Source organism: Fistularia commersonii, chromosome 18 (assembly GCF_037954325.1).
Source record: "Fistularia commersonii isolate RoL2024-O1a breed Wild chromosome 18, RoL_Fcom_v1.0, whole genome shotgun sequence".
NCBI lineage: Eukaryota > Metazoa > Chordata > Actinopteri > Syngnathiformes > Fistulariidae > Fistularia > Fistularia commersonii.
In genome coordinates, this window is record NC_141301.1 from 14,729,723 (window position 1) to 14,867,896 (window position 138,174).

Sequence of the window (138,174 nt, forward strand, 5' to 3'; positions counted from 1 at the left end):
GATTCAGAAACTCCACGCACGTCCTTAGAGCTTAAGAACCCTCTGGGATGAGGGTTGAAACGTCGTCAAGTGTAGAAATTCAAGTCCGGTTGCCACATAAGGAAGGATTTTCATCCTGGGATCAATACTAAGATGGATTCGAACACACGGACCAGGACCTTCTGCACCCTCCAGAGATCCACCACCACTAGCAGCCCCTCGGTAACGTCCTCAGGTCATGTGATCCAACAGGTTTCACTCCTTTGTTTATCTTCACCTTTTCACATTCCAATCCAGCGAATCCCTCTAAGTTGCCTGTTTGTTCCAACGAACAACACCCCCGTTAGCAAAGCAACCCCCCCCCCCCACACACACACACACACACACTAAGGCTCTGCAGATCAATACTTCCATTTACACAACAAGCCACCATAACCTCGACCCGCCCAAAACCCTGGCAGTTTTATCGGGAAACTCCCCACAGGTCAACAGAACTGAAGAAGCCTCTGGGATGAGGGGAGAAATTCAAGTCCAGTTGCCAAGACAAGAAGATTTCCACAAGAATCCACCAGGACCTGGATGACCGGGAACCTCCGCAGACGCAAAAATACTTCATCCATTCATTCATTCAACTACAACTATCCATCTTTTCATCCTCACGTTCATCATTCACACACCTCACACACCCCGAGCCTTTTCGTTTACATGCCAATGAACCTCCTGTGTGTTTTTGGACGTTGGGTGGGAGGAAGCCGGAGAAACTCGCACAGAAACGAGGAGAACATCCAAACTCCACGCCGGAGAGGCCCCCCCCTGTCGAGAACGGACCGGGAACCTTCAGCGCTCCGTATGGACGAGGTCCGGCGGTATCTCTGAAGCTCTGAAGTCGACGGGTGTGAAGGAAGCCGGTTATTTTGCTGCTTCGCCGCCTCACTCCCGTGTAACGACGACAGAGCACATAAACTTGCCAAACGAATGGCTTTTAGGACCAAAACAAGGCCGCAGGAGGAAACATCATGGACCATAAGGGGGATGCAAACATCTCAGGGAAGATTTTCAGCCGGGAAAATGAAGCGTTGCTTCGAAGAGTCAGAAGATTCGCCACTCCGGCATCTCCTGGATCAAATGAGTTTTGTGCGGCGGTTTTCCCCGAGCGGACGCTCCGGTGGCTGCGCAGGTGGTCGGGACGGCCTTCGCCTCGGACCGACCCCCTGAAAACGTTTTCAAGGTGAAGAAAAAACCAGACTCAGCTTTTATTATGAATAACCGACAACTTGTTTTTTTTTGTTTTTGTTTTTTTTTAGTTTCCATGGCGCTGAACAATCATTTCTTCTGGAGGAGAAAAACGATAAATATAACGCTGAAGCAATACGGGATGATAGATGAGATTCAGACCGGGGGCAGTCGCATTTCAAGTGTTTTTTTTTTTTTTTTCCCCCCTCTCCCCCTAATATAAGCGAATAATCTAACATTCTTTCAGCCACCGCTTGCGAAACAGGCGGTCTGTCAGGTCATTCACGTACCGAGACAAATTGTGCCGTAGCGAGACCCGAGCGATTGCTTTATCGGACTTTGAGAATAACATACCGAAAGTTGATAGGGCGCACTTGGAAACGGCGCAATCCGCCCTGGGTGGACTCCTCTGTCGTTTTTAAGAGATGGCAAATCACCGCCCGGACCGTTTTCGCTCACGTAGCCGAGGCTGACGTAGCTTCATAGCTGCGCGGCCTTGTGCCTGGTACAGGAGGGGGTTCTGTGCAAAAGTACAGAACGCAAACTTCGCCGTGCCGGACGAGGTCAACGCGATCAAGGACAAACAATCTCTCCAAGTCCGGGATCAAAGAAGCTGCAGCGGTAATCATCTTAACCCGTCAGCGTAAGAGCGTGTGGAAGGAACCGTGTGTGTGTGTGTGTGTGTGTGTGTGTGTGATGTCGAGCACCTGCCATTTTCAGAGCGCAGCACTTCATCGACCCGCTCCAACGCCGCACCACCTACCGGCGAGGAAAGAAAGGGATGCATCAGAACCGTACGTCTGCGAGCTTCTCCCCGGAGGGAACAAAAGAAGGACAAAAACGCAATCTGACGCATGTGAATGAGTTTTCCACGACGCGTTTGTTTTCGCAAAAGGTGGCAATTACGATGAGAAACGGGTTCAGAGGTTCGCGTCGCTCTCAGCGCGGACTTCCGATCACCTCCAATTAGATCGGACGCGACGCGGCAGGCGGGGAATGAGGTTAAAATGCAACGTGGAATTATTATCAAACATATTTTGGGTTTCGCATCCGATGGCAAACGCTCTCTTATTCACAGCTGCAGGATGTGACTCATCACAAGGCGCCGAGAGAGAGATGTTTATGATCGGGTGACAAATGACGGACTGACTTCGACAGCGAGGAAAACATCCATCTTGTTAGCTTCTGAAAGGTTTCATCGGCTCAAGAGGGCCGGTAGAAGACGGCTGGGTAGATGTAGTGTTGGTGTTCATCCTGCCAGGCAGTCCTCCTTAAACGCCACGGAAAGGTCCGGCATGTTTCATTTTTATGAGTTTTCCCGAGTAATAAAACTGGCTATTGCACGTCTTTCCTCTCCCACTTACGTGAATCCATTAGCGCCGATAGCAGTGCGGCGCGCAGGACAAGATTCATCGAGACTTTCACTCATGACGGCGATTAATTCAAGTTTAGTCAGATTTTATTTATGTCGCGCCGAATCACAGACCCGGATGTCTGACAACCAGACCGCTCTTTAAAATCCCCCCCCGGAAGCAACCTCTTGGCGAAGAAACGCCGCTTTTTGCAGGTGCGGAAACCTCAAGACAGACCCCGACTCACTTGAGCGGTCTTCGGGCTAGCCTAGCGCTAACGGTAGAATCGATGCAGGGGCTTTACCTCGCGCGTGCAGTAGAATCCAATCCAGGGCCGCAGCTCTCTCTTCGAGATGCGACCGTTCCGAACGTCGTAACGTTAGTTTTCGTCTGTTTTGGATCCAGAAGCTGAATTTTCTCTGCAGCGAGACGGAAAAAACACAACAGTCGTGGAACAGACTCAGACTCCTGTGCACCTGCCGGGGTAAACAGTCATCACAACAGCATTTTGCCGCGCAACAATGGAGACAACGGGGGGCTGATTTTCCTGCAGAACACAAACACCGTTACTTTCATGTGTACAATTACCGTACTTCCCAGACTATTGAGCGCACCTGAATATAAGCAGCACCGGCTGAAAAAAAGCTAATAAATATATGTGTCCCACATAAGGTGTCCACGTTGTAACATGATATACTTACACAGAAACATTTTTTAATTAAATACATACCGGTAACATCCACAAATAAGTACTGGAAATGCTTTTTTTCCAAACAGTGGCCGATGAAAGAATAATAAATAACGCCCACCCATTTATTTTCTATTCCCGCTTTGTCCCGCTGATCGCTATCTTGGTCGTCCTGAAACTGAAACTGAAACTGTTCAAGAATTTCACGGTAATTTTATTGGTCCGATGTGACGAGGCTTAGATTCGGCAACATTAGCCCCCCCCCCCGCCAAAATATATACATAAATGAATAAATTAGCCTTACGCGTGTGAAAAAAGTAGCGGCTAATAGTCCGGAAATTACGGTTACCGTTTGTTCAAGCGTGGGGAATCATGCCGGAGATCCATGGGAGCTCGGCAGCATCTCATATCTGTAGCTTGCAACGTGATGACCAGAAGGAGCTGACAGGAGAGCTCATCAATGTGCTTGTTCAACTTTATGTGTGTGTGTGTGTGTGTGTGTTGCAGTCGTACCTGTTGACCACCCCTGTGGTGATAAAAGGCCTTTAACTCCTCTGCTAGTTTCCCCGGAGGGAAGGTGCCGATAGAACAAACCATCTGAGGAAAAAACCGTCGAACCTTCATATCTTGACTTTTCCGAGGATATGAAAGTATTAAACGCCGAGTGCGAGGGAGAAAACACCCAGGCTTTGGATAAGCAAAGCTAAAACCTTGTTCAGAGGGAATTAAGTTCCACCGTAAAGTTAAAGGCCGCTTTATTCACGATGTATTTATGACCCCAGAGGACGGGGAGGTCACGTTTAGCAGGGAACACAGAGCCGTTTCATGAGGTTAAAACAACAGGAGGTTTACAGAAACCGGGATTCTCCGGACGGGAGGACGCCGCCGTTTATTCTGATATGAAATGCAATATGGACCTATTTACCGGTAAAAGCGGCGCTCGGGAAAAAAGGGTGAGAAATTACCGCGACACCGATTTGCAGGCGTTTGACACGAAACCGCGCTATCATTTCATTTCCATTACCAAAGCGCGCTTCATGTCAGTTTCATTTTCGGACACGCCGTGTTGCGCCCAACGAGGGACCGCCGAAAATGCGACGTGAATGTGAGAAAACGGCGCAAATCGGGTTTGTGCCGCTCTGGAGTTTGACCGAAAATTTTGTCGCGTTTGCGTGGATCGTAGTCGTATTCACGCCGCGTGAATCTCCCGAAGATGCCCTTCCTATTCTTCTCCGCCCTCCTCGGAATTAGCCGTAGCCGCGCTTTTAGCGTCCATCGGGGTTTCGGCGCCGCAGCCTGCAGGCCGTCGAGCTGTTCGGGCCACCAGGGAGGCTCCGTCAGAACAGCCCGGTGCTCGGCACGGTTCATAAAACTGTGAAAAATAAAATATTTTAATGATCTGCACTGCTGTCGGATCGCACTTCTCACAAAGGTTACATCCTAAACCAAGAATCAAACAGAAGACTTATTATACACCGCTAAAAAAAAATAAAGAGAACACTAAAATAACACATCCTGGATCCGAACAAATGAAATATTCTGATCTTATCTTATCTTATCTTATCTTATCCTATCTTATCTTATCTTATCTTATCTTGACTGCAAGATGATGAGAGAACTATATTGCCATTTAATTTTGTTTCGGAGTGTGTTTGTGCGTGTGTGTGTTTTTTAACATGTTTTAATTTGGCGGAAAAAAAACAATGTTTTATTCCTTTATGGTCACAGGCACAGCACGATTAAAATCCTGCACCCGAGGAATCCATAAAATGAAAAGACAACGGGACTCGGAGTTTATTTGAAGATACAAGAAAATATGTTCAGAAATTGCGCAGCAGGCGGAAGAGAAACCACCTCCTCCTCGTGCGGTGACAGCAATGTGGGAAGCGCCGTCGGTTCGGCTCCTCTCATATACAAAAGACATAAAACCCCTTTGAGTGGAATCGGGTTGTTCATTATGAAAATCAATGAAACATGGACGGAGTGGACCTATTAATCTCCTGAATTTGGGGCTCGTAATGGCCGCCGCCGCAAAGAAAACAGGCGGATCGTCTCGACCGGAGGGAAGAAACAGCCCGAATGCAGGGAAAATAGAAAATGGAGCGTCACCCTTCAGTCATAAAAACGGATCAAATCAACATAAACAAATATACCGTGTACTTCAAATCCGTTCGAACTTGATCTATATATTGCACGAGAGCGAGGCGCGACGGCGGCGCCTTGAAAAATCCGCACTCTTCCGTCGGAATGAAGTCATTCCTCTTTTCGGCGGCGCCGCTCTCCGTTTGCTCACTTCTCACTTAAATGCTGATTTTCTCCCGGACCGAACGGCTCGCGTTTGCGTTTGCCGAGTTAATTGCTCCGACAGAAGTGACCCTCCGGTGAACTCCGGGGTCCGGCGGAGGGAGAGGCCAGAGTCCACGCGGAGCTAAACACTAATCTCGCCGTTTAACCTTCAATTTTAGCTGTATTTACTGACTTGGCTTCAGCGGGATGATGGGGAAATAGACTTTACTTCAACTTCACAAACAGAAGCGCGTCATCATTCACCCTCTCTTTTAAGCATCAAATAGACTTGCAACCATTCACTCCTTCATCAGTTCATTTTATGAACATCCGGCCTAATTTGATGGATCAGTAAAATCATTACTCGGAAGTAACACTAAATCCAAATTTTTCCTTTGTTTTAGTGTAGGGGTGTCAGACTCAAACATACAGTGGGCCAAAATTCAAAACTGGGGCAAAGTCGCGGGCCAACGTTGATATTTATCAAAAAACAAATCTTCCTCCAGATATAACATGAACCCAAACAAGTTTTGCTTAAAAACGAAATATGGAACAAGCATAGCTTAATACTATACAATATATAACTTGATATTGCAAACATGCAAAATCCTGTTTTCTGCCTAAGCAGCAGGGTGCCAGTATTAGCATAAGGTCGCTATGACGACTGTACACACAGGAGAGGGCGTTTATGGGTCCTGTTGTGATTTTCGTGCAGAAAATTCTGGGATTTGTAGAATTAGCGGTACATGCACTGTAGACTTTACCCAATAGTCATTCGGTCTGGCTTTGCGGGCCAAATTTAATTACAGTGTGGGCCACATTTGGCCCGCGGGCCAGAGTTTGGCACTTATGTTTTATTATAAAGGAGGTAAACAGATAAAATCTTAATATGTAATGAACTGTTCCTCTAAAAAAAAAACATGACGAATTGATATTGAAATGAAAAAGAAAAAAGAATTGATCAAATTACACCCTCAAAATATTGTTGAGTTTAAAGAGAAAATCTTGTCACGGTGGGAAAATTTGCCACTAGAATTTAGTAGAAAATGGTTTGTTAGCATGTATAAGAGGAGGTATAATGTTTACAAGGCTATTCTGGTTATTAAATCAATCTTTTGATTTTGCCCTTTTTTTCTGTGTTTTTTTTATAGAAATATGAAAAGAAAAGATTGTTTTAACGCCGTCACTTGACATTTTTTCATCAAAAAATCTTTATTTTTTTCAAAAATAAGGCAACGTTTTTTTTTTTTCATTTTTTCCCTGCTTGTTTTTTTTTTTTTTTAAACCCACTGCATAAAACCCCAGGATGCATGTAAGAAAAAAAAAAACGCTCGGGCCACACAAAGATTTGATTTCAGGCAGGAGGGCCACAAAATATTGAATCTGACACCCCCTGTTTTATAGAGACATGCAACCATTCAGCCTCTCATCCTCACTATGAAATTTGTACCTTGACTGACAGTCGGTCTGTCCGATCTGACCTTTTCCGACACAGACGTCACCGCGCACGTGCACGTAACGCCGCGTTCTAGCAAGCTAGCGAGTTAGCCTCCAATTTATGTGATCTAAACTTATAGGTATAGAAATGATTGGGGGAGCTGGACCGAGTAAAAAGACTAAAACGTATCACTTCCATACGGAACGGGAGGCGGACCTTTTTTTTTTACTATGTCATTTTCAAAGTGCGTTCGCTTCATCTGCCGGTCTGCCGTCGCTGTACCGAAAAAGGGAAATGCGGAGCGGCGTTTTCAGAGCGTTCATGAAAACAACAACCCCGACTTCCTGCCGAAAAGTGAGCCGAGAAGGAAAAAGTCATTTTTGTCACAGCTAACTTCAACTATGCTGCTGACTCCATTCATGTCATCAGAATAAGGTATTTACCAAAAAAAGTTGTAGTGTGCCATAAGGGTTCATGCAATTATGAAAGATCCACAAACATTTACCGTGTTAAGTATATCAGTAGATGTATAAATATATATACTCAGCATTTTTAGTGGAGGTAGATCATTTTCACATGGTCATTTGAACATGCGACACATGTCATAGAGCTCCATACAGCTACGCACTCACTCATTAATTATAGTAATAATAATAATAATAATAATAACAATAATAATACATAGGATTTGTATAGTGGTTTTCATGGTACTCAAAGACGCTTTCATTCACCTCAATCGACATGCAACCACTCACTCCTTCATCGCTTCATCTTCATTCACCCTCTCATTGGCATGTCCGAGCACCAAATCTCAACCCGGAGGTCTCCTGGCACCTTCCACGCAGAGAAGGTCTGGATGGACCGACACGCTTTAGATCCACGAATCTCCCCGTCTTTCCACGGGAACGCCTCTGGCGGCCTTCTGCCTCGACACTGCTCATCACACACACACCTTACAACTCCAAAATTCAGATTCTAGGAGCGGGCAGAGAAGATAGTGTGAGGGTGCAGACATGGAATGTGTTCTGGTCTCCACGGAGCGTGGGTGATGTCACCAAACATGCATGAACATAAAACCAGCAGCAGGAGAAGCAGCAGGAGAAGCAGCGGGAGAAGCAGCGGGAGAAGCAGCAGGAGAAGCAGCAGGAGAAGCAGTCCCACCTCCTGCTCTGAGAGGACAGAGAAAGTTTGCTCTCCCGTGACTGGATGTGCATCGGCTATCAAGTGTCGAACAGACACACACACACACACACACACGCACATATATATATCATTTTGCAAACACACACACAGGCATCATTTTGCAGGAAGCGCTGCAGGTGGGTGGACATCCCGACGTGTGAAGATCACTTCAAGGCTGATCCAGCGTCGGTTTTTCCGTGAATTGGAAGATCCACGGAGCTCCGCCCGACACGGGACTTCCTCACGCCGCCGCCTGGAAGCGGCTCCCAGCCGACAGGCTCCCCTCCGCCCGCCGCCGCCTCGCCGAGGACCCGGTGCGGCGGGGAACTTCGCGGACCCCCTTCCAACCCCACTCCTCACCCACACGCCGTGCACGCAATGTGGACTACCAGCCCCTGTGGATGATGACAGCGTGCGTGTGCGTGTGCGTGTGCACACCTGACCCGACGCAAGTCCGATGGATCATTTCAATACAGCGACACACTCCCGGTGGATCGGGGGGTCGGCTGCAGCGTAGTTTATAGTGTGTGTGTGTGTGTGTGTGTGTGCGCACGAATCTGTGCGTGCATGTGTGTGCGTGCACGCGTCTGTACCAGCTAGAAGAAGCAAGAAGAAGAAAGCGAAGGAGAGGCGGGCTCGGTGTGTGTGTTTGTGTGTGTGTCCGTCTGTTTGTGTGTGTGTGTGTGTGTGTGTGTGTGTGTGTGTGTATCACCGGGATCCAGAGCGGCGCGCCTGTGACAGACTGACCGGCAGCACGCGCTTCCCGCCGCGGGTTTTGACGGCCGTGTGATCTCCCGGATGTGATGCCCTTGTATGTCATCGACCGAAAATTCCCCGACACATCCGGTAAGTTCTCCGCGCACGGCGAACGCCTCGTTCACCGGCTGGGGGTGCGTATCTGGGACTCGCGTGTGTGTGTGTGTGTGTACGTAGGTGCACGGACATTTTGCGCGTGCGCGCTCAGTGACACGGGGCAGCGTGCACCAGTTGATCATGCCACCCTTCCCTGCTGGAGTTCCCGATGTGCAACAAGAGATGCGGCCTCACACACACACACACACACGCACACACAAACACACACACGCACACACACACACACGCACGCACACGCACGCTGCTGCAGCCCGATATTGCATGACTACTTATCCCGCACGGCTCCACTATCGATTCTGCAAAACTTACTTTCCGCGCACTCCATGCAAAATGCTAAGTTTCGCTGTCACAGTCGTGCAACCCCCCCCCCCCCCCCCCCCCCACACACACACCCTCCACGAGCGTGCACGCCACCGACGTCCGTGCGCGTCAACAGGACGCTCCGGACGGATTCCAACTCAATTACGCACAAGATGCGTCCAGGGCTCACACAGATGTAGGCTGTAAAAAAAGTGATTCAGGGGAAGGAGGGGGGCTCTGAATGATGGTTACTTATGTGTGTGTGTGTGTGTGTGTGTGTGTGCGCGCGGCGCCCCCCCCCCCCCACATGTGTCTGAGTGAATGATTGCTTTAATTTTGAAGGGGGTCCACAAGGTCTCTCAAGACATGGAAAGTGATATATCAAGACAGACGCTGGGAATTTTTTGACTTTCCCCCCATTCCTTCCAGAACCGTCCCGAACGGCGACCCGTTCTTATGATCAAAAACGACACTTCAATTGACAAGTCCATTACTCGCGGCATCGGCGGGGCCTTTTTTTCCCCGCCGCGGACGTCCACGGACGCATCGCTAATAAGCACATAAATCATCCCCGGAGCGGCTAACGGGAAACATGTGTAGGGCCTAATCCCTAAATCCTAAATATAATGAGGAGTGATAGCGGATGAGGAGGGGAGGACGCGCGGCTAAGTGGCGAGATTCGTCCCCGTCGCGCCGTTTAAACTTGATCCAGCTCCGTTTTCACGCCTCCCTCGACATTCCTTCACCCCGTCGCTCTCCGGGTTCCTGGGGAACTCGTATCTCCGCGGGGTTTCGGGGGGGGGGGGAAGTTCACCCCGCGACACAAGGGAAGGAGAGGTATCCGATACGTTTGATTTTTCTCTTTTTTTTTTTTACGATGTTTGGGAGCGAGGGGAGGGAGCCCTGCGGTCCCTTTACGCGGTAATGGCCAATTATTGTGTTGGATAATGATGGCTACCAGGGGAGTTGACGCGGCGTGGGCTCCATTGTGCAGTCACGAAGAGGAATGGGGATTCGAGGCCGTGGCATTGCTGTGGTGGCGTTTGATGCGTGCGGTTTCGTGAGGACGCTCGTCCGCGTTGGCGCGTCTCCGGTTCTCGGCCGAGTCAAAGGCGGCTAAGAGGCTTTGTCCTTTGGTGGCACCGCTTTCTCATCTCGGCGGAGAGGAGAAGAAGAAGAAGAAGAAAAAACTAGACCCACCCATCTGCACAGACGCCTCATGACACCAGCATGTACAAGTGTGTGTGTGTGTGTGTGTGTGTGTGAGTCAGTGAGGGATTAAGGATTAATTGCCTTCAAAGATCGACTTTACTGCTTGTTACATGAACTTTGTAAAGTTCTCACTTTGCCCCCGGAGAGGAAAACAAGCCGGTGCGGCGCCGAGGCGAAGGAACGATTGTTTTCTGCTCCTCAGAAGCGAGTGATTCTGCTTGTGTCTTCCACCGGGAAGGGTGAGGACCTTCAGCGCTCTCGCCGAGGTGAACCCCGAAAAGCAGAAGAGCCGTCCTAGCGTTGGCGTGACCGACGAGAACCCGGATTTCTATTAAATTAAGATTCGCCGCCGTCGAGCCCGAATGTTTTTTCTTCAATTCAACAAAACATCACTAAAAAAAACCAACCAGACGGTCTTTTCACTTTCTTTTTTTTTTTTCCTTGGATTGAAGGAATTGAATCCGAAGACGTTGACAAGAATTCCTTTTAAAAAAAATGTGTTTTCCCCGCTCCCCAGGTGATTTGTTACAGCTGGGAGACCCGAAGATGACGGACACCAACCCCCCGAAATCGGCCAAGAAGCCCCGCTGGACCTCCCTGGAGATCGGCCTCATCACCATCGTCTCGTTGCTCTTCGTGGTCATCGTGGCCCTCATCATCCTCTACGCCACCCAGAAGACCGGTGAGTGCCGAGGAACCCCAACCGTCGACGCGCGGCCACGTTTTTCGGATCGTTCGGAGAAAACGCACGTTAGGGAAAAGTTTTTGAAACGTCGCACAAAAGCGCGTCCGCTGGACCGCAACCGAGGCGAAGGTCCCTCCCGGGTGGACGGGATGCAAACAATAAGGACGTGATATATTCTGTTTTTTCAGCCTCCGAGTCAATGAATCACTGAGAAACGGCTGTTTCTCTTTAACCTAGCTTGCACTTCAACCCATTCACACCTGGTTTTATCTGAAAACATAAAATATTCCACCACTGATAAGTTACAATAGACCGACAATAGAACAAAGTACGATTATTAATCCAAAAACATTATCGCTGACCGCGTAATAAATCTGTGGATTGACAAATCACAAGAGGTGACTCACACACACACACACACACACACACACGAAACATGTGTCAACACCATTTGGTGATTGTCATCTACGGCGTCAGGAGAATCAGAAGGTCCAACCACCTGAAGGAACGCCACACACACACACCGCACGGGTACAGAAGGTCACATGACAGGGTGTGTGTGTGAGAACAACAAACCTGAATTATCAGCGGAGTGAAGGAATGACACAGATTAGAGCCCGAGCCATTTAAAACGCTGTTGTAAAGAATTGTGAAAACAAAAAAGGGCGGTGGATGCGGAGCCAGTATTTGGCGCCATGATGGATGAATGCAAAACCTCGGCCGACTAACGACTTGTTTGTGTTTTCCCCGCAGATGGAATCTGCACCACCGCCGACTGCACGCAGGCAGGTGAGCCTCCCGATCCCGAGAATTGGATTTTTCTTTTAGGGTTGAGAGAAAAAAAAAAAAAAAGGGTTGGGGGGGTGGGGGTGGGGGGGCGTCTGCGTTGAATTAAGAGACTCTTTTCAACTTTGAACGCGACCGTCGTCGTCGTCACGACACGATTTAACCAGAAACAGAGAACCTCCGGCTGTTCGCGCCGGGCAGGTCGGAAAACTTGAGTCGTATAAATTAGCTCGGAAACTCGGCGAAACACTGATATTAACAGGAAGGCCATATCGGCGGTTTCCAGACCCGGATTCCGCACGGCGCCGCCAATAAAGTTTCAGAGCGTTCGGGAGCCGTTGGCCTATTTCAGTCAGGTTTGACAGACGTCGGCGGGCTCCGGAGATTTGGCCGTCTGGTTAATCCAACCGGAGCTCCGGCGGGTTTGCCTCCTCCTCCTCGCTCACACACACACGTTCGTGTTCGATATTCAGATTTTGAGCGTTAACTCCTCCTGGCAAGAAGGTCCCTGGTTGGATTCCTTCCCGTGCAGAGTCTCCATGTTCTGAGTATGGATGGGAATGAAAAGGTGAATTTATGTATCTATTATACATGACGGGGTGAATTATTTCACATCTATGTTGTTTGAATGAGAAAGTGAATATTTGTACGTTAAATGTGAATGACAGGGTGAATGTATGTCTTTATTACGTGTAAATGACAGGGTGACTGTTTGTATGTCTCAATATGACGTGAACGACAGGGTGAACGGCTGCACGTGTGTCACGTGTGCACGAGGAAGTGAACGGTTGTATGTTTCTACCTTATATGGATGTGAATGAAAGGGTGAATGCACGTTTCTGTGATGTATGGATTGTTGCATGTCTATCATGGGTGACTGACAGCAAATCCTTGTATGTCTCTAACATATCGATGGCTGGAATGCAAAACCTCCTATATGCAAATTTTTCGATTTTGGGTTTTTGCATTGAATGGTGAGAAATGGGACGACGCCATATTTTCAGTCTATCTGCAAGATAATCCCGCCTTTTCTTTTGACATAAATGTCACATGACAAAACCCCTATGTGCAAATTGAAGCAGAAGAAAGTAGGAAAACAAAACACCTATCTGCATTGTCAGCGGTAAAAATACATGCTATGTGTTTTTAAATTATAACCTGGAAATATAGTCTGTGACCAATAGAATATTCTTGAATATCTTTAACAAAGACATAATATAATCAAATGAAAGGTTTTTTCATTTCCTGAAAAAAGTGTTTTTTTGAAATAGGAGGTTTTGCATTCCAGCCATCGATATATGGATGTGAATGAAAGGATAAATGTGTTATTTCCGAATGCTTGTATCTCTACTAAATATGGATACAAATAAATATCTATTACGTGTGAACGACAGGGTGAACGCTTGTATGTCTCAATATGACGTGAATGACGGGGTGAACGGCTGCATGTCTGGCACGCGTGCACGAGGAAGTGAAAGGTTGCATGTTTTGACCATAAATGAATGTTTATAACGTGTGAATTGTTGCACGTCTCTATGTGATGTCTGGACGAGAGGGTGAATGCGACCTGAGCGTTGTCGGGAATGAACGAATGAACGGATAAATGTGTACAAGATACAACATACAAGTGTTTCGTCTGTTAGCGCGACGCTCCCCGAAACGCCGAAACTTCAGAGGAATCCCTCCGGAGCTTTCCGCCGATAATCCAGGCAGAGTCTTCATAAGCATAGGCGGCGGGGGGGGGGGGGGTTGAGAGGGGACACGGCTTCTTCCAAATGAAACAAATTCCATCCACCAGCAGTAATTAACACATTAAATCTGGTTTCCTTAGCACACATAAAAACTGGAGTCACAGTGGGAGTTGCTGAGCCCAGCCCAGAAAAATATAACACGGCATATTAGAGCCCATAAATACGGTAAAGAGAAATACAATCTAATTTGGCCGGGGAAGTACCATTTTAATACAATTTGCATCTGTTGATTTTGCGCCGCGCTCCTCGGGGGCGTGACGCTTTTCCAAAACCCGTGATTTGATTTGACTTTCAATTACCAGGACGTGGAAGGATCCGATTCCATTTTCAATCAAAACGTTGTTTTGTTTTTTTTTTTCCAAAACCGATGAACACCGAGGGTCCGACAGCTGTTATTTACATTCTCGTGAAAAAGAAAAAAAAAGGATTCCCTTTAAGAGCTAACGCTGCGCGGTTGTTAGGGGATGTTTTATTCACATCGTTACAGTCAAGGGCTTTGTCTGTCGTTGGCGGCTTTGGGCGAAAACGGCGAGCGAGGACGGAGTCGTTACAGAGCGGCAGAAAGAAAAGAGTGCATATTTTGAAAACGCGCATCACAAATAATCCCAGACGCCGACTCGAATACAAAAGCGAAGCTCAGAAGCGAAAAAAAAACAAAAAAAAAAAACGCAACGATCCGCCGCGGAGCGACATCACGAATACAGACTCACTATTTCACCGTTTCCCTTCTTCTGTGTGAAACATCATAACGGAAGAGCGGAGTCGTTGATCTCCTGCTCTGGAGGACGAGGAGATCTGGTCCCGCTAAAGATGTCACGCCACGTTTTCAGATCTGCTTTCCCTCCGCAGCGTCTCGCCTCATCGAGAACATGGACACCAGCGCCGATCCCTGCGATAACTTCTACCAGTACGCGTGTGGAGGATGGGTGAAGAAGAACATCATCCCGGAGACCAGCTCTCGATACAGCACCTTTGACATTTTACGAGATGAACTGGAGGTCATCCTCAAAGGTCGGACACCCACACACACACGCCCACGAATCCGAACACACACACACACACACACACACAGAGCGGCTGCAGCACAGAGCCGGATTGTTGGATTCATGAAGTTGCAGGGGACGGGCGGGGGTTCATTATCGGGAATTGTTAAGCGGCCGGCTCCGGTCCTTCTCAGACCGCTGACGGCTCCTGAGCTCCGCCGGGCCGAGAACGCCGGCGCCCGGCGGATGAGTCATTCTTACTCGTGCTAAAAATAAAAAAAAAAAAAAAAACAACGGGTGTAATATTTTTGTTTGCGTTAAACAAACGTTATCGATACGGCCCTGCGGACGCTCGCCGTTTCGGGACCATAATCTGGAGAACTCGGAAGCCTCGCCGCCGCCTTTTCCCGCGGCGTGGCTTTGCAAATGTCAGGTAGATTTACGCCCCGCCGTGCTCGAGGACGCGGCCCGAGGGAAGCGGGGAAGGAATCGGAGGACGTCCTGAGCACATTCATGCGGCGCCTCAGGAAATCGCCGTCGGAGGGAGTGAACCTTATTTGCAAGTTTTGCCCGAGCGCGTTCCAGCTGTTTAGCATGTTTTGCTGCAATTATCTTCCTCTCCTTGCTGATAGCGGCCCGGTCGAGCTGATCTTGCGCGCGACTCCCCCGCCAAGCGTTCGTTTGACAGAAACGTTGTGGAAAGTTGAAGCGGGGTCGTCGTAGGAGGTTAAAAAAACGAGGTTAACGCGACCCCCCCCCCCCCCGCGCCGTCTCATTTATCTCGACTGTTTGAATTCCATTTTTTAACCGTCCGCTCGTCGCGCGCCGGGATTTCAAAGAAAAAAAAAAAAAAAACGTATTAATTAATAAGTTGAATCCAAAAAGAAGTCATTTTCGAAACTTTTAAACCGTCGCAAGTTATACCAAAAAGGACAACATGGCCACATATTATTTCCTTATAATATTTAGATAAAGTCCTGCGCTCTTGGAGCTGATGAATGCAGTGAGGTCGTACATTATTAACTCTGTATATTAATAAGATGACACGGTTAAGCGTCTGCCGCACCTTGTTTTACAGCGGTTCATAAAGCATCGGCTCCTCCGCGCGTCCCTCCCGTCCGTGACAGTATTACTGCTGTAAATATCACAAACGCCGAGCGACGAGAAAGTAAACGCCGCTCAACGAGAGCCACCGGCTCTTGGCTAAAATACACGCCGTATCTTCGTTCCCTTCTTCGCTCAATCCGGGCTGATATTTGTCGGGTTATAAACATCTGACGAGCGATAAGTCCAGTTTCTGCTGGTTTGAAAGGAAGAGTTTGGTCGGTTCTCACGTTCTCATGTGGCCCGCGAGAACGTTTCCAAAAGTCCGATTGTCTTAAAATAAAGTCAAACACGAGCATCGACCATAAACTAAATTTCCTGCAATTCATGCCGATCATGTTTTCCGCCACATCCATGCCATTCAAGGCTGGTTCAAGAAAGATTCCAATGCATATGTAACATTTCGGATTTGAAAGGGTAATAAATTCAGTATTTGATATTAAGGAGTAGCTACATTTGTTTCACATTACATTTAGTTACATTTATACTGTTACCGTTACAGCCGTGTGGATAATATATGAATGAATGAATGAATGAATGAATGAATGAATGGACGGTTTCACATGCGTCACCGAGGTTTTGTCATTAGCGGGTCTGTGACGTATTTAGGAACCCCAAAACGTCAGATCATTCTCCAAGAGCGCAGGATATGGGGTGTAGATGATGAATGAATGAATGAATGAATGAATGAATGAATGAATGAATTTGGTTTAATTCCCTGGTTTTTGTGGCAAAAATCGAGAGTCTAGGGTTTGCACACCGGGATGTGATTCAGAGACCAATCCCTACACCAAGGGGGGAAAAAAGATGGGGAAAATAATCAGGATAACATGGACATTTTTTCCTTATTTGCCAAGACGACAGACCCGGTCTTAATTATTAGAAAGCTGGAGTTCGGCGCAGCTGTCGGTGGTACTCTGTTTTTTTTTTTTTTGCATTACCGGTCTGATTAGGAATGTCCGCAGCCACATTGACTCTGTTTCGTCTGGATGTCCGTCTACGCAAAATCGACCGCGCCGCGGCTACAGATCGACGGTTTCTGACGAAAATCTCAACGTTGATCTCGGCGGCGTCCCGTCTCCTGTTCCACGATGACACATGAAACACGTGACCTATGATCTTGCCGCCGGCGCCGCTTGCGTGGATACCACCCCCTGCTGTCGGACAGATCATTTTCCTGTCAACAGCTGCAGGGGCCTGGAAACACCTGGACGCTGCGGAGCCTGGAGCAGCGCGGCAGCAAAAAAAAAAAAAAAAATCAAGCGCGAGTAGCGTTGGCTTGTAAATACCTCGGATTGTTGTAAAGCCTCCAAAAGGATCCATAGTGGAGTTTTGAGCCATGAAACAGCTGCACATGAGCTTTTAGCGATAATTAGCCAAACGATGGGGCGAATTAATAAGCCCAAGGAAGGGATAGGGTTTAATGATATGAAGGGATGGAAAGGAAAAAAAACTGGTAGACGGACGGACGGGTGATATGCAAGACCCGGGGGGTGTTTTAGGTAAAGTAAGGAGGGGCTGTGTTGCCCAGGATTGCAGCAGCGTATGTCGAGCGGAGCCAAGGATAGGTCAGAAAAACAGCATGTGTTAGGCCTCTCTAAGCCCTGTGTGTGTGTGTGTGTCCATGTGCACGTGACCGTGTTAGTGCGAGCTCAGCGCTGCCCTTACATGAGGGGCCTCTTGAATGACTGCCGGTCTAAATCTCACTCTACGGGGAAAATTCGAGCCAAGGGCATGCGATCCACGCGGCGGCTTATGTTTCCTGTTGAATTTGGCGTCCCGGCGAGCCGAGCTGAATGTCTGCAATGTGGCCGTGACGTCAAAACATCACTCGTTCCCTTTTTTTTTTTTTTTTTTTTCTAGCCGTGTCACCAACTGACAGACGAAACGCCGACGTTTATGATTGATGGTTTAAAAACAACCTCCCGTCAATGCCGTCCTCATACCGCTCATTGAGATGTACGCTCCGCGCCCGACGCCGGCGACCTCTCCGGGGTCGTAGCACAACAACGCGGCGGCCTCCAACCCTCGTGAAGCCATCACATAAATTCGGGCGTCCAGACTAGACAGGTTTCCGCGCGAACTTCTTTTCCCCCTTTCAAAAACAAGCGCTGCCAACAAAAATACGGCGAATAAAAGGATCGAGCGGCGCGCAGACCTCCACCGAGGATCTAATGTTCCCTCGAAGCTGTTTTCGCAGCCGACATATTTTTAATTTTTTTTTTTTTTTTTTTTACACACGGCATTACGTATCAAACTTGCCAACGGGCGCCGTGACTGCAACCCCGTGCTCGTCAGAAGAGATCGAGCCTGTCGCAGCTAATTCCGCTTATTGCTTATGATGTGATCCTGCTAAATTATGCATTTTAGCTAATACCCTTTCACGGCGGACAAGGCTTGCGAAGCAAAGGCCGACTACTGAAGAGTTTACAGATTTTAGTTCCGATCCCGTCTTTGGATATCAGTTCTTCTTATTTACGGGGTGAATAGATACGATCTGCCATATTCACGATAGCTAATCAGCCTCCAGTACTTTACTCTGAGGCCGGGAAGATATATCAAGAATGTTTTTCAAACCAGATAAGGCCACGCTTTGGAAATGATTTACTTTCGGCACCGTTCCGTGCGGTAATTTAGCGATTCGTTATCGATAACGATCACACATGATATTGACGAAGCTTCGGTTCGGCACAAAAAAATTGAAGTTTTAACTTTTTCTCGAAGTCCAAGTCAGCGTTCTTGTCAATTTCTCAATAGAGCTGACTTTGACATCGACGAAAAGTGGATGTTTTAACATTTCAGAGAGGTTGAAAGAGGGTTATGGTTTCGCATTTTTTATTTTTCAATTTTTCCACTGTAGTTACGTATCAGCGGCGGAAATCCAATAATGCCCACATGATCCGTGCCCTTTTGCAGGAAGGGTTTCTGTCATAGGACGTCATTAAGATTAAATGAGCGCATAAATAGTGCAAACACGGTAATGAGGAAATATGTGTGGGTAGAAAAATAAAAGGGTATGAGGAGGCAAAGGTGAGGAGCGTCAGCGCAAGAAGGTAAAAAGGTGTAACTAGCTACCGTTTAATGACTCATTTGGTTTTAAATCTGGTATATTGTCGTAAATAATAAATGACGGAGGGCTTGTTATCCTCGGCCGATCCGTGGAACAGTAAACACTGAGTGAGATGGCACTAAATCTTACTTTCTGTCTGTTTTATTTGTTCTGTTTGTCAGGGAAAAAAAAAAAAAGAAAGCGGAAAGGAAAAGTCAGAAAATCTAATTTCTCGTTGCCTTTGGATGTCGGCTCGCTGCCGCGCCTCGTCGGGCGCCGGGGAGCGTTTCCTGCCACTCGGCTTTTTAATTCGGGTCCCGTCCTCCTTCCCCGTATTGATCCCAGAGTTACATCGAAAATGTGCGCGGCAATAACGGAAAGCGGCGCATCATCACGTAACTGCCGCCGGGAGACGCCTGGCGACGCAGGGAAGCACAAAAGATGACCTCCATTCACCGTAACTCCTATTCGGGGGATTCTTTATTCATTTAAAAAGACATTATTTGCCTCCCATTTAGGTTCCCAGAATATTATACAAGAGGAATAAATGTCTGTTGGTGAAAGCTGGATCTCGATATTTTCCCCTTTACAGAATCCGCTCCTATTTAAGTCACTCGTTCAACAAAGTAGCTTGTTTTTTTGACTTTTTTTTTTTTTTGGATTACCACGTCTCGCCGGTTGCTGATGGCCATTTCCATCATTTTCGCCACCCGCATTGAGCAGGGATCTGAAATGGAAAAAAAAAAAAACCTATTTCCTCACCGCCGGCGCCAACCGATCGATCCTGGGTGGAATGTCGGGTTCGTGTTGATCATCTTAAAGGAACGCTTGACGATGGCGAAGAAGCCAAACGCACTACTTGAGGCCGATGTTGGCCTCGGCGCCGTTCGTTAAAGCGCAAAGGAAGACGTTTCTCGATCAGGGAAATGTCACCCTTTGTCTGAAACACCGAGAAATCCGCGCAAACCAGTACGATATCGTGACATACAAGTCACGATATCGACACGATGACGGGTGTCGTGGATCCGCGTCGGTCGAACTGTTTCCCTGTGAGGAGAGACGGCGAGTGAATCAATAAGCGAGTAATGTTTGATGACGGTCCTGCTGATTGAAGTCCGGAAACCCTCCTCCGAGATGCTCGGAGGAAACGGTGAACAGAATTTAAACACAAACACGTCGTCGCTTCGCAACGGCTCCCGATCCTCGGCAATAACTTTGACTTTCCGCTCGTACATGCAACGTTGAAAGGAGCGGAGCCGGTCCTCCGGCTTATTATTTTGAAAGACTTGCAGAGCCGGTCTTGAGCAGCAGACGTCAACGGCCGTTAAATCGATGGTTTGATCAGAAGTCCATATCGCCTTGGGTTCGGAGCCGTAGGCGCAGAGTGCTTTTGTGTGAGGCGGACTTCCAAATAACTGTGACCGATACACTTATTCCAATGAAGAGAAGCCGCAGACTCACCAAAACACACCAGCGATTAGCGTAGCGCTTTCCTACGAGTGACGGCGGCTCGACGTGGGTGTTGGGTTGAACCTTTTTGTGAGTCTGCAGGAGTGGTTGCAGTTACGAGACACGATATGCAAACGGTGCCTTGAGGCGGCGCATTGTCTGCTTAACAAGTGTTAACAAGTGTCCGAATGCCCAAACCAGGTGTTTCACAGGCTGTGATTCAAGCGAAGTCTTCGCTCCGAGCTCAAACACATGCGCTTAGATAATCGGCGATAAGACGTCTCAATGGTAGAAAAACGTAAACAGGAAGTCGTAAATGCGTTTCCTGGATTTCAGCGAAAAAAAACCCTCGCATTGGCGGTTCGACGGGGAAACAGCCCGGTTCTGCCGCAGAAATATCACCCCCTTGTCTTATGACTTTTGCCTTTTCGCCAATCACCCTTTTCCATCCAACCTCTTTCTCTGGATCCTCCTCACTCACACCAACTCCCTTCATATCAAACCTTCTCTTCGTTCTTCCTCTAGACCTCTAATTCCAGCATCCGTCTACTAATATGTTCACTATCCCTCCTCTGTGCTCGACCCGACCATCTCTGACCTTCTCTCCAAAACATCTAACAAGTGTCGTCCCTTTAATAAACTCCTTCCTGATCCTATCCGTCCTGGTCGCTCCCAGCTCTGCCTCCGGTCTACGACAAATCAAATTATGAAGATGAAAATCATGGCATGAATTGACTTGATATATTTCTCTTCAAAAGAAAAAAAGACATCGAACATGAATTTAGCTGGACGTGTCTAAAAGCTGCAGGTGTCCTCAGTGAAATATGAGATATAAACACAGCAAGATGTTACAGGAAAGATTTTTTGGAAAACTTTTTAATTAAATAAATGACGGTAACGTTGAAAGCTACATAACGCAAATCCTTTTTTTTTTTTAGAGCATATACCAAACTTACATGCAGCGGCTCTATTTCCTTCTTGGACAGCCAAACTCATCGCTTTCAATTTAAAAGCTGCATCAAACGCATTACTCTGCGTCTTTTTCATGAAGCGGGTGCGTGCAAAAACCGCAAAACGGCTGATCTGAAGAATTATCTCATTTGTCTCATTTGTCGCAGGCGCCTTTGCCGGCGGAAGGAAGCTACCGCAAGTAGCCTATAAAAAATCCATAAATTAGCCGCGTGGTTGTAAAAGCCGCATTTCTCAAAGCGTGCAAAAAAAGTAGCGGCTTATATGCCTGAATTTACGGTTCTCACCATCATAACGGAACGCGTATTGTTTAAGATTCATTGTTATTTTTGCATCGAGAAGGTCTGGACTTGTACATGCGGCCTGTCTATGTGGAGTCTCCCCAAAAACATACAAGAGGTTCAGCCTTCCCTTAGCGTGTTGCTGCTCTAAGTGCCTTCCTCCATACAGTCATACCGTATATCGGTAGCGTGTAACGTTAGCGCCGTAAAGATGACCTCCTTCTGTCTGGTGCTGTTTCTGGTCCTGCTAAAGTCATCTCTCGACGAATCTCCACCCTGCCACTCTTGTGTCTGAGCATTCATATTTGGCCCCGGCGCCAAACATGTAGGCCAGGCGGTTCTCTGAATTTCATGTTTTTATTTTGTCTTCGAATATGAGCAAAAATGAAAGCACTACAGAGTATAATAACAAGTTAACTGCACTGACTTGCTCCTTTTATAAAACAGGGATAAAAAGATGCCGTGATTACGATCGCAGCTGGGTTGTATTCCAAAGCACGAGCGTGACAGAAGTCGACATTATCCCGAAGGGGCGTTCACCTTCCTCGATAAAGTCCGCGTATTCCCTCTCTCGCTCTCGCAGGTGTTCTGGAAAAAAACGTGGACGGGGAGGCGGCCGCGCTCGCCAAAGCCAAGATGCTGTACAAGTCCTGCACCAATGAGAGTGAGTCAGTAGGTGTTGGCTGTTGCCACGTAGGCATACCGAGAGCATCTGTGTCGGGGGAGTTCGAGAAGTTCCCAAATGTGCCCCCAAATATTTTTTATTCAAGGTCTAATCGAGGAAAGAGGGGGGGATCCTCTGCTCAACATGCTGCCGGACATATCCGAGTGGCCCATAGCGGTGGACAACTGGGACACCTTATACGGTGAGGTACTTTCTTTACAGCTGCGTATACAGCTAGAGGGCTTTTATGAAATTGACGATTCGCCGTCGCTCCCCTTTTTTTCAGGTGCGTCCTGGAGGCTGGAGGACGTGGTCGCGAAGCTCAACGAGAAATACGGAACGGAACTCCTGATCAACTTCTTCGTCGGCACCGATGACAAGGACTCCAACGCGCACATCATTCATGTAGGTGTGCGGAAATAGGAAACGCTCCTTCGGTTTAAAACGTGACGTTAAATCGCTTGCAATCTAAACGCTTCTCTTGTCTGGCAGTTTGATCAGCAGACCAGTCTGGGCCTCATGTCCAGGGATTACTACAAATGCAACGGGCCGTACGCGGAGGTGAGCTTGCACCAACACTCGGAACATTACTATGCCGACCGACGCGTGATGAAGAATCTCCGACGCTTTCATTTAGACCCACGCCTTTGAATCTGGCTTTCATTTCTTTTTTTTTATAATGCTTGCTCCAGGAAACATAACTCCTCCCCACGCTCGCACAAAAAAATCAGTCATTACAACTAAACCGGCGTCTGCTCCGCGGATCCGTCCATATGTTTCCGAGCTTGTGTCCGAAACGTGCTTTCAGGCACCAGGCGACGATTTCAATTAAAGTCGGCGACGGATGAGAACTGGTTTTGTCTCGATCCAGACCAGATGTTTGTGATCGGCGCAGACATGCTTTTGCTCTGGTTTTAGTTTACAGTAAACGATGGTTTCTAATGCATTTAACTGCGCTCAGCGCGAGGCCAGCTACATGCGCGAATAAAAAAACGGGTTTCCGATTTAATCCCCGTCTTGTTCACGACGTAATACGAGTGTCGGGAATCCGCACGATTTCCAGGGGTGCCGAGTTTATGAGCAGTTCATGGTTGACCTGGCGAAGCTGATCCGGACCGACCGTAAACTGGGCATCAACGAGAGCCGGATCAGGGAAGAGGTGGCGCGAATTATGGAGCTGGAGAAAGACATCGCCAACGTAAGTACGTCGCGTTTCCGTCCGACTGCCACCCTCGGCTGCTCGAGAAACGGCGGCGTCGAAACAATTTCTAACCACAACCCGAGCCTGACACCGCAGGAGGACTTCAAGCGCAAACATGTCCTGACAAGACACTCTTTCCCTCTCCACGCCGTCTCTCCGCGCCTTATTTTCCACAAGATCACAAATTGCAAAAGCAGCAAATGCAAATGTTGTCGCTTCCAACTCGCGCATTGTATTTCAGGGCACCCCGTTGCGAAACCGCAAATACTGCATCTTTCCTTTCGGGCTTATTTTTCTGAAAATAAGACAAAATAGCCCAGGTTTTTATTCCGCATTTTGATGCAAACGCTTGCCGTCAACTTACTAGCCAAGATAACATCAGCAGTGTTTCAGATTCTGCACTCTACTGTCGTGGCAAAGAAGGATTTGTCGGTCGACCCAAAGAACCCGGTCACGGAAACAAGCGTCCAAAGTGAGTTTCCTCGTCCGGATGTCCGGGCTCTATCGTAGAGATCAGGTGAGGAGCTCGGGCATCCGGTCAGGTGGCCTCCCGGACACCCGGCGAGGTGTTCCAGGCGCGAAGAACCAGGATACGCTCCGGGGATTATGTCTAGATCTGGACCAAGAGTCTGCGTCTCCTCGATGATTGGCAGGACTTTGACCACAAGTAGGAGACGAATACCTCCAAAGATTTTGGAGCGACTATGTCGTAAGAAATGGCGCCGCCGGGCGACCACGGGCCTGGCTCAGCGTCCACAGCGGCAGAAGCTGATTTGATCAAGTCTTGGATGGATTCAAATCCAACTTCAGACCGCTTCAGGAAGCTTCAGACCGCCCGCCTCCAACTTTGTGGTTCGACGGATCGCTGTGCCGTGTTTGACGAGACCGGGGCGGTTAGCGCTTATCCTGCTTCTTAACTCTTCGCAACGCTTGACTATTCCACCACGTCATTGCCGACGAAACCCTTCCGTGCACTTTTACTCACATGTCAGGAAAGACACCATGTTAAGGCAGATGCTAAACTTTAACCCGTCCTTCCTCCTGGCACAAAAGGCTACGGACTCCCCGGAGGACCGGAACAACCCGGTGTTGCTTTACAACAAGATGGAGCTGGGCGATCTGACCGCCAACTTCACCCTCGAGGTGGAATCCAAGGTAAACACGGCCGTTGGTCCGTCGGAAGATTCGTTTCTATTTTTACCTTCCATCTCCGAACGCGTTCGGTCTCTTCCCACGCAGGCGTTCAACTGGAGCTACTTCACAGCTAAGATAATGGACACGGTCAACATCAGCGTTCCTGTCACAGAGAAGGTCATAAACTACTCGCCCAACTACTACAGGAGGCTGAACCTCGTCTTGGCCAGATACACCAAGAGGTGTGTGTGTATTCGGATCCGCTGCGGAGTGTGTGAATACAAAATTTGCATGTGTGTGTGCGTTTGAGGGGGTGGGAGGGCGCAGTGTGCTGCTCACCCATTATCGATTTGTTGTAGCTTCGTGTGTGAGTCAGAGAGTTCCTTTGAACACCATCCCTTTTTGCAGGGAACTGCAGAACTACATGGTATGGCGTTTCGCTATGAACATGGTGGTGGGCTTGAGCAGAAAGTACAGGGACACCAGGAAGGCCTACCGCAAGGTACAGTGAGAAGATCCCCATGCTAGCGGAAGATTAAATCCAACGGTGGACGTTTGTATCGCTTGTGCCCGTGTTTGTTTGCCAATGAAAGCAGCCATTAAATGACTTGTTGGTCCATTAATTCTCATTAGGCTGTAAAAACACCCTTTGAGATCTTGGTACTGAAAAAAGCCGACTCCAACCCGTCGTGTCGGCGAGGCCGCGCGTTTCAAATGTCACAGCATTTGATATAAGTATTCGTCATTATTGCGGCATCAGGAAATGTCAGGGGGAATCAGGGGCGGCCCGGCAATATTCTATATCTCCAGATTACTTTCGCTGCTCGTTCCCGGGGGGAAAAGAAAAAGTTTTTTTTTTCCAAAGCGATTGGATTTCGCCCTTTTCCGCGGCATCGTTAAGCCTACACTCTTAATTCGAATGCATTAAAAGGCGGGAATGTGTTCGAAAGATATAGATACAGTTTTTAATAAGATCTTTCCGATGGTCTTTATCATGGAGTCGTATATGAGGTTTGACTTTGGCGGATGACAATTTGGAACTTAGAAGTAGATGATAACGGCTGAATTCACCAAACGAGTGCCGATTATGTGTAGAAACTTGTTGATTTTCCAAAAGGGCACCTTGTTGGTGCAGAAATGACGATTCTGCCTCCAAGCTAGAAGCTCCCTACTTAGATTCCCTCGATGGGCTTTTCTGTTTGGAGTCTCCATGTTCCCCCCGTGTCTGCGTGGGGTTATTTTTTTAAGGTACAAAGTGCGATTCGAACAAATTTTATCCTTGAAATACGAAATAAATGTCATGAAGCGAATAGAAGAACAAGAAATTCCTAATTCGATAATCATCACGGGGCCTAAGAAAGCAAATACTGGATGTAGAAAGAGATGAAAATTAAGCACCAAATAATAGCGAAGCAGGAACGTGGTGTACTTGTGATCCATATCGGATGTGATCATAATCGCAATCGGAGGGTTTTTCTGTGTTCATATCCTTATTTTGTGATTTTTTTTTTGGGAGGGTCGGAATGAATTCATTTGTTTTCCGGTATTTTAAACGCGGAAAATTCATTTAAGAATAAAAAAAAAAAAATCAACATATTAGATTCATACCTTATATTTAGCAGTTTCTGCCTCACAGCAAGAAGGTCCCTGGTTCGGTTGACCTTGTCTGTGCAGAGTCTCCAGGCTCTCCTCGGGTCATTGCGGGGTTCCTCCGGGTTCTCCGGGTTCCTCTCGCACTCCAGGAGCTTCACAGGAGATCCTGAATTCTCCACGCCTGCGAACGAGAGGAAGAACGGTTGAAGGCGTCCATGTGGCCGCTTGATTCGACTGGTTCGATGACGGCTTAAATAAACTCCAGCCTCCACTCAAGCTGTACTGACATAAATGAATATATATATTCATAAATATAAATATAAAAAATATATATACATGCATATATGTATGAATGTTATACATATGTATATATATTTTTTATACAAACACATATATAGAATGTTATACATAAACATATATAATATATCTATTAATATATATATATATATATAAACATATAATACATTAGAAGAATAAGAATAAGAACAACTTTATTTATCCCGAAGGACATTGTTGTGCCAGAGTTTCAAGGAAAACATAACAATAATAAATAATAGTAGGAAATTGTATAAACAGTATAAAAAAAGGGGGAGAGAATAAGAAATACAAATAAAACTATAAAGTGTCAAGGTAACAAGTCAAAGCTATAAATTGTCTTAAGTACAAAGACTTTGAGATTCCCTGCGGCTGAAGGGAGAGGAATTAAAAAGTCTGATAGTCTCAGGTAGGAAAGACCTCCCGTGGCGTTCATATTTATATATATTATAGATATAAAAATATCTATTGATATTTATATCACTATATATGAATATATAGTGATATAAATATATCAATATATATATAACCCAAACGGTGCCTCTGGTCAACAGGGAGTGTTTTTTACTGCCGCATTGGTTTCCAACTAACACAAACGTTCCACACCGTCCTCTAAATATCCTTTTTAATGACCTTCTCATCCTCCGGCTTTTCCTAATGACTCCTATCCACCCTTTTTCTCGCAGCTATAGTTAAAAATATAAGCGTGTTAATGCAAGAGCTGCCACGACCCTCCTTGAAGTCAAACTCCAGGTGCTGCATCTCCTGTTGAGCCACATTTTGTAATAACGGTGCATTTTGTAATAAACGTCCAAAATGTAATAACTTTTTCATTTCATTTTGTAATAAAGCCGCATTTTGTAATAAACTGCCGTATTTTATAGTAAACTGCCCCAACAGATTTGTAATAAATTTTGCCGCATTATGTAATAAGTTATTACATATTGAGAAGATTATTACAAAATGCACTTGCAACTTTTTTTATTCTCTAGGAAATGTAATAACATGGTGCATTATGGAATAACAATTCTAAAGCGTAGTTTATTTGTTTGTTAATTGTAGTTTATTTTACTTTAAAGTATTTGTAAAAGCTAGGCCTATTATTAGTATCACTGTATTAGCCTAGTAGCAGTACTTAGCACTACTATCTTAGCATTACTAGCATTAGCATTAGCATTACTATCAGTACACTATTCAAAGGTTGCATTAACAGAGAATATTCTATAAATTCCATGTTATTACATTTCCTAGAGAATAAAAAAGTTGCATTTTGTACTAATCTTCTCAAAATGTAATAACTTATTACATAATGCGGCAAAATTTATTACAAAATGCGTTGGGGCAGTTTATTACAAAATGCGGCAGTTTATTACAAAATGTGGCTTTATTACAAAATGAAATGAAAAAGTGATTACATTTTGGACGTTTATTACAAAATGCACCGTTATTACATAATGCGGCTCAACATCTCCTCCTCCCCCAAATTAACCCGCGCACGATTCTTTTTCCCCCCCGCAGGCTTTGTCCGGTTCCACCTCCGAGGCGGCGGTGTGGCGTCAGTGCGCGCTCTACGTCAACACACACCTGGACAACGCGGTGGGTCGGCTGTACGTCCAGGAGGCCTTTTCGGAGAAGAGCAAAGAGCTGGTCAGTGCCGGTAAAATTAGCCATGACGAACCTGCTCGGGGAGGCCGTTTTGTTCGTATCTTCTTCATCCGCTTTGTCACATCCTTGTCGCGGCGTAAAATCCAACCGACGCCGGCGGAAATCTCTGGTTTTGGCGAGGCGGGACTCCGATTCCGCCGGGGCCGCCTACTAATTGGAGGCCGAGCGTTTGAGATGAGAGCGACGTCATCCTGCCAATTTTATGGATCCATCGGTTATCAAGGGGACGGGGGGGGTTTAAAGAAACAAACAAAAAACCACCCGGGATGCACATGCACAGACCGTTCCACGTGTATATTCTGCATGAAGTTGCTTCGTGTAATTAAATCTCAGACGGCAGGTTTTTTAAGCACGTCTTATCTCATCTATCTTAAATCCTAATGTAGTCGGCGACGATTTGTGAATTAATGACGATCGCGGTCACAGACCCCCTGCTTACTGGAATAAATGATTAGATGCCAGGCGGCGTTGAAAATGTAATTAACAAAATGCTAACAAAGCCCATCAATCTCGTGAAGTTTGTTTTTAAAGGTTACCTTTTTGGATTGGGAAAGGTTACCTTAAACACTCTGTCGGGATTTGCAAAGATAAAAAAATATGATATATGACTTTTGAAACATTTGCAAATGCCGTTCGCTTCTCACGGGCGTCGCCATGACAAAAATTCATTATTGTCATAAAGTGTCGGTTTTGCTTTAGGGCTTAAACCGACGGCTTCCAGTGGACTGGCTTCGTGTGTGTGTGTGTGTGTGTGTGTGTGTGTGTGTGTGTGTGTGTGTAATGTGTCGCAAGACTCATTTCAACACACAAGTGTGTATTAACACCCCATGACATGAGCGGATCTGTGTCGCGGGGCTCGGTTTCCATGCAGCAGCACATCCCGTACTCCACACACACACACACACACACACACACACACACACACCACTGAGCGGCGTTTCACCCCGGGGGGTCGTTTGGGGGGTTTTTGCACCGAAGGGCCTGCAGCTGTAAATAAATTAGAGGTCACTTACTTCAGCGCTCATGTTGCACTTTTAACATTACTTCACTTTAATGTTCACATTTTAAAGCTAAATCCTGTTTGGTTTTCCTCCTGGGGAACGTCACTGCTTCACAACACCGTCTACTCGCTGTCGTCTACTAATCCTGATGGCCAGTAGCAAAGTATCCGGAATCTTCTTCTCTTTTGGGCTTTCCACTTGAGACGTCTCCACAATTTAACCCTATTAGCCCACCAGGCTAACAATGTAAGATACTTTATTGATCCTCTTCGGGGAAATTCTTTTGCCAGAGCAGCGCAACAATGATAATATCAATAAATATGAGTATAAATGGGGACAATTAAAAGATAGCAAAAGACGCCCGGGGCAAAATGAACAGCAAGAAGGATAAAAATAGAAAAAAATAGACGACCGAATGAAAAAAAAAACAACAGCAAGGGTGAGAAGAGACATGGACTCTCCCTCCTCTGTCCGTGACCCGACCATCTCAGTCTGGCTTCTCTGATCTTCTCTCCAAAACATCTAACGTGCCGTCCCTCTGATGGACTCATCCCTGATCCTATCGGTCCTCAAAGGGAACCCCGGCATCTTCATCTCTGCAACCTGCAGCTCTGCCCCCTGTCCTTTGGTCATTTTCAGTGTTTCTAGATCATTCCGGCTGATAGTCTTCCATCTCTTTGTACCCCTGACACTTTTCTCCACCCATTCCAACCTTTTGAAAAGCGTTTCTTCAGCTCTTTTCCAAACTCTCCTACGCTCTGGATCCGTACTGCTTGAAATCCCCCAACTTCTTGGTCTCCACCCCGGATCCTCTCATTCGCACACATATTCTCTGTCTTGCTGAGACTGACCTTCATTCCTCTCCTAAGGAAGTATCTAGAATAACATGCCCAATATTTACTGCTATTTTACTTCAAAACCAATCAATCTTACAAATACAACACTGTAGTTTAGAAACTACAGAGATGAAGATGCGTAGGTTCTCTTTGGGAGTGACCAGGATGGAGAGGATCAGGAATGAGTCCATCAGATGCTCTGGAGAGAAGGTCAGAGAAGCCAGACTGAGATGGTTGGGTCATGGACAGAAGAGGGAGAGTCAATATACTGGTAGGAGGATGCTGGAATTGGAGGTCTAGAGGAAGACCAAAGAGAAGATCCATGGACATAGTGAGAGGATATGAAGTTAGTTGGTTTGAGAGAGGAGGATCCAGAATATCGGGTTAGATGGAGAAGGTGGATTCGGTGTGGCGACCACTGAAGGGAAAAGCCCGAAGGACAAGAAGACTTTGTAACAGGGGTGCAGGACATGTATGTCCACGACGAAGTAATGACTGAGACGGTTTGGATATCAACACTCCTCTGTTCATGTCCAAACTATGCTGAAGATCCAGGTAGAAGGTTGCTGTCTCAAAATGTGAGACTTTCCACGAAGAACACGGGGGGTAGATGTGTTCGCTCGTTCGCAGAAATATAGTTTGGATCAAAAAGAGCCGTCAAACCAAAATAAAGAACTGGACTGCGTGGATGTGCAAATCCTTCACATTGTCTTCTGAACCAGACGTATGCTCCAGGAGCTAGCGTCAAATAACCGTCACCTCAGCCGCTGAAATCCACCAAAAACCCTTGGCATGACGAGGGTATGGCCGGTGTCCGAAAGCCCAGTGGAGCACAAGAGCCGAGTCACAGAAGGTCGCTCATTGAGATTACAGAGTGATTTATGTTTTTCTTCCAGGCCGTGGCCTCCATTAGCCTTAAATCAAAGGGCAGAGACGAGTCCGTCCCTGCGCGTCGGCCCCACGAGCGATTGATATGCATTAGCTCCGACGTCCTCCGCTCCCGCACACCAAACACAACAAACCCCTGTTTCCGAAGCGTCCGGAACGGCGGGGAACGAAGCGGACTCGTACGACGGGCGGATCGATAACGCCGAAAGAGTTATGAATAATAAACGACAAACGGCGCGGCAGACAAATCGTATTAGAGGATTTCACGTGTGGATAAAAAGGAGCGGCAGCTGCATCGACTTTACGCCGTCGCACAACAAACAGTGTCGTGCTGAGGACTCGGGGTCGATATGATGAGATAGCAGAATTCCTTCTGCGGTCTCGGAGAGCGACCGCGGCGAGGAGGAGGGGAACAAACAGAGGCTGCCGAAGTAGTTTAGACAAAGATTCCCCTCATAACTTTTTGGTGTTTGTGTATTTCGGGCTTTAAACCGGATCTATCTTTCGAGGACGACCGTAACAAATCGCGGCTTCGCGTTGCCACGGTGGCGTCGGCCGGTCTGTCCGCCCACCCGCCTTCCCGGCTCCGCGCGAATTTACCAAATACCGGAGCCGAAGACCACATCACACACCAGTCCAACGGGATGTGGATTCGTTCGCGGAGCCTCTGTGGATCGATTTTTGGAAAACAGAGAGCTGAAGAATGCCCGCTCCTTTGATTTTTTTTTTTGAAATGACACTATTCGTTTGCGAGCGAGCGGCGCGGCGGTCGGCGTTTCCGCCTCAAAGGTCCGCCGGCTGGTTTGGGCACGGGGTCTCTGGAGGTTCACTCTGGAGGTGCTGCACGTCTCCATATGAAGTCTTCATTTTTGGGGTTTTTCCCTTCAGGGGTCGCCACAATCAACCTTCTCCATCTAACTCTGCTCTCTGGATCCTCCTCTCTCACATTGACTACCTTCAATCTTCTCTTTGGTCTTCCTCTAGACCTCCAATTCCAACATCCGTCTACCAATATATACCGTAATTTCCAGACTATTGAGCGCACCTCAATATAAGCCGCACCGGCTAGCCGATCGCTATCTCCGGCTTCCTCGTGCACGCTAAAAGCGTCAAAGTCGTCTTCTTCGGTGTCGGAGTTGAACGGAGTCAGAATTTCCCGGTCATTTCATCGGTCCGATGTGACGAGGATAAACGTTGTTGCGGCATGAATTTCGTTAGCGTCCCCCGACCAAAAAAGTCCAAATTTTAGCCGCATCGTTGTTTACGTGAAAAAAGTTGCGGCTTATCGTCCGGAAATTACGCTATTCACTAAATTCTTGTCAAAATCTTCTTCTCTTGGCAAGTGTACTTGAATTTCTTCTCTTGAAGACGTTCCTGAACGGTTCAGAACCGAAGAAGCCTCTCGAATGAGGGCTGAAATGTCTTCAAGTGAAGAAATTCAAGTCCAGTTGCCAAAACAAGAAGATGTCAACAAGAATTCACCGTGACCCGGAGGACCGAGAACTTCTCTGACCTTCTCACCAGAACATCTAACATGTGCCGTCCCTCCGATGGGCTCCTTCCAGATCCCATCCATCCTCAAAGAGAACCTCGACATCTTCATCTCTGCCACCTGCAGCTTTTGGTCTTCTGGTCGTTGTCAGTGTTTGTAGAGCAAACAGCATCATCTCCCCACCGTCTCGTCCACCTTTCCTTTCCTTCTGGCTGATTCTCTTCTATCTCATCGCATCCCTGACACTTTTCTCCACCCGTTTCTTCACCTCTTTTCCACACTCTCCTACGCTCTGACCTGCTGACCCGAAGTACTTGCTCTCACCATATGGCGACGGAGAGCGATAAATAATGAACCAATGATTTGTTTTGCCGTTTCGTGAGGAAGCATAGCTTCATATTTATGGCCGGCCGTCCTCAGAGGCAAAGACCCGCCCCTCCAGGTTTCATCATGCGGACGTGCAGAAGATCAGATGTTCGCGGTGGAGGTTGGAGGACCTGAAAAGGCCGGGGTTAAAGAGCAGAAACATTTTCAGGGAACGTTTAAACTCTTCAAAGTGCCATTTTAAGCCTTTTTACGACAAACTTGACTCCACTTCCCGTATCAAAGGGGGGGTTTCCGTTTGCTCCACCTACTTCTTCTCCTTTGGGCTTCTTCTTCAGGGCCCACAGCCAATCATCTGCGTCCATCTGACCCTCTCCCAATGTTCTCACACCAGATGACTTCCTCTCGTCTCTTCATCCATCCTTCAAGCTCCTGCCTGGTTCTTCCTCCACACGTCCAGCCCTGGAGGTCCAACATCAGCATCCTTCCACCCAGATCTACCCACTTCCGAACCTTCTCAAACTGACCTCATCTCCAGAAAATCCAACATTCCTCTCCATCCTCCTCGCTCCCGGAGAGGAACCTCCACATCTTCACCTCTGCTGCCTCCTGTTCTTCTCTTCAGTGGCTCCATAGCCGCTCTCATCTCCATCTTCTCCACCTTTTCCTTCTATCTGGCTGCTCTTTCTCCACCCGTTCCAACACATAACTCGTAACCGTTGACCCGAAGCCCTTCAGATCCTCCACCTTCTGTATGGAGAAGAACCAGACACTGGAGACCCTTCAGAGGGTTCTCCCTCGGGTCCATTCATGTCATTTATAATTTTAATCTTGCGTGTTCACGGTGGCTGCTTCTCTCGCGCATCAGATGGAGGAGATGATCCAAGACATCCGGGACGTCTTCATCAACAACCTGAACGACCTGGCCTGGATGGACGGCGACACCAAAAAGGCGGCCGAGGAAAAGGTCGGTGTTATAATGTACAAACTCAAAAAAAACAGCGGGAACACAAAAATAACACATCCTCGATATGAATGAATGAAAACCTTCTTATTAAACACTTTATCTTAACGTAGTTGAATGCGCTAACGATAAAAATCACACAAAAACGATCCATGGAAATCAAATGTACGACTCCACGGAAGTCTTGATTCGAAGTCAGAATGAATCCGCGTTGCTTCCGAAGTGGAAAGTTGAATTCCATGCGCGTGTGATTGACTTTGGGTTACATTGTGTTGTTTAAGCGTTCCCTTATTTTATTTTTTTTGAGCGCTATAATTCATACCCGAGTGCATCGTCGCCGCGGAAAACGCCCGGATGTTCTCGTCCAATTTTTTTTTTTTTCCGTGTCCCGTCAGGCGCGGGCCATCCGGCAGCGGATCGGCTACTCCGACAAAATCATGGACGACAAATTCCTCAACAAGGAGTACAGAGACGTGAGTGTCTGAAACGATGCGACGATAAAAAGCGCTTCGCCTCCTCCATCGGGGAACGAAATAGCGGGTTCATTGTGTCTGTGAACCAGCTGCGCCGAAACATCTTGATCATCTCTGGATTTTCTTTGAGGATATATGAGGAGGCGCCGATGGCTCTCATCAAGTCTAATCCCGCCGCCCGTTTCTCCGGCTGTGTGTTGGTGTTAGCTGAGCTACAGTGCAGAGGAGTACTTTGAAAACATCCTACAGAACCTGGAGTATGCGCAGAAGAAACGCCTGCGGAAACTCAGAGTCAAAGTCAACAAAGAGGAGTAAGGCGTCCTGGGCTTATTTTGAGTCGTTTTCAAAAAAAAAAAAAAAAAAAAAAGAAGAAAAATCACACCATCGTGTGTTTATTTAGAGCGAATCCCGCCCACGAACTCCGCTCGGCACGGCCGCTCCCGGACGGCGTGATTTAATTATTCCCTCCGTGTTTGTGTCCAGGTGGGTGACGGGCGCTGCCGTCGTCAACGCTTTCTACTCTTCCAGCAAAAACCAAATAGGTATCCGTAACGCGCCGCTCCCGAAACGACGATTTCCAGACATTTCGAATTTGATGAAAGGGTATCCCTCCCCTTTTTTTTTCCTTTTTCAGTGTTTCCCGCCGGAATCCTCCAGCCCCCGTTCTTCGGTAAAGGCCAGGCTAAATCCCTGAACTACGGCGGCATCGGCATGGTGATCGGTCACGAGATCACGCACGGCTTCGATGACAATGGTATTGTTTTCTTTTCCGGCGCCACTTGACAAAGCGAGTGTTTAATATTCCGTCCTGTCACGGCGCCAGCGCTCCTTTTCAAAGGCTCGTGATCCGATAACGCGTTCAAACGGGCCGATAATCCCCTGCAAACCCTATGGACGTAAGCAATCGGTATTAGCTTATTACTGTAAAATAATCCGGGGTAATTGAATTATTAGCGGTTAGCGCTCCCGGCGAACGGTTGTGAGCGGTTGCGCGGCTCCTTGTTTTGTTGTGATTTCACCACCTTCTACATCTTCGGGAATCCGATGGGCGTCAGATTCTTTTTCTCCGATTTCTTCCAGGTCGAAACTACGACAAGGACGGCGACCTGAAGGACTGGTGGACGCCCGGTTCCACCCAGAGGTTCCTGGAGCTTTCCAAATGCATCGTGGACCAGTACAGCAGCTTCTCCTGGGACTTGGCGAGCGGCCTCCACGTACGTTGTCATCATTAGCGAGGAGAAACGCTGGCGTATTCGCGCTTCCATCCCAGTATTTCCGTCGTCCGGTGAAACGTCCGCCCGGCTTGTACTTGCCGTTCCAGGGCGACACGTCAATCCTTGCCTTTTGACGCTTTCACATCTTTTTAACAATGGCTCTTTTTTTCTTCAAAGAAGGAGATATTCGTGACTTGCTGAAAGACATCGGAAAAATACCAATACACTCCGGGCTTTTTTTTTTTTTTTTGCTTTTCTCAGTCTTCTCTCTTTATGTTCCTCCCTCTAGTTAAACGGCAACAACACCCTCGGGGAGAATATTGCTGACAACGGAGGAATACGGCAAGCGTATCAGGTAATGGACGTGGAAACAAGGGTTCAAGAGTGCCAGCTCTACAGATTCAACGTCTTATTAAATATCACAAACAATGAATTTTGTTTAGCATGCCCCCCCCCCCCCCCCCCAGAGATGATAGATCTGTGAATTTAAATAAGCTGCAGCCGACGGGATGTAAACAGATCATTTTTAGCGTTTTGCGATGCGAAAAAAAATAAAGAATATCCAGATTCCCGCTGCAGGAATACTTACAGACACTTCGGGTCGTTTTACATGACGCCGATTATTAACGGAAAGATTTCTGGGTTGTTTTTCCCGAAAGGAACCTGACCAGACCCGGCCCTTTTTGGGCGGGAGGTCATTGTCTTCTCCGCACGCCGGCGAGGGGTCGGGGCGTTTTTCGCCACGTAGCTTAAAAAGTGAATAAATGATGAAGTGTAATTAAGAAGATGAAAGGGGAAAGTGAAACTCCCGCTGCAGGTTTCTATAAGCCGCGTACATTTGGACTTCAAAAGACGCCAGAAGAAACAAGCAGGCGTCGCCATCGCGGTGTTTTATCGCTAAGAGAACGGAATGGGGTTCGAAAGTTCACGCTTGCAATGAACACGCAACATCTTCTCAACACAGCCGATCGGGAGGGCGAGATCCTGACGTAGCTCTTTCCGTCGATTGCCGTTAAAGCTATTCCTTAATCCGATAAACATGTTTTATTTCGGTAACATCTGCAGATGTTAACACAAATACCGAGCGAGAAGTTGAATAAACGGAAAGGGAACTCTTGGCACTGAGGTGAAATCAAAGCTAGCAAGATTTGACCTTATTCGGGACGGACGAGAACTCATTACCCGACGAGACTCGAGGAATTAACGCTTCGTAAAAAAAAAAAAAAAAAAAAAAAAAACGGAAACCCCGGTTGGGAATAACCACCATGCGACCTGAGCGGGTTTCTTCTCCCGTCAGGCTTACCGGAACTACGTGAAGGAGCACGGAGAGGAGCCGGCGCTCCCCGGCATCGACCTTTCCCACGATCAGCTCTTCTTTCTCAATTTCGCTCAGGTGAAAAACGCCAAGCGCGATTGGACGGACGCCTTATCAATCGGCGTAAAGCTCCCCTGTGTAACGCCTGTCGTCCTCAGGTGTGGTGTGGAACATACCGGCCCGAGCAGGCGGTCAACTCCATCAAAGTAGACGAGCACAGTCCGGGAAAATTCAGGTGACTTCAAGAATGCGCCGTTTGGCCGATTTATAGATCGCCGTATTGATACTGTGAGATAGAAAACGATCAGCCAGAATGAAAGGAAAGGTGGATTGTCTTAAAATAAATTAGTCAAACGCGTGCATTGACCATAAACCACATTTAGATCGCAGTGGATCCACATCAATGTCATTCTCAACAAGTGGAATTAAGAAATACAAATGATCCCAACGTGTTCAGGCAGAGAAAAGTGGATGCAGATGGAAGGCAGTTTCAAGCAAGATAATAATAATAATAATAATAATAATAATACATAAGATTTGCATAGCGCTTTTCATGGTACTCAAAGACGCTTTACGAGTTAAAGACAGAAGACACAGGACATACACACAATTATTGGGAAAGGCTGTAGGTGTTGCAAGTGGTTTGGAAGAGGTGGGTCTTGAGGTTTTGTTTAAAAGATGGGAAGTTACATGTAATATTTGAGATTTGAATGAGTAATAAATTAGTAATAGTTACATTTATTTTACATTCATTTGGTTACACTTATCCTGCTACTGTTAGATGTGGCCCGCGGTGAAAATGAGTTTGATACCCCTGCTCTAGAAACAGGGACGAAGACCAAAAGACAGGAGACAGAGCCGGAGGTTGCAAGGATGAGGATGCTGAGGTTCTCTTTGGGAGTGACCAGATAGGATCAGGAATGAGTCCATCAGAGGGACGGTACATGTTAGATGTTTTTGGAGAGAAGGTCAGAGAAGCCGGACGGAGATGGTCGGGTCATGTACGGAGGAGGGATAGTGAATATATGGGTAGACAGATGCTGGAATCGGAGGTCTAGAGGAAGACCAAAGAGAAGATTTATGGATGTAGTGCAAGAGGATATGAAGATATTTGGTCTGAGAGAGGCGGATCCAGAGAATAGGGTTAGATGGAGAAGGTTGAATCACTGTGGAGACCCCTGAAGGGAAAAGCCCAAAAGGAAAAGAAGACTTTGTAACAGGGGTGCAGGACATGTATGTCCACCACAAAGTAAGGACTGAGACGGTTGGGATATGAACACTCCTCTGTTCATGTCCAAACTATGGTGAAGATCCGGGTAGAAGGTTGCTGAAGGTGGAGCTGCCAGGCAGGAGGTCTAGAGAAAGACCAAAGAGGAAGATATATGGATGTAGTGAGAAGATATGAAGTGAGTTGGTGTGAGAGAGGAGGATACAGGCAATAGCGTTGGATGAAGACGTTTGATTGGCTGTGGCGGCGACCCCTGAAGTGAAAAGCTCAAAGGAAAAGAATACGAAACATGAATCCCTCTGGTTGCTTTCAGGGTGCTGGGTTCCCTCCAGAACTTCCCAGAGTTCGCCAAAGTGTTCAGCTGCAACAAGACCAGCAACATGGTCCCCGACAACGTCTGCCGCGTGTGGTGATCCACCCACGGGAGCGGGGCTGACGCCGGTGGATCCCCCGGTTTCCGCGATTCGGGGCGTCACAGGGAAGTAAACGCTCCTTTCAGCTCCTTCCCGGATCGACCGGGGCCGGTCGACGGACGCCGCGGCGTGCACTTCCTCAGAGAACAGCTGTGGACCCTCACGGGCAGATGGGGCGCTGCCCGGATACAGATACTGTAGTTCGTCCACGCAGCCTAATTATCTCGCTTCCGCTGGATACAATCATTTTTTTTCACATTTGATCAATTGTTTTAATCATTATTTGTGAGTCTGTATATATGGGAGTGTGTGCGTGAGAGAGAGAGAGTGTGTGTTGTAGTCATTTTGCTGCACAGAGGCAGACAAGGTTACTCCAATCCACCGGCGTATAAATACACTTTTCACCCTCCCACACTCTTACACATAAAGCAGGGTTGAACCGCTGTACTGTATGTGGGCCTGAGCTCTACGCTTCTGCCACGTGCGCTCCCGTTCCTGCATGTTCCATTCGCTAAATTATCACCGAACGTGACCCCACGATGCTGTCGCGGCGTGTGTGTGTGTGTGTGTGTGTGTGTGTGTGTGTGGGTCATTCAATTGGACGGGCATCTCAAACAAGCCAAACTGACTTGTTCTCGCCTGTAAGACGACGGCTGATCGCCAATCCACGGGCTGACAATCGATAAAAACACGTTTTTCTACGCGCCCTGAGCCTCCTGTGTGTGTGTGTGTGTGTGTGTGTGTGTGTTAGTGTGTGTGTGAGCGGATGCACTGTACGTCTACTAATAGTATTCCACTTACTTTATTACGATTGCTGCTGTCGGTCACGCAAAATCTCTATGCCTTACATTTTCTGTGGTGGAGTAAACGCTCCAAGAAGGGTTGGATGCCTCTTCGACCGGAAACACCTTTTCCGATCGTCGCCCGCTCAATATCACGTCTTCGGAAATCCGGTGCCGAGGCGCTTCCCGGTTCGACGCAAGAGGGGACGACGAAAAGCTTACGGTTCGCCCGGAACTCCCGCAGAAGGACGACATTTCTGATTCGGTCTTTGCGAAAATGTCCGCCCGAACCTCTTTTCCGTCGTTCTTGAACACGTTGCAGACGCGAGACTCCAACCACATGGCGACGATGAGTTCTTTTGAAGGACCGGTTAGAAGTTTTATGCGGTTATTTCGAAGGTTGTGTCGGCGAGCGGGGGGGAGCGGTCGGCGTCTGAGTTTCGTTTTATTCTCCGCGTCCAACGGCGACCGAGGCCGCGGCCCGCGGGAAGGAACGCAGGGAAGGGGGTTCGACTTCTATCATTTCATTTTGATTTCTTCAGATTGTAAAACGCCCTCCGTGCCAAACTTGCTCTTCGTCCCGATCGTTCTGTCCGTCTCCCGCTCTCCCTCTGACTTTTTTTTTTTTGTTTTGTTTTCGGTTTCCTCACTGGCTCTCGTTCGCACTCCAACATTAGAAATACAGATATACCTCAGCTGCCTGTATTTAGATACTTTATAATTATATAATAATCATCTCGAGGAGCATTTTTGTGTTTCTGTCAAAATAAATCCTTATATAACTGCAAGCGAGCGGCATTTCCGTCCCGTGTGGATTCTTGAGTCCTTTTTCTTTTTCTAACATCGGAACTTAGGAAGGGACGATGCAAAAATCCCTTGGCGGGATGTTCTACTTGCAGATGTTTTGGAAGAAGGTCAAAGAGCAGCCGATCGCCTGCCTCCATCTGAGCCTCTTCTCTGGATCTTCTGCTCCAGAGTTGGCAGCTCCAACCTCAACATCCTTCCGACCCAGATCTTCACCACCCCTCCTCCATCCTCCTCACTCCCAGAGTGAACTTCCACATCTTCACCTTCTCCTCAGAGTCTCCAAACCAGAAACCACAGTCGCTTCACTTCCGCTGACCCTCACACATGTGGACCTCTCTCCTCTCCATCTTCTCCTCCACCCAGTCCCTGCCTTCACCACAGATCATCTGCAAACATCATGCTCCCTCCTGTCTTACCTGATCTGTCGGTCCGTCCATCACCGTGGAAAACAAGAAGTTCCCTGGCGCCTCCATCTTCACCTCCGTCTCCTCTGTCCACCTTCCAGGGAAACAGGGGTACATTTTCAGTCATTTTATTTCTTTTTAAAGGTAAAAAAGGTAAACGCGACGGGGGGTTTGGGGGTGAAGTGGGTTTGTAAATCGCCAGGAGTCCGGGAATGAAGAAAACCTGTCCCGCAAAGTCACGATTCAAACGAGGAATTAAAAGCTCACGATGAATCTGATGAAAGCGTTAAGTAGACGCGGCGCGAGAGCGGAATCCAGCGGGGTGTCAAAGCCGACTGGAGCGGCTGCAGGGGGAAAAGTTGGAAAGTTCACCGCCTTGTGGACGAGTATCTCCGTACAGACCATAAACAGGACTGGACTAAAAGCACAGATGGCGTCTACAAGAAAGGTTTCTGCTCAGGTCTGCAGAGCTATGCTGCAGATGTTTGATCACCTGGTGCTGTCCGGCGTCATCTTCTACGCTGCGGTATGCCTGGGTGGTCGGCGGCTCATCAAGAAGGCCGGCTCTGTCCTGGGAGTAGAGCTGGACTTGTTGGTGGAGGCGTCTGAGAGGAGGATGCTGAAGAAGCTGTGCGGTATCAGGGACAACACCCTTGCATGCTGGACTGAAGTCCCACCAAAGCACCTTCAGTCGAAGACTGAGACCAGCGAGGAGCTCCACAGAAGGTCTCTTCCCTTTTCTGCAAGAAAGAAACTTGACAGCAATAAAATCAATATCATGTTTCGAGTGAATAGGAAGACCGAAGAGAAGATTTATGGACATAGTGAGCGAGGATATGAAGTGAGTTGATGTGAGAGAGGAGGATCCAGTGAACAGGGTTTGATGGAGACGGTTGAATCACTGTGGAGACCCCTGAAGGGAAAAGCCAAAAGTAAAAGAAGACTTTGTAACAGGGGTGCAGGACATGTATGTCCAGATTCGCGTGAAGGTGGAGCTGCCAGGCAGGAGGTCTGGAGGAAGACCAAAACGGTAAATGTATGGATGTAGTGAGATCGACCCCTGAAGGAAAAGGAGCAGAAGGAAAAGTTTCAAGTAAATGGATGTAATATTGAGCCTTCCGCAAAACAATTTCCTTCAGGATTACCGTGTTTTGCGGACCATAAGGCGCACCGCATTATAAGGCGCATGATAAAACATACAATTAACTACAAAACAGTTCAGTCGAACTTTGTTCAACTTATTTCACTGGTTCAAAAACCCACTGTTCAATTTTGTCCTTCAACTGTTGCCATCTCGCTTTGTTCCCTCGGAAACTCTGTTTGTTCTTAAGCATGTTTCCTAACAGGTGCCATGTTTGGGGTTCCTCGTGCACACAGATCTGCACTAAGTCCAGTAAGTTCAGCGATAGCAAACACCTGAAGTCAGTGCGAAGTTTGAACAAGGTTGTATTCCGGCACGACATAATTAGCGATCAAAAGTTGTCCGATTTTACAATTCGACTTTGGTACGACGTCCCTGTGTCAGACGGGAACGGTCCGACAATCAATCAAGCGAAGCCGCTCGGTCGCCGACCAAAGTGGCGTCGAAACATTTCCGCAGAAGTTTGAGCGAAGTGCGACACGTGAAATTGGTCGGAGGTCGGAGGTAAGCGAAACAAGTATTCATACGTAAGACGCTTTTTTAGAAAATAAGGATTCTAAATGTGCCTTATAGTGCGAAACATATGGTAATACATTCCTTCTATTCATTAGAATTCCTTTTTTTTGCCGTTTTCGAAAATAAATCGAACGCGCCGCCGAGATGGACGACCTCCACGGAACGATTCATTAACCGATCTCAGGCTTAGAATTCTGAAGAGGCCTCCTTTTTTTTTTTTTCCTCTCAATCCAGCCGTGTGGGCTGTATAACCCTTTAACAGGTTAAAATCTTGCTTTCTGCAGAATATAATTTCTCCCTGACTGCCCCCTCCTTGCTTTTGCTGGCTGGTGACACACTGGCACATAACTGAGTGTTAACACCACCCACTTTCCTTGTGCTCTCACCCTCCCTGCCATCAGCAGCTATGTGCGCTATCATCACAGCTAGCATTACAACACCTCAGCATGTTCCGGGACGGCGGAGCAGAGTGTTTTGCACTCTTGAGCTCAACAGACGGCTGACGCTTTCCCTTAAAGCAACAGACAAGGCGGCGTTTTTTTTTTTTTTTTTTGAGCTTTAAGCCCGCAAGGCTGCAAAGCGGGTCACGGAATCTTAACCTTTATTTTTTTTTTCTCTCTTATTTAGCCCTCGATATTAGGCTCCGCCCCCTCCTAGGTTGTCACAGAATGAGTGTTTACCTTGGTTTGTCCTTCGGGTGACCTTAGCGGTGGGTTCAGTGGTATGTGTGTGTGTTTGTGTGTGAGTGTGTGTGTGTGTGTGTGAAAGGCGTGCGTATGCACGTGCGTTCAGGGTTACAGGAGGGAGGGGAGGCTGCACACTGAGCAGCCCGGTGTTTTTGTAGCGTTCGTCATATCAAGTATTACTATGTACTGCGTGTACAAATGTCTGTCATATCAATGTCAAGCGTATTGGGATGCACACACACACACACACACACACATACATACATACATACACACCACATGTGCACGCACTCCAAAAGGTGTGGGTAAAAATCAGGATTGCAGATGTGCGGCCCCTGCTACTGCTGCCGTAGGCAAACGATTCGCGTAAATTCACATTTTTAAAAATGTTCGCTAATATAAATGTTCTTACTGGTTTTCTGATGAAAGTTAAAAGAGATTTGGGAAAAGTTTCGCCAGGTTTATAATGAATGTAAACACATTGACGTCATGTGATCGTCACCGCGTCGTCTCCGGTTTACGTTTCCGTTCGGCGAAAGAAATAAATGCAACATAAAACGTTCTGGTTCACAACCTGCATTCCTGATGTCTGGAAAAGATTCAGTGCGAGAAATTATCCACTTTTCTGATTTTGCTATTTGTAGGTCTGGGTTTGATTACACGGAATATTCATATTTATTCTATAAACTCTCAAACATCAAATGTAAATATTGTCATTTACAGCATTTATTAGCAGAAAATGAAAAATCTAGTGTTTTCAGGCCTCAAATAATGAAAAAAAAAAAAAAAAAAAAAAAAAAATTCATTATACTTCAACCAATTTTTTAACTTGGGTTTTCAGAAAATCACTATTCAGTGGAATAACCCTGACTTGCAGGTGACTCGATTCCTACAATTGGAGCAGCTCAGCTTTGTCTGATGCTTTGAGAACATCCTTGATCACATCCCAGAGGTGGTCCATCAGGGGTGTCAGGTCTGGAGGTCCTGATGACCATGACAAGGTCTTGATCCGGTGTTCCTTCTGGCAAAACCGTTCCTCAGAGTCGGGAAACCTTGTCAGAGCAGGAGGCAGCAAGTTTTCTCCCAGGAGAACCTCCTACGTGGTTTGATTGACGCCGGAGTCGGTCCGACTCCAGCTTCTCCGAAGGCTCCCCGGATCATCACCCATTCTGCATTTGGTTTCACAGCTGGTGTGTGACATTGCAGCTTGTAGGCCTCACCGGGCCATCAGGCGACCAGATGCTGGAGAAAGCTGGAAATTAGACGCATCGGAGATGATGACTTTACCCCGGTCCTCGATGGTCCGGTCCTTCTGGTGTTTTGCAAGCTTCAGCCTGGCTCCTCATGTCTTCTCCTTCACGACGTGAACCCTCCCTCCTGGAAGCTGTGTTGCCATTCTTCTTCTTCTTCTTCTTCTTCTTCTACTACTTCTTCTTCTCACACAAAATGTTTCATTTCTTTTGTTTTTTTATTTATTCCACTGTTGAGCTTCCGGTTGGTCCCACAGAAAGAAGACAGTGACGCCCACAGCAACGTTTTTTCTTAAAAAGAATCATTCCTATCAGTCCAGAGCGTAGGAGAGTGTGGAAAAGAGGTAAAGAAAGAGGTTCAAGCAGGTCGGAACGGTTGGAGAAAAGTGTCACGGGGTACGAAGAGGTAGAAGAATATCAGCCAGAAGGACAGGAAAGGTGGACAAGATGGAGGTGAGATGGAGCTGTTTGCTCTACAAACACCAACAATGACCAAAAGACAGGAGGCAGAGCTGGAGGTTGCAGAGATGAAGATGTGGAGGTTCTCTTTGGGAGCGACCAGGATCGTGGAGAGGATCAGGAATGAGTCCATCAGAGGGACGGAGCATGTTACATGTTTTGGGAGAGAAGGTCAGAGAAGCCAGACTGAGACGGACGCCGGAATTGGAGGTCTAGAGGAAGACCAAAGAGAAGACTGATGGACGGAGCCAGAGAGGATATGAAGGGAGTTGGTGTGAGAGAGGAAGATCCAGAGAATAGGATTAGATGGAGAAGGTGGATTGGCTGTGACGACCCCTGAAGGGAAAAGCCAAAAGGAAAAGATTTACAATAATTAATAATTTATGCTTAATTAATCCCCCGTGGGATCCTGCATTTTACCCATCCTGGATGAAGAATGAGCAGTTGGCTGCCGTCCATCAGTGCCAGAGGAACAGTTAGGGGTTCAGTGTGTTGCTCAAAAACACATGGGAAAAACCGGAATTCCATCCATCCATCGTCTGTCGCTTATCCTGCACTCAGGGTCGCTGCCGGAGGGGATGCTGGAGTCTATCCTGGTCCGGGGTTCGCCCTGGACCGGTCGCCGGTCAATCGCAAAACCACATATACGGACATACAACCATTAACTCGCTCACTCGTTCAATCGTGGCAATTTTTCCCAAGTTTTCTTCCGATAAACCTGCTGCAAACAAGGGGAGAACATGCAAACTCCACACGGAAAAGCCTCCTTGTCGGAATCCAACCAAGGTGCCGCGATGCCGAAGCGCTACGCTAACCGCTGCGCCACCGCGCCGCCCAGAGGCGGAAATCGAAACCAGGAATGTTCGGTTGTTGTCTTTAAATCCGTTGAGGTAATTCCCCTCATCGGCGCCTCATCGGGTGGAAACCGATGCGTCACACGTGTAGAGCTGCTGATTTCTGAGAATATACAGCGGCCTGTTGATTTTTTTTAATTTTTTTCTCCATGGCTTTGAGATTTGGAAATCCTCAGCAGGTGTTGCATGTTATCGTTTTTGTCACGCTGCAACACGCCAGCCCTTTGCATTAATGATTATATAAGACAGAGCTAAAAAGCAGCTCTTGCTAACGGGCTCAAGGAAGCAAGAATATCCCGTTTCAATGCGAACCGGGGTGGATTCTCCAAGCTTTCTTCTCCTTATTGCATTTCCAATGTTACTCCGGGTTCTCCGTAAACACAGTCTTGTATTTCCTTCCGCTGTAATCCACCTCTGCAAAACAGGCTCACGCTGACATACGTCGGTTTTTCGGAGATACAACAGGACCACCCGCTCCGGCTGCGGAGCCAGACATCCGACTGTTTCAGCGGAGTGCGGATTTCTGTTAAACAAACTCTTTCGAGCCGCAGCGGAGAGATTCTGGAGAAGTCTGCACGTCCGTCGATACCTCTACCATCGATCGCTCCGTTGTTTTGTCCGGGACAAAAGCAAAATAAACAGAGGAAGTAGTTTTCCGCGGCGATGCCTTTCCACCGTCAGACCGCTCTTCCTGCAAACGATGTGTTTATCGGAATGATGATGATGATTCGACGAACAAGCGCTCCGCCGCCGCCGCGGCGTGACAAAACATGTTTTAGTGTAAAGACATACTTGAGCGGCCGCACCTGGGCGAAGCACGGCGTGTCCGGCCTGTTTAATGACTGAGCTGAACGCTAAATCGAGAGCCTCGCTGTCAGGATGGCGCAGATTTATAAGGCTAATACCTCTTGCGCTGGAGAGGGGATACGGCATGACCTGCGGGGACAAAACCTGCCGTTAAATGCAGACCACGGGACTCTGTTTAAGGCCGACAGGGCTATTATTAAAGATTTGGAGGATCACGTGTGATGGAAACTTGGGGCTTGACTTACTGGGTATACTGGGTTACGTCTGGCCGGCGTCCAAAGACGGTCGGCCGGCGTCCGGTCCGTGGCGAAACCCCGCCTCTCGCCAGGCGACAGCTGGGATTGGCTCCGACCCTCCGTCCACGGCCTCGGGCGCAGGGTCCAAATTTGATTTTTCCTACTTCTTCATTGTGTTTAATTTATCCCTGCAGAGTTGGAACTGCAGATGTTTGCATCTCGGATCCACCGATGCACCCGGAGGACGACGGCGGAGCCGAAGCTCACGCGCTTTTTTTGTCGTTCAAGCAGGAACCGGGAGCGAATACGACGTTTCCATCGGATCGGCGATTCTCGAAACGACGTAGGGGAAGGCGTACCTGGTGGCGCGGGGTGATTTTTTTTTTCCGTTCTAATTAACAAGCAGCGGGTAGGTCGCGGCGGGATAACTATCAAATCAGCATTTCAGTGCGGCCAGCAAAAAAATCAGAATCTGAAATTAAAACCCCAGCAAAGCGAGGGCGGCTTTCCAGGGAGGAGAACTTCATATCTGGGATGAATTCAGTTTCTTCCTCGATCAGCGCCCCCTCTGCCAAACAGAAAAAAAAAAAAATCGATACCCATTAGTAGGACGGACACGTATGCTGATGCTACAGTCGGAGAGGTTTTCTAAAAGCTAAAATAGACCTATGACATCCTAATCTTTAAAAATTGAAAGTTCAGCCGAGGCTGACCGGAATTTCATTAAAGTAGGAGAATCCAATCATAAATAAGGCATCACATCATCCGCCATTCAAAACCGTAAGTGTGAGTCCCACTGTTGCACTGAAAGTAGACACAAATTCATTAAACTGTCTGGGAACCTTAAATCACATTGAACCCCGCTAACTAAGGTGGCGGCGGGGGGAAGATTTCAACGCATAAGCGAAGACGTCGACGCTTAAATTCGAAGGGGAGACGTTCGGCGGCGAAGGTGCTGGAAATACAGGCGATATATACGGCGCTCTCGTACCCAAGCGAATATGAAGACAAAGTAAACGACCGCCGTGCAGCCGACGATCCACCCGACGATCAGCAGAGCGGGGAAGAGTTTGTGAGACGGAGCCGCCGCGTCCTCGGCTGGAGACACAAATAGAAAAAAAAAAAAAAAAAAGAAATGAAGTAGCCGGGATGTGGAAACATTTATTTGATTTTAATCTGGATCGGTTTCTGGTCGGCCCCCGGCGGAGGTGAAGGTTCCTTACCTCTCTTGGGCATGGCGCCGCCGTCCACTCTAATCTCCCAGTAATAACGGGTGCCAGGCTCTGCGCCGCGAAGAGTTGATGTTGGCGTCCGCCGTGGTTCGGAATAAGCTCGGAGAATTAGGATTCAAATCCTTCTTTTATTCTCCGTCGGTCGCGTTTACCTCGCTTTGATTCCCGTCTCTCCCACCGCACAAATTCAACCTCGGCGTAGCTGCCGGAGCAGAGAGCGTTCCCGGCGCGAGGTTTTCCTCCGGGGATCTGGTCCCAGCTGCGCCGGGCCCTCGCTTTCCCGGCCCCGCGGGATCTGCAGCAGCTGAGAACCTCGTCTCCGGGGATCCCATTCGTTTACGTTGATAAACAGATCATTTAGAAGATAGAATAACCAACGGATAAGTCAAGATGTGTTTTAAAGGATGGGTTTGCCGGAGGATCGCACGCAGAAGGTGTCCACTAAGCAGGAAACACCCTTTACGGTTTGGCGGTCATCAAATAGGGAGCGCGTGAAAGGCCGAAAGCCCCGAGTGACCACGGGGAAAATCCAGGGATTTGGATTTCATATTCATCCGCTGCACCTTCTGGCCGGTTGGTGACCCGACAAAAGAAATCAGTTTGAAGAACTGCACGGCTTCAGTTTCGTTCCAGGAACTCCCCTCCTCCAGGCCGGCGGTGAGGGGCCTCGGTGGGGAACGGAAAAGAAGAAGACGACAAGGGCGACATGGAGGTGGATCACATTGGACTATCAGATGGGTTGAAGTTATCATGAGATGGAAGACAATCAACCAGGAGGAAAGGAAAGGTGGACAAGACAGTGGCGAGATGATGCGGTATGCTCTACAAACACTGACAACGACCAAAAGACAGGAGGCCGAGCTGGAGATCGCAGAGATGAAGACGTCGAGGTTCTCTTTGAGGACAGACAGGGTCAGGAAGGAGTCCATCAGAGGGACGGTACATGTTAGATGTTCTGGAGAGAAGGTCAGAGAAGCCAGACTGAGATGGTCGGGTCACGGACAGAGGAGGGAGAGTCAATAAATTGTCTGTGGAGGTTCTCGGTCGTCCAGGTCGTGGTGAATTGTTGTCGAAATCATCTTGTCTTGGCGAATGGACTTGAATTACTTCCCCCATCCAAGAGGCGTCTTCAGTTCTGAACTGTTCAGAAGTTCAGTTCAGAAGTGAAGAAGAGGGTTGAAATGTCTTCAAGTGAAAAAATTCAAGTCTAGTTGCCAAGACAAGAAGATTTCGACAAAAATGTATTGAATATACCCCTCCTGACACTGTTCTTCACCCGTCTCTTCACCTCTTTTCAACACTCTCCTACGCTCTGGACTGTTAACTTCTTGATCTCCACTCCCCGTAGCCTCAACGTTCCAGCCAGGATCCTCTCATACACACACATTTATTCTGTCTTACTGCAACTAACCTTCATTCCTCTCCGAAGGAAGTATCTAGAATAACATGCCCGGTATTACTGATATGTTATTTCAAAACCAACAAATCTTACTGTCGTAAAGCAACTACAGAGATGAAGATGCTGAGGTTCTCTTTAGGAGTGACCAGGATGGAGAGGATCAGGAACGAGTCGATCAGAGGGACGGGACATGTTAGATGTTTTGGAGAGAAGGTCAGAGGAGGTTGGGTCATGGCTAGAGGAAGGAGGGTCAATATATTGGTAGACGGATGCTGGAATCGGAGGTCTAGAGGAAGACCAAACAGAAGATTGATGGACGTCGTGAGAGAGGATATGAGGGTAGCTGGCGCGAGAGAGGAGGATCCAGAGAACAGGGTTTGATGGAGCAGGTTGAATCACTGTGGAGACCCCTGAAGGGAAAAGCCAAAAGGAGAAGAAGACTTTGTAACAGGGGTGCAGGACATGTATGTCCACCACAAAGTAATGACTGAGACGGTTGGGATACGAACACTGCTCTGTTCATGTCCAAACTATGGTGAAGATCTAGGTAGATGGTTGCTGAAGGTGGAGCTGCCTGGCAGGAGGTCTAGAGGAAGACCAAAAAGGAAGATGTATGGATGTCGTGAGGTCGACCCCTGAAGGAAAAGGTTGATTGGCTGTGGAGACCCCTGAAGGGAAAAGCCCAAAGGAAGAAGATCAGATGGGTTCAAGTGTTTTTTTATCTTCTCCCTGAACTCCCTCTGAAGCCAGAAGGAGCTCTCCGTCACTCCGTTTCTTGCAGCTTCAGTTTGTTTTGACCCAAGAAAACTGTTGACCAGGGACCACTGCAGTTGGCGCGCCGCAAGAGATATCTGTTAGCAGCCGAGGCTTGTGAGTTCTACTAATTATCACGCGCCTACACGCTCCTGTGGGACTGCCTGGGAGTAGGAGGTTCCTCTGACGTCCCGATGCATGGGAAAAAAAAGCCTCGGTCCGGTAAAGGTTCTAGGAACTGCAAAAAGGGAGAAAGGGGGGTTTTGGTGGAGGCGGCGGCTCTCGTCGGTGGCAGCGTCCGAAAACATCTGGAGATCTTATTAGTCTGTTCATCAGCCGCTGAAGAGCGTACGGCCCGTCTTTGTCAATTCTTTGATTTGGCCATCGAGCAAGACAGTTCCATCCAGCCAGATCCGGGTCTGTCAAGGGGCGCCGCAATTTGATCAAAAAATCCTGAGTATTTTCTTAGAGCTGCGGGTTTGATCATAAATTAGAAGGCAATTAGATTACATTTCATTTTACAAGGAGCCAAAGAGGCCTCGGATTTAACTAACTGCGTTTAATCATTGTGATCTTCTCGCAGCCGCGTTATCCGGGGAGTAGCTCGGAAAATGTGTTCTCTCATATGAGTAAAATTTTAATCACGAGTACGCTTGAGCAGAAACATAAAACTCGAGCGATTTTCCAGTTCTAAGAATATAAGGAGATCAATGGTGTCAAACGCAACACCGAGATCCAGCAACAGAAGCTGTGGGCAGAAGGTAAACGTGAATAATTCAGCACCTCAGTAAGTGAAGCTTTTTAGTGGACTGACAAAATCTGAAAGAATGTGGGCCAGTATAGACACACGCATATCAATAGATATATTATTTATCTATATATATATGCATCAGATGCAGTCTGGTAGCCCAAGCAGATGCAGTCGTCCCCTCCCTGCTGTTCTTCTGACCTGAACCGCCCTCGGCCACAACGTCCCCAAGACTCTCCTTGGTTGCTCATTCTGAAGCCGGCCGGCAATCAGCCACCTCCTCCACGTGGATGGCATCAAGCGGAAGGCCAAGACTACAAGTGACATCAACCTCAACGGGTATACAGATTTGACATCGGGGTATCATCGGGACTGGCTATGTGTGGGCGGACGGTGTGCAGAAAAGGGAGGTCGATCACCGCTGAAGAAGCTGAACTATCTGAAGGCCTCATGGCAGATATTCGGGGCATCCACAAATACCTGGGGAGCCCGTGGACAAATGGCAACCATGAGGAGTTCGGTAGCAGCCAAATGCTTTCGGAGGGTGAGGCGAGTCCCGAAAAGTCAGCTGGATGGCAAGAACAAGATCCGGGCAATAAACACCTTCGGCCTGCCAGTGATCAGACTCCTTGCAAAACTTGGAGGCCTTCACCAGAAGTCTAGTGTCCCCTAGGCTTTACACTGAGCGGAAAACAAGAGGCGGCGGACAAGTAAGCGTCAGAGCCGCTATCTGAGAGGAATCAGCAGGAGAACATCAGGAAGATGTCCCCCAACGGGGATCTGCTACAGCAGCAGAAGCCCAGTATGGAGGAGCCAGAGGAGCTGTCACGGATGGACAAGTTCTTGCATGGAACGTCCTGTCCACTAGGCTGGCATCCGGGCACCGAGTATGAGCCGGAGGTGCAGGGATCATGGTGGAAGACCTCTCCGAAGCTGATCTAGATCAAACCGAGCCAAACCCCCTGTTGGACTTTCGGTTCCAGGTGGACAAATTGGTGATGATGAATCGACCAAACATCACAGCGGAGGACAAGAAGTCAAAGACAACCATTGGGTTGGGTGTCACAATTCAGAAAAGTGACAGAAACTTCAGGAAAAGCGAGCACGAGAAGCTGGAGACATGGCAGGACCTCAAGAAGGAGTCAGAGAAGATGCGGGGTCCCCATGGTGGTTGGGTCACTTGGAGCTGAATGGCTCCGGCAGATCCCAGCAGAAAAACGTCTCAGATCTCCGTCCAGAAGAATCGTGGAAACAACGAGGAGCATCCAAGCCTCTGAGCTTGAAGGAGACACCAAACCGCCCACATTTGTGCTTCATTTTCTTATTTTTAAGATTGTAATTATTCTTGTTTTAGCAGAAGAGACCCCTAAATGTCCTTCTTGATGGGATCCATTCACACTGCCAAGACCTGGAAGATGTTAACGCTCCACGGTTTGGTCCACCTGTTCCATTTAATCGTGCAAGCATACATGGTCGCTGGTTCGTCTTGTCCACGCCTCCATAGTTCATTGAGTTTTCGATTTTCCTTTTGCACTTTCAGTTGTTACTATACTGTGAGTCATGTCCTCGCTTTGCCCAGTCATTCTTGACACCCAATTTTCTAAATAAGCACCTGCTCCCGGGAATCTCAGATTTGCATAACCGATGTCCTCGAAATACTAAAAATAAATAAAACAAGTAGCGCCAGCTCTACGGGCAGCCAGGGGTCAGAACGCTGCAACTCAGAGAGCTTCTGCTCCCAAGATACAAATCAGAGTATTTTATTATCCTGCATTAGGGTGGCAGGTGGGCTGCAGCCTTTTCCAGGCTGTCATTGGCCTGAGAAGCGAGGTTCGTCCCGGACCAGCCGATCACCGGGCTACATAGAGACATACAACCGTTCGCCCTCGCATTCACAAAGCATCTGGCAGCCGCCCCTTAAGATAGCAATGTCATTCGTTCCAGAAGTGGGTTCGCGTTACATTACATTACAAAATTGCAATTCAATAACCGAAGATCCAAAGTACCGGCTGTCGTTTGGAAGTCACCGCTCTACCAAATGGCACATCTCAAAACCATATACATACATACATTCATTTCTTCCTTTTGTTTTTTGGGGGGTGCTAAGTGTGATTAGTGGGGTAGTGCTTGGTGAAGAGGTACGTTTTTAGCTCACGGCGGAAGATGGGCAGCGACCCTGCTGTTCTGACCTTTTCGGGAGTTGGTTCCACCACTGAGGATCCGAGACGGAGAAGAGCCGAGACCGGTTCCACGCGGTTTCCTGAAGATATGACGGGGGCGTCCCGTTCTCCGCCCGGTCGGCGAGCACCAGGGTCTTGAACTTGATGCGGGCGGCTACCGGGAGCCGGTGAAGGGACATAAGAAGGGGAGTTGTGTGGGAGAATTTGGGACGGTTGAACGCCAGGCGGGCTGCCGCTTTCTGAAGAAGCTCCAGAGGCCCGATGGAGTTGCAGTCGTCCGGACGAGAGGAGACTAGAGGTCGGATGAGTATCTGCGCCGTATCCTCCGAGAGGAATCTGCCAATCTTCCTGATGTCGAGAAGGAGGAACCTGCAGGAACTTGCAACTGCTGCGACGTTCGCCGAGAACGACGGTTGCTCGTCCAGGACCACATCCAGGTTTCTGGCGGTTGTGGTTTGCATTACCACGGTGTTGTCGATGGTGACGGCCAGGTCTTTTCTGCAGGAGAAAGAGCAACTCAGTCTTGTCAGGCGGTTAGTTGCCATCCAATCTGAGATGTCGGACAGGCAAGCTGTAGATTTTTTACGTCATAAATGAATTTTCGGAATTGAATAAATCTCACGTTTTAAATACCAATATCTAGAACATGCTTTCTCACTTCTGATTGTTTTCGTGTTGGTATCGCCAGCGATCTGTTTCTCCTTCACCCACATCTGAAGCAACTTTTCCATATGTGGTCGTGTATTGATGTCTGTTTTTGGGACATGATAGTAATGGACGGCTTCATGGATTCCTTTTGCTTTAGGACGGTACAAATACTGGATGCGTTGTGATTATATTCACATGCGATATGGGTCACACGTACACCACGTCGGTGCCTCGCTATTATTTCCTGCTTTGTTTCCATAGAAAGTATCTTCTTTCTCGGTTCATTGCTCGCTTTCCCAGGGAACCATAACGATTAAATAAATACTCAAAATAAGCACAAAGATATGAAATGATGCCACACGAAAGATAGGAACATGACACGGACCAGGTGGCTGAGGGATGCCGGAAGCTACGAGGAGTTGTGGGAGTGCATTTGGCGCGTCCTGTGCAAATGTCACATTTTGATTTTCTTGCTCTTGTCATGACATATTTTTCATATTTCAAGGAAAAAGTTTGCTCCGATCACGCTTCGTATCCTAAAAAAAAAAAAAAAACATATATAAAGTGAATTGTATCTTAAGGAGTCACTGTATTTAGGTTTTCCGATGAACCCGGGATGAACCCGGAGGAAACCCCACGAGAAGAACAAGGAAACTCCAAACCTGGGAGCTTCTTGTTTGGAGGCAGAACCGTCGCCTCTTGGAAAATCAACGAGTCCTCATTCGTCAGTTTCTAGTCATAATCAAGCGCTTGTTGTTTTGTGAATTCAGTCTTTATCATCGACTTCTAAGTCAGCGACGCACGGCGGTGTCACACGGGAACGCCCAAACTGTCATCCGTCAAAGTCAAACTCCATGTATGACTCCACCGTGATAAAGAACGTCAGTAACCGAGTGGGAAGCAAGATCTTATTAAACAGATCTGAAGATTTTGTGCGATTGGTACGACAGGTGGGCGGCGCTCGCCGATTGTGCGTCCGTCCACGCGAGGAATCGGATGAAAGCAGCGTTTGGATCGCCTCGAACTTTGAAACGGTAACTATCTGGGACTTATTAATGTTGTATCTCATTAATTCATCAACAACATCAACACCCCCCCCCCTCCCTCTTTCTGAAAAAAGCCATAAAAATAGCTGTGAAGGAAGATTAGCAGCAGTGACAAAAGGAATTCATGATTAGCATTTCATTTATAATTGAAGAGGCACCGCTATGATTGAAATTCAATGGAAAACTAAATCCAGGGGAGACGTGTTCGGCTTCGCTCGAACCAGCTGGCATGAAGATTGTTTTTTTTTTTTTTCCGGCGTTTGCGGTTTTATGAGCCAGGTTTAAAACTAATAAATAAATATATAAATGCAACTGTATGCCAGAAATCAAGGGGAGGTTTAGGGGGGAGATGGTGGGGTGTTATGTAACGGAGTATGACTCTGCAGGGAAACGTGCCCACTGACCACGGGCTCTTCTTTATTAAGCTCATTTAAAGGAGAACTGCTGCTGCCAAAGTCATTCATTCATTATCGGCTCTGCTACTTCTGCGGTACTTACAACCAACCATCCATGTGGCTGCCTGGATGGTTGGTTGGATGGTCGGGGTCTCCAGTTAATCGGAGAACCTGGAGGAAACCCATTGGGACAAGGGAGAACATGGACACGACCGGGGACCTTCTTGCTGTGAAGCGCTAGTCGCTAGTCGCTAGCTGCTAGCCGCTAGCCGCTAGCCGCTAGCCGCTATTGCAAATCATGGCGTCATCGGCGTGAGTTGCAGAATCTGCTTTTCTGTTCCGGCGTATCAAACTGGAAGTGGTGGAACCGATGTAAGAGTCGACAATTATTGAGGCTGATTTATATATTCCACTTGCAGGTGGTCGTCATCACATTTGTAACCTAATCGGTGTTCATCGATAAGCCGGACTTTTCAGTGCCCATGTGATTAATTTGTCGTGTTGACGCCATTAAAGTGGTGGATTACACACAGTGTAAGGCGTTTTTAATTTTTTTTTTGCATTTAGGCAGCTATGACCCTAATTTCCTATTGAGCGCACCTGAATATAAGCCGCGCCGGCTAAAAATAACTAAATAAATATATGTGCACATATACAGGCCGATCTTGTCTTTGAGCTGCAGGTTGTAACATGGGATACTTACACAGAAACATTTAACTTTTAATTAAATACATAGCGGTAACATCCACAAATATGTACTGCTTTTTTCCAAACAGTACACCGCCGATGAAAAAGATGAATAATAAATAACACAAGGACAAAGTCCAACCATCTATCTTATTCTATCTTGTTTAACTGTACAACAACCCCTCCTTATAACCGGAATTACGACATGTAATCATATACATGTACTCGTAAATACAAATGTATATACGTCGCATATATTTCTATATATATTGACATACCTTTGACTTTATTTTTATGTATTTATTTGATTTTTTTTACCATTCTTTTTACTTTATTTTTATTATTCACTGTTTAATTCTTTTTAATTCTTTTTTTTTTATTCTTTTTATAGAGCTCTATTTTGATTGTCCCCCACTTGACTCTGTAGCAGGAGCTGCTTTCAACCAAAAGCAATTTCTGATTCAGAATTTTCTGCTCATTTCATCGGTCCGAGTTAAATGTTTTGGCGGCGTGAAGCTCATTTTCCCCCCAAAAATCCATAAGTTAGCCGCATCGTTGTTTAAACCGCGGTGTGAAAAAAGTGGCGGCTTATAATTCGTAAATCACGGTACTTTTTCTTCCTATATTTAAATTTGTGTATTCCTTCGATGTCTTTTATTTTCGCTGTTTTACGTCCCGACGTCCTTCCGTTGCGGCCGTCTGCTCGCACCGACACACCGGGGAGGGGGCTGGAAATTGCGCCTGGCAACCGAGCTCCTCCATTGTGGAGGAAAATGTTAAATAAAGGATGCTCGCCGGACGGCATTGAAATGCAATTACGGAAGATTTGCCGCGCCGTCTATCTTTTGGCACTCGCTCCCAATGCTGGCGATGATATAATGAGGACGAAAGAAGAAATCGTTGTCGGAGCGGTTGGCATTCGTGGTGGAAAATGTTGAAATTCAGAAAATCACGAAGGTTAACTACCGTTTCGATCGCGCGACTCCGATGACCCGCGGAACGTTAAATGCTAACGGCCTCCGTTTAGCGAAGAGTGAAAGAACGCGAAGCGACGGCAGAGGGTTCGGGATGCGAGAAAGCTCAAAGGGAGCGGACGGCGCCTGCTTGATCGGACTGCGGGACCAAAAAGAAAGATCGGGAAATTAAAAAAAGGGGGGGTCGGGGAAGCACTCGAGGTGTAATTGGACGGACACTTGTGTCTGACAGGCCCCGGGTCCTGAAAATGACAGCTCTCTTCACGCTCCCTGTAACGTCCCTTTCCGTAATGGCCACTTCTGGTTTATTCCCCTCGGCTAATTGTACATCCACTGGAGCACCCTTACGTGCCCACATATGGCCGCTCCTTAAAACAGGACAATTTGAGAACTAAGTGGTCAAACTGATTGTGTCGTTAGCGCTACCGTTAGCGCTCCCGCCGCCGCCGTTGCCGTCGTGATTTGTACGTATCAGACTCCCCTTCCTTTTTCTGGCCATTAGTGTGGAAAGAAATGACGCGGTGCCCAGTACCATGGATACACCGAGGAACACTTCTGAAGCGCACCCTACTTCAGGGTCTATTTCGAGTGTGTCTTCCAGGTTTAGCCTCGGCAGATGGGGAATAGGGTTGTCGTTCGTGTGTGTGTGTGTGTGGGTGGGTGGAAAGAGGTACAAATCAGCTGTTAAACAGCAGGGAGTGATTTGAAAAAAATGACTGGAAGTATATTTAGAATATCGAGATCTTTAAAATTCCTTTTTGAGCAGCAACAGCAGAAATTATTTAGCACGAGGTGGCCCACATCGCCAAGAAGGTACACCTCAGCACATGCTCTTTATACTTCAAACACTTTGGGTTTTTACTCAAAAAAAGCTTTTTTTTTTCTCGTTTTATATCATTCATCGTATTCTATATGTCCCCTGGCAAGCACCCAGCATGGCTCGGTATCAAGTATGTAAAAGTACCTCGAAGAATCGTTGGCCGTTTCATTAGTTTCATGCTAAAATGGTTGTTTACGAGTTTGGAAATGACTAACATTCCAGCGCCGCAGCAGCCGCTCAAAGTTGTCGGTTAAACGTGAACCATATATGGTCTGTTTTCGGGAGTCGAGGAATCTTCAGTGCCCAAGGTGGCAAGTTGGGGTCTGCGCGGAAAGACCACCGCTCGTTTTTGGAGCTGGTCCAGACTCCGACCGTTCGAGCAAAGCCTCGGACCTGCACCTCGGCCGAATCAGAAGGAAAATCGGGGAACGCTGATGCAGAGCAACCAGCCAAGCTGGTGGATCCGCGTTTCCTGAAAGTGGATCATCTTCTCAAAGCTAAATTCCTGAGAGGATCCCCGCCTGTCGGACGCTTCTTGGATTACGGGCAATATGTTTCCAGGAAATTGAATAGGCCTCTCGTCAAGATAAGATTTATCGGCGAAGACGAGGACCTAATCCCGACGAAATGCCTGGCATCAGACATTCTCCCAAAATTGGAAGCCGAAATAACCATCACGCCGCCTGTAAGCCTTGAAAATAGCAATTAAAACCACTTTTTGTGCTCACTAAGGCGATAAATCATCCGAAAAGTACCTTCTTGCTTGTCAGATCCAGAAGCTCCGCTCATTTCATTCAGGCCAGGACGCCAACTGTCCCAGATTCCGCACGGTTCGGCGTGACGGATGCGCTCGGGGCGCCGGATTGGCTGCAAACATTGACATTAATGGAGTACCTGTCGCTGCCGGGTATTTTTAGTCGTACGTGCATTTCACCTCGATCCGTGATCGTCCTAATTGGGTTGCGGAAAAGTTTCCGAGGTGTGATGGAGGAGAGAGGCCATGTTTTCTGAGCCAAGGGCGGCAGAGCTGGAGGTGAAGATGTTTTAGGTCCTCTTTGGGATGTTTCGGAGATAAAGTGGAGGGACGGTGAAGATCTGGACCAGAGAGGAGGTTTACGGACCAAGGGGAGGAGGACAGGTTGCAGAAGAGAGGGTTAGATTGGGAAACAGCTGGAAGGAACGGAAGAATCTGGATCTCCAATGATCAGCGGTCAACCCACTGTGAAGACTCGGGATGTGCGCTGATTTCTTTTTTCAACCTAGATAAGAAGAGAAACAATAATGGTGATGTCATTTGCATTTCGGAATGACATGCCGGAGTGATTAGAAGGGGCAAGGATAATAAATACAAGCTAATTTCCGGCAGATAGAGGGGCTGCGAGAGAGAAAAACATCAATTCGAACTTCCGGGGGGCTTGAAATTGTTCGATTAGACAAATAATACGAAAGTAAAGGAAACCAATGGAAAAACTCAATTTACCGTCATTTCCGGACTATAAGCCGCTACTTTTTTCACAAACTTTGAACGACTATGTGGCTAATTTATGTTTTCCTGGGGGCTAACCAGCTTCAGGCCACCAAAACATTTAGCCCCGTCGCATCGGACTGATCAAATGAGCGCGAAATTCTGAGGCCGATCGACTGAAGAAGACGACTTTAACAGTTTTGGCGCAGAAGGAAGACCAAGACAGGGATTGGCTGGAGTTACAAAATGGATGCATGGATGGACTTTTCCTTATCTTATTTATTAGTCATCTTTTCCATCTGTTTGGAAAAAACATTTCCAGTGCGTATTCTTGGATGTTACCGCGATGTATTAAATTAAAAGTAAAATGTTTTTGTGTAAATATCTCATATTACTGCAGCTTATAGACAATTGCAGCCTATATACACATATATATATATACAAACATGTATTTATTTAGCTATTTTTAGCCGGTGCGGCTTATATTCAGGTACGCTCAATGTTATAGTTGCCTAAATGCAAAAAAAACAACCTTACTGTGTGTGAAATCCACCGCTTTAATGGCGTCAACGCAACAAATTCATTAAATCTGCGCTGAAAAGCCGGCTTTTTAATGAACACGGATTAGGTTTTAAATCTGATGGCGACCATCTGAAAGTGGAATGTATAAATCAGATTTGATAATTGTCGGTTCCACTACTTCCGGTTCGATACGCCGAAACAGTAAAGCAGATCCTGCAACTCACACCGATTTGCTCATGCAAATCATGACACCAAAACACCAAATGCAAATTTGCTAATGCCAATCATGGTGTTATGATTGGCATTAGCGGCTAACAGCTAGCAGCAAGCAGCTAGCAGCTTGCACTTCAGCCTCACAGCAAGAAGGTCCCTGGTCCTCCAGGTTCTCCAGAGGGTGACGTTTATTTGTCTCCGTATGACGCGTGGATGGTTGTGCGTACCTCGACTGCAGAAGAAGAAGTGCAGATAATGAATGAATGAATGACTTATTTAGTTATTTTTAGCAGCTCATATACAGGTGCGCTAATTAATAACTGGAAATAACGGTATGAAAATGTTAAAAAAGACCAAAACACGGAGACAGAGAGAAAAAAAAAAAAAAAGCAAGACATGGTTGTTGTATTTTTGCAGGTATTTACAGTTCTTGGGCTTCTTTGTGTGTGTGAGAACAACAACAGGAAGTGCCTTCTCGGACTCTTGGTCAGCCTGCATCATTAGCTGGGGAACCAAGTTGGTTCCTGAATCTGCTAATGGCTCTCTGGTGTCCTTTTCACAATTTTTCTCCATCTCTATGGTTACACCGACCCGCCGGCCTGTTTGTTTCCGTCTCCATTAGTTTCCCGCCGAAGGAGGCCCGAGCGGTCCGAGGAGATCTCAAGCTATGTGTCTCCTCTGTTCTGGCGCAGCAAAGTACTCCGTTATCCTCCCGAGGCCTTCGACTAAAAAACATCTGACGTCGGCGTGTGGCGTTCACCTCCGAGGAGAAAAGTGCACAGGTTCGCGGCGGAGGAGGGAAAGTAAATCCCCTGGATTCACAGGAATGGATAGAAATAACGGCGACCGCAACACATCACGTTATCGCCTTACATTTTCCAGCATCTTGTCGGATGCATTCCGTCGCCGTAATCGTTCCCTCCCCCCGTAGACTGTTACGCAAGCGGAGCCCGTCTTCTTCCGAAACAAAAGTTCAAGGGCGAAGCTGCACCGCGGAAAACCGGAGGCGCGGCCAAATAATCAACCGTAATTTGGAAGGAGGAGACAAATAGCAGTGAGCCCGGTATTTACCGCTAAACCTGATCCCGAGCGGCTTTCCGGGGGATGATGGCAGGAGCGATGGAATCCGAGGCAAGATTCAGGTGGTGGCGCTGGATTTGCACATCCACGCAGTCCAGTTCCTCCCATTTTGGTTTGCCGGCTCTTTTTGATCCAAACTATATTTCTGCAAACGAGTGAACACATGTACCCCCCGTGTTCTTCGTGGAAAGTCTCACATTTTGAGACAGCGACCTTCTACCTGGATCTGCAGCATAGTTTGGACATGAACAGAGGAGTGTTGATATTCAAACCGTCTCAGTCATCACTTCATTGTGGACATACATGTCCTGCACCCCTGTTACAAAGTCGTCTTTTTTTTTGGGCTTTGCCCTTCAAGAGTCTCCACACCGAATCCACCTTCTCCATTTAACTCTAGTCTCTGGATCCTCCTCTCTCAAACCAACTAACTTCATATCCTCTCTCACTACGTCCATGGTACTTCTCTTTGGTCTTCCTCTCGACCTCCAATTCCAGCATCCTCCTTACAATATATTGACTCTCCCTCATCTATCCATGACCCAACCATCTCGGTCTGGCTTCTCTGACCTTCTCTCCAGAACATCTGATGGACTCATTCCTGATCCTCTCCATCCTGGTCACTCCCAAAGAGAACCTCAACATCTTCATCTCCTGTCTTTAGGTCATTGTCAGTGTTTGTAGTCCATCCAGCACCATCTCCCCACTGTCTCCTCCACCTTTCCTTTCCTTCTGGCTGATAGTCTTCTATCCCTTCGTACCTCTGACACTATTTTCCACACTCTCCTCCGCAATGGACGTCAAAAACTAAATTTGCTGTATATTCCCAGAATGCAACCATCACAACATTTTAGATGTTTTCCTTCTAAATTAATTTCACCCGATTGGTCCAAACTGTTTTTATTAAACCAAATAATGTGTCTTGGTTCATCTATCTATGTGGGCAGCATGCAGGTACAGGAACAACATTGAAATGCTCTTCTACTAGAAGGCAACAGGTAGTGAATGAAGGTGGATCTACCAGCTGCTCCTCAGGAGGTCCCCATTCTGGAAAATAGAGCTATTTCAGCTCTGCTCCGTTTCTTCACAACATACCTATGCGAGCTTTAGGACTGGAAAAAAAAAGACATAAAAAGAGACTCAGAGCAGTTGAAGGAGATCTTTGTGTGTCTCTGCTCAGTTCCTGCGAGAATATTGGCTTCGTGTTCAATCAAACAGGGCCAGATTTCACACGGAGGAAGTCAATTGAGATCACAGTTTCATTCGATTTCATAAAAAAACGTTTATTTGGTGCCGAGCCGTCCGAATTTCTTCATGTAAAATATGTGCCTTGGCTCAAAAAAGGTTTTTAGAGCATACGCCACTGTCTCCTCCAACTTTCCTTTCTTTCTGGCTGATTTCCTTCTGGTATTCTATCTCTTTTCTCCACCCATTCTAACCTGTTTAAACTCACATCTTGACATCTTTTCTGGACTGTTGACCATAAGTGTTATATTTATTTGAATTATTAATTTGAATTAATGCAGAGCAATTTTGCACCAACAATTTGCACAATTTTGCACAGCAATATATATAAATGTATGTATGTATGTATATATGCATAATTATTTATATATGTATATATTTATATAATATATAAATATATATAATATTTATATATGTATAATTATTTATACTTCACATATATATTATTCTCTTTTTTATGTCTATCTTTTTTTTTTTTTTTTTTTTCTTTTACATTTTATTCTTGATGTTCACATGGTCACAACTTTTATGCAGCTACCTCATGTGCCCCCCGTTTGCCCCTCTGGAGACAAATAGAGTTTTTCTGATTGTGTGATTTGGGTTGATTGATTGTGTCAATCTTTTGCTCGCTCTAAGCGATCTCAGGCAAAACTGTTCTCAGTTCTACTACCTCAGTGGTGGAACAAACTTCCGGAAGCAACAAGACTAGCATCATCTCTCTCAACCTTCAAGAAACAGGTAAAAACTTTTCTCTTTCAGGACTATTTACTGCGCTGATGCGTGAGCCGCCCCGGATCAGGTTGGGCACCAAGCTAGGCTATGCAGTGTGTGTGTGTACGTTTGTGTATGTCTTTGTCAAAAAAAATTAAATAAAAAAAATAAACCCAAGCTTACTGTTCTGTATATTCCATGTGCATATTGTATTTGCAAGTGTTATTTTCAGTCCCTATGTCCTCTATTGTAAGTCGCTTTGGATAAAAGCGTCTGCCAAATGTAATGTAATGTAATGTAAAGTAATGTAATGTCCACTTTCTTGATCTCGGCTCCCTTTATCCTCACCGTTCCACCTGGGTTCCTCTCATTCTCGTTCCCGTCCTCCGGCGTTTCCTTGTTTTTCCCGGCGCGGCGTCCCGACTCGGCTCTGAGAGGCATCTGGTCAGAATCTGCTTCGTCGATGACGTCAATCTCTGCTTTATCAGCGAGGCCTTCGTGTCACCACGCACAAGACGACCTTTGGGCGGACGATCGCCAGCTGAGAGGAGATGGAAAGAGAGACTTGAGCCTCATCTGTTATCCGGTTTTAAAAGTCTCACATTTGCCAGAGGGAGTTTCAAGACCGAGACCCTCGGGAAGGGGAGAAACAGAACATAAATCGGGGGAATGCGTTTTGAAAAATACCTGAACGCGCGCAAACGCCGCCGTCTCTCGGCTCGGGACGCCGCTTTTCTGCGGCATCTGTTTCCCGTCTGGCTCCGACAGACCTCTCAGATCCGCCTCTCCACCCTCGTCGTTTTATTCCCCCGCCAAGAGAGGAGCAACGGATCGATCGGCGCCGGTTAATCCGCGTTGACCCGAGAGCAGCTGCGGAAAACATTTCGGTTTGTTTTCGCAGGAAACATCCAGGCGTGATGTTTCTACGTAAAGGCCTGTGAAGTATAAGGATTTAATTAACCAATGACGGCCGGGATCTCGGTACCTCCGAGACCCTCCGCCTCGTCTCGCTATTTCGGGTCAAATGTGCGCCGATGACGCCGCCGGATCTTTTCGGAATCCTTTCCGGGGCTGTCCTGTGCGTCTCCGTCCCGGCGGGAACAAAAACATGACGTGACTTGGAATAATTTCACAGATTTTCGTGCTCTGACCAGAAGTCAGCCGTGAGATCGCCTTTGCAGGTGGCAAAAGGTGTAGAAATAATAATGACCAAAAAATGGGTGGACTTTTGCAAAGAAGCGCATTCAGATTCGTCTGTTCAAACTCAAGGTCACCGAGTAAAACATGTTATTTATTAACGGTTAAATTGCATTTTTTACGGTTAAATTTACAGTTAAATGATAAAAACCAGTGCTTCGTGTCACTTGAAGCATCCAAAGATTCTCTTCCATGGGAAGGCATGAAAAGGATGGATAATTATAATTCATGAGAATATAATTCTCTTTGCAGATTTATCTAAATTACTTGTAAGAGTGTGATTATAAGTCGATCGTGACTACAGACGTGCAAAGTGTGTTTTTATATATTTGTCAAGTAAAATACTTGATTATCCGGTGATTTTGTTCAGGTTTTACAAGATGTTTTTTTTTATACTGTATGTTTACATGTTATATACTTATATTAAAGGGTATTTGCCTAAAAAATAATTTAACCTTATTTTTTTAATCCCTAAATAACAGAATCATCAAAATCATCTCATATAACTACGATTACTTATTACTTCTTTACAAATTATCATTGTTGTTTTTCTTGAGTGAAACAAATGACACAAAGTATGAAGACTTGGTTGAGTTTCCTGGTCGGTAGGGTTTTTTTGGTATTTTAGTTATTTTATTGAATACAGAGTCATTATTATTATTATTATTATTATTATTATTATCATTATTAGTATTATTATTATTATTATTTTTATTACTATTATTATTATTATTATTATCATCATCATTATCATTATTATCATCATCTGTGCTATTTGAAATTATTTTATTCGTACAATTATTTTTGTATTACACATTTTTTGGCCTCCTGGGTACATTTAAATTTTATTTTTAAAAATAAGACAGATTTCAAGCTGTTTTGTGTGTTTGAGAGGCGGCGATGAACGGCTGCCAGCAGCACACTGCTACCACCTGCTGGTGAAACAAAAGCCTGCGTGAATCCCTACAAGGTGGAACCCAACTTAATTACAATTTTTTTAATTGGGAATTGCTTTGTTGCGCAAGGTTTCCCTTCATTCGTTTTTCTAAAAAGGAACACACTTGAAGAATATTAGGAAACAATAAAGATCGCGTTTTGCTAAAACTGCTCGGCAGAGGCTTTGGACATCAGATGTTTTCTCGTGTTCTTCTCGGGCCTAAAGAGAATCAAGTAGCACTTTGGTGCAAATATACATCCCAAGAGTCCATAGCTGGAGGCCAGGATGGCAAACACCTCTGTGACGGTGGAGTATTTTCCCGGCGAGCTGACGTAGGCGGGGACGAACGCCGCCCACACCGCGCAGAAAATCAGCATGCTGAAAGTGATGAGCCTGGCCTCGTTGAAGTTGTCGGGGAGTTTCCTGGCCAGGAAGGCCAGCAGGAGGCAGAGGCCGGCCAGCAGGCCGATGTAGCCCAGGACCAGGCCGAACGCTACGTGCGAACCCGGGTCGCACATGAGAATGACGTTGGCGCCCTCGCGGGGCACCAGCTTCCGCGGGGCGGGAGGAGCAACCACCAGCCACGCCGTGCAGATGATCACCTGTTCCAAGAGAGCAGTTCGGGAAAGGTTAAAAGCGTCGCTACGTGCTACCCCGACGTGCTCGTGTCGTCGTCGTCGTCGTCCCACACCTGAACGAGCGTGCACAGAGAAATGATGGCTTTTTGCTGCGCGGGTCCGAACCACCTCATGACGTTTTGGCCGGGAAGCGACGACTTAAAGGCCACGAGCACGACGATGGTTTTCCCCAAAATGCAGGAGATACAAAGGACGAAGGTGACGCCGAAGGCCGTGTGTCGCAGCATGCAGGACCACCGGGACGGCCGGACGATGAAGGTCAGAGAGCACAAGAAGCACAGGGTCAGGGAGAAAAGCAGCAGGAAGCTCAGCTCGGAGTTGTTGGCCCTGACGATCGGGGTCGTGCGGCGAGAAGAGAAAACGAAAACCACCGCGCCGGTGCAGAAGGAGCCGAAGAGGGAGATGGCCATCAGGGTGACGCCCATGGTGTCGCTAAAGGAGAGGAACTCCACGTGCTTGGGGACGCAGGAGGTCCTCTCTGCATTGGACCAGAACTCCGGTAAGCAGCGCACGCACTCTACGGCATCTGGATGGAAAAGACGAGTAAGGCTTTAGCCGCGCAAACCGGGAACTCTTAGAAGGAAGCGTTTCGTTAATCGGAAATCGGGCGCTTGTTCCTCACTGGTCTGATTGCTAATCTCCCCCGCTGTACACACCACACAATCATGGCAGCAGATAGGGAAGTCAGGTCTGATTGCCTTCCGCGTGCCCGCGGGACACGTGGCGCTGCATACCGACAAGGGTACCTATGCCGCGAAGGACAAAGAGTCTACGATGGGTCCACAGCCGTCTCATAAAGGAACAGAATAACCCCATTGCCATCCCGTCCCGTCCCGTCCCGTACTTGGCTCTCGTCGCCGTTCCACACGATATATTCTTCCCGGATCTGGAGGTTCGGCTTTCCGGAAGAGGTGGCGCCGTCGAACTTGCCCACGGTGACAAACTCCATGTTCCCGCCGGGGCTCAGCTGCCAGTTGACCAAGTCGTACGTCGCCGCCGGGTCGCCGTTCTCGTCAAACTTTACCTCGTCGTCGAAAGAGTCCAGGAACCTCACCTTTTTAATGTAATGCAGAAGCTGTAGAAAGAGGGTTTAGAGATCATATCCTTCAGACCAGCGATGTGCAGTCGGGTGAGGCGGGAGAGGCCGTGCCTCACTTGCCAATCTTGGAAAGAAAAAAATGTCAATTGAAAATTGTTATATTTATATTTGCACTAAAAAAGGTATTTTCCTTTTAACTTCACCAGTTTTAGATCGTTTTGTTTTTTCTTACAACTTTCACATGTTCAGATACTGAGAAGAGACGTTTGGTGAGGCTGCCGATTGTTGAGCCTCAACGTAGATTACACAATGACGGCTGACTGCTGGCGTGTTCTGCACTAAGACTGTATTGCTGTCTCTCGGTATGTCGCTTTTAAAATGTTGAAACACTTTTGCTTTTATATAAACTACATTTCCAGTGTGTCAACCACTGTATGTATGTCGCTAGTTTCGCTGTTATGCTGAGCGATCATAAAACAGCCGCCAAGAACCACTAAGTGAGGCAGGCATTTCTGCTGCCTCACGCTAGGGGGCGCTCGTGACTCCGGGGATTCTTCTCAGCTGCAGAATACAGCAACAGCAAGCTTGAGTCAGCAAGTCAAGTGCAGCCATCCATTGATTCTTGACATACCCAAACTACCCAACAAGTCAAAGTAACTTTTTTTTAAACTAAATGTGCTTTTTGGGGTGCTACAGTTTGCATGTGTGAAGAAAGCTGACATGACATTTTAAAAAAACGCTAACTGCTGCCAATCAGATGTTAAATACGCTGTAGCTGCAGGGTCGATATGTCTGTAAATCTGATAGTGAAGCTCACCGCACGTCACTGCCTCGGACGATTCATCGAAACAAAAGGTCATAAAAAAGCACCTGCTCGGGTCGCACTCTGTTTACATCCGGACACGCCGACGCAGGAGACGCCTCTTTCCCTTTATGGCAGTCTCGCATATCCCGGAGCGCGTGGCCGACGGCGTACACGGCCTTGTAGACGTTATAGGAGATCCTCAGCTGCGACACGTCCGAGTAGATATTGGACACGTTCCTCAGGTCTTCCTTCCCGGTGCAGGACGGTTTGGCCCCCGACTCGTCCCGAGCGCCCAGGCTGCACTGGAACATCTCCTCCCAGAAGGGGATCAGGAATCGATCGCCGGAGGCCTCAGGCGGGCGCAGGCGGAGCAGGAAGTCCTGCAAGCCTGGGATGCGCGCTCGCCGGATGGCGAAGCCCATGGATCCCCGAAGGATTCTGCGGTACTTCTCCGGGACGGCGAGCACAGCAGCTGTACTCCAAGCCTCGCTGGCCAGCCACTGAACTCCAACGAGACCCTCCCTGAAGTGAAAACGACTGGATTTGAAAGCGTGGATGAGCGAAAAGCACGTTTGCGCAAATCAAGCAGATACGTGTCGTGCCTGAGGGCTCCGTCGAACAAAGCGGTGGCATCCTGTTCCACCGCGAACACCAGCACCACCTTCGCCCCGGAGGTGCGGATCTTGGAGATGATGGAGGAAACTGCAGACCGCGCTCGGTTCTTCGGGATGATTTCGTGGAGGGCGACGCAAGCGCCCGTCTCTCTGATCTGCCGGGCAAACAAGTGGATTACAAGCGAGAAATATGGAGTTATAGAAAAGGCATTTGGCCAGAATAAAAGGAAAGGTGTACAAGACAGTGGTGAGACCAGCGATGATGTTTGGACTAGAAACTGTTCCAATGACCAAAAGACAGCAGGCAGAACTAGAGGTTGCAGAGATGAAGATGTTGAGGTTCTCTTTGGGAGTGACCAGGATGGAGAGGATCAGGAATGAGTCTATCAGAGGGACGGCACATGTCCGATGTTTTGGAGAGAAGGTCAGAGAAGCCAGACTGAGATGGTTCGGTCATGTACAGAGAAGAGATAGTGAATATATTGGCAGACGGATGCTGGAATTGGAGCTGCCAGGCAAGAGGTCTCGAGGAAGACCAAAGAGAAGATTTATGGACGTAGTGAGAGAGGATATGAAGGTAGTTGGTGTGAGAGAGGAAGATCCAGAGAATAGGGTTAGATGGAGAAAGTTGACTCGCTGTGGCGACACCTGACGGGAAAAGCCGAAAGAAGAAGAGGAAGAAGAAAAGGCATTTGTAGGTTATTTACCTGCTTGGTGAAGATGCTGGCGCCGCCGCGGCCGTAAGCATCATCCCCCGCAATCACGCCCACCCACGTCCAACCAAAGTGTTTCACAAGCTGCACAAGAGCATCGACCTAAAAGACGAGCGTGAGAAAAAAAATTACAAACACACACACACACACACATTGTGCATTTAAGCTGGTCCTCTCACCTGGAAAGAATCACTTGGCATCGTCCGTAAGAAGGCAGGAAACTCCTTCTTGTCACTGAGACATGCACAGCTGGAAAAATAACTGACCTGATAGAAACAAAGGGACGATCGGGGTCTCCATTGCTGTGGAGACCCTTCAGGGTCTTCTCTCACACCAACTCACTTCCTTTCCCCTTTCACTCCATCCGTCAATCTTCTCTTTGGTCTTCCACTAGATCTCCAATTCCAGCACCCATCTACCAATATTCCCTATCCCCCCTTTGTCCATGACCCAACCATCTCAGTCTGGCTTCTCTGACCTTCTCTCCAAAACATCTAACGTTCCTCTGATGGTGGACTCATTCCTGATCCTCTCCATCCTGGTCGCTCCCAAAGAGAACCTCAGCATCTTCATCTCTGCGACCTCCAGCTCTGCCTCCTGTCTTTTCTTCCATGCCACCTTCTCCAAACCAAATAGCATCTCTGGTTTCATCACTGTCTTGTCCACCTTTCCTGTCCTTCTGGCTGATACCCTTGTATCACCCCTGACCCTTTTCTCCAGCCGTTCCAAACAGCTTGAACCTGTTTCTTCACCTCTTCTCCAGTCTCCTATGCTCTGGAGGAGGTTAGAGCGGTCATCCATGTCCTGGTTGCTCTGGTTCGACTCCCAATTCCTCCCTCGAGGTGTTGCTGTGCAAGACACTGAACCCACAACTGCTCCCCTGGCGCTGCTCCTCAGCTGCCTTCTGCTGATGGTTTATCCATGATGGGTTAAATTAAGTGGACAATTTTTGCTGACCTTGCGCTCTATCCATAATTGTTTGTGACAATAAAAGTATATCTTCTGGACTGTTCACCCTAAGTACTTGAAATCCTCCAACTTCTTGATCTCCACTACCTGTATCCTCACCGTTCCACCCGAGCTCTTCTCGTTCACACACATATATTCTTTCTTGCTGTGACTAACTTTTGTTCCTCTCCTTTCCAGAGCATACCTCCACCTCTCTAGATGTTCCTCCACCTGTTCCCTGCTCTCGCTACAGATCACCATGTCATCTGCAAACATCTCGGTCCATGGAGATTCCTGTCTCGCCTCATCTGTCAGCCTGTCCATCACCACTGCAAACAAGGAGGGGCTCAGAGCTGATCCCTCACCTGGTTCCACCTTGAACTTCTCCTCACCGTTGTCTCACAGCAAGCATACATGTCCTGCTCCAGTCTAACAGACTTCCTTGCCACTCACACGATTTGCACGAATCAGATGTTTTATAAGAGAAGAATGACGTCTTACCTGTGGAATGTTGAAGACTCCGAAGAAGCGAGCCACCACCAACGACTGGGTGGAGCCTCCGTCCCCTATCACTACAGGGACGTTCCCACGACAACCGCCATCGCCCTCCTCCTCCTCCTCCCTTGCCATCAGTTCCACTGCAGCGGTGAGGGCCTGGTGAGGAGAGCTGCAGGAGTCACAGATCCGGTACCCAAGTGAGACGTTTGGAAGGAGCACGCCTTCTCTGTTGATCTGCTCGATGGCAAAGATCATGGTCTGCATCCAACGGAACGTCCGGAAGTTCAACCTGGAGGAGAAGACGGGCTTTGGCTTCAGGCGCTTGGGAAACGATCGGTCTATCACATCCGATCGGCCCTTCCTACATCACCTGGTGCATTTTGTGGCCGAAGGCATGGAGGTGAAACGCAGACCCGGCTCCGCCACGTTATCGTGGAGGGAGAAGAGCCCTCCCAAGATGATATCACCTTTCTTCTCCAGCACCGGCAGGGACATGGAGCTGGGGATCACTTTGCAGGACCCAATGTCCTGGAGAGAATCGTGAGGAAAAATCACAAACGGCAGTAAAAACAAAAGCGTGACCTCGGTCCTTTTCCGGGGAAATCCGCCCTCCGCCGCGTTCCTCCAAACAGGAGGCATCCCTAACGTCGCCCCAGACAGCGGATATCGGTTTCGGTCGACGTCGGCCTCATCGGTTCAGATGATCAACCTGTGAACAAAGTAAACAAGAAACAGATCCCGTCCAGTAATAGTTCAGGCCCCGCGTTCCCAACTGTCAAATAGAACAGTCGGTCTGCGGTGTGTGTTTATATACAAGCCGCGGGCCTCTTTGCTGAAATTGAACTAATTTCCCTCGAGCGGCTGATCAATGGGACGAGCAGGACAGCCGGGAACAACAACAACAAGGAAATCCAATAAGCGCTTTCACAAGGATGGAGAAAGATGATTGATCTCATGGCTGAGTAGGCCCAACTCATCCTGCAGTGATGGGAAGAGACAGGTGGCACACACACACACACACACACACTTTCCGACACATTGGTCTAACCATGCATGACACGGACTTGCATGGCTGTTGCGTGGAAATAAATGTATTTATTTTATATGGCATTTCTACTTGCCTGTAGCTTTAAGGTGTTTTTCTTTTTCTTTTTTCCCCTCCCGTCCTCAGAGGTCGGGTTAAATAGGATTAATATTGTGGAAATAATTAGCCACTCGGGTGTTTTGTACCCGTCATTATCAGGAAGAAAACCCTTCAGGCTGCAAAATACCGGTCCGAATGGAAGTGGAAGGGGGTTTTTTCAGGGGTTGTTTGTTGCGCCACCGCGGGTCATTCAGGTATTCATTGTCTCTGAACCCTGTCCCGGTGTGACGCAGACCGAGGCGCTGAAAGGGAGAACGCTAAGTATTATGGTCCTGTAATATCCTCTCGCTCACAACACCTTCTGCCAGGCTTTTATTCTCCCTTCTGAAAAGCTGATTGGACAAAAAAAACACTAATAAGATGAAATTATACGAAGCAGATATGTGAGTCCTGATAACCGAGGTGATTGTTTGTCCCGCTGCTATTAGGCGCTAACGGTACGGATGGAAGACGGGAAGAAAAAGCAGCCATTAATGAGGAAGAAGGTCCACGGTTGGGGAGGCCCGGGTTCTCCAGGTTCCTCCCAGAGTCCAGAGGTTCATCGGAAGCCTCCGGCTCCACCGCGTCCATCTGGATGAACGTGTGCATTCACCACTCTGATAGGAAGTCTTCTCTTTTTTATTAAGATTTTAGTTTTATCCTGCGCAGCAGATCTGGTGTGGGCGCCCTTGATGCGATCCAGCCAAGACAGTTTGAGATGAGATAAACTTTACTGATTCCCAAATTCATTTGTCACAGCAGCGTAACAATTAGAGTAGGGGAGGGCAAACTTTTCGGCTCAGGGGCCACATTGACTTTTTAAATTTGACAAATGGGCCGGGTCAGCACAAGATACGATACTTGTAAAAAAAATTTTTTTTTTTTAAATGCATTTGCTAACAGTACATATCGGATTTATCTGACATTTGTCAAGCATTTGCTTTGAAAATAAAACCTGCTTGGTTTTGAAACCTCTGACGTTTGCTTGCATTTCATGCTGAAAGTGTTTTTTCCCTTGTAGCTTCACCTCCAGCTCATTCATGTATCAGAATGTCCACAGGAATGGCTAAATCACAAAGCCAATCTGCGTCATCCCGCTCAAGAAAATTATCAAGTGTTCTGAAGCAGCTCCAAAAAGAAAATAACCTCCTGTTTGAGCTGCCATATTCATCGACCCAATCTTTCACATCAAGTATGAATTCAGTACCAATCCTTGGCGGGCCAGATTAAAAAGACCAACGGGCCGGATGTGGCCCGCGGGCCGTAGTTTGCCCACCCCTGAATCAGAGCGTCAATAAATATGAATTTAGATATAAATAGAGAGACAATTTTGGTTGCGGTTCAGTTCGGTTTCGGTCATCTTCAGAGGGATTTTGATGTGACAATATCTGGTGGAGGTATTATTTGGTGTTGGTTGGCCTTTAAGATATTGACCGCGGGTCCCCAGGTCATTTCCACGAAGAGTGAGATTATTGATTTTGCCAAATTGCTAGTACTGGTCAGGTATCTGCCACTGCGTTATTACACCTGACAGCATATATTGGAGGTCACCGTACCTTTCATGCACCCAGAATGCTAATGATGGACAAAGAAATGAGGATTTTATTTAATCTTCCAAAGGGGACTTTTGCAAAACAACCCAAGGTCACGATTCAAATCAGAGAATTGTGAAAACCAGGGGATTATCCATCATATTAAAGCATTTATTTTTATTTTGGACGTGGTGAAATCACCCAGTTTCGAGCATGAAGTTAAAAGTAGCGTCATTCCGAAGAGCACGCCGTCGAAAGCAGAGCTTTAGGACGGGCCATCAAGTGAGTCCTTTACACAAGTTTGGAACGGGCAGGTCAACCGAGAACGGCTCCATTTTCGGATTCGACCCGTCACCGAGGCGTGATCATGACACCGGTGTCCTGCTGGGGAGGGATGGGAGGGTTCTCTGGCCTTCTGCTTGGCTGATGTTCCCATGCCGAAAGGACTTGTTGACTCAGATCCTTTCAATCCTTCCTCCTTCAGAACCTCCTCCTCCCAGATACTTTCGAACCCGCCGGAGCGACCCGAACATTTGCGGAGGCGAAACCTCGCCGGCCCCGTGGGGAGAGCAGCAGAGCGGAAACCAAAAGCTTTTTAGGAGACACAGGTCCAAAGGACAGCAGCTTCTGGACTTTCCTTCCTGAAGGTTTTGTCTAATTTTGGTATTTATACCCATCATCCACTGATCTGCTGCATACGCTTCAGATTTTGTAGTGGATTAGGCACGGTTATTCCGTCATTGGGGGTCTGGGTGGCCTATCCAGGCTGTCATTGGGCGAAAGATGGGGTTCACCCTGGACCGATCGATGACGGGGACGCAAAGACAGTCATGCAACCATTCGCTTTCTTCTTCGCACGCCGTATCGAGACGCCCAGCGGCACCTCGGCCTACGAGTTCAATTCGTTCTTTGACTCCATTCGTGAATTTTTCCCATTGACACGAATGTAAATCCCGGCGATCCGTCTGCCGGCCCCAAAAAGCCTCATCGGCCAATTTTGGCTCATCTCGGGATCGTGTAGATCAGGGGTGTCCAAACGTTTGGTAAAGAGCCATATTTGGCGCCGGTGCCGACCCTCCGGCCTGACCGTCATTGCGTTCAACGCAAATGAACTATTTCATGAAATTCTTTATAACAAATGGCAAACTTTTCATGTTTTTGCCAAAGTCAATTTTTACCAAAATCAATCATAAAATGAGGAAAAAGTCCCTGAAAAAAAAACTTTCAGAAAGATTAAACATATCAAGGTTATTTACTATTAAATGCTCACTATGAACTTCTGTGACCAAGAAAATCACTAACGGTGATTTTTTTCACAGGTACAAAACACTGAGGGCCGTCCTTTTATTACTTGTCATCAAAAAGGAGAAATGCAGTATTTTCATTGTTTCAATTTTAGGCTCAGATCAAAAATACAAAATAGAAAAACGGGCTGCCGGACCAAATTAGATTTTACAATTGATTTTATAGCAAAGGCTGTGGGCCGGTGTACATTGGAAGCCACATTTGGCCCGCAGGCCGGACTTTGGAGCAAACTTTTTTGCTCAGGGGCTGCATTGACTTTTGAAAATTTAAAAGACGGGCCAGGTCACCAAAAGATATAATACAAATTAAAAAAAAAAGCAAAACGCATTTGTTAACATCACATATCAGCCTCGTCTGACATTTGCTTTGATAATAAATCCAGCTTGGTTTTGAAGGCTCAAACAAACTGTTTTTTTTTTCCCTTGTAGCTTCACGTCCAGCTCATTCATGTGTCAGTATGTCCACAGTAAAGGCTAAATCAAAAAGTCAATCCGTGTCATTCAGCTCAGGAAAATTCTCAAGTAGCCTCAAAAATGAAATAAGTTCCCACATTCATTGATCCAATCATTCACATCAAGAATGAATTCTGCACCAATCTTTGGCGGGCCGGATTAAATAGACCAGCGGGCCGGATGTGGCCCGCGGGCCGTAGTTTGCCCACCCCTGGTCTAGATGGTTGACTTAGCCGATTCATTTCTTCCTACCACCACTATCGCTGTTTCACTTTCCTGGGTGGCATAACGAGGGCTAACTTTTCCCGAGAGGCCGGTTCGCGGGTCGATTCAAGCTCTGTTTGTGAGCCATTTTGTTCTGCTGTACAAGCACCTGGACAGCGTTGGGTCTTGCGTGGACTTTCTGCATGTGAAACACCGGAGTTGAACCTGTAACCTTGCTGTGAGGCTAAAGCGCTAACCGCTTCACACAAAACACCCACAATGTATACAACGGTATGCTGTGTGTGTAGATTTACCTTGAATAAACATCAGAAGTAAACTCAGAAGACCGACTAAATCTCCAAAAATAGTTTTTCAGCTGTGGAAACAAGAAATGAGAAATAGTGAATTCACCTCCAGAGGTTGACATTTTTGCAGAAAGTAGTGGAATTGTTCATATTACTATAATATGTACGCGAATCCCCACAAGTGGTTCAAGTTTGATTCAGACCAAGCAGAAAGAAAAAAAAAACATCAATAAAAGACTTTTCACAAAACACGAAGAGAGTTATGAAGGGAATATTTGTCTAAAACCTCTGTTTGATCCCCCCCCACCACAGCTGCACCACAGAAATCCGACAGAGGAATTCTGCTATCTCATCATATCAACCGAGGCCTCTCCATGACACCACGTGAGTGTGTGTGTGTGTGTGTGTGTGTGTGTGTGCTGCACATTAAGAAAGCAAGGATACATGTATTTACATTTATACCATCATTTTGAACGTGTTTGTTCAAGAAACCTCCGCAGAGACTGAGATAAACATTTGATTTTGGACACCTCGTAATAAAACCTCTGTCTGACTTCATATAACCTTTCGGATCTTCAGCTGCAAATGCTTTATTATTTCTCTCCTGGGGATCGTGAACTCCCACAAAATTGCTATTCTTGTTGTTAATGTTACTGTTCAGCCTGTACGGCTAATATACTCCATCAAAGAAGTTATTCAATATTAATAAAGCTGTAAAATCTAACGGCCAGTCAGGCGATACGCAGCCCTCATTTCATTACTTATTCCAAGATAGTAATAAATCTCCAAATTAAAGTCCTTCCAATTAAAAGAAGTTGTTTATCGAGCCCGGCACTCTCGTGATCATGTTCCATCACGCAAACCCGTGTCAAAACAACACGTGTTGTTTTAATTCGATCATTCGGAAATTAATAAATAATAGATAAACACATCCATCGGGGCGCGACGCGTGCACTCGGGACCGAAAACTGTTATTGTATGTTTTCTGGAGGGGACGCGGCGTCATGGCGTCGCTCGGCACCCGGCGCCGCGTGGAGCCCCGGGGGGGCCGAGCCGGGACCGAGGGGCCGGACGGGCAAGCAAAGACAGGCAAGTGTTTCCGATAAGCGACGACATCTGGCCCCGAGGCCTGGAGGCTGCTCTGCCAGGTGTGCAGCTGCAAAATGACTTCATTTGTTGGAAATGTTTTTTTTTTTTTTTTAGAAAAAAATTAAAAAAAAAACAACAAGTTAATGAAACTGAATGGCTGAATAGTGTCCCATACCGACCTGGAAATCAAATTTAATTTGCAGTAATTTTACAAGAACAGGTCAAAACTGAATGCGTTATTGTAAACACATTGAGTTTTAGGTTAACAAGAATGGAAGGCACAAATTATTCCTTCCGATGGACAGTGGAAGGTAATGTTTATTTTAAAAGCATCCATTTGCATCACTTATTTCTGAAAAAATATGCACTGAGAAGATTAACGCGTTGTAATCGATTTCATTTGCATAGCCGTACGTCTCCCTGCACTCGAGCTCCAGGGCGAAAGGTCACTAATGTTACCTTTTAGCAAGCAGATTGTTAATGTTAGCTTTTTGCAAGTACACGTTAGTGATATTAGCTTTGTGGGAACATACCAGTTGGTAATGTTAGCTTTGTATGAGCACTCATTTCAGTAATGTTAGCTCACAGCTCACGCAGTTCAGTCATGCAACTTATTCAAGTGCGTAGGTTGGTAATGCTAGCTTTGTACAAGCACACAGGAAGGCAGTGATAGCTTTGTATGAGCACTCATGCTGGTAATGTTAGCTTTGCATGAGCACGCAAGTCTGTGACGCTAGCTTTGTATGAGCACACAAGCTGCTCATGTTAGCTTTGTGCGAGTGCGCACGCAGATCTGTTGTTAGCTCTGTACAAGCACGCCGGTCGGTAGTCCTAGCTTTGTAGGAGCATGTGGAACTGTAATGCTAACTTTGAATGAGCACACATGTTGCTCGTGTTAGCTTTGGGTAGGTCATGTCAGGTTTGTACAAGTGCGCGGGTCAGTAATGTTAGCTTTGTGCAAGCTAGCAGGTCAGTAATGTTGGCTTTATGTGAGCTAGCAGGTAAGTAATGTTAGCTTTATACGAGCTAGCAGGTCAGTAATGTTAGCTTTGTGCAGCATGCATGTCGGTAATGTTAGCTTTGTGTGAGGATTGCAGATCAGTAATGCTATCTTTGTGCAAGCTAGCAGGTAAGTAATGTAACTTTTGTGCGAGTTAGCAGGTCAGTAATGCTAGCTTTGTACGAGCATGCGGGTCGGCAGCGTTACCTGCGTGCAACCACGCAGGTTAGTAATGTTAGCTTTGTGCTAGCACTCAGGTCGGTAGTGCTAGTTCAGTCGACCACGCAGGTGCTCCCGCAAAAACCTGATTGGCTTTGCTTAATCCAGTGGAAATGAATAAATGAATCAAGAGCAAAATTAATCTGAGAAGTGTGCAGACTACGAATGGACGAACGAATGAACGAAAGCATGATATTGGCATTAAACAAATATTTGCAAAATAAAAAGTACAAATACCTGAATTGGCACCGTCCGGTGTGTTTTATCTCCGCTGAGTGTCTTTCCATTTCCTCTCCTCTCCCGGGAAAGGCTCGAGACGAGGTTTTATCGGGACTTACGTCGAAGTCGGGCCGACCGTCTCCGAGCCTCGCGGCCCCTCGGTCCGTCGTCTCTGCCGGTGGGTATTAAGACTTCCTGGAAGACGTGCCAAGCATTTGTATTTTCATGGTCAGTAAGTCATTATTATGGGCTGGAATCCTGCAACACATTGACACTTACTTTGCAGTAAACCCTCCACATCCAGAGGAACCGTCAGCCAGTTATCGCATTAATGAAGAACGACTCTGTAAACTTGGACAAATAAGCGTTGGGAACAACAAGACTCACACAACCTAAATACTATAAACTTTCTATTTGGGGTTAGCATTGCAATCATCAGCCTTTAATTTGAGTTCATTTTACAGGATAACATCTGCATTTCCTCATTCAGCAGCTTTTTAACGGAGTTGTGAAACCGTGCACGGACGAGGAAAGGTTACGTCACGGCAAACGTGAGGGACGAGAGGCGCAACGAGAGACGAATTATCGAGAGGAACGAAGATAATTATTTATGAGACCGTCGGACGACGGGTGAGAAATAGCCTGGGCTAACGCCGGCACGTTTACAGGAATGATTATTAACGTGGATTCTCCCTGCTAATTAAACCCATAAATAAATAAAAGAAAATGCAATTTTGAACTGTTGAAAAAGCGTCATTGCTTATTACCTCCGGTTTCACTGACGGGGGATGATAATTATTCATCGGGCGACTCGAGAAGCCACGGAAGGCTGCATTGCACCGAAACCCTGCTGGGTATATTATATTATATTTCCAAAAAAGCCTCTTGACTGTTTCGGAAAAACACTTTGCCTTTTAGCGAAAATATTCCATCTGTTAGCACGATTATTCACTCAGTCATCTGCACATCCACGTCTCAGCAGCTGCACTTTTTGCCAGTAGATGGCATCACAATCTATTTTTTTTGTCTATAATAAACAGCGCTTCTCTTGTCAAATTACAGTCATACATGCTTTAAATAATAATGTACAATATTACAAAGAAATGCTATCCACTTTATTTATCACATGCTATTGTACGGTTTTACTGAATGACTGTTTTTTGTACTGAACTCCACAGAAAAATGTGATGCAACTCCTTTTATCCTAATGCAATTATATATTCATACATGTCAGGTTTTTATGCTATAAAATAATTTTATTGCCTCAGTTCTTTATCCTCTATAGTTTAATGCAGGGGTTGGCAACCTTAGGACTGAAAGAGCCATTTGGACCCTTTTCTCCACCGTAAAGAAAACACCGAGAGCCACAAAACCCTTTTGAAATTTAAAACATTGATGAAAATTAACACGGCGTATAATATGATTTTTTTTTTTTTTTTTTGCTATGCTATGCTTTATGCTGTGTTTAAACAAAATGTATGTTGCATTTTCTTTTAAATCAATGAACAAATGCAGAGAAACTGAAATGACATTTCTGTGTGCAACAAAACATTTTGAATTCTGAAAAAAATAAGTTGGATTGAGGGTTACTTTTTAGCAAAATATTCAACGTCTATTTGAGCCCTTCTTGTATTTATAAGAAAAAAAAAAAAAAAAAAATCGAACCTAAATCGAACCTAAATGCTCAAAAAAAGCGTCCTCTTTCTGCATGCCGTCATCCTCGTTCTTGCGCGTGCGGTCGCTAATTAAAACCAAAAAAAATATCTGAACACGTTTTATCGAGATGTTACAAGATCGCCATAATCTTCCCATTCAAATGGCATCTTAAAAATGAACAAACTAAAATATAATATATTTTAATTAGATACTTAAATTATTTTCTCATTATTATAAATATGATGATAGATATGTTTGCAGATGACACTGTGATTTGTGGTGAGAGCAGAAAACAGGTGGAGGAACATCTAGAGAGGTGGAGGTATGCTCTGGAAAGGAGAGGAATGAAAGTTAGTCGCAGCAAGACAGAATATATGTGTGTGAATGAGAGGAACTCGGGTGGAGCGGTGAGGCTACAGGGAGTGGAGATCAAGAAGCTGGAGGATTTCAGGTACTCGGGGTCAACAGACCAGAGCAACGGAGAGGGTGGAAAAGAGGTGAAGAAATGGGTTCGAGAAAAGTGTCAGGGGTACTATTTGATAGAAGACTAACGGCCAGAAGGGAAGGAAAGGTGGAGTAGACAGTGGGGAGACCAGATGAAGATGCTGAGGTTCTCTTTGGGAGTGACCAGGATGGAGAGGATCAGGAATGAGTCCATCAGATGGACGTTAGATGTTTTGGAGAGAAGGTCAGAGAAGTCAGACTGAGATGGTTGGGGAGAGTGAATATATTGGTAGATGGATGCTGGAATTGGAGGTCTAGAGGAAGACCAAAGAGAAGATAGATGGACGCAGTGAGAGAGTATATGATGGTAGTTGGTGTGAGAGAGGAGGATCCAGAGAAAAGGGTTAGATGGAGAAGGTTGACTCGCTGTGGAGACCCCTGAAGGGAAAAGCCCAAAGGAAAAGAAGACTTTGTAACAGGGGTGCAGGACATGTATGTCCACCACAAAGTAATGACTGAGACGGTTTGGATATGAACACTCCTCTGTTCATGTCCAAACTATGGTGAAGATCCAGGTAGAAGGTTGCTGAAGGTGGAGCTGCCAGGCAGGAGGTCTAGAGAAAGACCAAAGAGGAAGATATATGGATGTAGCGAGAAGATATGACAATAGCGTTGGATGAAGACGTTTGATTGGCTGTGGCAGCGACCCCTGAAGTGAAAAGCTCAAAGGAAAAGAAGACGAAACATGAATCCCTCTGGTTTCATGGTCTGGTTTCAGGGACAAGCCAAAAGTAGAAGAAGAAGATATGAATATGAACGTTGCAATAGAACAGTGGCAGAGCAAGAAGAAACTAGTTGTACTAACAGTCGTTCGTTGGAACAAAAGAGCAACTTAGTGGGATGACCTGGATTGGAACGTGAAAAGGTGACGCTCGGCAAAGGAGTGAAACCTGTTGGATCTGATGAACTGAGGCTCATGTGGACGTTAGCGGGGGCTGCTTCCGTCGGTGGGTCTTTGCAGAAGACGGCGTTGTACATTTGTCGTACAAGGTCGTGTCCGAGATGATTTTTCTGTTTCGACAAAGAACCATCTCCCTTCTGCGGCCAGAACACGGACATCGCTATGTTCAAACGTCCTTCATTGTCCTTGCGGGAAATGACCGGATGCTTGTGTGTTTTCGAAGCATCGAACGCCAATCAAAGTCTTCGTTGTGCTTCGGCAGAAGCTCCGAGGCCTTCGTCCTGGTCGCCGACGTCCCGGCGGGCACGTTTCAGCGCAGGGCTGCAGGTGTCGAGACAGACGACAGACACGATGAGCCCCGGAGGGACCGTCCTAGATCCTAGTTGGCCTCGCCGACGGCATCTTCTGGTTTAATTCCCCCCGCGGCACGACGGGTGAAACCTCCCCGCGGCCCGGGAACAACAACGGCGACAACAAATTAAATATCGCACGGCTCGGCGCCTCGCTCATCCAGCGTGTCGAGACGTTTGTTTTGATCGCTTGTCAAAAGTGTGACTTTTAATTCCCCTTTTCGGATTCGACCGGGCCTCAAACACGATCGGACACGGACGCTGGAAACGGTGAAACCCCTCGGAAAACACACCTTCATTGAGAGGACGGGTTTTTCTCCATGTTTACAACATTGTGATTCAATGGAAATTAAATATGATGCTACAAGATGATTTGATCGGAGATAAAAATGAGGCCGTAACTTGTAGCCTGCAGGATCCTCTGCAAAACAAAACAGCTGTTTGTGTAAGAGTGTGATAAATATGGTAAATAACTGCGGCAACAACTGTATTTACTGTGCTTTGGATTCAATTTTTCTTTTTTTTTTTCTTTTGAATTGCATTGTTTTAAAGGCCAGTTTATGCCATGAAATATTTAATATATTTTAGGATTATGTCTCGGGAATATATCTTCTCGGGAATACTGTGCGACTCGGGAGTGATATATCTTATCTCATATGTCCATATGTCAATATATCAGGAGTAATCGATATCCAATGGGTGATCGGTGTCAATGATTCCTGGGGAAGAAACAAACCGAACCAAAAAATGTTATTTTTGCGCTGTAGAGTGATTTTATCCGGAAAGCAAAACAAACAAAAACATTTCAACATGAATTCAAATCATTAGAAATGTCTGATGCCGCTTTTCTGTGCACTTTCTCTACCTTAAGCACTTGTTAGCATTACATTACATTGCATTTGGCAGACGCTTTTATCCAAAGCGACTTACAGTAGAGGACATAGGGACTGCAAATACACTTGCAAATACACCATGCACAGGAATCTCTATTCAATCTCTTAAATAATTATTAGTTTTTATCCAAATGACGCTGCAGCGAACAGGTTGACTCCGCAAATTGTGGTAAAAACGATCGATGGCAGGAAAAAAAAATCGTGCCGGGAACAAACAACGCCACGCAACGCCGACGTCTGGATGACGTCACCAAACATCCGGATCGGAGCGCCGTCCCCTGTCGAGACTATAAAACTCAGGTCGGCGTCGGCGCCGCCGGTTCTGCCCCGTCAGGACCCGAGAGTATAAAATGCTCCTGACGCTCTTCGCGATGTTGGTCGTGAGGCTCCCGATGGCGTCCGAGGAAGAGGAGGCGCCGGCGTGCCGCATCCTGGGACGCCCGACGTTTCCTCTGCTTTCCAAGACGGGGGACGTCACCATCGGGGGAGCCTTTTCCATCCACAGCAGAATCGCAAACCCTCCTCGTTCCTTCACGGAGAAGCCCGCTCCTCTTAGATGTTCCAGGTATTTTAACCCGCGAGCGGCTTCTCCTCGCTTTCCCTCCCGCCGGCGACGTATATTTGTGTATTTTTTTTCCAGGATCAACCTCAGGGAATTTCGATTTGCCCAGACGATGATCTTCGCCATCGAAGAGATCAACGAGAGCGACGTCCTCCTGCCCGACGTCTCCATCGGGTACCGCGTTTACGACACCTGCGGCTCCACGTTGACGTCCGCGGCGGCGGCGATGGCCCTCATGAACGGCGAGCGGGAGACGGTCGAGCGATCTTGCTCCGGCCGATCTTCCGTCCACGCCGTAATCGGGGAGTCGGAGTCCTCCTCCACGGTTGTGCTTTCACGTACGACCGCGGCGTTCAACCTACCGCTGGTGAGAGCGACGGAATATCCGCGTTTTCAGCTTCAAAGCGTCGCTGTCGTGCTTTTCCTGTTTTCTCAGATCAGCCATTCCGCCACGTGCGAGTGTCTGAGCAACAGGAAGGACCACCCCGCTTTTTTCCGAACCATCGCCAGCGACCTGCACCAGAGCCGAGCCCTCGCCCGGTTGGTCAAGCGCTTCGGCTGGACGTGGGTGGGGGCGGTCAACAGCGACAGCGACTACGGCAACAACGGCATGGCCATCTTTCTGGCGGCGGCTCGGGAGGAAGGCGTGTGCGTGGAGTACGTCGAGAAGTTCCACAGGGCGGAGCCGGAAAAGCTGCAGAAGGCGGCGGAGGCCATCCGTCGGGGTTCGGCGCGGGCCGTCGTCGGCTTCTTGGCCCACGTGGAGATGAACGACCTCCTGGAGCAGCTGAGTCTGCGCAACGTGACGGGTCTTCAGTTCATCGGCGTGGAAGCCTGGATCACCGCCGACAGCCTGGCGACTCCTTCCGGCTTCGGCGTGCTGGGAGGCTCTCTGGGCTTCGCCGTGCCGAAGACCCGCGTCGCCGGTTTGGATGATTTTCTCAAGAAAGGCTTCTGGGAGACGGCGTTCCAGTGCGACCGTTCCAACGACACCACGCCTTGCGGGGAAACACGGGATTTAACGGCGCTTCGGGATTACCACGACGACGTGGCGGAGCTGAGATACTCCGGTAACATCTACAAGGCGATTTACGCCGTGGCCCATTCCCTGCACGCCATCTTGAGATGCTCTGAAACCCGAGGCTGCCGGAGCAGCGCGGAGATCACCCCGCGGCAGGTGGAGCGCCTCCACATCCACGGCTTCTTTTTCCTCCGTGTGAACGAATGCGGCTCGGTGACACTGTTTCTCCTCCGCCCTCAGGTCGTAGAGGCGCTCCAGAATGTCAACTTTCGCATAAAGAACGGAGAGGAGGTGCGCTTCGACAGCACCGGAGCGGCGGCGGCGCGGTACGAGGTGGTGAACTGGCAGCGCGGGCCGGACGGCTCGGTCCGCTTCCGACCCGTCGGCGACTACGACGCCTCCCTGCCGCCGGAGCGGAGGTTCGCCCTCGACGCGGACGCCATCAGGTGGCCGGGCGGCCGAACAAAGGCAAATATCATCGCTTATTCAAACACGCGCGTCTGTGTTTACAAACGTCGCATCACCGCGTCCGTCTTTTTCATTTTAAAACAGCCCGTGTCCGTGTGCAGCGAGCCCTGCCCGCCGGGAACCTTCAAGGTCCTGCGGAAAGGCAAGCCGTCCTGCTGCTACGACTGCGCGGCGTGCGCCGACGGAGAAGTCAGTAACGCCACAGGTACCGCAGAGACGGCGCAGAGGAATCTCCACGCGGCGCTGGCTTGCAACGCATTCTGCGTCATGTTGAAACTAACCGTGACGCGGCGGCTCTTTCACGCTTTCGGGTCGTAGCGCCGATCGGCATGACGTTATTTCTCTATTGCAGATTCTAACGAGTGCGCGAAATGCCCCGAGGAGTTCTGGTCCAATCCAAACAGGGACGCGTGTGTGCGGAAACAAGTGGAGTTCCTGTCTTTTTCAGAGCTTATGGGCGTAACGCTGGTGTTCTTCACCGCGTTGGGGGTTTTTCTCACTCTGCTCGCGGCCACGTTGCTCTTCGTCAACAAGGACACCCCGTTGGTTAAAGCCAACAACTCGGAGCTGAGCTTCTTCTTGCTCTTCTCGCTGACGCTGTGCTTCCTGTGCTCCCTGACCTTCATGGGCCGGCCGTCCGAGTGGTCCTGCGTGCTCCGGCACACCGCCTTCGGGATCACCTTCGTGCTCTGCGTCTCCTGCATCCTCGGGAAAACGGTGGTGGTCCTGATGGCCTTCAAGGCCTCGCTCCCCGGCGGCGACGTGACGAGGTGGTTCGGGCCGGTTCAGCAGAGACTCGGCGTTCTGGGCTTTTCTCTGGGTCAGGTTTTGATCTGCGTGCTCTGGGTGACCATCAGCCCTCCGTTCCCGTCGAAGAACACCCAACACGACAAGGAGAAGATCGTCCTGGAATGCGCCGTGGGCTCGCCGGTCTGCTTCTGGGCCGTGCTGGGATACATCGGGCTCTTGGCTTCCTTGTGCTTCGTCCTGGCTTTTCTGGCTCGGAGGTTGCCGGGGAATTTCAACGAGGCCAAATATATCACCTTCAGCATGCTGATCTTCTGCGCCGTCTGGATCGCCTTCATCCCGGCCTACGTCGGCTCCCCCGGCAAGTTCACGGACGCCGTGGAGATATTCGCCATCCTGGCGTCGAGCTACGGGATCCTTTTCTGTATTTTCGCCCCGAAATGTTTCATCATCCTGCTCAAACCCGAGCTGAACACAAAGAAGTATCTGATGGGAAAAGTTTAACCCGATTCAACTAAACTGTTGAGTTCGTCGATGAATAAATAGTCGAAATAAAAATCCCTCCGTCGTGGACTTGACCAGAAGTTATTATCTTTATGGTTGTCCCTTCTTTCTCCTCCGAGGGTTTTCTCTTCGAGTTCCCTCCACGCTCTCCCGCCCTGCAAACATATCTCTGTCGCTAGTAGCGACAAAAAACATCAGGGATTGTGACATCATCGACTCTCACCCCTTCGTCTCGCCCGAGCGGAAAGCGGAGTTGTGCTAAATCACGGAAGCGTGGACGAGGAGGTCGCGACCGGTTCGATTGGCCGGATCCTCGGGGCGGCTGTGAGATGACTGCCCGACTTGAGAAAACGCTCAAAGCGGGTTGCGGCGGGTGGGTGGAGGATTACCGAGGCGCAACCGGGGGGTCAAGATGTCTTCCGACCTGCCGGCGGCGTCTTTGAGACAAGGTTTCTCTGCAGGGGCGCCGAGGTCAAAGACATACCGGAGATCATATAAAGTGTATTATTCCTTTCCGCCGATGCTCATGTTATAGAACAGAATGCGCCTTTTGTCGTCCCACAGCGAGGAAAATAAAGTGTACGGTGCAGTAGAGCTAGTCGGGCATTGAATAGAAGCTGCGCAGGCTAAAAATAAGTAAAATATATGCATATATTGTCTATGAGCTGCAGGTGTCCGTGACATATTTACACATAAAACCGTTTTTTTTTTCATTTTTGATTTAATATACACCGGTAACATCCACAAATACGGACTGGAAATGCTTTTTTTCCCGAAAAGTGCCTGTAGCACATCTGATGAAACAGATGAATAATAAATAACATCCATTTTCAATCCCTGCTTTTCCGACTCCAGCTGGCCGCCATCTCCGTCTTCCTCCCGCGCGCTAAAACCACGAAAGTCGCAATTTCACGGCCGTTTCATGTGACGAAGCTAAATGTTTTGGCGACGTGAAACTCGTGAGCTCAAAATAATCCATAAATTAGCCGCATCGTTGTTTAAACCGCAGTGTTCGAAACGTGAATAAAGTAGCGGTTTGTAATCTGGAAATTACAGTAAATACAGGACTGTCTCAGAAAATGAGAATATTGTGATAAAGTTCTTTATCTTCTGTAGTGCAATTAAATGTCATACATTCTGGATTCATTACAAATCAACTGAAATATTACAAGCCTTTATATGGCTCACATCTTAAGAAAACACAAAATGAATAACTCAAAATATTAGAATATCATGAAAAAGTAATTTTTGTTTTTTTAATTGCACTACAGAAGATAAAGAACTTTATCTCAATATTCTCATTTTCTGAGTCAGTCCTGTATTATAAGTAAAAACAACAACATGCAAGTTTCTGAAAATATAGAAATGAAAACGCGTGCACGGCCTTTTAAACAGATTATGACCCACCGTATAAAATCACGTATACATTTAATGTCGGATCGCTTTTCCCCTAAACGGAATTACACGCATAAATTATGGATTTGAGGATGAATCCGTTTATATATTATCTTAACTGAGCGCCTCAGTGCGCAAAGGGGGTTCCCTTTGGAAGGACGTTGGAGGAGATGTTGTGAAACAGGGTTCACCAGGAGAGAGAAACCACATCGGAGAGGAAACCGGGGGGTTCGATGAAGAAGCTTTAAGCTGCGGTGAAATTTACAGCCATTTTCTCTCGGACAAAAAAAAAAAAAAAAAAAAACAAGCCGAGTCTATAATGGTGTCATTAGCGGAGCACGGAAAGGGATAATTGAACCGTGCTGGGAATATTCAGCATTATTTACCGGATTTATCCAATACTCTGAAAGAGGCATAGCTAGAAAATTGAATTTACTTTAATTCAATTTCATTAAAAGAGAGGGAGAAATGATGGCAGCACATCTCACAAATACAGGTTCACTTATTCCATATTTTAAAGGTGGTCTTGGGCGGAACATTAAAAGTAAATGTTTGTTTTCCTGATGGCCGCTGCAGCGCTTTCTGTTCAGCAGCCCCTGCAAAGAAGGTGTGTAAACACACCTCCCCTGCAGCTTCTCACCTGAACGCCGATGAAAGACGAGTCCGAGATGAGACGACGGGACGCGGACTCTACGACAGAAAAACTCGGTGTTAAAAAAAAGCATTCTTTGCATTCTTCAAGCGCCGGTATTCATTTCCTGGAACCTTTTACTTTGCATAGAGGAACTCGACGGCGCCTCCCGTTTGCCGAAATCGCAACGATCGTGACTTCGCCCTCCGTCCGGCGGGACCGCCCGCCCTTCCGTCCGGCCGACGGCGCTGCCATTGGTTGAGAGAAACACGATTCGTGCTCGCGGCCCCCGCGGCTTTGAGATACCCCGAAGAAAAAACGCTATAAAATAACGAGAGCGGAGAGGGTTTTGTTTTTGAGAGCGGCGTGGTGGTTCAACCATGAGTCTCGTAGCTGAGCTGGTGCTTCTCGCCCTTCTGGGCGCCAGGAAGGCGAAGCCCGCCTGCCGGCCGTACGGCGCCGAGGAGCTGTCTCAGTTTTCCAAAGAGGGAGACGTGAACATCGGAGGCATTTTCTCCTTCCATCAGAACCCGGTCAATGTGGACCCGGCTTTCCGGGTCAACCCGGGAACCGTCCGGTGTGAAGGGTAAGGAACACGACTTGTAGATTTGAGAAGGTCCGGGAGCTCCTCGGTCCGCCCCACGCACGGAAATTTCTCCTCCCGTCTTCTCCAGCTTGGACCCGGGCGAGCTTCAGTACGCCTTCACCATGATGTTCGCCATCGAGGAGATCAACAACAGCTCCGAGCTGCTTCCGGGCGTCACGCTGGGGTACAGGATCTTCGACTCGTGCCCGAGCATCCCGCTGTCCATCAGAGCTTCTCTGAACTTGATGAACGAGCACGAGAGCGAACACGGAGGCTGCCGGAAGCTCTCCACCGTCCACGCCGTCATCGGAGAAACCACGTCCACCTCCACCATGGGCATCGCGCGCACCGTCGGACCCTTCCATATTCCCGTGGTGAGTTCCGGACGCTGTGGATGAATGTGAAGCCGCCGCGTTCGCTCAGGGATTCGCGTTTTCCCGCGTTTCAGATCAGCCATTCGGCGACGTGCGCGTGCCTCAGCAACCGGAGAGACTACCCTTCCTTCTTCAGGACCATACCCAGCGACATCCACCAAAGCAGAGCTCTGGCAAAGCTGGTAAAACACTTCGGGTGGACGTGGGTCGGAGCCGTCAGGACCAACAGCGACTACGGCAACGACGGCATGGCCACCTTTCTGGACGCGGCCGAGAAGGAAGGCGTGTGCGTCGAGTACTCTTTGGCCATTTACAGAACGGATCCCCACAAGTGGTTCCTGGAGGCGGTCGACGTCATAAAGAAGTCCGCCTCCAAGGTGATCGTGGCGTTCGCCGACGGGACCGATCTGGATATTCTCATCAAAGAGCTCCACGCTCAGAAGGTGACGGGCCTGCAGTGGGTGGGCAGCGAGGGCTGGATCACCTACCGCTACATCGCCTCCAGCGAGAACTACGCGGTGGTGCAGGGGGCGGTGGGCTTCGCCGCGCTCAACGCTCACATTCCCGGCTTGCGGGAGTTCCTGGCCGACAGCAGACCCTCCGCCGCGCCGGGGGATCGAGGCCTGGCGGAGCTCTGGGAGAAGGTGTTCGGTTGCTCCCTCGCTCCCGACCCTCGGAATCCGACCGCCGCCTGCACCGGCGGGGAATCCCTGCGGGGCACCGATTCGCGCTTCACCGACGTCTCCGACGCCAGCTTGCTCAATAATGTTTACAAGGCCACCTACGCCGTCGCTCACGCTCTGCATCTGCTGCTGGCGTGCCGGGAGGATCGGGGGCCGTTTGAGAACGGCGCCTGCGCCGACTTGGAAAATGTGCAGCCGTGGCAGGTCAGATTGGACGAGCGGACCCGGGGGGACGCCGGTCGGACGGGTCGCGTTTTAACCCGCGTCTTCTTTTTCCAGGTGCTGCACTATCTGACCCGGGTGAACTTCACCACCAAGATCGGCGAAAGGGTGTTCTTCGACGAGACGGGCGACCCGGTGGCGCGCTACGCCCTCGTCAACTGGCAGACGGACGAGACGGGTCGCGTTCTCTTCCGGACCATCGGCTACTACGACGCCTCCGAGCCCGAGGGCCGGCAGTTCGAGATGAAGCCCGGCGTCGAAGCCATCTGGGCCGGCCAGAAGTCAGAAGTAAGACGACGACGGGGGGAGTCGTCGGAAACGGCGGTGGACGTCACGGTCTGATATTTTCCGTCGGCCCGCAGGTGCCGAGGTCCGTCTGCAGCGAGAGTTGCCTCCCGGGGACGCGGCGCGCCTTCGTGAAGGGGAAGCCCATCTGCTGCTTCGATTGCCTTCTCTGCGCCGACGGAGAGTTCAGCAACAGCACAAGTGAGACGCCGGGATTCCTCGCCGTCACCCTGGCGGTCCTGGTGTTTCTGCTGGGCAGGATCACCGCCGGCACTTTCATGGTCCACCTTCAGATGTGCGCGTTGTGCAGCTTGAAACTATTTATGCTTCCAGATGCGGTGAAATGCGACAAATGTCCGCCAGAGTACAAGTCAAACGCGGCGAGGAATAACTGTGACCCCAAAGCGATAGAGTTCCTCACCTTCAGAGAGCTGATGGGTTCGCTTCTGGTGGCCTTCTCCGTGTTCGGCGCCTGCCTCGCCGTCGCCGTCGCCCTCATCTTCTTCCACTACAGACAAACCCCAATCGTCAGAGCCAACAACTCGGAGCTGAGCTTCCTGTTGCTCTTCTCCCTGACGCTGTGCTTCCTGTGCTCCCTGACCTTCATGGGCCGGCCGTCCGAGTGGTCCTGCATGCTCCGGCACACCGCCTTCGGGATCACCTTCGTGCTCTGCATCTCCTGCGTCCTCGGGAAGACGGTGGTGGTCCTGATGGCCTTCAGGGCGAGACTTCCGGGGAGTGACGTCATGAAGTGGTTCGGGCCGCCGCAGCAGCGAATCAGCGTCCTGGCTTTCACCTTCGTACAGGTTTTGATCTGCATCCTCTGGCTCACCGTCAACCCGCCGTTCCCCGTCATGAACATGAAGCATTACAAGGAGAAGATCATCCTGGAGTGCGCGCTGGGGTCACCCGTGGGCTTCTGGGCCGTGCTGGGTTACATCGGACTGCTCGCCATGTTGTGTTTCGTCCTGGCTTTCCTGGCCAGGAATCTGCCGGACAATTTCAACGAGGCGAAATTCATCACCTTCAGCATGCTGATCTTCTGCGCCGTCTGGATCGCCTTCATCCCGGCCTACGTCAGCTCCCCCGGGAAGTTCACCGTGGCCGTGGAGATTTTCGCCATCCTGGCCTCCAGTTACGGGATGCTGTTTTGTATTTTTCTGCCCAAGTGCTACATCATCCTCCTGAAACCAGAGAACAACACAAAGCAGCATCTGATGGGTAAAGTGATACCGAGAAGCCTCTGACAAACCTCTGCAGATGTTCTCCTGATGCAGCATCGCATGTTCAGTCATCCTGGTAGAATTCTCTGATTTACAGCTCAATTTAAATAAAAATAAGATGTTCTCCTGATGTAGCATCGCATGTTCAGTCATCCGGTTGGAATTTCCTGATTTACAGCTAAATTTAAATAAAAATAATTAAAAAAAAAAAAAAAAGACTGGATTGGTGTATTTTTGTGTAATTTCCCGCCCCATGAAAAACGTTCACATCTATTAAAAAAAAACTCTCACATTTATACTTTTATAAGAATAAGATTCCAACAAAGTTAGAATTTAATGAAATCCTGATTATAATAAGTTGCATTTTCACGCATGAAAACATATGAGAGGATAAATGTTCTCCATTTATATGGTGTTTTCATCATTTTACGGTTTCAAAACGCTGGGATCCACACACACACACACACACACACACACACACACACTCCGCCCACCAATGGAGTGCAAGGTGCTCACCGAAACCCCCGAACCTATATGGAAAATAGTCACCCTGGAAAGAATTTAAAATTCAAATCAAATCAATAGATAAATTAGAAAAAAATACAAAATCAGGCACAACCATGAGGTGATAATCCTGGAAAAATAAGACAGGAAGTTTTCAGTCATCCAGGTGAAATATTCTTGTTCTGGCAACGGAGGTTTGAGTTATATTGGGAAACTTTAAAACCGAAGACGCCTCTGGGACGAGGCCTCAAGTGAAGAAATTCAATAACGTTTCCCTAAGAATTGTTTTCCTTTCCATTTCATCCATCAGAATCCTCTCACGCGTTCTTCTATCTCCCTGACGTGGTCTTTGTCGACATAACGCGTTTGGCTCTCAAAACCGGCGTCGCGCTATTTATCGAGGTCGGTTTTCAAGATGTCGCGGCGACAAAACCCCGGGATTTCGGTTTGTCGATTCTTTCGGGGCGTCGATAACACGAAACGATAACACGAAAAACGACAACACGAAAATAAGGAATAGTAACGGAGAGCCCGATAGCTTGGAGTCCTCTGTAAAACCTACATTTCCACGGACAAAAACATCCCCGGCTCTACTCGTTTGGCTTCTTCCGCTCCCCCGAGGCCGGAGTTTAACCATGACAACTTGCCCCAGGTTGTTGTCAGCGGCGTATAAAGCCGCGGTCTCGGGCTGCGGCGCCGGTTGGACAGGCATGCTGTGGCTGCGTTGGCTGGTCTTGGCCGTGGCGTCGGGTCGCGGCGCTTCGGTTTGCCGGCGCGTCGGCTCGGCTCCGCCGCCAGAACTGTCCCGGGACGGTGACGTTAACATCGGGGGCGTGTTCTCCTTCCGGACCGGGCAGGATTACGCCGTCAGCACCTTCCGAACCATTCCGGAGATGAGAAAATGTAAAAAGTACGTATGACTTCACATTCAGGGGTTTCTGTGTTTTATATGATAAACGCATGCTTGTATCATTTTTAACAAAAACAATGCATACAACTGGAAAATAACCTCCATGATAATCTGTAAATGTCACATCCCAGTTTCAATTTCAGAGAGTTTAAATTTGCTCAAGTTATGATATTTGCTATTAAGGAGATCAACCAAAACCCCAGAATTCTATCCAATATCAAACTGGGCTACAAGATCTATGATAACTGCGGCACCATGGACATCCTGAGAGCCGCGCTGGCGCTGATCAGCGGGCCGGACGGCGAGACCTGCGCCGAACGCCAGGCGGTCCAGGCCGTCCTGGGTCACTCCGGGTCCCGGCCGACCATCGGTTTCGCGCCGGTCGTCGGGATTTTCAAAATACCCGTGGTGAGTTCACCGAGAGGAGGGGAAAACCAGGAGTGGCGAAAGTCTCCTCCGGTCGCCATCCAGAAGTTTGTCTCTTTTGATTTCCAGATCAGCCACTTTGCCACATGCGCCTGCCTGTCGGACAGAAGCGAGTACCCGACCTTCTTCAGAACCATCCCGAGCGACTACTACCAGAGCCGAGCGCTGGCCAAGCTGCTCAGGCACTTCGGCTGGACCTGGATCGGAGCCATAGCGGTGGAGAACGAATACGGCCTCGGCGGAATCGCCGCTTTCGCGGAGGCGGCCCGAGAGCACGGGGTTTGCATCGAGTATTCCGCCGCGTTCTCGTCATCCGGGCGGCCGGAGAAGCTGCGGGGAATCGTACGAACCGTGGAAAAAGCCACTTCCAAAGTGATCCTGGCCTTCATGTCTCACAGAGAAGTTAAGCTACTGGCAAAGGAGCTGCACCGGAAGAACATCACGGATCTGCAGCTGGTCGGCAGCGACGCCTGGATAACGGATCACTCCCTCGCCGACGGCGAAGGTCACGGCGTCCTGGCCGGCGCCGTCGGCTTCACGGTCGGCAGGGCTCGTATCGCCGGGTTCGGCGAACATCTGAGAAGCCTCCGCCCGGAGCACTTCCCGGAAAGCCGGTTCGTCAGGGATTTCTGGGAGCACACGTTCGACTGCTCCCTGAACGGGTCGGCAGAAAGACGGAAGCGGCCGTGCAGCGGATCGGAGAGTTTGCGAAACGTGGACTCGCGATTCACCGACGTGTCGGAGCTGAGATTTACCAATAACGTCTACAAGGCGGTGTACTCGGTGGCCCACGCTCTGGACGACCTGGCCAGATGCGCGGAGGGCGGAGGGCCTTTCGCCAACGGCAGCTGCGCCGATGTGAAGGACATCCGGCCTTGGCAGGTGAGGAGAAGCTTCCGGGTGGAATCGCCGCTCGTATCCGCTCGATCGTGTCGATCTCCCGCAGGTCCTGCGGTATCTCAGCGCCGTGAGCTTCACCACCAAAGAGGGGGAGAGGGTCTACTTCGACGGCAACGGAGACTCGCCGGCGCGATACGAACTGGTGAATTTACGAATGACAAAGAAGGGAACCATGGAAGGGGTGACGGTGGGCATCTACGACGCTTCCCTCCCCGAGAACGCTCAGTTCATCATGAGCGGCGTCCCCATCGTTTGGGGGGACGGAAGATCCCAGGTAAATCGGGGGAAAACGGTCGCAGGGAGTCCGTCGGTCAACGGCTGAAAACGTCAATGTGACGATTGCAGGCGCCGGCGTCGGTGTGCAGCGGCAGCTGTTTCCCAGGAACGAGGAAGGTCCTTCAGAAAGGAAGACCGGTCTGCTGCTACGACTGCGTTCCGTGTCCGGCCGGAGAGATCAGCAACCAAACCGGTAAAGAATCGAGAACAAACTTGTGATTCCGATGCAAAATCGAGCTTTAAATCGCGCACCGTCCGCTTATCTTGCAGATTCGATCGGTTGTTTGAAATGTCCCCCTGAGTTCTGGTCCAACGAGGACAGAGACGCCTGCGTCCGTAAAAAGACGGAGTTCCTGTCGTACAGAGAGCTGCTGGGAAACCTCCTGGCGATGTTCTCCCTGCTGGGGGTTTTTCTCACCACCGTCACCACGCTGATCTTCTACTGCCATCGAGAAACCCCCATCGTCAGAGCCAACAACTCGGAGCTGAGCTTCTTGATGCTCTTCTCCCTGACGCTGTGCTTCCTGTGCTCGCTGACCTTCATGGGCCGGCCCAGCGGGTGGTCCTGCATGCTTCGGCACACCGCCTTCGGCATCACCTTCGTGCTCTGCATCTCCTGCGTGCTCGGGAAGACCATACTGGTGCTGATGGCCTTCAAGGCTACGCTTCCGGGCAGCAACCTCATGAAGTGGTTCGGACCCGTCCAGCAGAGGCTCAGCGTCTGGGCGTTCACCTCGGTGCAGGTCGTGATCTGCACCCTCTGGCTCACCGTCGACCCGCCTTACCCTTCCAGGAACATGGAGGTCCACAACGACAGGATCATCCTGGAGTGCCGCCTCGGCTCGGCCGCCGGCTTCTGGGCCGCGCTAGGCTACATCGGACTCCTGGCCCTCTTCTGCTTCGTCCTGGCTTTTCTGGCCAGAAAGCTGCCGGACAATTTCAACGAAGCCAAACTCATCACTTTCAGCATGTTGATCTTCTGCGCCGTCTGGATCACGTTCGTCCCGGCGTACGTCAGCTCGCCCGGGAAGTTCACCGTGGCCGTGGAGATATTCGCCATCCTGGCGTCGAGCTACGGGCTGCTTTTCTGCATTTTTCTGCCCAAATGCTTTATCATTCTGTTCAGGCCTGAGAAGAACACAAAGAAGCACATCATGGGGAAGTCCTCCAACAATGACAGCCGGCACTGAACCGCCGTCACCCGTCACACATTTTGCAGAACATCCCTCGTGCACGTAAACTGCATGGCGAGGCGCTGAAGAATCTCTTCTCTTTTAAGTATCTTATATGTCACTGCAATTATTATTTGATGTTTGAGCTTGTCTCGAGATCACAACCATCCCAAATGTAAAAAAAAAAAAAAAAAAGCGAATAAAATTAAATTTAAATTAAAATTTACAACATATCTGATAAATGTATATGTCTCTTAATATACATCTAATAATTAACTTTGTTTAACTGAGGCGACACGTGAAAGAAAAGTTTCACCAAAGCATCAACCCTTGAAGAAAGAGTGCAAAAAATGAAAATAAAAAAAAAAACAAAATATGAAAATGATAAATATAATCATGAATAAATAAATAGATCGTCAAATAAATAATTTATAATAAAAAAAAAAAGAATGATGTAGCATATACTCAAAAACACTGTGAGATGGCTAGAAACATGGACCTTAATACAAAAGAAAATATTTATTAAGAATTGGGTGATAATACGAATGGTTTTGTTTTCAATGTATAATGAAATAAATGGGGTTTTTGCTAGAGTTTATATTAACTCAATAAAGGAAATGTTTGAACGAAAATCCTCTCTTATACAATCCTCAAATCGGTCTTTGTATATATTCAATAAAATTAGTCCCAACTATCTGTCCTGTTGTGTTTTGTGTTAAATCAAGAATTACTGACAAACGACACAAATATATACATAAACATACATACACCCATACGTACAAACATACGTATATTCAAACACACATGCATACGTGTATATGAACATATACACGTATACACATTAAGTTTTTTTTTCCAATTTTATATTTCTTTTTTTTTCTCTCTCTGCGTTCAAATGCTCATTTCTACATTTGTAGCAGAGCATTTGTTAGAATTGCATCTTGTTGGATTGAGTTGATCAATCACCTTCGGGCAGTGAAAATCAAACGTGCATTTTGTTTTTTAGATTTTTTTTGACCGGTCAGGCGAACTCTCATTTTATTCGATATTCAATTGAATATATTTCATTAAAATATATGAAACAACTAAAATGTAGAACGCGCTGCAAATGACAGTAGATGGACATAAGTGAATTTTTGATGTTCTTGGTGAGAGTCATCGCAAATCAACAGATTAGGCGCGATAAAGTTTCTCAACAAAGACTGAAACCGAAGTTCTGCGGGTCGAAGGAGACGCAAACTAGATTTGATTAAAATCGAATTAACGTTCTAATGTGATTTCCTCTAACGGAGCGCAAACGTGACAAACGCGGCGTTTCGGCGAAAAGGCAGCGGGAGAAGAAATCCCCGGAGCGTCGCTGTTTATCGCGAGTTACTTCCGTTCAATGATGCAATAGCCGCCGAACGTGCACTTATGCAAAAAAAAGAGTAAACGTCGCAGGGATAAATGAGCTCCCATCTGCGGGCTTTATTTCCCAGGAGCGCCGGCCCTGCAGGGCGGCTCGGCCCCAGATCAGGCGTGCTGGGCACCGGCATTGCAGCAGATTGCTCCATCCAATTACCCGACAACAGGCTTAACAGGTGGCGCGTTGCCTCCAGGAGAAATATATGGCCATAATAACCGACGTCCTTGTCAGGACATGTAGACTTTATACTTTAATGAAGAGCTTGTTTTTTCGTGTCCCTCCTTCTCTTGTATTGTTTACCGCTTTTTATCCCCCTGCTCCTTCTGGGCAAAGCCGTTTCCGCTTCGTTAAAAATGTAATTAAAGTAAGAATTTTCGTGTCAGGAAGGCGTCATTTTGCAGTTTCTATTTCTTTGGTTTCTCAACCACCTTTCCGTCGTGCCGCAACCCTTTCCGATGAAAGGGTGACGCGTTGCGTGTCTTCGCATGAGGCCCAGATGGACAGCCAACCCTGGAAAAACAGCGTATAATAGAAGCTGATATATAAGTTAACAACAAACAAGCAGACGGAGGAAGGAAGGAAGAAAGGAACAAACGAACAAGCAAACAATGGAGAAGGTGATACATTCTGAAGTCAGCCGTTACATTTAGAAGTCAAGAATCAAGCGTCACATGAAGACACATGACCACCCGCACGTTTGGACGATTCAGGGTCTCCAATGAACCTCCTGCGTGCTTCCACGAAATCTGAGAACCCGGAGGAACCTGGAGGCGCCGCCTCAGGTTGAACCGTGGTTCTCAAGTTTAATAACAAATGGAGTGACAATGACGAAAAGAGTGGAGATCCAGAAGTTGGAGGATATCAAGTACTTAGGGTTAACAGTTCCAGAGCGTAGGAGAGTTTGGGGAAAGAGGTAAAGAAAAAGGTTCAAGCAGGTTGGAACAGGTGGAGAAAAGTGTCAGGAGTACAAAGAGATCGAAGACTATCTGCCAGAAAGATCTAGAAACAGTGACAATGACCCAAAAACAGGAGGCAAAGCTGGAGGTTGCAGAGATGGAGATGTTGAGGTTCTCTTTGGGAGTGACCGGGTCGGATGGGATCGGGAATGAGTCCATCGGTACATGTTAGATGTTTTGGAGAGAAGGTCAGAGATGGTTGGGTCATGTGCAGAGGAGGGAGAGTCGATACATGTGGTTGGACGGACTTTTGCAGGTCCAGGCACACAATCGCTGCCGTTGCACGATTCTTTAAAATCCATCACCGTGCACTCCAAATGGTCCAATGGGGATCAAGGATTCAGCAGGTTCTCATGCTTTCTTTGGTGTTTTTGATGAAAATCTACTTCGGCACGCCGCAAAAGACCAAAACATAACTTCCAGGTCGAGCAACCATTTTCTCCAGCGGTGCAGAGGGAAAAACCCCGGCTCGGTAAACACGAAATAATCAATTATTGTCGTGAAAGGGGGGCTCAGGTGGTGACCTCATCCCTCATGCTTGAGATCCTTGCTCTCCGACGTTGCCTCCTTCCCTCTCCACGGCACACAGGAACCTATAAAACACAACCCTCCCGGAAAGCTGATGATGCCGGGGGGCGAAGCGGAGATGACGGCGCTCACGTTCGCCTTCGTGTCACTGCTCACTTGGATGGCGAATTCTGGCACCTGGGTGGACCGGAGCCGGCGTCCCGAGCTTCTCCACCGCCAGGAGACGGTCGCTTTGATACTGAATATGTCACGTAAAAGAATTCTTCTTCCCGGGAAAACAGATCTTTTCCTGCCGGGTGAAGGGTGAGTACAACACTTTTTCTACTTTAGTGAGACGCAGAGAAGAAATCCTGGTCGGTGGAGTTTCTTCTTCTTTAAGGTGCCACCCAAGAAGGTTTAATGATGTGATCAAATATTTGTTTTCTGTTCTCGGATCCGCTAGTTCCGCCTCGACCGGCATGGACGCAAAGATCAGAACCGGTCGCTCGGGCGACTTCAATATCGGAAGAACGCGAGTTGCCCGGTGGCTACAAGTCGCTGGGACCCTCAAATGTCTGGGTCTTGAAACGTTCTTTTCTCAGGACGGACGTCTCCTGTTCCTGGAGGTGAGCGTTGCGGCGGTTCGTCGGATCGCCGCTTCTCTCGACACGAATCCATTTGTGTTTTCTCTCCAGGACGATTTTGGACGAAGTAGTAGATCTTTGCATCGTCCGTCTCTCTGGAGTTCCCCGCCTCGCCGCCGTGGCTTCCTCTCCGCGGCTCAGAGAAACCACCAGAAAAACCACCCCGAAGTCGGGCCAAATCCGAGGCGGGTTTGTAGGTTTCGGGACACCTTCGTCTTCGTCCTGCGGGAGGACGGAACCAAAAGGACTTCCGGCAGAAGCTGCAGGGAGCAGGTTGGTACGAAAGGATCGCCGGACGTATCCGATCCTCAACCGCATGTTTGCCGTGAGGAGTCGACTTTAAGGAAGTTATTGGTAGAACTAAGATAGAAAAGATTGGTAGATGTTCTCTTTATTCCCTGCAGGCGCAGTCGGGGGTTCCTTCTCCAGAGGGTGAAGAACGTTTTCGAAAAAACTCTCCAATCGTGGAAAGGGGTATCTGGGTGCCGCTCCTCAGCAGATGGTTATGGAGGTTCCTTCTGGCGGCCGGAGTCCGTCTGACCAGGGTGAAAATAGCGAGCCGGGTGTTTCTTAGTCACTCCACCGCGGCCATGCTTTTCGCCGTCGCGTTGCACCGCATCCGCCGCTCTCCTGCCTGGTCCTGGATTCCCTCCATCGCCCGGTTCCTCTGTTCGCCGGCGACGCCGACTCACGCTTCCTGCGGGGCGTCTCGTGCACCGTTTGTCCGAATGTTTTGCGGCGCTTCCTTCGCAGACAAGAATCCCGGCTGGTTTGAAAAAATAGATATACGGTGCATTTTTTGCCAAAAATTCATCCTTCCCTGCTTCCTGTCATCCACGGCGATGGAACGCCTTTGTTTGAAAATCATCTTGCGCGTGCGAATGGTTGCTTCTGTGCAGAACTCACGGGTCCTGGTGAAATATGTGCTAATTATTAAAATAAACAGGTTAATTCTCACACCATTCCTTTGACAGCGCAGAGGGGAAATTCATATCATCTCCACACATTTCTGCTTTTTCTTCTTTTTCTTCTGAATGTTTAATACAAGCACCGACTGGACGTGCTCCTCCTCATGTACAGAATGTAGAAGAGCGTATTTAGGGCCGTTTTGTTTTTTGTTTTTTTTCCGGCTCTAACAGCACCGTCTTCATATCTTATTGTATGATATAACAGCGGGGGGTGGGGTTTAATTTTTCCAAACCATTTAATATAATGTTTCACGAATATTAAATGTCGAAAAAATATCGGCTTCAAAATTGAGCGTGTGAAATTTTTTTGAGATGTAATTAAAAAAAAAATTTAAAAAAATCTTTTCAAACGGTGTTTACGGTGTGTTCGGAAATGCCGTCAACAGTTGCAGATCTGGAAATTAATTTATTCATTTTGAATATTTTATAATTCAAGATTATTGCCGTGCGGTGAGAGGACGGAGGGGAAAAACAACAGAACAGCATCTCCAACACGAGGCTGTGAATATCTGAGGGTGAAAAATCTCCTTTTAAGCAACACTTCAAGCGTTAAACAAGAGATTTTTAAATGAAGCCGACTATTTTATGACCCGCGGTCATTCTGCCTTTAACTACTACATTTCTTTAAACAATGTGATTTTTTTTTACATCAAATTGGAAAATTATAATCCACGAAGGACTGAATTCTTGCGTGTCTCCATATGAAGGTGAACGGTTGCATTGCATGTCTCTATTAGCGGCCCTGTGATCCGGCGATCCGTGCAAAAGAGCGCAGGATAAGCGATCTGACTTTATAATCCTGTTTGCAGACGACATTGTGATCTGTAGTGAAGGCAGGGAACAGGTGGAGGAACATCTAGAGAGGTGGAGGTATGCTCTGGAAAGGAGCGAACGAAGGTTAGTTGCACCCAGATAGAATATATGTGTGTGAATGAGAAGAACGAGGTGGAACGCTGAGGCTACAGGGAGTGGAGATCAAGAAGCTGGAGGATTTCAAGTACTTAGGGTCAACAGTCCAGAGTGTAGGAGAGTTTGGAAAAAAAGGTGAAGAGACGGGTTCAAGCAGGTCGGAAGGGGTGGAGAAAAGCGTCAGGGGTACGAAGAGATAGAAGAACATCAGCTAGAAGGGAAGGAAAGGTGGAGGAGACAGCGGGGAGATGGTGCTGGATGCTCTACAAACACCAACAGTGACCAAAAGACAGGAGATGAAGATCTTGAGGTTCTCTTTGGGAGTGACCGGGATGGAGAGGATCAGGAATGAGTCCATCAGATGTTTTGGAGAAGGTCAGAGAAGCCAGACTGAGATGGTTGGGTCATAAACAGAGGAAGGATGGTGAATAATTTGGTAGACGGATGCTGGAACTGGAGGTCCAGAGGAAGACCAAAGAGAAGATCCATGGGCAAAGTGAGAGAATATGGAGTTAGTTGGTTTTAGAGAGGAGGATCCAGAGAAAAGGATCAGATGGAGAAGGTGGATTCGCTTTGGAGACCCCTGAAGGGGAAGAGACACCTAAAATCCTTGAATGAACTCAATCCTGTCGGCGCTTCAGATTCAAAGGATCAGACAGGTATCGCCCCATTTTCTCTGAAAAATAAAACCATTTGTCTTTGCAACCCTGCACGCGGGATAAGACGATGAATGAATGGCTGGGAAAAAAAAATAAAAATTGTCGTTCTTGTACTCACAGAGGCTTCAGCTTCCGAATACCGACACCTGAATCCCATTTCAGCTGCAGCAGACTGACTTCATCGGTCCCTCCAGAAGATCTGCAGATCAGTGGACTCTGGACCCCGGCTGAGAATAACAAGTCAAATGAAATCAATCAGTAGACGCGGAATGACAAATTCATCTGGAATATTGATCGATGACATATTTAGAGAAGCCAATCAACATGCGACTCCATGGTTCAGGGACAGGAGACAGTAGAATTTTATTCTTTTAAATTTTTTTTGTTCTGCAGCCCGACTGGATGATCGATAAAACGCCGGAAAAATATCTACTCCTTAATATGTACTAAGACGTGAATTGCGAATCCATAAAGGTGTTTTGTGATGAAATGATATGTTTTACCTGCCATTTCCCGCTATTTATTCTTGACATTTAAAACCTGTTTTCACCTCGCCATCGGTTCTTTGAAAGCACGGTAACGCGTGACAAACAATACCTCCTCTGAGAATCGGCACGTCTTATCGCGGGAGGAGGAAAAAAAAAAAAAAAAAAAAAAACGCTATAAAGTCCGGCGTCGGCGTTGCGTCAGGGTTCGTGGGGGGGGGGAAGAGCCAGGATGACGCCGATCGTCTGCCTCTTCTTCGCCGTGCTGCCGACGGCCGAGTCAGAAAACACGACGTGCAGAGTCATCGGCCAGACGGGGCTCATGGAGTTTTCCAAGGACGGCGATCTCATCATCGCGGGGGTTTTCTCCATGAGCAGCACGCGAAAACTCGACGATAACAACTACCGGGCCGTCCCTCACGCGTACTGCACCAAGTGAGTACACGCATCGAAAAACCGCATTTTTGCACGTCGGGCGTTGACCCTCGCCGCGTCCGCAGGTGGAACGACCGGGAGCTGAAATTCGCCCGGACGCTGATTTTCACGGTGGAGGAGATCAACCGAAGCGCCCGGCTTCTCGGAGGGGCGACTCTGGGCTACAGGATCTACAACGGCTGCGGGAGCGAGAACCTGATCCGGGCCGCCATCGAGGCCGTCAGCAGGGACGACCCCCGGGGCTGCGGCCGTCGGATCCAGGCCCTCCTCGGACACTCGTCCTCGGGCGTCAGCCGGAATATAAATCGAGTTCTCAGCCCGTTCCGTATCCCGCAGGTGAGGAACGTCATCCTCGCACGCCAAGATGCACTCAAACTGCTCATATTCATATTTATAATGATGTTTACACTCTTCCTAGCGGTACGTATCCGAATGCAAACATGTTTCTGCACTGCGCGTGTGAAAAATGCTTTGAATCTTAAGATAAGAACAACTTTATTTATCCCGAAGGAAATTGTTGTGCCAGAGTTTAAAGCAAAAACATAACAATAATAGATAATAGTAGGAAGGAGGGAGAATAAGAAGTACAATAAAATATAAATTGTCAAGAATGAGGCTATCAAGTGTTTTAAGGTCTTAAGTACAAAGATTTGAAGATTCCCTTCGGCTGAGGGAAGAGGAATTAAAAAGTCCGATAGCCTCAGGTAGGAAAGACCTCCTGTGGCGTTCAGTGGAGCTCCTCGGTGGTATCGGTCTACGCCTGAAAGAGCTCTGACAGGACGTCAGTGTCCATGCAAGGGGTGATGGACGTTGTCCATGATCTTCTACGCTGTTGTGTGCTGGGCAGCAGGATCAAGACAGCTGATGCTAACAGACTTAACAAGCTCATCAGGAGAGCTGGATCTGTCCCGGGAGTGGAGCCGGAGTCTGTGGTCCAGGTGTCAGAGAAGCTCCTCGGCATCATGGACAACGTCCATCACCCCTTGCATGCCACACTGACGTCCTGTCAGAGCTCTTTCAGTCGTAGACCGATACCACCGAGGAGCTCCACTGAACGCCACAGGAGGTCTTTCCTACCTCAGACTTTCTAATTCCTCTTCCTTCGGCCGAAGGGAATCTTCAAATCTTTGTACTTAAGACCTTCTTAAGATATTCTTATTCGCCCTCCTTCCTACTATTATCTATTACTGTTATGTTTTTGCTTGAAACTCTGGCACAACAATTTCCTCCGGGATAAATAAAGTTGTTCTCAGCTCCACTCCCGGGACAGATCCAGCTCTCCTCAGCACACAACAGCATAGAGGATGACGCCGGACACCACCGAGTGGTAAAACATCTGCAGCATGGTCCTGCAGATGTTGAAAGATCTGAGCCTCCTGAGGAAGAACAAGCGGCTCTGACCCTTCTCGAAGATGGCATCGGTGTTCGACGGAATCTTGAATCCGTTCTATCTCCAGGAGATGTCTCATGCCCCGTCTCGGTTTCTCTTTCTCTTCGAAGATCAGCCACCTTTCCACCTGCGCATGTTTGAGTGACAAGAAGCTCTATCCCACCTTCTTCAGAACGGTGCCGAGCGACCGCTTCCAAGTCGTCGGCCTGGTGAACCTCATGAAGTACTTCGACTGGCGCTGGGTGGGGATCATCTACTCCGAGGGCACCTACTCCACGAAGGCCACCGCCGAGTTCGTAAACGAGGGGATGAAACGGAGCATCTGCGTCGAATACAACTTGCCTTACGCCAAGTCGTCCGGCCGGGAGAGGAAGCTGGCCGCCATTCTGGACACGCTGAAGACATCCACCTCCAAGGTGGTGCTGTTGTTCATGTCCTTGTCGTACACCAAGCACATCCTGGCGGAGCTGGAGAAGCACAACGTCACCGGGAAGCAGTGGGTCGGCAGCGAGGCTTGGATCACGCAGCAGGACCTGGCGTCGGTCAGGAGAAGGAGCATCCTGCAAGGGGCGATGGGCTTCGCCCTTCCCCGCGCCTCCATCCCCGGTCTGGGCGACTTCTTGCTCGGCTTGAGGCCTTCCGACGAGCCGCGGAGCGACATCGTCAGATCTTTCTGGGAGACGTTTTTCCGCTGCAGCTTCTCCCCGTCCAACACCTCCGCCGCCTGCACGGGCGGGGAAGATCTGCGCTCGGTCTCCAGCCACTACACCGACGTGGCTTACTTCAGGGCCGAGAACAACATGTACAAAGCCGTCTATCTGGTGGCGTACGCCCTCCACGCTCTGCTGCGATGTGACAACGGATCCAATCCCACCACCGGAAGGCCCTGCGTGACCAAGAGTCAGGTTCGGCCAGAGCTGGTGAGAAAACGTCCACGCTAACGGTCGCCTCGGGTCGACGCGCGCTCGAGAAGGTCCGGCGTCTCTCCGCAGGTGTTGGAGCACATCGAGAACGTGAACTTCACCGCGCCGAACGGCGCCAAGGTGTTCTTCGATGAAAACGGCGACGCCAACGCCCGGTACGATCTGGTGAACTGGCAGATGAGGGACGACGGCTCCGCGGAGATCGTCAGCATCGGCTACTACGACACGCATTTTCCGGAGGGGGAGCAGTTCAAGCTGCGGGACGACGTGAAAATATTCTGGGGAGGAAACAACGGCGAGGAGGTCGGAGGAAACCGTTTTTTTTTTTTTTTTTCCCCGCTTTTCCTAACTCGCCCGGTATTTCGGATCCTCTGTCGTCCCCCCGCAGGTGCCGAGGTCCGTCTGCAGGGAACCTTGTCCCCCCGGGACCCGCAAGGCCACAAACAAGCGTAAGCCCGTTTGCTGCTACGACTGCTTCGAGTGCCCGGAGGGGATGATCAGTAACCGGACCGGTGAGTCCGAGCCGAACCGCGGCGGTCGGTCGCTCCCCGAGCGAACTAACGTCGACGATTTCGATCCCAGATTCTCCCGATTGCGAGATCTGCCCTCCTGAGTTCTGGCCGAACGAAAACAAAGACGAGTGCCTCCCGAAGCCCACCGAGTACCTGTCCTACGAGGAGATCATGGGGGCTCTTCTGACGGGGTTCGGCTGCGTCGGCGTGTTTTCGTCCCTCCTGACGCTGATCGTGTTCCTGACCCACAAGGAGACTCCCATCGTGAAAGCCAACAACTCGGAGCTGAGCTTCCTGCTGCTCATCTCGCTGAAGCTGTGCTTCCTGTGCTCCCTGACCTTCATGGGCCGGCCCACCGAGTGGTCCTGCATGCTTCGGCACACCGCCTTCGGCATCGCCTTCGTCCTCTGCATCTCCTGCGTTCTGGGGAAAACCTTCGTGGTGCTGATGGCCTTCAGGGCCACGCTCCCCGGCAGCGACGTGATGAAGTGGTTCGGGCCTCTCCAGCAGAGACTCTGCGTCCTGGCCTTCACCCTCGTGCAGGTGGTCTTCTGCATCGTCTGGCTGAGCACCGACCCCCCCTTCCCGAGGATGAACATGAGGTACTACAAGGAGAGGATCATCCTGGAGTGCGCCCTGGGCTCGGCGGCGGGATTCTGGGGTCTCCTAGGTTACATCGGGCTTCTCGCCCTCCTGTGTTTCGTCCTGGCTTTCCTGGCCAGGAAGCTACCGGACAGCTTCAACGAGGCCAAGCTGATCACCTTCAGCATGCTGATCTTCTGCGCCGTCTGGATCACCTTCATCCCGGCCTACGTCAGCTCGCCCGGGAAGTTCACCGTGGCCGTGGAGATATTCGCCATCCTGGCCTCCAGTTTCGGGCTGCTGATTTGTATTTTCGTTCCCAAGTGCTACATCATCATCTTCAGGCCAGAGCGAAACTCCAGGAAATACCTGATGGGAAAAATACCATCGAGAACTCTTTGAAAGTGCAAAAAAAAAAAAATCATCGCTATCCATAACGTGCGTAAATGTAACCTCTAAAATAATATATATTTTTTTTTATTTTAATTGAGAATAGGTCCATGGCATAATTTAGAGAGAAGTATTTTAACTTAATTGTTCTAATTAAAAGAAATTATTCTAATCAGGGCCACGGGTGATGCATTGGTGTAATTCAAGAGAAATGAAAATAATAAAATGATAAAAAACTTTTAGCAAGCAAGGTTTTTTTTTTTTTTTTACTAAAAAATAATCGCGATTGATGATGCAGCCCGGCAGCGGCGGGAGGAAGGTGAATACACGAGCGAGAACAAGCGGAGATGAAGAAGGTGGAGGAGTTCAGTCCAGAGCAACGGCATGGTTGGAGAAGAGCCGGCTGGAGAGAAGATTCAGTGCCGTCAGCCAGAACGAAAAGGAAAGGAAAGGAGACGGAGGCGACGGCGGACGTCCGGATTGGACATCCGAGGTCCGTCGGAGGGACGGCACGTTAGATGTTCTGGAGTCGGACGGTGAAGATCTGGCTGGAAGGTTGGAGGTCTAGAGGAAGACAAGGGAGGAGGTTTATGGACGGAAGGGGAGAAGACGGGAAGTCAGCCGGCGTGAAAGAAGAGGGTGAGATGGAGGCAGATGATTGGCTGCCGAACCCTGAAGACCAAAAAGGTGCAATTTTACTCCATATTGTACATTCCTCGATGGGTTCTTGTGGAAATCTTCTTGATTTTTGACAAGAACTCATCATGACCTGGATGACCGAGAACCTCCTCAGACATTCACCGACGGGGCACAGCGGAGCCGAACAATGTACGCTGCTCAAAAAAATAAAGGGAACACTTGAACAACACGATGTAACTCCAAGTCAATCACCAAATCCAGAGTATTGAATAAGAAAATTTCATTCATTCAGACCCAGGATGTGTTACTTTAATGGTCCCTTTATTTTTTGGATATTCCATCTTCTCAGACCAAAGCTTCTCAATTTACGTAGATAAATTGACCACTTTAGGGATGTAAAGGCCATCATTTGTATTTAAAAAAGAAATACTGATAAAGAAAAACTGATAAAACCAACACATTAATATCGTCTGCGCGGAAATCAGCGATTTGTCTGGATGATTCGACGGGAATCCTGATATTAATTCTAAAAATGTATTGAAACAAACATACATGGGTGTGTTCTCGTTCTCCGCCTTTTTTTTTTTTTTTTTTTGGTTCGATCGTCCAACGGAGTGACGTCATCGTCCCGGTTTGGCCGTGATGCAGGTGTTGATAAGAAACGCTCTTCTTCGCCTCCGTGGCTTCATCTCCACCATGTCGGCTTCCTTTCCGCGGCTGCTTCTCTCCGCCTCGCTGAGCTCCTTCCTTCTCCCGGCCGTCTGCCAGGTTCTCGTCTCTGCAGGGGGGAGGAAGCGGCAGGAGGGAGGTGGAGGCGGGGAAGCCGGTCACGCTTTTCTACCTCGCTGTGCCAAACTCGGCGGCGGCGAGCGTCTGGCCTTGTCCTCGGAGGGGGATGTGCTGATCGGCGGGTTGTTTCCTCTCCACTACGTGGCCCCCGAGCCAAAATACAGCTACCAGAGCGAACCTCGGCCGCCGCCCTGCAACAGGTGAGTGTGAGGAGTCAGATTCCAACTCCTGTTCATCCATCCTTCTTCAAAAAACATGAGAAAAGTCTTCATATCTCTTCACTTGGATGTCCTCAAGCGAAGAAATTCAAGCGCGATTGCCGCGACAAGAAGGTTTCCACAAGAAGTCACCTTCACCTGGAGGACCTCCACGTTCGTATTCCCTCATGATGTTGTTTCTTGTCGAACGTCACGTCTCCAGCTTCGAGCTGCGGGCCTTCCGCTGGATGATGACCATGGCGTTCGCGGTGGAGGAGATCAACCGGAACTCCAGCCTGCTGCCGGGCGTCAAACTGGGCTACGTGATGATGGACACCTGCGACCACGTTCACACCGGCCTGCGCGCTCTCCTCTCATTGGTCAGTTACCCTGAGAGAGCCGCGGCGGGGCGAAGCTACGTTAGCGGGAGGACGGCGGGAGCGGCGGAGCAGAAATGTGGCGCCGGGAGCTCGGCGGCGCCTCGGGAACACGGGAATAACGCCGGTTGTTTCAAAGGGAAGGCAAGAGGCGGGACGTCTCGGACGTTTCCCCGCTGTCCCGCCGGTTCCCCGGTTCCCGCCGTGATCGGCCTGGCGTCGTCTTCCCCGACCAGAGCCGCGGCTCACACCCTCGGCCCGTTCCGCATTCCCCTGGTGAGGCCGGGCGGACGTCCGTTTTCAACATCCGTTCCTCCTTCACGTCCGACGTTTGTGTCTCCAGGTGAGTTACTTCGCCACCTGCGCCTGTCTGACCGACAAACGTCTGTACCCGTCCTTCCTGAGGACCGTGCCCAGCGACCTCTTCCAAGTCCGGGGCCTCGTGCAGCTGATCGGCCGGTTCGGCTGGAGCTGGGTGGGAGCGCTGGGGACCACGGTGAGCTTCTCGCGGAGCTTCGACGTCCAAAACCTCCATTCGACGCCTTCCTGAAGACGATATTCGCGTTTTCTCAGGACGATTACAGTTTCTACGGCATTCGGGCGTTTTCGGCTCAGTTCAAACGTCAGGGCGGTTGTCTGGCCTTCCACCTGACCGTCCCCAAGTCACCCACGGTCGCGGAGATACGAGGAATCGCGGACAGACTGCGGAGCTCCACGGCGCGGGTGGTGGTGGTCTTCGCCTCAGAGGTGGATCTGCTGGACTTGTTCTCAGAGGTGAGATCACGGAGGACATTCCAACTTTTTTGATACGAACCAACATCTTTATGGACATTTGGTTTTCCAGCTGGCCGAGAGGAACGTGACGGGAATCCAGTGGATCGCCAGCGAGGCCTGGGTGACTCCTCGCCAGCTCACCTCGCCGCCGTTCCACCGTCTCCTGGAGGGAACGCTCGGGTTCTCCTTCCCCGGAGTCATGATACCGGGCCTGGAGGAGTTCCTGCTGAGCGTCCGCCCTTCTTCCGAACCCGGCTCGGAATTCATCAACATGTTCTGGGAGGAGATGTTCGGCTGCGCTCTGAACTTCAGCGGAGACGGACAGCGAGGCGACGCCTCCGAGGAGCCGCCGCTTTCTCCTGTTGGGTTGAAAACAAACCCGCCGCCTCCTCGGAGACCGACGTGCACAGGTGCGGAAAATCTAACCTTCACCGACAGCAGTTACACCGACGTCTCCCAAGTCAGGATATCCTACAACGTGTACAAGGCCGTGCACGCCGTCGCTCACGCCCTGCATCACCTGCTCGGCTGCGACTCCGCATCGTGTCGGAAAAAGACGTCCTTCACCCCGGCGCAGGTCGGGAACACGACGAACGGATACGACGACGGATATACGTACGCTCTTTTCCAACGCTTCTTCGTGTTCTCCTTCCCCGCAGCTGCTGCAGCACCTGAAGGCGGTTCACTTCACGACCCGCTTTCAGGAGGAGGTCCATTTTGACTCCAACGGAGAACCGGTTCCTCTCTATGACATCATCAACTGGCAGAAGGACGGCGAGAATCGAATGAGGTGGTTCGCTTCCCCTCGCAACCTCGCTCCTCGCTATCGTTGTTATTGTTTGTCTTTTTTTCGCTGTTCGTTTAGATTCGTCAGAGTCGGGAGGTTCGACGGTTCGGCTCCGTCGGGACAGAGGTTCCACATGGACCAGAAGACGATCTTGTGGACCGGAGGACAATCACAGGTCAGCCCCGCAGGAGAAGGTCTGGAAATAAACTGTCGCACACGTGAATGATGATGATTCAGTGTGTAGGTTTTGCGGGTTTTATTGTCGCTGAACTAACGCTGTGAGCGAGTCTCTGCAAACTAATCGCAGTTCTCCTTATTTACAAAACCAGTATAGCAATTGCTTCCATTTCCCCTCTGCACACGTACATTTACACACATTCCAAACCGACACTCGGCTCCAATACACAGTAGTCCCGCCACGAGGCTACGGTATGCTAGCAGCTAGCGATCGCATGCTATCAGCGCTACCCGAGCTACTGTCGACCTCAACCCTGCAAGTTAAACGGTCGTTCACTCACTTCACCGGGACTCTTTCGCTCGTTTCTACCTATTTATGTGTCGTTCTAAATCTTTACCTGTAACACAGACATTAGCAACATTACTGGCGTCCGACCTCTTTGCCGCCGACACAACACCGAACTAATGCTGTGACCGCGTCTCGGCAAACTAATCACAGTCGGTTTCACGCCATCCTGTGGTGGAATGTGGTGCTACATACTTAAGAACAGTGAGTGAGAGGAAAGGAGCGAGTTGCTAAGTCAGGAAATAAATTAAATATCAAAAAAAAGGGAGGGGGATGTCTGGTCTTTGCGCTCTCATAAAACCTCCTGTGGAACTGACTGGATGTAGATTCTACATCCCCAGATGTCTTGCACGATCGGCATCTGCGCTCCGAAGCTTTGTGAGACACTTTTTACCGTATTTTCCTTGATTTTCTTCGTTCGTCCAGGTTCCCGTGTCCCACTGCACGGCGCCGTGTCCTCCGGGAAGCCGGCGGGCCGGACGTCCAGGGCGTCCGCACTGCTGCTTTGACTGCCTGCCCTGCGCCGACGGAGAAATCAGCAATCAGTCCGGTAACCGTCCGTGTCCCGCCTTTCCGAGACGACCCGCGCCTTCCGCGGAGTCACGGATTCGTGGCGGAACGTTGTCCGGTTTGTGTTTGGACGTTCACAGGTTCAACTCAGTGCGTCAGATGTCCGGAGGGCTTCTGGTCGGACGAGGATCGCGTGGAATGCGTCGCCGGCGTTGAAGAATTCCTGTCTTTCCACGAAACCATGGGCGTCATCCTGGTGGTGCTGACTCTGCTGGGCGTCCTCCTCACCGCCATCATCACCGCCATCTTCCACCGTTTCCGCTCCACGCCCATCGTCAAGGCCAACAACTCGGAGATCAGCTTCTTGCTCCTCGTGTCGCTCAAGCTTTGCTTCCTGTGCTGCCTGGTGTTCATCGGCCGACCCTCGGCGTGGTCGTGCGGTCTCCGCCGGGCGGCGTTCGGGATCAGTTTCGTCCTCTGCCTGTCCTGCCTTCTTGGTAAAACCATCATGGTTATCCTGGTGTTTCGGGCCAACAGACCCGGTTCCATGGCAATGGTGCACTTTGGTCCGTCGCAGCAGAGAAAAATGATCTTCTGCACCACGGCTCCCCAGGTCAGCGTTCTGAAGAACATCTAACAGAATCACGTGGAGATCAACCCTTTCATTGTCGTCCAATGTCCTCTAGGTCTGTCTTTGTGCCGGTTGGCTGCTGGGTGCGCCTCCCTTCCCCTTTAGGAACCAAAACTTCCAGGCTACCGCCGGAAAAGTAAGAACCCCTTGGATTGGCGGGCAAAGGTTTCTCTTCCCGAACCCTTGGAGCAATTCTGTTCTGATTTCATCTGCCATCAGATCGTGGTGGAGTGTAAGGAGCCGTGGCCTCCGGGGTTTTACCTGCTCCTGGGCTACATCGGCCTGCTGGCCTTGCTCTGCCTCACCTTGGCCTTCCTGGGACGCGAGCTTCCCGACGCCTTCAACGAGGCCAAGCTGATCACCTTCAGCATGCTGATCTTCTGGGCCGTGTGGATCTCCTTCATCCCGGCCTACGTCAGCTCTCCGGGGAAGTTCACCGTGGCCGTGGAGATATTCGCCATCTTGGCGTCCAGCTTCGGACTGCTGCTGTGCATCTTTGTCCCCAAATGTTACATCATCCTGCTGCGGCCGGAGAAAAACGTCAAGAAAGGAATGACGGGGAAATGTTCCAAATGAGGTTGAAGAATATGTTGAAGACGCCTCGGAACAAAAAAACGGAAAATCAAACGATATTGTAACCGAGTGAATCGATTAAAAATGACGATGTGTATCGGAGTCCCTCCCGCCGTTCCAGCTGTGCAACCACCATTGCTTTGCTTGACAAATAAAACATCTTTATTTCAGAATATTTCCACATTAATCACCACCAGACAATGGAAAGAGACCGGCATTACAAACTTTTAAGCATCGGTTACCTTCGCATACTAGCTCACATCCAGCTTGAAGTACAATATTTACGAATATTTACTATTTATCTTGTTCTCCACGGGTTCTTCAAATCCACGCAGACGATCAGTTCGTCTCCTTCTAAGTCGCGTTGACTTGAAATGTCGCTCGTCTTTTACCCCGAACAGTCGCTGCTGCTTTGCGTCTGGATTAATTAGCAATATAAGGGTGTTTTGTTTTGCTGCAAACCTCGACAGATTGATAAAATCATAAGGTTTGTGCAAGAAACGCTGAACATTCCCTTTACCAGGAATATATTTTACTATTTAGAACGCCAAATAAAGTGAGAAGGTGGCGGCCTGGCGCTCGCACTCCATTCTATTTTTGATTTAATAATGAAGGACAGTGAGATGAACGAGCCACAGAGCTCATTGCTAGGGGCCCGTGTGTGTGTGTGTGTGTGTGTTCCTCTAAAAATCAATGAACTGTGTTTTGTTTTGATTTTTTTTTTTTTTTTTGTTTGGTTTCATTTTCATTTCAGTGATTATTAAATCAACCGAGAAGTGAACTGGCGGGCTCAATGTGAGATTAATTAAAAATAAGCCCGCGCTCAATTTTAGGCGAGATTATTGGGAGTTAAGTGGAAGTCGAACACTTCATTAGGATGTTAATCGGATTGAAATGAACGGTGGAACATGTAAAACTGCTGTGTGCTTGTATTTATTGGTGTGACTGCAGGGGAGACTTTGCAGCAGGGATTGTTATTAATGAGCGTTCTGACGCGTCCTTTGCTGCTTCAAACCACATCCAGTTTCTTTTATGAGCCTCTTTCACTGCAGATTCAGCGGAGACATAAAGCCGGAGATGCTTTTCTTGACGTTTTTCTCCGGCCGCAGCAGGATGATGTAACATTTGGGGACAAAGATGCACAGCAGCAGTCCGAAGCTGGACGCCAAGATGGCGAATATCTCCACGGCCACGGTGAACTTCCCCGGAGAGCTGACGTAGGCCGGGATGAAGGAGATCCACACGGCCCAGAAGATCAGCATGCTGAAGGTGATCAGCTTGGCCTCGTTGAAGGCGTCGGGAAGCTCGCGTCCCAGGAAGGCCAAGGTGAGGCAGAGCAAGGCCAGCAGGCCGATGTAGCCCAGGAGCAGGTAAAACCCCGGAGGCCACGGCTCCTTACACTCCACCACGATCTGATGGCAGATGAAATCAGAACAGAATTGCTCCAAGGGTTCGGGAAGAGAAACCTTTGCCCGCCAATCCATGGGGTTCTTACTTTTCCGGCGGTAGCCTGGAAGTTTTGGTTCCTAAAGGGGAAGGGAGGCGCACTCAGCAGCCAACCGGCACAAAGACAGACCTAGAGGACATCGGACGACAATGAAAGGGTTGATCTCCACGTGATTCTGTTAGATGTTCTTCAGAACGCTGACCTGGGGAGCCGTGGTGCAGAAGATCATTTTTCTCTGGTCAGAGGGACCGAAAAGCTTGAAAGTGTTGGAGCCGGGCACGTTGATCCGAAACGCCAGGATAACCACGATGGTTTTAACAAGAAGGCAAGACAGGCAGAGGACGAAACTGATCCCGAACGCCGCCCGGCGGAGACCGCACGACCACGCCGAGGGTCGGCCGATGAACACCAGGCAGCACAGGAAGCAAAGCTTGAGCGACACGAGGAGCAAGAAGCTGATCTCCGAGTTGTTGGCCTTGACGATGGGCGTGGAGCGGAAACGATGGAAGATGGCGGTGATGATGGCGGTGAGGAGGACGCCCAGCAGAGTCAGCACCACCAGGATGACGCCCATGGTTTCGTGGAAAGACAGGAATTCTTCAACGCCGGCGACGCATTCCACGCGATCCTCGTCCGACCAGAAGCCCTCCGGACATCTGACGCACTGAGTTGAACCTGTGAACGTCCAAACACAAACCGGACAACGTTCCGCCACGAATCCGTGACTCCGCGGAAGGCGCGGGTCGTCTCGGAAAGGCGGGACACGGACGGTTACCGGACTGATTGCTGATTTCTCCGTCGGCGCAGGGCAGGCAGTCAAAGCAGCAGTGCGGACGCCCTGGACGTCCGGCCCGCCGGCTTCCCGGAGGACACGGCGCCGTGCAGTGGGACACGGGAACCTGGACGAAACCCCTCAATAACTGAGCACAACCGGAGAAGGAACCCGGGGAGTCTCTCGCTTGTCACTTTTCGGTACATCCTTTACCCACGTGTGCAATCATGAATATTTTCTCTGCACTTTTAAGGGGACGACTTCACGAGAGCTGCTCATGAAGACGACACGTACTCTACAACATCGCAGTCTTCCGAACCGACGCTTCACCCGTCTGGATGCGACGCAAGGCCTACCTGCGACTGTCCTCGTGTCCATATGATGCTGCTTTGCTGCATCCGCAGCCGCCGGCCTTCAGGAGCGGATCCGTCGAAGCTTCCCACTTTAGCGAATCTAAACAACGGACGTTCGCACGTCACACAGACGGTCCGTCGCGATCATCGTTTACTTAAAATGGTCTCGAGGACGAAACAAAAACCGACCTTATTTCACCCGCGTCGTCTTTTTGCCAGTTGATGACGTCGTACAAAGGGACCGGCTCTCCGCTCGAGTCAAAATGCACCGTCTCCCCAAACTGGTTTTGGAACTTGACCATCTTCATCTGCCGAAGCAACTGCGCGAGTCGGAGAGACGGCGGCGGTTTCAGCTCGCCGGTCAAGCCAGATCTTTCAATGCGGAGTGCCTTCACCTACCTGATGAGGAGAAAATGACTTCTCCTTGTCGCACCCGCCCCCGTCACAGTCCAGTAAGTCGTGCAGAGCGTGCGCGATCACACGCACAGCTTTGTACACGTTGTAGGAGATCCGGACTTTGGAGACGTCCGTGAAGGTGCCGCGGGCGAACCGGAGATCCTCTGCGCCCGAGCACTCGGGGATTTTACCGCCGAAAGCGGCGTTTCTCGCAGAGGCGTCGACGAGTCCCGGACGGCAGCCGAACAGCTCCTCCCAGAGCGCGTCCAGGAACTCCACGCCGGGTTCGGGAGTCGGTCGGACGCTCAGCAGGAACTCTTCCAGCCCAGGGATGGTGACCCCGGGGAAGGAGAAGCCCAGCGTTCCCTCCAGGAGGGGTCTGAGTTCAGGGGAGGTCAGCGCGCCCGCCGTCACCCAGGCCTCGCTGGCGATCCACTGGATTCCCGTCACGTTCCTCGCTGCCAGCTAGGACACACACACACACACACACACACACACACATATGTTGTCTTGTTCTTCAGATATGTGGTGGATCTCAGTCTTCTAGATGATGGTGAATTGTCAATTTTTATTCTCCATATGTGCAATAGTTCTAATGTCTTCTGTGCAATAAATCTTTTACTCTGAGACAAAATGACTAAACATGTACTTGTAAATGCTTTTCATATTTTTACTTTTTTTTTTAATTGATCCTTACTGTTCTTTTTATTTTATTTTCATTATTCGCTATTTTATTCTTACATTTTTTTATAGAGTTCTATTTGATTCTAACCCACTTGACTCGGCAGCAGGATCTGCTTTCAACGAAAAAGCGAATTCCCCCCCAGGGAGATCATAAAAGTATTCGGATCCCGATTCTGAAATCTTCTGGTTGTTGCAAGTGGAAGAAACCGGAAGAAATTCAAACCAGGTTGCTTCGCCAAGAAGATTTCCACAAGACTTGCTCTTCATCCGATCACCTCTGAGAACACCGGCGACAGCTGGCCCTCCGTGGCGAAGACCACCACCACCCGCGCCGTGGAGCTCCGCAGTCTGTCCGCGATTCCTCGTATCTCCGCGACCGTGGGTGACTTGGGGACGGTCAGGTGGAAGGCCAGACAACCGCCCTGACGTTTGAACTGAGCCGAAAACGCCCGAATGCCGTAGAAACTGTAATCGTCCTGAGAAAACGCGAATATCGTCTTCAGGAAGGCGTCGAATGGAGGTTTTGGACGTCGAAGCTCCGCGAGAAGCTCACCGTGGTCCCCAGCGCTCCCACCCAGCTCCAGCCGAACCGGCCGATCAGCTGCACGAGGCCCCGGACTTGGAAGAGGTCGCTGGGCACGGTCCTCAGGAAGGACGGGTACAGACGTTTGTCGGTCAGACAGGCGCAGGTGGCGAAGTAACTCACCTGGAGACACAAACGTCGGACGTGAAGGAGGAACGGATGTTGAAAACGGACGTCCGCTCGGCCTCACCAGGGGAATGCGGAACGGGCCGAGGGTGTGAGCCGCGGCTCTGGTCGGGGAAGACGACGCCAGGCCGATCACGGCGGGAACCGGGGAACCGGCGGGACAGCGGGGAAACGTCCGAGACGTCCCGCCTCTTGCCTTCCCTTTGAAACAACCGGCGTTATTCCCGTGTTCCCGAGGCGCCGCCGAGCTCCCGGCGCCACATTTCTGCTCCGCCGCTCCCGCCGTCCTCCCGCTAACGTAGCTTCGCCCCGCCGCGGCTCTCTCAGGGTAACTGACCAATGAGAGGAGAGCGCGCAGGCCGGTGTGAACGTGGTCGCAGGTGTCCATCATCACGTAGCCCAGTTTGACGCCCGGCAGCAGGCTGGAGTTCCGGTTGATCTCCTCCACCGCGAACGCCATGGTCATCATCCAGCGGAAGGCCCGCGGGTCCAAGCTGGAGAAAATCAAACGCAACGGCATTATTTGATTTATTTATAAACGGAAAACATGTGAAAACAATGACAGAAATCCGAGGTGGAAGACAGGAAGGCGACGGAGAACGTTCCTCCGCTCACCCGCTGCAAGGCGGCGATGGAGGCTCGCTCTGGTAGCTGCGCTTCGGCTGGAGGGCGACTCGCCGCAGGGGAAACAAGCCGCCGATCATCACGTCCCCCTTTGAATGCACGGCCGGCGGCTCGCCGGCGCCCAGTTTGAGGCAGCGGAACAAACCGGAAGCAACGCCAGCCGCTCCCTCCATCGCTCCCGCCTTCGGACGAACTTGTTTGCTTCCCTGTGCAAACTGAAGGGCGTCGGGGGAAAGCGGACGGGAGAGGAAGCTCAACAAGAAACAGAGAGGAAAGGAACTCAACGCCATCGCTGGAGTTAAAGATGGACTCGTGTGTGTGTGTGTGTGTTTGTCGGCAGCAGCTTTTCCGCACACTCTATTATAGACCGCATGAAAACTGACGTTCTCTGAATTTCCTATGAGTCACCCGCAGGTCAGCCAATCACATGATAAGATGTGATGTGGAGGGTGAAGGAGAGATCAGACTCGCCAGCTGGATGAGTCTCTGCAGACCACGGGGTTTCCATGTAATCACAAAGTCGAACGCGGGAAAATAACGGTTTTAAAATTCAAAGAAAGCTTTCATTTTGTGACCTCTGATCAAATACCTGACTTACGCTCGTCTCCGGCGATACGTCGTATCCCGTCCTATTCGTATCACCCTTCCGCATCACGTATCCAACTACGCACAATGTAAACGACTTGTCTATTTATTTTTATTTTCATTAAAAAAAACCTGTAGCTCTCATTGCAAAATTTCAAAAATCTTGATTCCTGAAAAGGAAAAGTCATTCTCGCCGCTCTTCAACATCTAATGGAAAAAAAAGTGCTTCGGGGTCAAAGGTAGAATAAATAATGTGTGTTGAAAGTAAACACTGTGGTTGCAAGCTTACCGCTGCATTCAGAATATCTGAAAGTCAAGTCAGAAGTCATTAATTGATAAGGGTTGACAAAAAAGGATGCACGCTTTCTGCTTTTTGAATTTGGCCTTTCTGGACGTTTGCAATGAATATATTCCAGGCTGGTTCAGAGGATCTCCGTTTCTCTTCACTGATCCCTGAAGGTAGTTGTTGGTGTGCTGCTACCACCTGCTGGAAATGAGAAGAGAGGCACTTCGGTGCTTGGAAATATGTCGAGCAGCAGCTGCGAGACATACAAGGACACTGGCAAGCTAGCTAAAAAAAAAAAAAAGCAAAAAAAATAAATAAACTGGTCCGGTTTCCCGTCACTCAAAAGGCCACATTTGGAGACGTACAATTATTCATCCTTTCATTCACAGATCTGCAGAAATCTGGGTCTCTAGCAAACCTCCTGCATGTTTTTGGACAGTGGAGGAACCCCACGCAGATACCAGGTGAACATGCAAAGTACGAGTTTTTACAGGCGGTGTAAAAACTTCCGAGGTGATTTCTCAAGTAGAATTCAAATTATCGGATTTCCTGAAACGTGTCCAGAGAAAATGGAGATTATGACCTGCTCAGCTTTGTCCCTCAGCATCAAATCCATCCATTTTACTTTCATTCTGTCCCAATTTTCCAGTGATTGACCCGGGATGGATCAACAGGTAATTCATACAGTTCAACGAAAGCGGCCTATCAACCGTCCTGCAGGCACACGGTATTAGCTATTAGCATTTGAAACATGGGCGTTTGTCGATGTAACACGATGAAGCACTCAGAACCAGAGGCCAAAACCGCAAATATCTGCACAGCCACAGGGAACCTTCCCCGAGGTCACTGACGCATGCTGGAGTAAAGCTTCTCCAAACTGCACAGCACGACGTTATAGTGAATGTAATAGGCTTAGCTTCATCAAAAGAATCTGGTAGCTTCCGGGCCAAAACAGCTAATCCCTGGCAGAAGATGGCCAGAAGGCCTGAACACCCGAACCAGACGGCTGAGCCCGACGGACACCGCAGGATTTCCAATAAATATGACGTTGTTCTGTGGAAGACAAAAAACCCTTTGCTCCTAAGCTACATGGGAGGGGCAGCTTTTTAGCCAAAATGTCATTCATGATCCAGCCTATCCCTTCTTGGGCGAGGCACGAGGTTCACCTGTCAATGGGCCAAGGCCACAAAAAAGAGACGTAGAACCATTCGGTCGCTCATTCAAGGTCAGAACTTACACTTACCAAGTTTAGGAGTAAATATAAGAGGCAATCTACTCTACCTCCTGTGCTCTGGACCTGAGGTGGAGTACACAAAAGACCCACCTTCTTCTGGTTTTTCATGCAGACCCCATCCTGGTCCTGGCACTTGGGCAGGGTGGAAGACGGGCCGGGCCCTGGACACGGCCTGCTGCACCAAGAGTTAGCACAGAGTTACTCGTGGAGCATACAACTCCTGGGCCAGAGGGTGCAAAACATTCATCGGCTTTAAGAGTCTCACAAGCCGGAAGATTTGGTCGTTGAACGCATCCCCGACATTTTCTCAATCTGATTAAAATGTTGCAAATATTCTCTCTTTCCTGATTTTTCCTGGAGCTATCAGACAAGAGTCAGCACTGCCAGAGCTCACGACTCCCCAGACTACCATCAAGCGGATAATGCTACTCAACGCGCAAAGCTGTGTTGCGAGCGAGGCCGAAGCCAACCACAGTTTCATCAGAAGCGGTTCTCCGTCATGTTAAGCGTTACCGTCCACAGGGGCGCCAAAGGTGGAACATCATAAGAAGTCCCTTGTCGTTCCTTCGACGTGTCCACACCGTCCCTGAAGGCCAACGTCCTGATGGAGGTCTGAAATGGCGCAACAGTGATGAAAAGCATCCAGAGGGCGTGAGACCAATATCATATAAGTCTCCTCTCGTGATGACAGGAGGTGTTTGGAAGGGAGAGCTGCAGTTATGGCTTCTCCTCTCCATAACTATTTGTTGCTTTGTCTCCACAAGCTTTTCTCTCTCCTCTCGCTGAGCTGCATCCCTCCCTCCCTCTCCTCGTCTTGCAGGTTGTGGAGACAGTTTCATCTCAATGAGGTCCACAGGCCCGGCGACGTAGTCCTCGGCGGACTTTTTGAGGTCCACTTCAGCTCCGTCTTTCCCGAGCAGACGTTCACATCGGAGCCACGCCAGCCCAGATGCTCGGGGTAAGTTGACGTACTCAACCCAGGTGGTGTGAAAATAATTCCCATCAGAAGCAATCGAGTTGGGACTGAAGATGGCGCTGCGCTACAGAAAATATCACATAGACCAACCGTGCATTATTACGTTTGATAATTCATCAGTACAGGTCAGGGGTTTTATTCATTTCTGCTCTTCTTCTTTTCCTTTGGACTTTTTTTCCCCTTCAGGGATCCATATTCTCTGTATCCTCCTCTCTCACACCAACTACCTTCATATCTTCCCTCACTAAGTCCATCGATCCTCTCTTGGTTTTCCAATTCCAGCATCCGTCTACCGATATATTCACCTTCCCTCCTCTGTCTATGACCCAAACATCTCAGCCTGGCCTCTCTGACCTTCTCTCCAAAACGTCTACCAGGTGTCGTCCCTCTGAAGGACTCATTCCTGATCCTCTCCATCCTGGTCGCTCCCAAAGAGAACCTCAACATCTTCACCTCCGCCACCTCCAGCTGTGCCTCCTGTCTTTTTGTCACTGTTTCTAGGGTCTACAGCATCGCCGGTCTCACCGCTGTCTTGCACTTTATTCATTTCTGCTCTCATGGAAGAATATTTCGTGCCAGATTCGACACTCTGGGATTCAGACATGCGATGACCATGGCCTTCACGGTGGAAGAAATCAACGGGAACCCCGACATCCTGCCCAACGTGACTCTGGGATACAGTCTCTATGACAACTGCGGAGCTCTCGTGATCGGATTCAGCGGCGGATTGTCATTGGCCAGCGGACGAGAGGAGCACTTCCTGCTCGGGGACGCCTGCCGGCGACCCCCTCCGGTCTTGGGGATCGTGGGTGACTCCTATTCAACGTTCACCATCGCCACTTCCAATGTTCTCGGTTTATACAAAATGCCCATCGTAAGCCTCCTTTGCCCTTTTCCGCTCCGTTGCTTTTTTCGCGTTTTAACCGAGAAACACGAGCGTCTCTTCTGGTTCCCCTGCAGGTGAGTTATTTCTCCACGTGTTCCTGCCTGAGCAACCGGCAGCGGTTTCCATCGTTCTTCAGAACCATCCCCAGTGATGCTTTCCAGGTGCAAAAACTTGTTCTGCCGTCTTTTCTTTTTCCTGGACCGAATCGGTCCGCGGCCCGAGCGCTCGTCCCTTCGCTCCCGTTCGTCTCCTTCCAGGTCCGGGCGATGATACAAATTCTGAAGAGGTTCGGCTGGAGTTGGACGGGATTGTTGGTCACCGACGACGACTACGGGCTGCACGTCGCCCGGTCCTTCCAGGCCGACCTGGCTCGGTCCGACGCGGGTTGTTTGGCCTACAGGGAGGTTTTGCCGTGGGACAGCGACAGACGGGAGCTCCAGAGGATCGTGCGGTTGATGAGGACGTCAACGGCTCGAGTCGTCGTGGTGTTCGCCCACGAGACGCACATGCTCCATCTGATGGAAGAGGTCAGAGGTCGGAACGAAGGGTAGAACCGTTTAGAAAGCTGCGGATCGGGGAAACGTTTTCATATTTTTCGCGAGGTGTCGTTTTTAGGAATGATGTTTGCAGATGTCAGAGCAGGGTGAAGGTGGAGAAGAAGGTAGAGAGGTGGAGGTGTGACATGGAAAGGAGAAGGATGACGGATAGCAGCAGGATATATTTGGAAACTCCCCGTATCTTATTAGAACCGAAGAAGCCTCTCAGAAACTTCTTCAAGTGAAGAAACGCAAGTCCAGCCGCTACGACGAGAAGATTTCTGCATGATCTGGTTGATCGAGAACCTCCACAGACGTATGAGAATGAGAAGGACCCAGGCAGAACCTTGTGGCTTCAGGGATTGGAGATGAAGAAGGTGAAGGATTTTAAGTGGCAAGGGTCCATGGAGAGGGTGGAAGATGTGGAGAACCGGGTTGGGATGGATGGATGGAAAAGAGCCAGGTGTGATAAAAGAGTATCAGCCAGAAGATGGAGGTGGTTTGGAGACACTGAGGAGAAGACAGGAGGCTAAGCTGGAGGCACCAGAGATGAAGATTTTGGATCAGGAAGGAGTCCATCAGAGGGACAGAAGATGTCAGATGTTCTGGAGGTAAAGCAGACTGAGATTGTTTGGACGTGGACGGAGGAGGGACGGTGACGATCTGTGTGGGACGATGCTGAGGGTGGAGCTTCCGGGAAGGAGGTCTGGAGGAAGACCAGAGAGGAGGGTCTTGGATGGAGAGGAAGAGGGCAGGAACCGTGAGAGGAGGAGGGTTAGATGGAGGCAGATAATTGGCTTTGACCTTTCCGAAGTAAAAACATTTACAAGGAGTTGTGTACTTACCTCGGTCTTCCAAAAGTATGTTCTCCATGGTCGCATGCAGGTCATCGAGCAGAACGTCACAGGTTTGCAGTGGATCGCCAGCGAGGCCTGGACAGCGGCCACGGTGCTGCACACCCCAAAGATCATGTACTACCTCAGCGGCACCCTGGGCATCGCCATCCGCCGTGGAGAAATTCCAGGCCTCAGGGACTTCCTGCTCCAAATACGTCCCAGCCTGCAAGACAGAAACAATGAAAATAGCATGGTGGGGATTTCATGTTACGTTTATCGGGAATCACGAGACTGCAGTTTGTAGACCAGCTCATGCTGCTCTTGTTGAGGCAACCGGATTTGAATTTCTTCCCTCGTGGAGGTTTCGCCCCTCGTCGGAGAGGTCCGGGATGAGGACTGAAACATCTTCGAGTGAAGAAGTTCAACTCCAGTTGGCACAACAAGAAGATTTCCACAAGAATTCCCCACGATCTGGATGACTGAGAGCCTCCACGGACGTGATCTAATGCTATCTTCGATTCCAGATTAGGCAGTTCTGGGAGGAGATGTTCCGGTGCCGGTTCGAACGAGTGCCGGATGACGGGACGGCGTCTGGCGGGAAGCTGTGCACGGGGCGAGAAGATCTAAGAACCGTGAGGACGGATATCTTGGATGTGTCCAATCTCAGGCCTGAGTACAACATTTACAAGGCTGTCTACGCCCTGGCCTACGCTCTGAACGACATGTTGCCGGATGTCCCAAGGCCTCATCCCTGGCAGGTGCGATACCGACGGACACCCCGACGGTTGACGCTTTTGAGACAAAGGTCCCTCTCAACAAGGGAGGTGGTCTTCCGTTTGCCTTTTCTTTTCTTCGGTGTCTCTTTCAGCTGTTACATTATTTGGAGAAGATCAACTTCACCACGACGTTCGGCGACCGCGTCTCGTTCGACGAGAACGGCGACGTGTTGCCGATATACGACGTCATGAACTGGCTGTGGCTCCCCGACGGGCGAACCAGAGTCCACGGCGTGGGGGAGGTGAAGGGACTGGCCTCCGAGGGCGAGGAGCTCGTACTGGACCACGGCAAAATCCGCTGGAACGCTCACTTCGAAAAGGTCGCCCCTGCTGTTACCGGTTGACGAAACGAACGGAGCGACGTCCTCATCGTCGTTTGTTTTGTTTGTCGTGCAGCCGCCGCGCTCGGTGTGCAGCCAGAGCTGTCCCGCAGGCACTCGGCTGGCCAGAAGGAAGGGCCAACCTCCATGCTGTTTCGACTGCATCCCTTGTTCCGAGGGGGAGGTCAGCAACACCGCAGGTTGGTCGTCTTCAACGTGTTACGGATGTTCCGTTCAATCAGAGGAGGACGTTGGATAGGAACTCAACATGTTTGGATGCACTGTTCACCCTTTGTTCCTTTAACGTGGAGCTCCCTTTCCTGCCTTTTCTTCGACGTCTAGTGCATCTCGATTGGCTCTTTCACCTTCTCGGGGCAGTGAACGTCTCTAGATCGGTTGTAACTACCGTCATTTGCAGACGATAGACAGTTTGCAAGTCAGCGAGTCACAAGCATGTAGAAAACCCCCGCAGCTGCTCACTATTATTGGATGTCCGTCTCCACCGGCAGCACCTTCATGGCTTCTCATAAGAATGTAGACATTCAACTATTAGTAAATGAAAAAAAAAAAGTTTTCTTTCACCATATCCTCCATTGTTTAATCCTATTATAACTATTTTTTACAAACGGATGGATTTCGTCGGAAGCGTCTTGATGAAATAACACCAGCAAATTGTGCTAGTTTTTGGAGAAATATGCTCAACAGATGCGCAAGATAGCTTAAAAAAACTAATTTCCTTGTTTTGTTATACATTTTTTTAAATAACTTTTCTTAAAATAATTAATTACCATAATTTCCGGACGATAAGCTGCGACTTTTTTCACATAAACAACGCTGCGGCTAATATATGGACTTTTTTTCGGGGGGGGGGCGCTAACGAGCTTCACGCCGCTAAAACATTTATCCTCGTCACATCGGACCGATGAAATGACCGAGAAATTCTGAGTCCGTTCAACTCCGACACCGAAGAAGATGACTGACGGTTTTTGTGTGCAGGAGGAAGACCGAAACAGCGATCGGCTAGCTGGTGCGGCTATCTTTTTTTGGCGATATTTAAGAAAGAAAGGTACTTAACAAATTTCACCGACGTATATTAATATTTTTCACAAATCTCAGTACAGTATACCCTTGTTTTTCGCGGGGGTTACGTTCCAAAAAGAACCCTTGATAGGCAAAATCCGTGACGTAGAAACCTTTATTTTTTTTTTTACAATCATTATGCTATTAAATACTCTATTATACATTGCTGCTGTCGTCCTTATGTATTTTTCTTCCTTCTTTATGGAACAAACGGAAGATTCATTAATTCCGTAATGCCGACCTACAGCCGCATAGCTTTTACCTTCCCTTAGCATGTCCAGAACTTTAGCTTTATCTGTGATAGATAGCATCTTCCGCTGCCTTTTGGGCCCTGCAAGGTGCTTTTGTCACTCCAGAGCGTTTTGTCAACATTATGGGTTTTAGAGAAACTCGAAATTGCAAGAGAATTTGCATGTACGTAATGTAAATTTGTCAAGCTGTTTTACGTACGTGTACATATTAAACTGCAACGTTATTGACGCACAGGTAGAGAAGAAGCGGAGTGACTTTTTAGCCAATCAGAACGCAGAACACGATGCACAATGCAAATCCGCGAAAAGTAAACCGCGTTATAGCGAGGGATCACCGTATATTAGGCCTTGAACTCGAGTTTTGGGGCTTGTGCTCGCCACGGCTCGGACCTCAGGATGAGCTGATTATGTCGCTGGACGTTTTCTGTTTCCCCTCAGACTCCACAGAGTGCACCACTTGTCCAGAAGATTTCTGGTCGGGCCCAGATCGCGTCCTCTGCGTGCCAAAGAAAGTGGAGTTCCTCTCCTACGACGAGCCGCTGGGCATCTGCTTGACAACCGGTTCGTTGTTGGGAACGATCATCTGCGCTTTCGTGCTTTGGATCTTCATCCGCCATCGCGGCACGCCGGTGGTTCGCGCCAACAACTCGGAACTCAGCTTCCTGCTCTTGTTGTCTCTGGAGCTGTGCTTCCTCTGCTCGCTGCTGTTCATCGGCCGCCCCCGAGCGTGGACCTGCCGGCTGAGGCACGCCGCGTTCGGGGTGGTTTTTGTGCTTTGCGTTTCGTGCATCCTGGTAAAAACCATGGTGGTTCTGGCCGTGTTCAAGGCCTCCGAGCCGGGAGGAGGAGCCGCTCTGAAGTGGTTCGGCGCCGTGCAGCAGAGGGGGACGGTTCTGGTTCTTACTTCGGTTCAGGCGGTGATTTGCGGCGCGTGGCTCGTCTCCGCCTCGCCGTCTCCTCAGAAGAACGCGCAGCACCACAAAGACAAGATAGTTTTGGAGTGCGCGGTCGGGTCCGCCGTCGGTTTCGCCGTGTTGCTAGGTTACATGGGCCTCCTGGCCGTCCTCAGCTTCCTGCTAGCGTTTCTGGCGAGGAACCTCCCGGACAACTTCAACGAGGCCAAACTGATTACCTTCAGCATGCTGATCTTCTGCGCCGTGTGGGTGGCCTTCGTCCCGGCGTACGTCAACTCTCCGGGGAAATACGCCGACGCGGTGGAGGTCTTTGCCATCCTCACCTCCAGCTTCGGTCTGCTGCTCGCCCTGTTCGGACCCAAATGTTACATCATCCTGCTGAGACCTGAAAGAAATACGAAGAGAGCAATCATGGGTCGAGGCCAGTGAAGGTCCACCATGTTCTACTTATTACGAGGATGAAACACGTTTCCGCACTTTACATTTAATAAACTTCTTTGAATCTTGGCTCTTTTTGCATCTAATTGCACCGTGCAGATTTCCCTGATGGGTGAAGCCCAAAGGAAAAGAAGATTTATACTTGACTTACTTCCCCTTACTGTGCAAGACAGTAAACAACTAGAATCTTTAAATTAACTCCGATAAAAATCCCTGCAGCAATCCTGTCAGCGCTGCCTTTCCAAAGGATCAGTTAGTTATCGCCCTATTTTCTCAGAAAATTAAAATAATTTGTATTTGCAACCCTGCGAGACAACCGAAAAGATTACAAGTTTATTTTCTACCCAGATGTCGCGCTGCTCGGTTCAAACCACGAAGAATGCAGCCGTGAATCGTGTCGCTGAGTTTCAAGAAGAATATGTCCTTTATTTTAAAAACAGGATATTAGTCCGATATAAACACATACAACATGCGAAGCGGCGATGAATGGGTTATTAGAGTGTTATTAGAGTTGCAATATCGGGGCCAAGAACAGAAAATGTAAAAAAAAATCCAATTTTTTGAGAATGTTTGAGTCAACAAATTCGTTTTTTTTATTTCTATTTCTTCTATTTTCCCTCATTTCCTTTTTGTCCCTTGGCGTTGCTTAAGGAAGCCTTTGGCAGCAGCAACGGATTTTCTTTGTTGAGCGGAGGGTGTTGGAAAGCAAACAAAAACTAAAAAAAAAAAGGGTCCAGCCATAATAAAGACAGAGGGGCTTTTTTTTTTTGTAACTCGGCTCATAAATTTGATTGTGTGAGAGAAGTCAGAGAATTATCACAGTTGACCTGGTCGAAACCAAACTGCAGCTACATTCTGTCAAAGCCGTCTTTGTCTCCTGCTTGCAGCTGGAACTTCATCCAGCAAGCGTCGCCTCCAGCAGCGGCCAAAGCAGGACTTCAAATCCATCCCGAAAAACGTCCAGCAAAATACCAGTCTCTATATCGTAGCGTGGAATTCATCAAATAAAAGATTGTACAAGATTCCAGCTCGTAGATTGATTTCTGTTTGGTTATTAAACTTACAGGATTCTAAATAAGGTTTTTATAATGAAAAAAATGAATCATTGAGCTGCATGTTTTTGTGCATTTAATGTGTTTTTTTTTTATATATATAGATAAATAAACTATATAAATAAATATATAGATAAATTATATAGATAAATAAGTGTGTTTGATGGATTAAAACAATGATTTCAATACAGGGGTTGTCATGCAATTATGTTTTTTGTCATTCAATTTTGTTTGGTAAACAAAAACAAACAAAAAAATGCATCTACCGTTATTTCCGGACTATTGAGCGCACCTCAATAAAAGCCGCACCGGCTAGCCGATCGCTATCTCGAGCTTCCTCCTGCGCAGTAAAACCGTCAAATCGTCTTCTTCGGTGTCGGAGTTGAACGGACTCAAAATTTCTCGGTCATTTCATCGGTCCGATGTGACGAGGATAAACGTTTTAGCGGCGTGAAGCTCGTTAGCGTCCCCCACCCAAAAAAGTCAATACATTAGCCACATCGTTGTTTACGTGAAAAAAGTCGCGGCTTATCGTCCGGAAATTTCGGTAATTATTTTAATAATTTTAAGAAAAGTTATTTAAAAAATGTATAACAAAGAAATTAGTTTTTTTAAGCTATCTTGCGCATCTGTTGAGCATATTTCTCCAAGAACTAGCGCAATTTGCTGGTGTTATTTCATCAAGACGCTTCCGACGAAAACCATCCGTTTGCCAAAAATAGTTACAATAGGATTAGATATCGGAGAATATGGTGAAAGAAAACTTTTTTTTTTTTCATTTACTAATAGTTGAATGTCTACATTCTTATGAAAAGCCATGAAGGTGCTGCCGGTGGAGACGGACATCCAATAATAGTGAGCAGCTGCGGGGGTTTTCTACATGCTTGTGACTCGCTGACTCGCAAAGCGGACCTCAAGAGAAAATGGAGTTTGACGGGTGGAGAAAGGTTGGACCTGCGCGTGTCACCTGGCCATCAGATGCTTCCTGGTGTTCTTCTGAGGCCTCAGCAGAATGATGAAGCACTTGGGCACAAAGATACAGATCAGTAAACCGTAGCTGGAAGCCAGGATGGCGAAGATCTCCACGGCAACGGTGTACTTCCCGGGCGAGCTCACGTAAGCCGGGACGAAGGCCACCCAGACGGCGCAGAAGATCAGCATGCTGAAGGCGATCAGCTTGGCTTCGTTGAAGTTGTCGGGGAGTTTCCTGGCGAGGAAGGCCAGGAGCAGACTGCTGCACGCCAGCAGGCCGATGTAGCCCAGGACCAGGGCGAAGCCCACCGCCGAGGTCGCGGCGCACTGCAGGGTGACCGTCGATCCTTGCAGGCCCGGCTGGCGCTGAGGCGCTGGAGGACTCAGCGACAACCACGCGGCGCAGATGATGATCTGCAACGAATTTGTCCACCGTTTTAAACCCCGAGAACCACGTCGACGTTTCTTGAGGCTCGCAAATCACCTGGACGCTGGTGAGCAGGCAGACGCTTCCCCTCTGCTGCCCCGGACCGAACCAGCGGATCAAGGCTTCGGCTCCGGGTCGGGCCGAGCGGAAGGCGGCCAGGACCACCACGGTCTTCACCTGGAGGCAGGAGATGCAAAGCACGAAGCTGATCCCGAAGGCGGCCTGCTGGAAGCGACAGGCCCAGACGGACGGACGGCCGATGAACACCAGGGAGCAAAGGAAGCACAGCTTCAGGGACACCAGGAGCAGGAAGCTCAGCTCCGAGTTGTTAGCTCGGACCTGCGGAAGAAGAAGAAGAAGAAGAAGAAGAAGATAAACGAGTACCGATATCGCAGAGCGCCGATTCTATTTTACTCAACTACGAAACCGACCAAAGGGGTTCGACGGTAGCAGAGAAACACCACAAACACCGCCGTCGTCATCACGGCGCCGGACACAGACGCCGCGGTGAGGGTCACGCCCAGGGTCTCGTTGAAGGACAGGAAGTCCACCCGGTTGGGGATGCAGGCCGTACGCTTGGAGTTGGACCAGAACTCCGGCGGGCAACGTTCGCACTGATGAGAACCTGGGGAGTCACGGAGCAGATGGGAACCCGTGAGGAACCGTGGCTCGGATCCTTCACCCAGATGTAACGGCAGGAGGGGGGAAGAAGCTGGACTTGAAGTACCAGGGGTCAACAGTCCAAAGGAGAGGTGAAGAAACATGAGCGAGAAGGCTGGAATGGGTGGAGAAAAGAGTCTCGGACTGGAAAAGGTAGAAGGGAAGCAACAGAGATGAAGATGTAGAGGTTCGGACAGGATCAGGAAGGAGTCCATCAGAGGGACGGTACATGTCAGATGTTCTGGATCCTGGACTCAGACGGCTTGGAGAAGGACAGAGGAGGGACGGTGAAGATCCGGCTGGAAGGATTGGAGGTCTGGAGGAGGACCAGAGAGGAGGTTAATGGAAAAACGGGTCATGAAGGACGTATCCTGGAATAAACCCCTCACCGGTTTCATCGCTAAATTCCCCGTCGGCAAAGGGAACGCAGTCGAAGCAGCAGGTCGGTTCTCCTTTCCTGGAGGCCTTCCGGGTCCCCGGGGGACAAGCGGCGCTGCACACCGAGACAGGAACCTGAACCCAACAGAAAGCGTCAATTGGGAAGTAAAAATCGATTAAATTTATTATTTTTTTTTTTACAGTTTTAAGACCTGGTCGGTTCCCGCGCTCCACTGGACGGCCGATTCGTCGAGCCGCAGGTCGAAGCCGTCCACGCGTCCGATCAGCGCCACCCCGAGCGAACCATCGCCGCTCTTCTGCCAGTTGACCAGGTCGTACTTGGCGGGAATGTCGGCGCCATGGAAATAAAAGACCTCCCCCTGAGGCGTGGTGAAATTCACCCGGTTCAGGTGCTGCAGCAGCTGCGAGAGGGTCGGTTCAGAAACTTTATTGATCCCCACTGGAGAAATTCTTTTGTCACAGCAGAGCAACAGTTAGAGCAGAGGTGGGCAAACTTTTTGGCTCAGGGGTCGCAGGGTCACCACAAGATAGGATACATATAAGAAAATAAAATTAAAAAAAAAAACGCATTTGTCAAAGTACATATCAGACTCATCTGACATTTGCTTTGAAAATAAAAACCAGCTTGGTTTTAAGGCTCTGACGTTTGCTTGCATTCGACGCACAAACTGGTTTTTCCCTCGTAGCTTCACGTCCAGCTGATTCACGTGTGTCAGTGTGTCCACAGTCAAGGCTAAATCACAAAGCTAATCTGCGTCATTCAGCTCAGGAAAATTCTCAAGTAGCTCCAAATATGAAATAATCTCCTGTTTGAGCTCCCACATTCATTGATCCAATCACTCAATCATTCACGTCAGGTATAAATCGTGTACCAATCATCGGCGGGCCGGATTAAAGAGACCAACGGGCCGAATGTGGCCCGCGGGCCGTAGTTTGCCCTGAGTCAGAGGGCCCAAAATAAATATGAATTGAGAGACAGGAGACAGGATCGTGGAAAATATCCACGATTAAATAGACGACATCAGGGATAAGAACCTAACGGAGCAGTAAGGGTGAAAATAGACGACCAAAAGTAAACGACAATATGAATAGCAATGATAGTCGCAATGACAAGAATAAGACAAATAAAAATAGGCAGGATTCCTGCGTGCTTGGACTGATGAGGATAAAAAAAAAGGCAGCAAAATTAGGGCTGGGTTCTCAAATATAAAAGAGGGTCAATGAGACCTGGAATATTGTAGATTGGAGCAGCGCTCCGGTGTTTACCTGGGCGGGTTGGATGTCGGCTGGAGAGGAGCAGGTGGGGCCGAAGGTCCCGCCGGGTTCGGGTGCGTCGGGGCAGGAGAGCAGGCCGTGGAGGGCGTGGGCCGCCGCGTAAACCGCCAGATACACGTTGTACGTCACCCTGAGCTGGGAGAGGTCGGTGAAGTGGTTCTTCACCTCCTCCAGGGACTCGGTGCCGTCGCAGCGGCGCAAGGAAGCTCCCGCAGGCGACGCCTCCTCCGGAGACGGCGAGGCGGAGGCGGCGAGCGGGCGACAGCCGAACTGCTTCTTCCAGAATTCTCTCAAGAACCCGTCGTCGGGGCGACGAGACGGATTTAGGTTTTTCACGTATTCCTCAAATCCGGCTATAGCCGAGCTCCGGATGGCCACGCCCAGAACCCCCTGAGCCACCTTGTAGGCGGCAGGATGTCGGAGAAGATCGGCGCTGGTGCTCCAGGCCTCGCTGGCGAGGAACTGCCGGTCCGTCACCTTGAAGAACAAAACGAAAGGAATCACAGCGGACCCTCGCTAACGCACAGATTTTTATAATTCGAATCTTACAATTTTATCGTTCCTCAATGTTTTTTTTTTTTTTGACAAAAGCCCAGCAAAATATGTCGCGAGACCGGGACGACGATACGGTTCTGTCGTTTTTGTAACTTAATGGACGAGGCGGTTTCAAAAAACATTTTCAACCAGGAAGAAAAGCAGAGGCAGCATCTGTTTCTGAAGAAACAAACAGCGGCAGGGAGGTTCCTCAAGGGTCATCAAAATGATCACGTTTCTTCTTTGCGGAAATTCACTTTTCTCGGAACGCGACTCCTGCAAAAAGTAAGGGTCCACTCTGATTCCGATGCAATTTCAACAACTCCAAGTGTTTTTCGTGTCTCACGTTTCTCTCCGCCAGCTGCAGGAACAGCTCCCTGACGTCGGTGTACCACGAGAAGATCAAGATCACCTTGGCGGCGGAGCGCTGGATGGCGAGGGCGGCTCGCCGCGCGTCGCTCACGATGTTCTCCCTGCTGAGGGTCTCCACGAACGCCAGACACACCCCGGCTCCGCGGATCCCCTCTTGAATTACCTGACGAGCATTTCGTTGCAATTATATTGCGCGGATACGGTTTCAATTTCAGGAAGCGCATAAGTGAAACCTTTATGGCCAAATGGCCGTAGTCGTTGTCGGCGACCACGGCTCCGATCCAAGACCATTTAAAGCGAACGGCGATCTGCGCGATGGCCCGCGCCTGGTAGACGTCGCTGGGGATGGTCCTGAAAAAGTTGGGAAATCGCCGTCGGTCGCTCAGACAGGGGCAGCTGGACAGGTAGCTGATCTGAAGGACACAAAGACGAGCGTCTCAGAAGAGAGAGCGCTTTGAATCGACCCGCGTTTCTACAGAAAGCGTGCAATGTTAGTAACACGTCGTTTGGTTGCAAATATAAGTTGTGCAGAAAATGTGCAAAAAAAAAAAAAAAAAAAACAAACTAAGAAAGCAGGAGGTGTATGGATGAGAGGAGCTCTGCCGTCTGCGATGAGGCCGCCGGAAAGTCCAACGGGAGCGGATTTCTCGCGATGGATCTTCTCAAACGGACGGGAGAAGTTCTTCCTCACAAATAACTTCTCACCAGAGGAACGTGGAGCGGCCCCAGGATCTTGGAGAGCATCTGGCCCGTCACGGACGAAGCCCCGCCGATGATCACGGGCACCGGGCGCTCGCCTGGAGGCGGAACGGGGAAGAACGTTGTTGAGGCTTGAGAAATCGTTTTCGCAGCAGCAGCAGCGAGACGTACGAGAAAAAGACAAGAAAAAAATACAGGTAAAAGATAAATAAAATCAACTCTAAAGTGTAAATGTACAAGTAGAATCTCAAAAAATAAAATCATAAAAATATAAATAAGGGAATAGATATTGAGCAAAGTAGCATTTATTCAAAGAGTTCAATATTTTTTATTATAAAATATTTTTTCCCTTTCATTTTCGGAGCCGCCGTCTTTCACCTTTCCCGTCCCCGTGAGCCGCCGTCGGATCGCACCCGCCGCCGTCGCCTCCGACCAGAGAGAACGCCGCCTGCAGCGCCCACGGGTGTCGGCCGCAGCTGTCGAAAATCCGGTACCCCAGCCTCACCCCGGGAAGGAGGCTTTTACTTCGATTGATTTCCTCCACCGCGAACACCATGGCGTAAATATACTGCAGGGGAAGGTACTCCAAACTGGGAGTGAAAATGCAGATTACCGCGTTAAGGTCGCCTGTATTTGCAGAACCGCGCTTTTTCTTCACGCCGCGATTTACCCGCTGCACGGCTCGTAGAACGGCAGTCGGGTGAAGTCGTGATCCAGAGCCGGCGTTTGGTGATAAAGAGAAAAGAGCCCGCCGAGAACGACGTCTCCGTCCCGGAAGAGGCCGGTGTCGGTCCACGCGCCGCGGCGGGAGCAGGAGGAAGCGTCGGCCTTCCGCGACCCCGGACGCCCGCCGACGAGCCCCGCGAGGAGCAGAGGCACGGCGGAGGACGTCCACCAAGACCGGAGGCGGGAGGGCCGGGACATCCGAGCCGGATGCGCTGCAAGAAAGGAAAATAGTTTTTTCGGCGATGCGGTGGAGGTTGGTGGGTCTGCCTGCGAGAAGAGTAGCCAGGTGGCGCCGCTGGAAAGGAGTCGTTTTGTACCCGACGGCGGAAAGCGACCCCGGCGGTGACCCCTCCTACTGGGGGGGGGGGACGTTTCTCCAGGAACCCGGAGGAAAACGCAACGAGTGTGTGATCGGCCTTCGATTTTATTTTAGTGATTGATTTACAGAATCGTGGCTTCTCGAGATGAGGCTAAAAAAAAAACAAAAATTTTGTTATAATTATTATTCATGCAATTTGTGATTGAAGGACATCCTGATAATAGTCATAAATTAAAACTATGATCGGGCATTAATAGTATAATAATAAGATTCAAAGTGTTTATTGTCACATGTACAGTGTAGAAACGTGTTTCCCTGAAAAGCAAAATTCCTACTTTGCTGTCCGCAGTGCATTTGGAAGCGATAGGAAGAATGAAAACATTAATATAAATATGATTAAAAATAGAAATGTGAACAGTGCAACAGAACAGTGGCAGCGCAATAGTCTAGTGCACGTGTCAAACTCGGGCCTGTAACTATAATTGGCCGGCGAGATCATATCAAATGTGCGCTAAAACTATACTGCTCAAAAAAATAAAGGGAACACTTGAACAACACAATGTAACTCCAAGTCAATCGCACTTGTGTGAAATCATAGTGTCCACTCAGGAAGCAACACAGATTCATTTTGACTTGTTTTAAGGACATTACATCAAAGTTGGATCAGCCTGGAGTTTGTTTTTACACTTTAATTTTGAGTGTGATTCCTAATCCAGACCTCCATGGGTTGATACAATTGATTTCCATTGATCATTTTTGTGTGATTTTGTTGTCAGCACATTCAACTGTGTAAAGAGCAAAGTATTTCATAAGAATATTTCATTCATTTAGATCTAGGATGTGTTTTTTAAGTGTTCCCTTTATTTTTTTGAGCAGTGTACAAATCCCACAATGCTTTGCGCTTGCAAGCGCTCCTTTTTTCTGTCGACAGTCATGAACAGCCATGCTACGGTCACATCGGGGAAATTAATTTGGCCAAACACAAAAATGGCCAAATGAAAGATGCGTGCGAATATAGCATAACATAAGACACTATGAAACAAAGCATTATGAGAATTACAAGGACCTGGACGTAAAGCCAAAGCTGCAGAAGGTAGAGGAGATGAAAAGAAGTCCGTTTTTTCCGGCAGAACATGTTCATGAGAGCAAAATCAAAAAGTGAAGCTGCTGTAAAGGCCAGCTTTACTGCGGCAGCGGAGATCAGAATCAGCCCGGCGCTTTCATGAGGGAGGGTTTTTCAAAAAGTGCAGCGTCAAAGTTTGCGCCATCCTGTGCCCAGATAAGAAGCGAGAGTTTTTTTTTTTAAACGTGAACCTGAGCAGAAACATCGCGACTGATCTGATCTAAGCCATAAAAAAGATTTTATTGCACGCTCCCTCCGGTGGATGAGAGCAGCGGCACCTCTGATACTGGCCGGCTGTTTAAAATCAACCACGGGAAAAGATATCTCTGAAGGGGGATCCAGATGCAAAACTGAAAAGAACCTTCTTTGCGATCAAAAGAGCGGATTTGTCAGCAGGATTCGGGAGAAGATGCGGGAGGAACATGCTGGTGAGCTTGGAGTTTATCACTATATCAAACATCGGGAAGCGCTGGAACGTGTTACGGGCTCAATAACACGAGTCGTCGACTTCATAAGAGCTAAAAGTTCGAATCGCCGGCGGTTCAAGTCTTTTCTGGAGGATTCGGAATACAGGGATGTGAGACGGAGGAGGAAATCTGCCAGTTTACGGAAAACAAAGGGAAAGACACGACAGCTGAGAGGTGACAAGTTTCTGAGCGAGCCGGCGTTTCTGTCTGACGTCGTGAAACATCTGGATCTGCTTAGCCTGAAGCTTCAGGGACGCGACCGCATCGTCAGACATGGATGCAGATCCTGCAAGGAAACTTGGGGTCATTTCCTGTGCCTATAGTGTTAAGCATTGTTTAATATTAAACAAAATATAGTTTGAAGTTATGCTTGTTCCACGTTTAGTTTTCAACTATAACTTCTAGAGGAAGTTGTTTTCGATAAATATCATTGTTGGCCTACGACTTTGTCGCAGTTTTGGATTTTTGCCCACCGTGGATTTGAGTTTGACACCCCTGGTCTACTGTCAGTCTGATAATAAAATAATTGTTATTTTTATCATTATTAAAACTGATTTTGCAATAATACTACCGTGATTTGCAGACGATAAGCCCTGACTTTTTTTTTCCCCCCACTTAAACAACGATGCGGCTAATATCTGGATTTTTTTTTTTTTTTTGGGTTGGCGCTAACAAGCTTCACGCCGCTAAAACATTTATCCGACGAAATGAACGGGAAATTCTGAGTCCGTTCAACTCCGACACCGAAGACGACGACTTTAACGGTTTTAGCGCGCAGGAGGAAGCCCGAGATAGGGATCGGCTTATATTCTCGTGCGCGCAATAGTCCGTAAATCACGGTCATTATAAAGATATTACATCAATATTCTGCTACTAACACAGTTTGACCTGCTTCTTCTGACCAACTTCCTCCACCTGACCTGATTCTCCATAACCTCTCACACCAACTGAACTCACGTCCTCAATCTTGATAATAATAATAATAATAACGATGACGTAAAATGGCGGGATAGTGTTCTTCCACCTTCTGCATTGGGTTCCTCCAGGTTCTCCGCTTTCCTCCCACCGACCAAAGCGTGCAGGACGTTCAGTGGAGACCTCATGCCTCATGGAATTTCCTTTTTTTTTTTTTTTATTCTTTCTCACGGTGCAAATATTCATACGGTGCTGTGATACCTCTGAGTGTCACGCTGACTGCATTTTCCTGCTGGTCGGCCGTGGAAAGGAGACGACCGACTCACATATTCTGTCTTCTAGGATCCACCCGTCGCACAACCGGTTGTGTTTTTGTGCACGTTGGCTGTTTGTTACACAAGACCTTCTCTTTCCTCCAGGGTGGAACATCTCAGAAATGTGTGTCACGAGCTGGTAGACCAGGGGTGGGCAATTATTTCGGCAAGCGGGCCACATTTTATATTTAACTTCTATATCATGTAAATTGAACAATATAAAAACTGTAATTTAAATATTTACATTTTTCGGCATTTTATTTCAACTTAATCGTTAATGATCATATAAATGCACCCACGTTATTTTGAATGCAATCATCCATACAAAATCAAACAAAAGGAAAAATATAGGGAGTTTCTGAATTTATCATTGATTGAAAATATTTGATAAAAATATTCAAAGAAAATTGTTTGGCGGGCCGGATGTGGCCCGCGGGCCGTAAAGTTCCCGGGTCTGTGGTAGACGATCAGTCATGAATTAGGTCGGGAGAAATTGTATTTTGTCTTTATTTGGTGATAATTCTATGTCAACCTTTTTTTTTTTTTCCTTACTTTTCAAAAACAGTTTTAAAATGAAATTCACAGCTCAAACAGTGGAAAACCTCCGACACAACAACACCCACATTCATGAATTTAAAATTAAAATGTGTCTACTCTTTAACCAGGCGTTTCATGAAAACATTCTTGAAATGTATTGAAAATGGGAATTTATTTTCTTTTTTTTTCCGTAACGGAGGAAACGACGAGGATCTGATGTTGCTACCTGGCCATCAAGTGTTTTTTGGTGTTTCTCTCAGGCCTCAACAGAATGATGAAGCACTTTGGGGCGAAAACACAAATGAGCAAACCGTAACTGGAAGCCAGGATGGCGAAAATCTCCACGGCGACCGCGAACTTTCCGGGCGAGCTCACGTAAGCCGGGACGAAGGCCATCCAGACGGCGCAGAAGATCAGCATGCTGAAGGTGATCAGCTTGGCCTCGTTGAAGTTGTCGGGGAGTTTCCTGGCGAGGAAGGCCAGGAGCAGACTGCTGCACGCCAGCAGGCCGATGTAGCCCAGGACCAGGGCGAAGCCCACCGCCGAGGCCGCCGCGCATTGCAGGGTGACCTTCAACCCGGGGGTGTCCAGGTCAGGTTCGGGAACGGGGGGGCCGAGGGACAGCCAGAAGATACAGATGATAACCTGGATGAAGAAGATGAGAAAGGTCAAACGCGGCGTGATGCGTCGCGTAACCTGCGGATGTCCGTGAGAAGCTCCTGACCTGGACGCCGGTGAACAGGCAGACGCTTCCCCTCTGCTGGCTCGGGCCGAACCACTTCATCAAGGCTTCGGCTCCGGGTCGGGCCGAGCGGAAGGCGGCCAGGACCACCACGGTCTTCACCTGGAGGCAGGAGACGCAAAGCACGAAGCTGATCCCGAAGGCGGCCTGCTGGAAGCGACAGGCCCAGGCGGACGGACGGCCGATGAACACCAGGGAGCAAAGGAAGCACAGCTTCAGGGACACCAGGAGCAGGAAGCTCAGCTCCGAGTTGTTGGCTCGGACCTCGAGGAGAGAGGAGGTTCAGATCATCGGCGCGTTGACGCCATGAAGGAAACGGAAAACACATTGTGGTTTCACACCGGACCACGTTCACCACCGGTGGCAGAGCCGCTAGCAAGGCGCTAACCTTATTAGCGTATTAGCAATACAGTATTATGACGACCAATCATAGGCCTGAACGCACTGATCTCCAACACAGCAACCTTCTGGATCCCTGAGGATGGTTTTAAGTGGACGCTCCTCAGGTCCACCTTCTGCACGTGCAGGGGCTAGCATAGCATGGCTGCTGTATGAACATGTAAAGAAATACCAAATGAAGACGTCACATAAATCAAGAGGTCTTCCGGTTGGACCTCCAGCTCCACGGTGAGTGGGATTTGTGGAGGAGCTCCGCGGCAGACAACGGGACAAGGAGCAGCCCTTCCTAGCTCGTCCTGAGGAGACTAAACGATTTGTGATTTCGGGGAGAATTAAAGAGAAAAGATGGCGGTGTTTGTGCAACAAGGAGGAGCGGAAGCGTGTTCGGAGATCTTCGTCGAGTCCCGGTCCTCACCACAGGGGTGTGACGGTGGTACAGGAAAACCACAAACACAGCCGCCGTGGCGGAGGTCCCGGACACGGCAACGGCGGTGAGGGTGACGCCCAACGTCTCGTCGAAGGAAAGGAAGTCCAGCTGGCGAGGGACGCACGCCGTTTTGTTGTGGTTGGACCAGAACTCGGGTCGACAGCGCTCACATAGAGGAGATCCTGCGGGCGACAAAGACAACTGCGTGGGTACGAAGGTTGAAAAGGGATCTCCGCAAAGCGGAAATCTCGTCCTACCTCGCGAATCGCTGATCTCCCCCTCGGCGCACGGGATGCAGTCGAAGCAGCAGACGGGTTCTCCTTTCCTGGAGGCCTTCCGGGTCCCGGGGGAGCAGCTCTGGCTGCAAACCGACCCGGGCACCTGGACGAGAACGCGAAATACATATTCAGCTCCCGCTTTTGAAGGACACGCTGTCCATCGGCGAAGAAGTCTCATCTTAAATACCCGATTGGTTCCCGTGCTCCAGCGAATCAATGACTCGTCGAGATGCAGGTCGAAGCCGTCCACGCGGCCGACCAGCGCCACCCTGAGCGAACCGTCGCCGCTCCTCCGCCAGTTGACCAGGTCGTACTTGGCGGGAATGTCGGCGCCCTGGAAATAAAAGACCTCCCCCTGAGGCGTGGTGAAATTCACCCGGTTCAGGTGCTGCAGCAGCTGCGAGGGATTCAGATATCAAACATAAAAGAGGGGCAATGTGACCTGGAATATTTGAGATTCAA

At 48.7% G+C, this 138,174-nt stretch overlaps 11 protein-coding genes and 2 long non-coding RNA genes across 18 annotated transcripts in view; 7 read left to right on the forward strand and 6 right to left on the reverse strand.

The window, feature by feature from the left end:
* Positions 1-8,676: 8,676 nt before the first annotated feature.
* On the forward strand, positions 8,677-39,890 carry LOC147224529 (neprilysin-like). 2 transcript variants are annotated; one of them, XM_086164871.1, is made up of 24 exons: positions 8,846-9,004; positions 10,746-10,809; positions 11,061-11,225; positions 11,982-12,017; positions 14,615-14,776; positions 22,184-22,264; positions 22,371-22,466; positions 22,551-22,669; positions 22,757-22,825; positions 23,328-23,462; positions 24,519-24,620; positions 24,705-24,841; positions 25,008-25,101; positions 28,026-28,154; positions 33,582-33,680; positions 34,073-34,150; positions 34,358-34,461; positions 34,634-34,692; positions 34,785-34,904; positions 35,231-35,364; positions 35,654-35,719; positions 36,662-36,757; positions 36,838-36,914; positions 38,221-39,890. In XM_086164871.1, exons 1-24 carry the CDS (start codon positions 8,972-8,974, stop codon positions 38,318-38,320), a joined length of 2,355 nt encoding a protein of 784 aa, XP_086020997.1. In that variant the 5' UTR covers positions 8,846-8,971; the 3' UTR covers positions 38,321-39,890. The 2 variants fall into 2 exon arrangements, with proteins under 2 accessions (XP_086020998.1, XP_086020997.1); XM_086164872.1 differs by lacking the exon at positions 10,746-10,809 and having other exon boundaries at positions 8,677-9,004.
* A 12,422-nt stretch (positions 39,891-52,312) lies between these two features.
* On the reverse strand, positions 52,313-58,396 carry LOC147224530 (uncharacterized). The gene is made up of 4 exons (XR_015107478.1): positions 58,365-58,396; positions 58,079-58,239; positions 57,900-58,011; positions 52,313-53,072 (listed from the first exon to the last, which is right to left on the reverse strand). It is a non-coding gene; the product is annotated as an uncharacterized LOC147224530 (long non-coding RNA).
* Positions 58,397-61,400: 3,004 nt separating this feature from the next.
* On the reverse strand, positions 61,401-63,284 carry LOC147224531 (uncharacterized). The gene is made up of 3 exons (XR_015107485.1): positions 63,065-63,284; positions 62,726-62,918; positions 61,401-61,533 (listed from the first exon to the last, which is right to left on the reverse strand). It is a non-coding gene; the product is annotated as an uncharacterized LOC147224531 (long non-coding RNA).
* Positions 63,285-64,672: 1,388 nt separating this feature from the next.
* Positions 64,673-70,036, reverse strand: LOC147224532 (extracellular calcium-sensing receptor-like). Its single transcript, XM_086164268.1, has 9 exons — positions 69,770-70,036; positions 68,500-68,586; positions 68,315-68,422; positions 67,596-67,762; positions 67,059-67,515; positions 65,994-66,224; positions 65,772-65,895; positions 65,203-65,675; positions 64,673-65,113 (listed from the first exon to the last, which is right to left on the reverse strand). The coding sequence occupies exons 1-9, from the start codon at positions 70,028-70,030 to the stop codon at positions 64,673-64,675; spliced, it is 2,349 nt and encodes a 782-aa protein (XP_086020394.1). The 5' UTR covers positions 70,031-70,036.
* A 12,129-nt stretch (positions 70,037-82,165) lies between these two features.
* On the forward strand, positions 82,166-84,820 carry LOC147224533 (extracellular calcium-sensing receptor-like). Its single transcript, XM_086164269.1, has 5 exons — positions 82,166-82,447; positions 82,517-83,257; positions 83,342-83,581; positions 83,654-83,774; positions 83,922-84,820. The coding sequence occupies exons 1-5, from the start codon at positions 82,193-82,195 to the stop codon at positions 84,818-84,820; spliced, it is 2,256 nt and encodes a 751-aa protein (XP_086020395.1). The 5' UTR covers positions 82,166-82,192.
* Positions 84,821-87,539: 2,719 nt separating this feature from the next.
* LOC147224534 (extracellular calcium-sensing receptor-like) lies at positions 87,540-90,243 on the forward strand. The gene is made up of 5 exons (XM_086164343.1): positions 87,540-87,806; positions 87,881-88,693; positions 88,769-88,999; positions 89,074-89,197; positions 89,330-90,243. Exons 1-5 carry the CDS (start codon positions 87,555-87,557, stop codon positions 90,241-90,243), a joined length of 2,334 nt encoding a protein of 777 aa, XP_086020469.1. The 5' UTR covers positions 87,540-87,554.
* A 1,555-nt stretch (positions 90,244-91,798) lies between these two features.
* Positions 91,799-94,425, forward strand: LOC147224535 (extracellular calcium-sensing receptor-like). The gene is made up of 5 exons (XM_086164373.1): positions 91,799-92,041; positions 92,129-92,941; positions 93,006-93,233; positions 93,305-93,428; positions 93,506-94,425. The coding sequence occupies exons 1-5, from the start codon at positions 91,799-91,801 to the stop codon at positions 94,423-94,425; spliced, it is 2,328 nt and encodes a 775-aa protein (XP_086020499.1).
* A 6,747-nt stretch (positions 94,426-101,172) lies between these two features.
* On the forward strand, positions 101,173-105,184 carry LOC147224536 (extracellular calcium-sensing receptor-like). The gene is made up of 6 exons (XM_086164280.1): positions 101,173-101,375; positions 101,441-101,711; positions 102,876-103,685; positions 103,758-103,991; positions 104,077-104,200; positions 104,271-105,184. The coding sequence occupies exons 1-6, from the start codon at positions 101,173-101,175 to the stop codon at positions 105,182-105,184; spliced, it is 2,556 nt and encodes an 851-aa protein (XP_086020406.1).
* A 1,861-nt stretch (positions 105,185-107,045) lies between these two features.
* On the forward strand, positions 107,046-110,975 carry LOC147224537 (extracellular calcium-sensing receptor-like). The gene is made up of 12 exons (XM_086164123.1): positions 107,046-107,181; positions 107,222-107,253; positions 107,319-107,450; positions 107,518-107,670; positions 107,748-107,948; positions 108,118-108,525; positions 108,608-108,738; positions 108,814-108,910; positions 109,685-109,808; positions 109,909-110,381; positions 110,455-110,535; positions 110,619-110,975. The coding sequence occupies exons 1-12, from the start codon at positions 107,046-107,048 to the stop codon at positions 110,973-110,975; spliced, it is 2,325 nt and encodes a 774-aa protein (XP_086020249.1).
* Positions 110,976-112,015: 1,040 nt separating this feature from the next.
* olfcu1 (olfactory receptor C family, u1) lies at positions 112,016-116,130 on the reverse strand. The gene is made up of 12 exons (XM_086164281.1): positions 115,949-116,130; positions 115,667-115,827; positions 115,398-115,522; positions 115,178-115,330; positions 114,900-115,100; positions 113,944-114,405; positions 113,734-113,864; positions 113,548-113,644; positions 113,195-113,318; positions 112,622-113,094; positions 112,468-112,548; positions 112,016-112,384 (listed from the first exon to the last, which is right to left on the reverse strand). The coding sequence occupies exons 1-12, from the start codon at positions 116,128-116,130 to the stop codon at positions 112,016-112,018; spliced, it is 2,559 nt and encodes an 852-aa protein (XP_086020407.1).
* A 3,500-nt stretch (positions 116,131-119,630) lies between these two features.
* Positions 119,631-125,066, forward strand: LOC147224539 (extracellular calcium-sensing receptor-like). Its single transcript, XM_086164124.1, has 8 exons — positions 119,631-119,912; positions 119,999-120,085; positions 120,182-120,451; positions 121,346-121,549; positions 121,821-122,054; positions 122,165-122,392; positions 122,469-122,592; positions 124,162-125,066. The coding sequence occupies exons 1-8, from the start codon at positions 119,646-119,648 to the stop codon at positions 125,064-125,066; spliced, it is 2,319 nt and encodes a 772-aa protein (XP_086020250.1). The 5' UTR covers positions 119,631-119,645.
* Positions 125,067-127,090: 2,024 nt separating this feature from the next.
* Positions 127,091-132,389, reverse strand: olfcr1 (olfactory receptor C family, r1). The gene is made up of 11 exons (XM_086164282.1): positions 132,136-132,389; positions 131,844-132,055; positions 131,481-131,563; positions 131,000-131,179; positions 130,741-130,929; positions 129,852-130,337; positions 128,777-128,986; positions 128,576-128,699; positions 127,958-128,151; positions 127,584-127,865; positions 127,091-127,513 (listed from the first exon to the last, which is right to left on the reverse strand). The coding sequence occupies exons 1-11, from the start codon at positions 132,387-132,389 to the stop codon at positions 127,091-127,093; spliced, it is 2,637 nt and encodes an 878-aa protein (XP_086020408.1).
* A 3,395-nt stretch (positions 132,390-135,784) lies between these two features.
* The window catches only part of LOC147224541 (extracellular calcium-sensing receptor-like), a 5,054-nt gene continuing 2,664 nt past the window's right edge, over positions 135,785-138,174 (reverse strand). For 4 of the 5 annotated variants that reach the window (XM_086164263.1, XM_086164261.1, XM_086164262.1 and 1 more), the window contains 5 exons: positions 137,900-138,109; positions 137,692-137,815; positions 137,423-137,616; positions 136,591-136,872; positions 135,785-136,511 (listed from right to left, as the gene is read on the reverse strand). In XM_086164263.1, coding sequence (XP_086020389.1) covers positions 136,089-136,511; positions 136,591-136,872; positions 137,423-137,616; positions 137,692-137,815; positions 137,900-138,109 — 1,233 coding nt within the window. In that variant the 3' untranslated portion in view covers positions 135,785-136,088. The remainder of the gene's footprint in view (positions 136,512-136,590; positions 136,873-137,422; positions 137,617-137,691; positions 137,816-137,899; positions 138,110-138,174) is intronic. The other variant, XM_086164260.1, reaches the window with a different exon arrangement.

Coding starts and splice junctions, on each gene's coding strand:
- LOC147224529 (XM_086164871.1), top strand. CDS start 8,972: ATGTCATCGACCGAAAATTCCCCGACACATCCG. Junction 12,018..14,614: donor CGCCGACTGCACGCAGGCAG/GTGAGCCTCCCG, acceptor TTCCCTCCGCAG/CGTCTCGCCTCATCGAGAAC. Junction 34,462..34,633: donor GTCAAAGTCAACAAAGAGGA/GTAAGGCGTCCT, acceptor GTTTGTGTCCAG/GTGGGTGACGGGCGCTGCCG.
- LOC147224532 (XM_086164268.1), bottom strand. CDS start 70,030: ATGCAGACCATGATCTTTGCCATCGAGCAGATCAACAGAGAAGGCGTG. Junction 68,423..68,499: donor TGCCAAGTGATTCTTTCCAG/GTGAGAGGACCA, acceptor CTCGTCTTTTAG/GTCGATGCTCTTGTGCAGCT. Junction 67,516..67,595: donor TTGTTCGACGGAGCCCTCAG/GCACGACACGTA, acceptor TTTTCACTTCAG/GGAGGGTCTCGTTGGAGTTC.
- LOC147224533 (XM_086164269.1), top strand. CDS start 82,193: ATGATCTTCGCCATCGAAGAGATCAACGAGAGCGACGTCCTCCTGCCC. Junction 83,582..83,653: donor GAACAAAGGCAAATATCATC/GCTTATTCAAAC, acceptor ATTTTAAAACAG/CCCGTGTCCGTGTGCAGCGA. Junction 83,775..83,921: donor AGAAGTCAGTAACGCCACAG/GTACCGCAGAGA, acceptor TCTCTATTGCAG/ATTCTAACGAGTGCGCGAAA.
- LOC147224534 (XM_086164343.1), top strand. CDS start 87,555: ATGATGTTCGCCATCGAGGAGATCAACAACAGCTCCGAGCTGCTTCCG. Junction 88,694..88,768: donor AAAATGTGCAGCCGTGGCAG/GTCAGATTGGAC, acceptor TTCTTTTTCCAG/GTGCTGCACTATCTGACCCG. Junction 89,198..89,329: donor AGAGTTCAGCAACAGCACAA/GTGAGACGCCGG, acceptor TTATGCTTCCAG/ATGCGGTGAAATGCGACAAA.
- LOC147224535 (XM_086164373.1), top strand. CDS start 91,799: ATGATATTTGCTATTAAGGAGATCAACCAAAACCCCAGAATTCTATCC. Junction 92,042..92,128: donor GGATTTTCAAAATACCCGTG/GTGAGTTCACCG, acceptor TTTGATTTCCAG/ATCAGCCACTTTGCCACATG. Junction 92,942..93,005: donor AGGACATCCGGCCTTGGCAG/GTGAGGAGAAGC, acceptor GATCTCCCGCAG/GTCCTGCGGTATCTCAGCGC.
- LOC147224536 (XM_086164280.1), top strand. CDS start 101,173: ATGACGCCGATCGTCTGCCTCTTCTTCGCCGTGCTGCCGACGGCCGAG. Junction 101,712..102,875: donor GCCCGTTCCGTATCCCGCAG/GTGAGGAACGTC, acceptor TTCTCTTCGAAG/ATCAGCCACCTTTCCACCTG. Junction 103,992..104,076: donor GAGGAAACAACGGCGAGGAG/GTCGGAGGAAAC, acceptor GTCCCCCCGCAG/GTGCCGAGGTCCGTCTGCAG.
- LOC147224537 (XM_086164123.1), top strand. CDS start 107,046: ATGATGACCATGGCGTTCGCGGTGGAGGAGATCAACCGGAACTCCAGC. Junction 107,451..107,517: donor GCCCGTTCCGCATTCCCCTG/GTGAGGCCGGGC, acceptor TTGTGTCTCCAG/GTGAGTTACTTCGCCACCTG. Junction 107,671..107,747: donor TGGGAGCGCTGGGGACCACG/GTGAGCTTCTCG, acceptor GCGTTTTCTCAG/GACGATTACAGTTTCTACGG.
- olfcu1 (XM_086164281.1), bottom strand. CDS start 116,130: ATGGAGGGAGCGGCTGGCGTTGCTTCCGGTTTGTTCCGCTGCCTCAAA. Junction 113,645..113,733: donor GACGACGCGGGTGAAATAAG/GTCGGTTTTTGT, acceptor TCCGTTGTTTAG/ATTCGCTAAAGTGGGAAGCT. Junction 113,095..113,194: donor AGAAATCAGCAATCAGTCCG/GTAACCGTCCGT, acceptor GGACGTTCACAG/GTTCAACTCAGTGCGTCAGA.
- LOC147224539 (XM_086164124.1), top strand. CDS start 119,646: ATGACCATGGCCTTCACGGTGGAAGAAATCAACGGGAACCCCGACATC. Junction 120,086..120,181: donor TCCCCAGTGATGCTTTCCAG/GTGCAAAAACTT, acceptor GTCTCCTTCCAG/GTCCGGGCGATGATACAAAT. Junction 122,393..122,468: donor GGAACGCTCACTTCGAAAAG/GTCGCCCCTGCT, acceptor TTTGTCGTGCAG/CCGCCGCGCTCGGTGTGCAG.
- olfcr1 (XM_086164282.1), bottom strand. CDS start 132,389: ATGTCCCGGCCCTCCCGCCTCCGGTCTTGGTGGACGTCCTCCGCCGTG. Junction 132,056..132,135: donor TTCTACGAGCCGTGCAGCGG/GTAAATCGCGGC, acceptor TTTCACTCCCAG/TTTGGAGTACCTTCCCCTGC. Junction 127,866..127,957: donor GCTACCGTCGAACCCCTTTG/GTCGGTTTCGTA, acceptor CTTCTTCCGCAG/GTCCGAGCTAACAACTCGGA.